Source organism: Hemitrygon akajei, chromosome 5 (genome assembly GCF_048418815.1).
Source record: "Hemitrygon akajei chromosome 5, sHemAka1.3, whole genome shotgun sequence".
Classification (NCBI taxonomy): domain Eukaryota; kingdom Metazoa; phylum Chordata; class Chondrichthyes; order Myliobatiformes; family Dasyatidae; genus Hemitrygon; species Hemitrygon akajei.
This window is the reverse complement of record NC_133128.1, coordinates 117,658,327-117,792,476: the sequence shown is the minus strand read 5'-3', so window position 1 is coordinate 117,792,476 and position 134,150 is coordinate 117,658,327. Positions and strand designations below refer to the sequence as shown.

Sequence of the window (134,150 nt, the reverse complement as noted above, 5' to 3'; positions counted from 1 at the left end):
TGCATTACAGTAGCTGCCTGTCTTGATATGAATGGACAAGAATAGGATCATTCAGCAAATTCACATGTCATCATTGAGTAATACTACAAAAAGTAAATTAATAAATTAATAATACAATAAATTAATTCAACACTGGATATGGAGAAAGGCCCAGACATTATTCCTTCCACATCACTTGCCAAATGAAAATGTGTGATTAATATAGTTATATAATAAATAGTAAAAACAGAAAATACTGTAAACATGCACAGCTCAGACAACTGCTGAGTGGAGTGAACAACAGTTAGTGTTTCAAGTTTATGAGCATTGACTCGAGGAATTCACTCAGTTTTCTTCTGCACATGCACTGATTATTTGCACCAGTTGGGTTTTCCATTAACATTTCTAGCATTTAGTTTAATTTATTTTTCAATGTAACATCAGTCTGTTCAGATATACTTTTCCTTGAAAGTTATTTTAAATAAATAGTCATAAATCTTGGTCCCTTGTGAAATTGACTCTGGAAAATCTTCAGTGATCTCTGCTGATTTTTGCCATAATGAGAAGGAGCTGTTTCAAATGCGTCATGGTCTCAGTGCGGGTTGTCTCCCAGGCACAGTTGCTGAATCCCTAAAAGGGAGGACAAAAAGGCAAATGTACTCAATAGTGAAAAATTAGATAATGAACAAGTATAAAGTAGATAAATAAGTGTATTGGCAGGCACATGTTTTAATATCAATATACCTTCTGTTTCAGAAACTCTCTCAATTTCTGAAAGTATTTAAGAATTGCGGCATTCTTCCTTGGCCTGGACTCTGAGCCTGGTTTCCGGACACAGACATCCAGCACTCTGAGCTGCCGATCCAAGAGAAGCTGGAGGAGTTCCACTGAGCTCTGGACCCAGCTGACTGAGCTCAGGTTCATACTGTAGATCCTGCGGAGGTGATGCAGGGTCTGATGGACAATCCAGATCCGGTCCTGGGCCTGTGCAAAACATACATGGGAACATTAGTAGGGCCGTGGTCTATCAAACGTTTAGAATTAGAACAGAATGTTTATGAGTCTTAGTACAAGACAAAATCAAACATCAACTTAAAATATACAGGCCGCAAATGGAGGGCTACTAACAACTGTGAATTGAAGGCCACATCATTGGCAGTTTCCGTCTACAGCTAGAGATTTCAACAGGCAATGAGCAATGAACCACACGGATGAAGAAGACGCTTGACTGAATGAGGGAATGGCATCAATGCCACAGGATGCTACTTACACAGAGACTAGAGTCTGCTCTCATTTCACCAGAAATAGTGAGGGGGAGAGTTTATAGAAATCAACAATCTCATAAAGGGGGGAATCAAGGAGGTGAAACAGACAGTCGTCTGAATGGGTTGTTAAAAAGATTAAACAGTAACTTATAAAGACAGTGGCATAAACAGTTGCATGTTAACTTTGCAAACACTAGGAAAACTGCAGATGCTGGAAATTCAAGCAACACACACAAAATGCTGGTGGAACACAGCAGGCCAGGCAGCATCTATAGCGAGAAGCAGTGTCGACGTTTCGGGCCTAGACCCTTTGTCAGGACTAACTGAAAGGAAAGATAGTAAGAGATTTGAAAGTGGGAGGGGGAGAGGGAGATCCAAAATGATAGGAGAAGACCGGAGGGGGTGGGGTGAAGCTAAGAGCTGGAAAGGTGATTGGCAAAAGGGATACAGAGCTGGAGAAGGGAAAGGATCATGGGAAGGGAGGCCTAGGGAGAAAGAAAGGGGGAGGGGAACACCAGAGGGAGATGGAGAACAGGCAAAGAGTGATGGGCAGAGAGAGAAACAAAGAGTGGGTAAGAAAGGGAGGAGGGGCATTAACGGAAGGTAGAGAAATCAATGTTCACACCATCAGGTTGGAGGCTACCCAGCCGGTATATAACGTGTTGTTCCTCCAACCTGAGTGTGGCTTCATTTTGACAGTAGAGGAGGCCATGGATAGACGTATCAGAATGGAAATGGGACATGGAATTAAAATGTGTTGCCAATGGGAGATGCTGCTTACTCTGCACCTACACACCTATGCTCTGTCCACCAGAGAAAGCAGGATCTCCCAGTAGCCACACATTTTAGGTGAAGTGGTTAGGGGAATAGATGACAGGTGACTATGGGAATGGGAACTTTTTAGGGGTGTCTTGTAATGTGAGCTGAGGTGTCCTATCTCTGCACCCTGTGGTACCTGATGCCCAATGGCCATCACACATTTTTAAGATAAGCAGATCATAGGCAACTTCTACACTTCAGAACTTGAGTAGAGGCAAATAAAAGTCACAGAAAAAAAGGTTGCTGGGGTCCTCTCAGTCCATACCACCCATCAAGCAGCCACCTAAAGAAATCTCATTCAGAGTGATTGGGGCACTGGTTGTAGAAGGGAGATGCAGCCTGGAGAGAAACTGCGAGGCAGGAGAGGCAGTTAGTCAATAGCAAAGAGTCAACCCTTTCATTTCTTCTACCAAAGTGCATGAACTATACTCTCTGACACTGTATTCCATCTACCATTCCTTTGCCCATTCTCCTAAACTGTCAAAGTCTTTCTGCAGCCTCCCTATTTCCTCAAAACTTCCAACCCTCCACCTTCAAATTGCCTGCAAACTTTGCAACAAAGCCATCAATTCCATCATCTAAATCATTGATATATAACGTAAAAAGAATCGGTCCCCAACACAGACCTTTGTGGAACACCACTAGTCACCGGCAGCCAACCAGAAAAGGATCCCTTTTTTCCCAGTCTTTGCCTCCTGCCAATCACCCATTGCTTTATCCATGCTAGAATTTTTCCTGTAATACCATGGGCTCATAGCTGGTTAAGCAGCCTCATGTGTGGCACTTTGCCAAAGGCCTTCTGAAAATCCAAGTACACCACATCAACCAACTCTCCTTTGTCCATCCTGCTTGTTACTTCAAAAAATTATAACAGATTTATCAGACAATATTTTCTCTTGAGGAAACCATGCTGATTATGGCAAGTACGCTAAGACCTCATCTTCTATAATTCGCTCCAACATCTTCCCAGGCACTGAGGGCAGTCTGACTGGCCTATAGTTTCTTTTCTTCTGCCTCTCTCCCTTCCTGAAGAGTGGAGTGGCATTTGCAAATTTTTAGTCTTCCAGAACCATTCCAGCATCTTGTGATTCTTGAAAGATCACTATAAATGCCACCACAATCTCTTCAGCCACCTCTTTCACAACTCTGGGGTGTATATCATCTAGCCCAGGTTACTTAGCTACCTTCAGACCTTTCAGTTTCCCAAGAACCTTCTCTCTAGTCATGGTAACATCACACAATCTTCATGATCCCTGACACCTGGAACTTTTACCATACTGCTGGTGTCTTCCACAATGAAGACTGATGCAAAATACTTACTCAGTTCATCCGTCATTTCCCTGTCCAACATTACTATCCCTCCAGCATCGTTTTCCAGTGATCCAATATAGAACCATAGAACCATAGAACATTACAGCACAGAAACAGGCCCTTCAGCCCTTCTTGGCTGTGCTGAACCTTTTTTCTGCCTAGTCCCACTAACCTGCATCTGGACCATATCGCTCCGTACACCTCTCATCTATGTACCTGTCCAAGTTTTTCTTAAATGAGACAGCATTTACCACTTCATCTGGCAGCTCATTCCACACTCCCATCACTCTCTGTGTGAAGAAGCTCCCCCCCCCAATGTTCCCTGTACACTTTTCCCCCTTCACCCTTAACACAAGTCCTCTGGTTTTTTTCTCCCCTGCCCTCAGTGGAAAAAGCCTGCTTGCATTCATTCTATCTATGCCCATCATAATTTTATATACCTCTATCAAATCTCCCCTCATTCGTCTATGCTCCAGGGAATAAAGTCCTGACCTATTCAACCTTCCTCTGTAATACAGTTTCTCAAGTCCCAGCAGCATCCTTGTAAACCTTCTCTGCACTCTTTCAACCTTATTAACATCACTCCTGTAATTAAGTAACCAAAACTGCTCACAATACTCCAAATTTGGCCTCACCAATGTCTTTTGCAACCTCACCATAACATTCCAACTCTTATACTCAATACTTTGACTTATAAAGACCAATGTACCACAAGCTCTCTTTACGACCCTATCTACTGGTGATGCCACTTTAAGGGAATTATGTATCTGTATTCCCAGATCCCTCTGTTCTACTGCACTCCGCAGTGTACTACCATTTACCTTGTATGTTCTATCTTGGTTTGTCCTTCCAAAGTGCAATACCTCACAGTAAACTCCATCTGCCATTTTTCAGCCCATTTTTTCAGCTGGTCAAAATCCCTCTGCAAGCTTTGAAAACCTTCCTCATTGTCCAATACACCTCCAATCTTGGTATCATCAGCAAATTTGCTGATCCAATTTACCACATTATCATCCAGATCAATGATATAGATGACAAATAACAATGGACCCAGCACTGATCCCTGTGGCACACCACTAGTGACAGGCCTCCACTCAGAGTAGCAATCCTCTACTGCCACTCTCTGACTTCTCCCATTGAGCCAACGTCCAATCCAATTTACTACCTCACCATGTATACCTAGTGACTGAATCTTCCTAACTAACCTCCCATGCGGGACCTTGTCAAAGGCCTTACTGAAGTCCATGTAGACAACATCCACTGCCTTCCCTTCATCCACTCTCCTGTCTCTCTTTATTGCACTTTATATATCTGGAGAAACATTTGATCTCTTCTTTAATATTATTGGCTAGCTTATTTCTTATTCCATCTTTACCTTCTTAATGACTTTTTTAGTTTCCTTCTGTTAGTTTTTTAAAAGCTTCCCAATCCTCTAACTTCCCACCAATCTTTGTTCAATTATATGCCCTCTTTTTGGCTTTTATGTTGGCTTTGATTTCTCTTTTTCGCCACAGTTGTGTCATCTTTCCTTTAGAATACTACTTCCTCTTTGGGATGTATATATCCTGGGCCTTCCAGATTGCTTCCAGAAATTCCAACCATTGCTGCTCTGCTGTCATCCCTGCCAGTTCTTTTCCAATCGATTTTGGCCAACTCCTCTCTCATGCCGCTGTAATTCCCTATACACCACTGTAATGCTGATACATTCAAAGCTTCTCCTTTTCAAATTTCAGGGTGAATTTTATCATATTATGATCATTTTCCCTGATAGGTTCTTTTACCTCGAGCTCTCTAATCAATTCTGGTCCTTTGCAAATCACCCTATCCAGAATAGCTGATACTAGTCAGCCCAACCACGAGCTGCTCTGAAAAGCCATCTCGTAGGGCCAGGCACTCGAGAAATTCTACCTCCTGTAATCTAACACCAGCCTGATTTTCCCAAACTCCCTGTATATTGAAGACCCCCATGACTGTTGTAACATTGCCCTTTTGGCATGCATTTTCTATCCTCCATTGTAATTTGTAGGCCAGAACCTTACTGCTGTTTGGGGGTCTGTATACAACTCCCATCAGGGACTTTTTACCCTTGCAGATCCACACCTCTATCCACAATGATGCAACACCTTCTGACCCTATGCCACCTCTTTCTGAGTATTTACTGACTATGCCAGCAAGTAAACAAATCTCAGGATTGTAAATCGTGAAACATATCAATTTTGCTAATAACTTTACTTGAACTTCGAACAGATATTGTGAGAGTTTCTGTCTTAAGAAGTTTGTTCCAAATTCCATCTATGAATTGTGGATTTTTTCCTGCTGTCCTGTACTCCAAAGTTTTGCATTCAATCTATAACATTGGTCATAAAAGTCTCTTCCATGTGGAAAGTTTATGGATGTCTACAATCATAGAACCACGTGATATGGCACATCACTGTCCGGTCTCCTCTCAGCTTTTATCTCCTTGATACCGATGGGCCAGCTATAATGTAAAATAATTTAACGAGAAACCTCACAATTCTTCAGCGCAAGTCATTTAAAGTGAAGTAGGTGGTTCCATCACCGATGAAGCACGCGGGTAGTGTGATGATCTGAGAGGATGCAAGTATTTCCTGTGATCAACAGAACTCGCAATGTTACTGGGGGGTGGGGGAGAGAGAGGAACACACAGGGAGGGAGAGGAAAAAATAGCAGAAGGTGATAAAGGGTGACGCATTTATTGGTGACAGAGCATGTGAAATGATGAGAGGGAATTGGGTACAGAGAGTGAATTACCCGTGAGTGGGACAGAGAGAGAGGGGGGAGCAGTGTGATAATTGAAATGAGATCTATTCCGTGTGAATGGGGTCCTGAAACTCAGAGTGACAGAGTCAGAAAATGAGAGTGACATGGAGAGAAAGAATTCATATTCTGATACAGTCAAATTATTTGGATAAAGTTCGGATCCGATCCTTCGCATTACGTAACATAATGTCTCGAATTAATTACACTAAAGTAAAATGCAGAGTTTACTCACAGGAACCTCCGCTGAAAGTTTCACCAGCTCCAAGGGCTTGGTTTTCAACGACAGCCTCTCAGTCACACACTGTCGAGGGAGGCGGCCACCCTGAGACAGAAGATATCAACGTTACTGACAATCCCCACACACAGAAACACCGGAGAACAGCCTTTTGAAATCACCTGATTGGTAACAGCAAACAGCCCGGGTCTGTCAGGACCGGTCTCTGGGAGCGGGTTCAACTCACCATTTCTTTCAGTTCGCCCAGAGTCTCTGTGTTGAGAACTCGCAGTAACTGTAACCTCTCACAGCCCAGGGTCAGGGTCACGGTCAACAACAGCCACACACTGCAAACTCTCCAAACACGGCCCAATGCCATCTCCACCCAACACTGAATAAAGCACCGATCTGAGACCAGAATCAGCTCCGAAAACGGGTCTTGTTCGCCGAATGGAACTCTCGATATCGAAATGCCACTGCTTGTGATCCGGGAGCGGACGCCGGTGCTGCCGAGACCCGTGTCTGGGGATCGTGTTGTGAGCTCTCTCTGCCATGCTGCCGGATTTTATATGTTAAAATCCGAAAATAGGTGACATTCGAAAAGTGAAATGACTGCGGGATACTTGGGAACGCGTCGGGAGAGAGCGGTCTCCGCTCTGAAGTAAGGAATCTGAAAGCGGGAGAATCCAGCTGCAGCGACGGGAAAATCCGCCACCGGAGAGAGCAGCAGCGCTCAGGCTCTTGGTGCGATCGTTCAGTTCGGGGGGTCCAAGGTGTTGTGGAGGGTGGGTCGAGTTTGGCAAGGGACGTGGTGGGGTGAGGACGTGACTGTGTCGGTGCATCCGTCGGGGCTGCATTTTATCAGGGTTACCGTAACACTGCATCTTTCAGCGCTGATCTTCTCTGTTACATCCAACTGCAGTGCTGCCATATCGCAGGGTGGTCAGTGCAGAGCGCCCGGGACGGTGGCGACTGTGCTCGCTATGAAGATGGTCTGGTGTCTGGGTTCTTTACAGAAGACACTTCGGCGTTTCTTTCGTCTCCGGATCGGAAGGCGATTCCGATGTCTGCTCTCTCTGCGGGTTAGTCTCCAGCTCAGCTTGCAGCTGCGCGGCAAATTCACCCGAAACTAAAGTGTCCCAGGGTAAAGGTGACGGTTCGTCACTTCCGAAAGTGGGCGTGTTAATCAACAGGAATGGATCGGCAATAAAACCTCAGAAGCGAGGACATCTACTTCCTGATTAAGTGCTGGAGTCCTCGGAGCAGGGGGTTCTAACTCATTCGTATGGTTTTCGTCAGTATCTAGCGCGGGAGTTCTCTGATATTACACTGGTTGAAGTATATATTCCCACCCCAGGCAGATGTCAAATTAACACCGGAGGGATTGAGCTCCATGATTAACTGGCCTCCCCAATGCCTTCCTCAGTATCGAAGGGCACTTCAACCAGTTTAGCTTGAAGGAGCCTCTACCGAACTACTGCCAGCATGCACCGGTAACATCCAAGGACTCAACACACTCGACCACTGCGGGATGCAACAATGAAGAACACGCTCCAGACCAGCATCCCTATTTTCTTAGTTGAAGGTGATTCAAAATGTCATCGAATACTCTGCCAAACTTCTGCAGAAACTGTGGAAACTCAATGCACAGGAATTCAAGAGTCTGCAGAGTGTAGTACGCTCGTCCAGTTTCGTCACTCTCCACACCATAAATGACATCGGCAAGAGACAGTGCCCCAGGAAAGCAACATCCATTATAAACATTCCCACGAGGCAGAAACTAGAGGAGCCAGAAGACTCACATCTCAAAGCTCTTCAGCAGCTTCTTGCCCACTGTCTCGGGGTCCTGTACCGACCTGAAATACCCTAACACGACCCCTATTTAACTTGCACAACTTACTTGTGTAGTTATGTCTACTTTCCTTATTTCGTAACTTGTGTATAATTTATGTTACTGTAAGTTTACAGAACATAGAACAGTACAGCACAGGAACAGGCCCTTCGGCCCACAATGTTGTATCGAGGCAGCTGAAAAATAAATTAAAAACGAATCCCTCCTACCTCCATCTTCCTCATATCCACGTCCATGTGCTTATCTAAACGTCTCTTTAAAAGCCTCTACAACCATACAGGCAGCACTTTCCAGGCATCTACCACTTCCAAAGTAAAAAAAAACTTAGCTCTTGATTCCCCTTTGAACCTACCCCGACCCACCTTCAATGCATGCCCTCTGGTATTAGATATTTCTACCCTGGGAGAAAAAAGATACTCCCTGTCTACTCTACCTATGCATCTCATCATCATATAACCATATAACAATTACAGCACGGAAACAGACCACCTCGGCCCTTCTAGTCTGTGCCGAACGCTTACTCTCACCCAGTCCCACTGGCCTGTACTCAGCCCATAAATCTCCATTCCTTTCCTGTCCATATACCTATCCAATTTTACTTTAAATGACAATACCGAACCTGCCTCTACCACTTCTACTGGAAGCTCATTCCACACAGCTACCACTCTCTGAGTAAAGAATATAAACCCCTATCAGCTCTCCCTCCCAGCCTATGCTGCTCCAAAGTAAACAACCCAAGTTTGTTCAGCCTCTCATAATAGCACATGCCCTCTAAACCAGGCAACATCCTGGTAAACCTCTTCTGCACACTCTCGAAAGCTTCAACATCCTTCCTATTGTGGGGTGACCAGAACTGTATGCAATACACTCTCTGGGAGAAGAAGTTTTTCCTTAACTCTGTCCTAAATGACCTACCCCTTATTCTCAAACCATGCCCTCTGATACTGGACTCTCCCAGCATCTGGAACATATTTCCTGCCTCTATCTTGTCCAATCCCTGAATAATCTTATATGTTTCAATCAGATCCCCTCTCAATCTCCTTAATTCCAGTGTCTAACAAGAGTCTATTAAGTTGCAACATAACCTCTTGACCTTTGAACTCAATGCCACGAATAATAAAAACAAGTACTGTATCCCATAAGCCTTCTTTTTTTAACTTTTTTATTGTGTTTTCAAATAGTTACAGAATAAAAGTACGCGAAAAAGAAAATATGTGTTACCTATCCCCCCTCCCCTTAACCCCTCCCCCCTAACATCCCCACTGAAAGAAAAAAGAAAGAAAGAGAGAAAAAAAAAGGAATGCCTGGATATTAGAAGATCTCCACATGCTCCACGGAGTTCGTAATAACTTTAGTGTATATATTTATTTCTTTCCCCAAGTAACCAATTATTTCATCTTCGGAGCGCCTATATATTTAATCCTGTCTTTTGTAAATAAGGGCGCCACATTTTCAAAAATGTTTCATATTTATCTCTTAAATTATAAGTAGTTTTTTCAACTGGAATACAGCCATAAATTTCTTTCTTCCAACGATCTATACTTAAATATGTATCCGATTTCCAAGTAACTGCTACAGCTTTTTTGGCTACTGCCAATGCAATTTTTATAAATTCTTTCTGATATTTATTCAATTTGGATATCGGTTTTATCCCTTCAGTATCACCTAGTAAAAGTAGTATTGGATTATGTGGAAGTTGTATTCCAATAATTTGTTCCAGTAAATCTCTTAAATTTGTCCAAAAAGGTTGAATTTTAGAACAAGACCAAGTAGAATGTAAAAAAGTACCAATTTCTTGGTTACATCGGAAACACTGATCAGATAAATTTGGGTTTAATTTATTTCTTTTTTGTGGTGTAATATATAGTTGATGTAAAAAATTGTATTGCACTAATCTTAATCGGACATTTATTGTATTTGTCATACTCTCAAGACATATTCTTGACCAATTTTTTTCTTCAATTTTAATATTCAAATCACTTTCCCATTTTTGTCTTGACTTATGGACTCCTTGTTTAATTGCCTGTTTTTGAATCAAATTATACATACAAGAGATAAATTTTTTAGTCTTTCCTTTTTGAATTAAAGTTTCTATTTCATTGGGTTTCGGTAATAACATTGTTTGACCTAACTTTTCTCTTAAATAAGCCCTTAGTTGAAAGTAACAAAAAAGAGTGTTGTTTGATACTTTATATTTATTCTTTAATTGATCGAATGACATTAATATACCTCCTTCAAAACAGTCTCCTATATATCTAATCCCTTTTTGAAACCAATTATATAAAAGTTGATTATCCATTGTAAAAGGAATAAGTCTATTTTGAATTAAAGATCTCTTTGCTAATAAGGATTTCTTTGTCTCATCGTCAACATTTATCTTATTCCATAAATCAATCAAATGTTTTAATATAGGAGATTCTTTCTTTTCCCGTATCCATTTAGATTCCCAGTTATATATAAAGTCTTCTGGTATGTTTTCTCCTATTTTATCTTGTTCTATTCTGATCCATGCCGGATTATCTTTCTCAAAAAAAGATGCAATAAATCTAAGTTGATTTGCTTTATAATAATTCTTAAAATTTGGAAGTTGTAACCCTCTGAGCTCAAATTTCCATGTCAATTTTTCCAATGATATTCTTGACATCTTATCTTTCCAAAGAAACATCCTCACATATTTATTCCCATAAGCCTTCTTAACCACCTTATCGACCTGTGTCCCATTCCTGCCTGCACTACCTTGGAGGTCCTTCTCCTCAGCCTCTTTCCTAACTCTATATACTCACTGCACAGGACTTCTTTTTTTTGTAAATTATGTTTGCTAACTTCTGTTTGTAATGTTTATAATATGCTGGGCTGTTCTTGCAAAAAAAAAGCTAATTTTCATGGCATTTATAACCTGGGCACTGATGCTTCTGACAATAAACTTTAATTTAGAATTTATGATCCTGAATTCTAAAAGCACGTCAGTTCTCAATCCCAGTCCCATTCTGACCTAACTGCAGCCTCCTCCACTGCCACAGTGAGCCTGATATAAGCAAGAAGAGCCGTGCGTTATCCTCCCTGACAGTGCTACTGCATGTGGCTTCTGCTTTTAAAAAATGGGCCTGTGTTACACACTCACTTCGGACTCAACACTTCCTCATTCAAAGGGAGAATATGAAGATGAAAACCAAGAACTTAAATCCAAGTATCATACAGGGAAGATAAAAAACAAGTCGAATCACTGTGAAGTGTACTCATATGCTGAGTGTGACATTGCAGGGGAAAGAATAAAGAGGGGGAAGTACCTATAACAAGGTGTGAGAAGAAAAAATGTTATATTCTGTGAGGAGGATCAGCGTGCACAGAATTTGTATTCCAAAAATGTGAAATATTCAGAATAATTAACATGTAGTAACATCTTCACTGATTTTTTTATTAAATGTAGAAATATTTTATCCATTGCAATTCTCACAATAATAATAAATTAAAACTTTTCAGCTACATGTACATACTTTTAAAAATGATCACAATAAATACAGTATAAATAAATTAAGTTAATTTTATCTTCTAACCATTGGAAGAACAATCACATTATGCTCACTGAAGGTCAGTGATGAAATCAAGAGGAATGGTTTTGCAAACCACAACCTGTGCACTGAGTGTAGGTCAGAACATTCCCAATGCATATTCCCATTGCAAAAATGACAATTAGAGGAATAATTTTTGGGAAAACAAACGGAACTTTAAATAATTTACCTTTGAAAAGGGGCTGAAACCTACAACTCTCAGATTAAACTGATAACACTAGAGGATGCTGGACAGAAGACATTGCAAAATTTCATGTGCATGAAGTTATGAGAAACAAAATTCCACCCAGGATTAATTTTAGGTAGGGAACTAAAATGATGTCAACCATAACAGAGATAAGATGCAGAATGGCAGATAGAGTAAGAAGCTGTCCACTGTGCACCTTTTCCAGGAATGGATCATTGCATTACAGTAGCTGCCTGTCTTGATATGAATGGACAAGAATAGGATCATTCAGCAAATTCACATGTCATCACTGAGTAATACTACAAAAAATAAATTAATAAATTAATAATACAATAAATTAATTCAACACTGGATATGGAGAAAGACCCAGACATTATTCCTTCCACATCACTTGCCAAATGAAAATGTGTGATTAATATAGTTATATAATAAATAGTAAAAACAGAAAATACTGTAAACATGCACAGCTCAGACAACTGCTGAGTGGAGTGAACAACAGTTAGTGTTTCAAGTTTATGAGCATTGACTCGAGGAATTCACTCAGGTTTCTTCTGCACATGCACTGATTATTTGCACCAGTTGGGTTTTCCATTAACATTTTTAGCATTTAGTTTAATTTATTTTTCAATGTAACATCAGTCTGCTCAGATATACTTTTCCTTGAAAGTTATTTTAAATAAATAGTCATAAATCTTGGTCCCTTATGAAATTGACTCTGGAAAATCTTCAGTGATCTCTGCTGATTTTTGCCATAATGAGAAGGAGCTGTTTCAAATGCGTCATGGTCTCAGTGCGGGTTGTCTCCCAGGCACAGTTGCTGAATCCCTAAAAGGGAGGACAAAAAGGCAAATGTACTCAATAGTGAAAAATTAGATAATGAACAAGTATAAAGTAGATAAATAAGTGTATTGGCAGGCACATGTTTTAATATCAATATACCTTCTGTTTCAGAAACTCTCTCAATTTCTGAAAGTATTTAAGAATTGCGGCATTCTTCCTTGGCCTGGACTCTGAGCCTGGTTTCCGGACACAGACATCCAGCACTCTGAGCTGCCGATCCAAGAGAAGCTGGAGGAGTTCCACTGAGCTCTGGACCCAGCTGACTGAGCTCAGGTTCATACTGTAGATCCTGCGGAGGTGATGCAGGGTCTGATGGACAATCCAGATCCGGTCCTGGGCCTGTGCAAAACATACATGGGGACATTAGTAGGGCCGTGGTCTCACAAACGTTTAGAATTAGAACAGAATGTTTATGAGTCTTAGTACAAGACAAAATCAAACATCAACTTAAAATATACAGACCGCAAATGGAGGGCTACTAACAACTGTGAATTGAAGGCCACATCATTGGCAGTTTCCGTCTACAGCTAGAGATTTCAACAGGGAATGAGCAATGAACCACACGGATGAAGAAGAAGAAGACGCTTGACTGAATGAGGGAATGGCATCAATGCCACAGGATGCTCCTTACACAGAGACTAGAGTCTGCTCTCCTTTCACCAGAAATAGTGAGAGGGAGATTTTATAGAAATCGACAATCTCATAAAGGGGGGAATCAAGGAGGTGAAACAGACAGTCGTCTGAATGGGATGTTAAAAAGATTCAACAGTAACTTATAAAGACAGTGGCATAAACAGTTGCATGTTAACTTTGCAAACACAAGGAAAGCTGCAGATGCTGGAAATTCAAGCAACACACACAAAATGCTGGTGGAACACAGCAGGCCAGGCAGTATCTATAGGGAGAAGCACTGTCGACGTTTCGGGCCGAGACCCTTCGTCAGGACTAACTCAAAGGAAAGATAGTAAGAGATTTGAAAGTGGGAGGGGGAGAGGGAGATCCAAAATGATAGGAGAAGTCCGGAGGGGGTGGGGTGAAGCTAAGAGCTGGAAAGGTGATTGGCAAAAGGGATACAGAGCTGGAGAAGGGAAAGGATCATGGGACTGAGGCCTAGGGAGAAAGAAAGGGGTAGGGGAACACCAGAGGGAGATGGAGAATAGGCAAAGAGTGATGGGCAGAGAGAGAAACAAAGAGGGGGGAATAAATAAATCAGGGATTGGATAAGAAAGGGAGGAGGAGCATTAACGGAAGTTAGAGAAATCAATGTTCATGCCATCAGGTTGGAGGCTACCCAGCCGGTATATAAGGTGTTGTTCCTCCAACCTGAGTGTGGCTTCAATTTGACAGTAGAGGAGGCCATGGATTGACATATCAGAATGGGAATGGGACATGGAATTAAAATGTGTGGCCACTGGGAGATGCTGCTTACTCTGCACCTACACACCTATGCTCTGTCCACCAGATAAAGCAGGATCTCCCAGTAGCCACACATTTTAGGTGAAGTGGTTAGGGGAATAGGTGACAGGTGACTATGGGAATGGGAACTTTTTAGGGGTGTCTTGTAATGTGAGCTGAGGTGTCCTATGTCTGCACCCTGTGGTACCTGATGCCCAATGGCCATCACACATTTTTAAGATAAGCAGATCATAGGCATCTTCTACACTTCAGAACTTGAGTAGAGGCAAATAAAAGTCACAGAAAAAAAGGTGCTGGGGTCCTCTCAGTCCATACCACCCATCAAGCAGCCACCTAAAGAAATCTCATTCAGAGTGATTGGGGCAGTGGTTGTAGAAGGGAGATGCAGCCTGGAGAGAAACTGCGAGGCAGGAGAGGCATTTAGTCAATAGCAAAGAGTCAACCCTTTCATTTCTTCTACCAAAGTGCATGAACTATACTTTCTGACACTGTATTCCACCTACCATTCCTTTGCCCATTCTCCTAATCTGTCAAAGTCTTTCTGCAGCCTCCCTATTTCCTCAAAACTTCCTACCCCTCCACCTTCAAATTGCCTGCAAACCTTGCAACAAAGCCATCAATTCCATCATCTAAATCATTGATATATAACGTAAAAAGAATCGGTCCCCAACACAGACCTTTGTGGAACACCACTAGTCACCGGCAGCCAACCAGAAAAGGATCCCTTTATTCCCAGTCTTTGCCTCCTGCCAATCACCCATTGCTTTATCCATGCTAGAATTTTTCCTGTAATACCATGGGCTCATAGCTTGTTAAGCAGCCTCATGTGTGGCACTTTGCCAAAGGCCTTCTGAAAATCCAAGTACACCACATCAACCAACTCTCCTTTGTCCATCCTGCTTGTTACTTCAAAAAATTATAACAGATTTATCAGGCAATATTTTCTCTTGAGGAAACCATGCTGATTATGGCAAGTACGCTAAGACCTCATCTTCTATAATTCGCTCCAACATCTTCCCAGGCACTGAGGGCAGTCTGACTGGCCTATAGTTTCTTCTGCCTCTCTCCCTTCTTGAAGAGTGGAGTGGCATTTGCAAATTTTTAGTCTTCCAGAACCATTCCAGCATCTTGTGATTCTTGAAAGATCATAATAAATGCCACCACAATCTCTTCAGCCACCTCTTTCAGAACTCTGGGGTGTATATCATCTAGCCCAGGTTACTTATCTACCTTCAGACCTTTCAGTTTCCCAAGAACCTTCTCTCTAGTCCTGGTAACATCACACAATCTTCATGATCCCTGACACCTGGAACTTTTACCATACTGCTGGTGTCTTCCACAGTGAAGCCTGATGCAAAATACTTACTCAGTTCATCCGCCATTTCCCTGTCCAACATTACTATCCCTCCAGCATCGTTTTCCGGTGGTCCAATATAGAACCATAGAGCAATAGAACATTACAGCACAGAAACAGGCCCTTCAGCCCTTCTTGGCTGTGCTGAACCTTTTTTCTGCCTAGTCCCACTAACCTGCACCTGGACCATATCCCTCCGTACACCTCTCATCTATGTACCTGTCCAAGTTTTTCTTAAATGAGACCGCATTTACTACTTCATCTGGCAGCTCATTCCACACTCCCATCACTCTGTGTGAAGAAGCTCCCCCCCCCCCCCCCCCAATGTTCCCTGTACACTTTTCCCCCTTCACCGTTAACACAAGTCCTCTGGTTTTTTTTCTCCCCTGGCCTCAGTGGAAAAAGCCTGCTTGCATTCATTCTATCTATGCCCATCATAATTTTATATACCTCTATCAAATCTCCCGTCATTCGTCTATGCTCCAGGGAATAAAGTCCTGACCTATTCAACCTTCCTCTGTAATTCAGTTTCTCAAGTCCCAGCAGCATCCTTGTAAACCTTCTCTGCACTCTTTCAACCTTATTAACATCACTCCTGTAATTAAGTAACCAAAACTGCTCACAATACTCCAAATTTGGCCTCACCAATGTCTTTTGCAACCTCACCATAACATTCCAACTCTTATACTCAATACTTTGACTTATAAAGACAAAATGTACCAAAAGCTCTCCTTACGACCCTATCTACCGGTGATGCCACTTTAAGGGAATTATGTATCTGTATTCCCAGATCCCTCCGTTCTACTGCACTCCGCAGTGTCCTACCATTTACCTTGTATGTTCTATCTTGGTTTGTCCTTCCAAAGTGCAATACCTCACAGTAAACTCCATCTGCCATTTTTCAGCCCATTTTTTCAGCTGGTCAAAATCCCTCTGCAAGCTTTGAAAACCTTCCTCACTGTCCAATACACCTCCAATCTTTGTATCATCAGCAAATTTGCTGATCCAATTTACCATATTATCATCAAGATCAATGATATAGATGACAAATAACAATGGACCCAGCACTGATCCCTGTGGTACACCACTAGTGACAGGCCTCCACTCAGAGTAGCAATCCTCTACTACCACTCTCTGACTTCTCCCATTGAGCCAACGTCCAATCCAATTTACTACCTCACCATGTATACCTAGCGACTGAATCTTCCTAACTAACCTGCCTTGCGGGACCTTGTCAAAGGCCTTACTGAAGTCCATGTAGACAACATCCACTGCCTTCCCTTCATCCACTCTCCTGTCTCTCTTTTTTGCACTTTATATATCTGGAGAAACTTTTGATCTCTTCTTTAATATTATTGGCTAGCTTATTTCTTATTCCATCTTTACCTTCTTAATGACTTTTTTAGTTGCCTTCTGTTAGTTTTTTAAAAGCTTCCCAATCCTCTAACTTCCCACCAATCTTTGTTCAATTATATGCCCTCTTTTTGGCTTTTACGTTGGCTTTGATTTCTCTTTTTCGCCACAGTTGTGTCATCTTTCCTTTAGAATACTACTTCCTCTTTGGGATGTAAATATCCTGGGCCTCCCAGATTGCTTCCAGAAATTCCAACCATTGTTGCTCTGCTGTCATCTCTGCCAGCTCTTTTCCAATCAATTTTGGCCAAATGCTCTCTCATGCCGCTGTAATTCCCTATACACCACTGTAATGCTGATACATCCGAAGCTTCTCCTTTTCAAATTTCAGGGTGGATTTTATCATATTATGATCATTTTCCCTGATAGGTTCTTTTACCTCGAGCTCTCTAATCAATTCTGGTCCTTTGCAAATCACCCTATCCAGAATAGCTGATACTAGTCAGCCCAACCACGAGCTGCTCTGAAAAGCCATCTCGTAGGGCCAGGCACTCGAGAAATTCTACCTCCTGTAATCTAACACCAACCTGATTTTCCCAAACTCCCTGTATATTGAAGACCCCCATGACTGTTGTAACATTGCCCTTTTGGCATGCATTTTCTATCCTCCATTGTAATTTGTAGGCCAGAACCTTACTGCTGTTTGGGGGTCTGTATACAACTCCCATCAGGGACTTTTTACCCTTGCAGATCCACAGCTCTATCCACAATGATGCAACTCCTTCTGACCCTATGCCACCTCTTTCTGAGTATTTACTGACTATGCCAGCAAGTAAACAAATCTCAGGATTGTAAATCGTGAAACATATCTATTTTGATAATAACTATACTTGAACTTCGAACAGATATTGCGAGAGTTTCTGTCTTAAGATGTTTGTTCCAAATTCCATCTATGAATTGTGGATTTTTTCCTGCTATCCTGTACTCCAAAGTTTTGCATTCAATCTATAACATTGGTCATAAATATCTCTTCCATGTGGAAAGTTTATAGATGTCTACAATCATAGAACCACGTGATATGACACATCACTGTCCGGTCTCCTCTCAGCTTTTATCTCCTTGATACCGATGGGCCAGCTATAATGTAAAATAATTTAACGAGAAACCTCACAATTCTTCAGCGCAAGTCATTTAAAGTGAAGTAGGTGGTTCCATCACCAATGAAGCACGCGGGTAGTGTGATGATCTGAGAGGATGCAAGTATTTCCTGTGATCAACAGAACTCGCAATGTTACTGGGGGGTGGGGTAGAGAGAGGAACACACAGGGAGGGAGAGGAAAAAGTAGCAGAAGGTGATAAAGGGTGACGCATTTATTGGTGACACAGCAAGTGAAATGATGAGAGGGAATTGGGTACAGAGAGTGAATTACCCGTGAGTGGGACAGAGAGAGAGGGGGGAGCAGTGTGATAATTGAAATGAGATCTATTCCGTGTGAATGGGGTCCTGAAACTCAGAGTGACAGAGTCAGAAAATGAGAGTGACATGGAGAGAAAGAATTCATATTCTGATATAGTCAAATTATTTGGATAAAGTTCGGATCCGATCCTTCGCATTACGTAACATAGTGTCTCGAATTAATGACATTAAAGTAAAATGCAGTGTTTACTCACATGAACCTCCGCCGAAAGTTTCACCAGCTCCAAGGGCTTGGTTTTCAACGACAGCCTCTCAGTCACACACTGTCGAGGGAGGTGGCCACCCTGAGACGAAAGATATCAACGTTACTGACAATCCCCACACACAGAAACACCGGAGAACAGACTCTTTGAAATCACCTGATTGGTAACAGCAAACAGCCCGGGTCTGTCAGGACCGGTCTCTGGGAGCGGGTTCAACTCACCATTTCTTTCAGTTCGCCCAGAGTCTCTGTGTTGAGAACTCGCAGTAACTGTAACCTCTCACAGCCCAGGGTCAGGGTCACGGTCAACAACAGCCACACACTGCAAACTCTCCAAACACGGCCCAATGCCATCTCCACCCAACACTGAATAAAGCACCGATCTGAGACCAGAATCAGCTCCGAAAACGGGTCTTGTTCGCCGAATGGAACTCTCGATATCGAAATGCCACTGCTTGTGATCCGGGAGCGGACGCCGGTGCTGCCGAGACCCGTGTCTGGGGATCGTGTTGTGAGCTCTCTCTCTCTCTGCCATGCTGCCGGATTTTATGTTAAAATCCGAAAATAGGTGACATTCGAAAAGTGAAATGACTGCGGGATATTTGGGAACGCGTCGGGAGAGAGCGGTCTCCGCTCTGAAGTAAGGAATCTGAAAGCGGGAGAATCCAGCTGCAGCGACGGGAAAATCCGCCACCGGAGAGAGCAGCAGCGCTCAGGCTCTTGGTGCGATCGTTCAGTTCGGGGGGTCCAAGGTGTTGTGGAGGGTGGGTCGAGTTTGGCAAGGGACGTGGTGGGGTGAGGACGTGACTGTGTCGGTGCATCCGTCGGGGCTGCATTTTATCAGGGTTACCGTAACACTGCATCTTTCAGCGCTGATCTTCTCTGTTACATCCAACTGCAGTGGTGCCATATCGCAGGGTGGTCAGTGCAGAGCGCCCGGGACACGTCCTTCTGGTGGCGACTGTGCTCGCTATGAAGATGGTCTGGTGTCTGGGTTCTTTACAGAAGACACTTCGGCGTTTCTTTCGTCTCCGGATCGGAAGGCGATTCCGATGCCTGCTCTCTCTGCGGGTTAGTCTCCAGCTCAGCTTGCAGCTGCGCGGCAAATTCACCCGAAACTAAAGTGTCCCAGGGTAAAGGTGACGGTTCGTCACTTCCGAAAGTGGGCGTGTTAATCAACAGGAATGGATCGGCAATAAAACCTCAGAAGCGAGGACATCTACTTCCTGATTAAGTGCTGGAGTCCTCGGAGCAGGGGGTTCTATCTCATTCGTATGCTTTTCGTCACTATCTAGCGCGGGAGTTCTCTGATATTACACTGGTTGAAGTATATATTCCCACCCCAAGCAGATGTCAAATTAACACCGGAGGGATTGAGCTCCGTGATTAACGGGCCTCCCCAATGCCTTCCTCAGTATCGAAGGGCACTTCAACCAGTTTAGCTTGAAGGAGCCTCTACTGAACTACTGCCAGCATGCACCGGTAACATCCAAGGACTCAACACACTCGACCACTGCGGGATGCAACAATGAAGAACACGCTCCAGACCAGCATTCCTATTTTCTTAGTTGAAGGTGATTCAAAATGTCATCGAATACTCTGCCAAACTTCTGCAGAAACTGTGGAAACTCAATGCACAGGAATTCAAGAGGCTGCAGAGTGTAGTACGCTCGTCCAGTTTCGTCACTCTCCACACCATAAATGACATCGGCAAGAGACGGTGCCCCAGGAAAGCAACATCCATTATAAACGTTCCCACGAGGCAGAAACTAGAGGAGCCAGAAGACTCACATCTCAAAGCTCTTCAGCAGCTTCTTCCCCACTGTCTCGGGGTCCTGTACCGACCTGAAATACCCTAACACGACCCTGGATTAACTTGCACAACTTACTTGTGTAGTTATGTCTACTTTTCTTATTTCCTAACGTGTGTATAATTTATGTTACTGTAAATTTACAGAACATAGAACAGTACAGCACAGGAACAGGCCCTTCGGCCCACAATGTTGTATCGAGGCAGCTGAAAAATAAATTAAAAACGAATCCCTCCTACCTCCATCTTCCTCATATCCACGTCCATGTGCTTATCTAAACGTCTCTTTAAAAGCCTCTACTACCATACAGGCAGCACATTCCAGGCATCTACCACTTCCAAAGTAAAAAAAAACTTACCTCTCGATTCCCCTTTGAACCTACCCCGACCCACCTTCAATGCATGCCCTCTGGTATTAGATATTTCTACCCTGGGAGAAAAAAGATACTCCCTGTCTACTCTACCTATGCATCTCATCATCATATAACCATATAACAATTACAGCACGGAAACAGGCCAGCTCGGCCCTTCTAGTCTGTGCCGAACGCTTACTCTCACCCAGTCCCACTGGCCTGTACTCAGCCCATAAATCTCCATTCCTTTCCTGTCCATATACCTATCCAATTTTACTTTAAATGACAATACCGACCCTGCCTCTACCACTTCTACTGGAAGCTCATTCCACACAGCTACCACTCTCTGAGTAAAGAATATAAACCCCTATCAGCTCTCCCTCCCAGCCTATGCTGCTCCAAAGTAAACAACCCAAGTTTGTTCAGCCTCTCATAATAGCACATGCCCTCTAAACCAGGCAACATCCTGGTAAACCTCTTCTGCACACTCTCGAAAGCTTCAACATCCTTCCTATTGTGGGGTGACCAGAACTGTATGCAATACACTCTCTGGGAGAAGAAGTTTTTCCTTAACTCTGTCCTAAATGACCTACCCCTTATTTTCAAACCATGCCCTCTGGTACTGGACTCTCCCAGCATCTGGAACATATTTCCTGCCTCTATCTTGTCCAATCCTTTAATAATCTTATATGTTACAATCAGATCCCTTCTCAATCTCCTTAATTCCAGTGTCTAACAAGAGTCTATAAAGTTGCAACATAACCTCTTGACCTTTGAACTCAATGCCACGAATAATAAAAACAAGTACTGTATCCCATAAGCCTTCTTTTTTTTAACTTTTTTATTGTTTTCAAATAGTTACAGAATAAAAGTATGCGGAAAAGAAAATATGTGTTACCCATCCCCCCTCCCCTTAACCCCTCCCCCCTAACATCCCCACTGAAAGAAAAAAGAAAGAAAGAAAAAAAAGGAATGCCTGGATATTAGAAGATCTCCACATGCTCCACGGAGTTCGTAATAACTTTAGTATATATATTTATTTCTTTCCCCAAGTAACCAATTATTTCATCTTCGGAGCGCCTATATTTTTAATCCTGTCTTTTGTAAATAAGGGCGCCACATTTTCAAAAATGTTTCATATTTATCTCTTAAATTATAAGTAATTTTTTCAAGTGGAATACAGCCTTAAATTTCTTTCTTCCAACGATCTATACTTAAATATGTATCCGATTTCCAAGTAACTGCAATAGCTTTTTTGGCTACTGCCAATGCAATTTTTATAAATTCTTTCTGAAATTTATTCAATTTGGATATCGGTTTTATCCCTTCAGTATCACCTAGTAAAAGTAGTATTGGATTATGTGGAAGTTGTATTCCAATAATTTGTTCCAGTAAAACTCTTAAATTTGTCCAAAAAGCTTGAATTTTAGAACAAGACCAAGTAGAATGTAAAAAAGTACCAATTTCTTGGTTACATCGGAAACACTGATCAGATAAATTTGGGTTTAATTTATTTCTTTTTTGTGGTGTAATATATAGTTGATGTAAAAAATTGTATTGCACTAATCTTAATCGGACATTTATTGTATTTGTCATACTCTCAAGACATATTCTTGACCAATTTTTTTCTTCAATTTTAATATTCAAATCACTTTCCCATTTTTGTCTTGACTTATGGACTCCTTGTTTAATTGCTTGTTTTTGAATCAAATAATACATACAAGAGATAAATTTTTTAGTCTTTCCTTTTTGAATTAAAGTTTCTATTTCATTGGGTTTCGGTAATAACATTGTTTGACCTAACTTTTCTCTTAAATAAGCCCTTAGTTGAAAGTAACAAAAAAGAGTGTTGTTTGATACTTTATATTTATTCTTTAATTGATCGAATGACATTAATATACCTCCTTCAAAACAGTCTCCTATATATCTAATTCCTTGTTGAAACCAATTATATAAAAGTTGATTATCCATTGTAAAAGGAATAAGTCTATTTTGAATTAAAGATCTCTTTGCTAATAAGGATTTCTTTGTCTCATCGTCAACATTTATCTTATTCCATAAATCAATCAAATGTTTTAATATAGGAGATTCTTTCTTTTCCCGTATCCATTTAGATTCCCAGTTATATATAAAGTCTTCTGGTATGTTTTCTCCTACTTTATCTAGTTCTATTCTGATCCATGCCAGTTTATCTTTCTCAAAAAAAGATGCAATAAATCTAAGTTGATTTGCTTTATAATAATTCTTAAAATTTGGAAGCTGTAACCCTCTGAGCTCAAATTTCCATGACAATTTTTCCAACGATATTCTTCACATCTTACCTTTCCAAAGAAACTTCCTCACATATTTATTCCCATAAGCCTTCTTAACCACCTTATCGACATGTGTCCCATTCCTGCCTGCACTACCTTGGAGGTCCTTCTCCTCAGCCTCTTTCCTAACTCTATATACTCACTGCACAGGACTTATTTTTTTTTTTGTAAATTATGTTTGCTAACTTCTGTTTGTAACGTTTATAATATGCTGTGCTGTTCTTGCAAAAAAAAAGCTAATTTTCATGGCATTTATAACCTGGGCACTGATGCTTCTGACAATAAACTTTAATTTAGAATTTATGATCCTGAATTCTAAAAGCACATCAGTTCTCAATCCCAGTCCCATTCTGACCTAACTGCAGCCTCCTCCACTGCCACAGTGAGCCCGATATAAGCAAGAAGAGCCGTACATTATCCTCCCTGACAGTGCTACTGCATGTGGCTTCTACTTTTAAAAAATGGGCCTGTGTTACACGCTCACTTCGGATTCAACACTTCCTCATTCAAAGGGAGAATATGAAAATGAAAACCAAGAACTTAAATCCAAGTATCATACAGGGAAGATAAAAATCAAGTCGAATCACTGTGAAGTGTACTCATATGCTGAGTGTGACATTGCAGGGGAAAGAATAAAGTGGGGGAAGTACCTATAACAAGATGTGAGAAGAAGAAATGTTATATTCTGTGAGGAGGATCAGCGTGCACAAAATTTGTATTCCAAAAATGTGAAATATTCAGAATAATTAACATGTAGTAACATCTTCACTGATTTTTTTTATTAAATGTAGAAATATATTATCCATTGCAATTCTCACAATAATAATAAATTAAAACTTTTCAGCTACATGTACATACTTTTGAAAATGATCACTATAAATACACTATAAATAAATTAAGTTAACTTTATCTTCTAACCATTGGAAGAACAATCACATTATGCTCACTGAAGGTCAGTGATGAAATCAAGAGGAATGGTTTTGTAAACCACAACCTGTGCACTGAGTGTAGGTCAGAACATTCCCAATGCATATTCCCATTGCAAAAATGACAATTAGAGGAATAATTTTTGGGAAAACAAATGGAACTTTAAACAATTTACCTTTGAAAAGGGGCTGAAACCTACAACTCTCAGATTAAACTGATAACACTAGAGGATGCTGGACAGAAGACATTGCAAAATTTCATGTGCATGAAGTTATGAGAAACAAAATTCCACACAGGATTAATTTTAGGTAGGGAACTAAAATGACGTAAACCATAACAGAGATAAGATGCAGAATGGCAGATAGAGTAAGAAGCTGTCCACTGTGCACCTTTTCCAGGAATGGATCATTGCATTACAGTAGCTGCCTGTCTTGATATGAATGGACAAGAATAGGATCATTCAGCAAATTCACATGTCATCACTGAGTAATACTACAAAAATTAAATTAATAAATTAATAATACAATAAATTAATTCAACACTGGATATGGAGAAAGACCCAGACATTATTCCTTCCACATCACTTGCCAAATGAAAATGTGTGATTAATATAGTTATATAATAAATAGTAAAAACAGAAAATACTGTAAACATGCACAGCTCAGACAACTGCTGAGTGGAGTGAACAACAGTTAGTGTTTCAACTTTATGAGCATTGACTCGCGGAATTCACTCAGGTTTCTTCTGCACATGCACTGATTATTTGCACCAGTTGGGGTTTTCCATTAACATTTCTAGCATTTAGTTTAATTTATTTTTCAATGTAACATCAGTCTGTTCAGATATACTTTTCCTTGAAAGTTATTTTAAATAAATAGTCATAAATCTTGGTCCCTTATGAAATTGACTCTGGAAAATCTTCAGTGATCTCTGCTGATTTTTGCCATAATGAGAAGGAGCTGTTTCAAATGCGTCATGGTCTCAGTGCGGGTTGTCTCCCAGGCACAGTTGCTGAATCCCTAAAAGGGAGGACAAAAAGGCAAATGTACTCAATAGTGAAAAATTAGATAATGAACAAGTATAAAGTAGATAAATAAGTGTATTGGCAGGCACATGTTTTAATATCAATATACCTTCTGTTTCAGAAACTCTCTCAATTTCTGAAAGTATTTAAGAATTGTGGCATTCTTCCTTGGCCTGGACTCTGAGCCTGGTTTCCGGACACAGACATCCAGCACTCTGAGCTGCCGATCCAAGAGAAGCTGGAGGAGTTCCACTGAGCTCTGGACCCAGCTGACTGAGCTCAGGTTCATACTGTAGATCCTGCGGAGGTGATGCAGGGTCTGATGGACAATCCAGATCCGGTCCTGGGCCTGTGCAAGACACACATGGGGACATTAGTAGGGCCGTGGTCTCACAAACGTTTAGAATTAGAACAGAATGTTTATGAGTCTTAGTACAAGACAAAATCAAACATCAACTTAAAATATACAGACCGCAAATGGAGAGCTACTAACAACTGTGAATTGAAGGCCACATCATTGGCAGTTTCCGTCTACAGCTAGAGATTTCAACAGGGAATGAGCAATGAACCACACGGATGAAGAAGAAGAAGACGCTTGACTGAATGAGGGAATGGCATCAATGCCACAGGATGCTACTTACACAGAGACTAGAGTCTGCTCTCCTTTCACCAGAAATAGTGAGGGGGAGAGTTTATAGAAATCGACAATCTCGTAAAGGGGGGAATCAAGGAGGTGAAACAGACAGTCGTCTGAATGGGTTGTTAAAAAGATTAAACAGTAACTTATAAAGACAGTGGCATAAACAATTGCATGTTAACTTTGCAAATACGAGGAAAGCTGCAGATGCTGGAAATTCAAGCAACACACACAAAATGCTGGTGGAACACAGCAGGCCAGGCAGTATCCATAGGGAGAAGCATTGTCGACGTTTCGGGCCGAGACCCTTTGTCAGGACTAACTGAAAGGAAAGATAGTAAGAGATTTGAAAGTGGGAGGGGGAGGGGGAGATCCAAAATGATAGAAGACCGGAGGGGGTGGGGTGAAGCTAAGAGCTGGAAAGGTGATTGGCAAAAGGGATACAGAGCTGGAGAAGGGAAAGGATCATGGGACGGGAGGCCTAGGGAGAAAGAAAGGGGTAGGGGAACACCAGAGGGAGATGGAGAACAGGCAAAGAGTGATGGGCAGAGAGAGAAACAAAGAGGGGATAAGAAAGGGAGGAGGGGCATTAACGGAATTTAGAGAAATCAATGTTCATGCCATCAGGTTGGAGCCTACCCAGCTGGTATATAAGGTGTTGTTCCTCCAACCTGAGTGTGGCTTCATTTTGACAGTAGAGGAGGCCATGGATTGACTTATCAGAATGGGAATGGGACATGGAATTAAACTTCCTACCCCTCCACCTTCAAATTGCCTGCAAACTTTGCAACAAAGCCATCAATTTCATCATCTAAATCATTGATATATAACTTAAAAAGAATCGGTCCCCAACACAGACCCTTGTGGAACACCACTAGTCACCAGCAGCCAACCAGAAAAGGATCCCTTTATTCCCAGTCTTTGCCTCCTGCCAATCACCCATTGCTTTATCCATGCTAGAATTTTTCCTGTAATACCATGGGCTCATAGCTGGTTAAGCAGCCTCATGTGTGGCACTTTGCCAAAGGCCTTCTTTAAATCCAAGTACACCACATCAACCAACTCTCCTTTGTCCATCCTGCTTGTTACTTCAAAAAATTATACCAGATTTATCAGGCAATATTTTCTCTTGAGGAAACCATGCTGATTATGGCAAGTACGCTAAGACCTCATCTTCTATAATTCGCTCCAACATCTTCCCAGGCACTGAGGTCAGTCTAACTGGCCTATAGTTTCTTTTCTTCTGCCTCTCTCCCTTCTTGAAGAGTGGAGTGGCATTTGCAAATTTTTAGTCTTCCAGAACCATTCCAGCATCTTGTGATTCTTGAAAGATCATTATAAATGCCACCACAATCTCTTCAGCCACCTCTTTCAGAACTCTGGGGTGTATATCATCTAGCCCAGGTTACTTATCTACCTTCAGACCTTTCAGTTTCCCAAGAACCTTCTCTCTAGTCATGGTAACATCACACAATCTTCATGATCCCTGACACCTGGAACTTTTACCATACTGCTGGTGTCTTCCACAGTGAAGACTGATGAAAAATACTTACTCAGTTCATCCGCCATTTCCCTGTCCAACATTACTATCCCTCCAGCATCGTTTTCCGGTGGTCCAATATAGAACCATAGAACATTACAGCACAGAAACAGGCCCTTCAGCCCTTCTTGGCTGTGCTGAACCTTTTTTCTGCCTAGTCCCACTAACCTGCACCTGGACCATATCCCTCCGTACACCTCTCATCTATGTACCTGTCCAAGATTTTCTTAAATGAGCCCGCATTTACCACTTCATCTGGCAGCTGATTCCACATTCCCATCACTCTCTGTGTGAAGAAGCTCCCCCCCCCCCAATGTTCCCTGTACACTTTTCCCCCTTCACCCTTAACACAAGTCCTCTGGTTTTTTTCTCCCCTGCCCTCAGTGGAAAAAGCCTGCTTGCATTCATTCTATCAATGCCCATCATAATTTTATATACCTCTATCAAATCTCCCCTCATTCTTCTATGCTCCAGGGAATAAAGTCCTGACCTATTCAACCTTCCTCTGTAATTCAGTTTCTCAAGTCCCAGCAGCATCCTTGTAAACCTTCTCTGCACTCTTTCAACCTTATTAACATCACTCCTGTAATTAAGAAACCAAAACTGCTCACAATACTCCAAATTTGGCCTCACCAATGTCTTTTGCAACCACACCATAACATTCCAACTCTTATACTCAATACTTTGACTTATAAAGACCAATGTACCAAAAGCTCTCTTTACGACCCTATCTACCGGTGATGCCACTTTAAGGGAATTATGTATCTGTATTCCCAGATCCCTCTGTTCTACTGCACTCCGCAGTGTCCTACCATTTACCTTGTATGTTCTATCTTGGTTTGTCTTTCCAAAGTGCAATACCTCACAGTAAACTCCATCTGCCATTTTTCAGCCCATTTTTTCAGCTGGTCAAAATCCCTCTGCAAGCTTTGAAAACCTTCCTCACTGTCCAATACACCTCCAATCTTGGTATCATCAGCAAATTTGCTGATCCAATTTACCACATTATCATCCAGATCAATGATATAGATGACAAATAACAATGGACCCAGCACTGATCCCTGTGGCACACCACTAGTGACAGGCCTCCACTAGTAGAGTAGCAATCCTCTACTACCACTCTCTGACTTCTCCCATTGAGCCAACGTCCAATCCAATTTACTACCTCACCATGTATACCTAGCGACTGAATCTTCCTAACTAACCTCCCTTGCGGGACCTTGTCAAAGGCCTTACTGAAGTCCATGTAGACAACATCCACTGCCTTCCCTTCATCCACTCTCCTGTCTCTCTTTATTGCACTTTATATATCTGGAGAAACTTTTGATCTGTTCTTTAATATTATTGGCTAGCTTATTTCTTATTCCATCTTTACCTTCTTAATGACTTTTTTAGTTTCCTTCTGTTAGTTTTTTAAAAGCTTCCCAATCCTCTAACTTCCCACCAATCTTTGTTCAAATATATGCCCTCTTTTTGGCTTTTATGTTGGCTTTGATTTCTCTTTTTCGCCACAGTTGTGTCATCTTTCCTTTAGAATACTACTTCCTCATTGGGATGTATATATCCTGGGCCTTCCAGATTGCTTCCAGAAATTCCAACCATTGCTGCTCTGCTGTCATCCCTGCCAGCTCTTTTCCAATCGATTTTGGCCAACTCCTCTCTCATGCCGCTGTAATTCCCTATACACCACTGTTATGCTGATACATCCGAAGCTTCTCCTTTTCAAATTTCAGGGTGAATTTTATCATATTATGATCATTTTCCCTGATAGGTTCTTTTACCTCGAGCTCTCTAATCAATTCTGGTCCTTTGCAAAACACCCTATCCAGAATAGCTGATACTAGTCAGCCCAACCATGAGCTGCTCTGAAAAGCCATCTCGTAGGGCCAGGCACTCGAGAAATTCTACCTCCTGTAATCTAACACCAACCTGATTTTCCCAAACTCCCTGTATATTGAAGACCCCCATGACTGTTGTAACATTGCCCTTTTGGCATGCATTTTCTATCCTCCATTGTAATTTGTAGGCCAGAACCGTACTGCTGTTTGGGGGTCTGTATACAACTCCCATCAGGGACTTTTTACCCTTGCAGATCCACAGCTCTATCCACAATGATGCAACACCTTCTGACCCTATGCCACCTCTTTCTGAGTATTTACTGACTATGCCAGCAGGTAAACAAATCTCAGGATTGTAAATCGTGAAATATATCTATTTTGATAATAACTTTACTTGAACTTCGAACAGATATTGCGAGAGTTTCTGTCTTAAAATGTTTGTTCCAAATTCCATCTATGAATTGTGGATTTTTTCCTGCTATCCTGTACTCCAAAGTTTTGCATTCAATCTATAACATTGGTCATAAAAGTCTCTTCCATGTGGAAAGTTTATAGATGTCTACAATCATAGAACCACGTGATATGACACATCACTGTCCGGTCTCCTCTCAGCTTTTATCTCCTTGATACCGATGGGCCAGCTATAATGTAAAATAATTTAACGAGAAACCTCACAATTCTTCAGCGCAAGTCATTTAAAGTGAAGTAGGTGGTTCCATCACCAATGAAGCACGCGGGTAGTGTGATGATCTGAGAGGATGCAAGTATTTCCTGTGATCAACAGAACTCGCAATGTTACTGGGGGGTGGGGGAGAGAGAGGAACACACAGGGAGGGAGAGGAAAAAATAGCAGAAGGTGATAAAGGGTGACGCATTTATTGGTGACAGAGCATGTGAAATGATGAGAGGGAATTGGTTACAGAGAGTGAATTACCCGTGAGTGGGACCGAGAGAGAGGGGGGAGCAGTGTGATAACTGAAATGAGATCTATTCCGTGTGAATGGGGTCCTGAAACTCAGAGTGACAGAGTCAGAAAATGAGAGTGACATGGAGAGAAAGAATTCATATTGTGATATAGTCAAATTATTTGGATAAAGTTCGGATCCGATCCTTCGCATTACGTAACATAGTGTCTCGAATTAATGACATTAAAGTAAAATGCAGTGTTTACTCACATGAACCTCCGCCGAAAGTTTCACCAGCTCCAAGGGTTTGGTTTTCAACGACAGCCTCTCAGTCACACACTGTCGAGGGAGGCGGCCACCCTGAGACAGACGATATCAACGTTACTGACAATCCCCACACACAGAAACACCGAGAACAGACTCTTTGAAATAACCTGATTGGTAACAGCAAACAGCCCGGGGACTGTCAGGACCGGTCTCTGGGAGCGGGTTCAACTCACCATTTCTTTCAGTTCGCCCAGAGTCTCTGTGTTGAGAACTCGCAGTAACTGTAACCTCTCACAGCCCAGGGTCAGGGTCACGGTCAACAACAGCCACACACTGCAAACTCTCCAAACACGGCCCAATGCCATCTCCACCCAACACTGAATAAAGCACCGATCTGAGACCAGAATCAGCTCCGAAAACGGGTCTTGTTCGCCGAATGGAACTCTCGATATGGAAATGCCACTGCTTGTGATCCGGGAGCGGACGCCGGTGCTGTAGAGACCCGTGTCTGGGGATCGAGTTGTGAGCTCTCTCTGCCATGCTGCCGGATTTTATATCTTAAAATCCGAAAACGGGTGACATTCGAAAAGTGAAATGACTGCGGGATATTTGGGAACGCGTCGGGAGAGAGCGGTCTCCGCTCTGAAGTAAGGAATCTGAAAGCGGGAGAGTCCACCTGCAGCGACGGGAAAATCCGCCACCGGAGAGAGCAGCAGCGCTCAGGCTCTTGGTGCGATCGTTCAGTTCGGGGGGTCCAAGGTGTTGTGGAGGGTGGGTCGAGTTTGGCAAGGGACGTGGTGGGGTGAGGACGTGACTGTGTCGGTGCATCCGTCGGGGCTGCATTTTATCAGGGTTACCGTAACACTGCATCTTTCAGCGCTGATCTTCTCTGTTACATCCAACTGCAGTGGTGCCATATCGCAGGGTGGTCAGTGCAGAGCGCCCGGGACACGTCCTTCTGGTGGCGACTGTGCTCGCTATGAAGATGGTCTGGTGTCTGGGTTCTTTACAGAAGACACTTCGGCGTTTCTTTCGTCTCCGGATCGGACGGCGATTCCGATGCCTGCTCTCTCTGCGGGTTAGTCTCCAGCTCAGCTTGCAGCTGCGCGGCAAATTCACCCGAAACTAAAGTGTCCCAGAGTAAAGGTGACGGTTCGTCACTTCCGAAAGTGGGCGTGTTAATCAACAGGAATGGATCGGCAATAAAACCTCAGAAGCGAGGACATCTACTTCCTGATTAAGTGCTGGAGACCTCGGAGCAGGGGGTTCTATCTCATTCGTATGGTTTTCGTCACTATCTAGCGCGGGAGTTCTCTGATATTACACTGGTTGATGTATATATTCCTACCCCAGGCAGATGTCAAATTAACACCGGAGGGATTGAGCTCCGTGATTAACTGACCTCCCCAATGCCTTCCTCAGTATCGAAGGGCACTTCAACCAGTTTAGCTTGAAGGAGCCTCTACCGAACTACTGCCAGCATGCACCGGTAACATCCAAGGACTCAACACACTCGACCACTGCGGGATGCAACAATGAAGAACACGCTCCAGACCAGCATCCCTATTTTCTTAGTTGAAGGTGATTCAAAATGTCATCGAATACTCTGCCAAACTTCTGCAGAAACTGTGGAAACACAATGCACAGGAATTCAAGAGGCTGCAGAGTGTAGTACGCTCGTCCAGTTTCGTCACTCTCCACACCATAAATGACATCGGCAAGAGACAGTGCCCCAGGAAAGCAACATCTATTATAAACGTTCCCACGAGGCAGAAACTAGAGGAGCCAGAAGACTCACATCTCAAAGCTCTTCAGCAGCTTCTTGCCCACTGTCTCGGGGTCCTGTACCGACCTGAAATACCCTAACACGACCCCGATTTAACTTGCACAACTTACTTGTGTAGTTATGTCTACTTTCCTTATTTCGTAACTTGTGTATAATTTATGTTACTGTAAGTTTATAGAACATAGAACAGTACAGCACAGGAACAGGCCCTTCGGCCCACAATGTTGTATCGAGGCAGCTGAAAAATAAATTAAAAACGAATCCCTCCTACCTCCATCTTCCTCATATCCACGTCCATGTGCTTATCTAAACGTCTCTTTAAAAGCCTCTACTACCATACAGGCAGCACATTCCAGGCATCTACCACTTCCAAAGTAAAAAAAAACTTACCTCTCGATTCCCCTTTGAACCCACCCCGACCCACCTTCAATGCATGCCCTCTGGTATTAGATATTTCTACCCTGGGAGAAAAAAGATACTCCCTGTCTACTCTACCTATGCATCTCATCATCATATAACCATATAACAATTACAGCACGGAAACAGGCCACCTCGGCCCTTCTAGTCTGTGCCGAATGCTTACTCTCACCCAGTCCCACTGGCCTGTACTCAGCCCATAAATCTCCATTCCTTTCCTGTCCATATACCTATACAATTTTACTTTAAATGACAATACCGAACCTACCTCTACCACTTCTACTGGAAGCTCATTCCACACAGCTACCACTCTCTGAGTAAAGAATATAAACCCCTATCAGCTCTCCCTCCCAGCCTATGCTGCTCCAAAGTAAACAACGCAAGTTTGTTCAGCCTCTCATGATAGCACATGCCCTCTAAACCAGGCAACATCCTGGTAAACCTCTTCTGCACCCTCTCGAAAGCTTCAACATCCTTCCTATTGTGGGGTGACCAGAACTGTATGCAATACACTCTCTGGGAGAAGAAGTTTTTCCTTAACTCTGTCCTAAATGACCTACCCCTTATTCTCAAACCATGCCCTCTGGTACTGGACTCTCCCAGCATCTGGAACATATTTCCTGCCTCTATCTTGTCCAATCCCTTAATAATCTTATATCTTTCAATCAGATCCCCTCTCAATCTCCTTAATTCCAGTGTCTAACAAGAGTCTATAAAGTTGCAACATAACCTCTTGACCTTTGAACTCAATGCCACGAATAATAAAAACAAGTACTGTATCCCATAAGCCTTCTTTTTTTTAACTTTTTTATTGTTTTCAAATAGTTACAGAATAAAAGTATGCGGAAAAGAAAATATGTGTTACCCATCCCCCCTCCCCTTAACCCCTCCCCCCAACCCCTCCCCCCTAACATCCCCACTGAAAGAAAAAAGAAAGAAAGCAAGAAAAAAAAAGGAATGCCTGGATATTAAAAGATCTCCACATGCTCCACGGAGTTCGTAATAACTTTAGTATATATATTTATTTCTTTCCCCAAGTAACCAATTATTTCATCTTCGGAGCGCCTATATATTTAATCCTGTCTTTTGTAAATAAGGGCGCCACATTTTCAAAAATGTTTCATATTTATCTCTTAAATTATAAGTAATTTTTTCAAGTGGAATACAGCCATAAATTTCTTTCTTCCAACGATCTATACTTAAATATGTATCCGATTTCCAAGTAACTGCAATAGCTTTTTTGGCTACTGCCAATGCAATTTTTATAAATTCTTTCTGATATTTATTCAATTTGGATATCGGTTTTATCCCTTCAGTATCACCTAGTAAAAGTAGTATTGGATTATGTGGAAGTTGTATTCCAATAATTTGTTCCAGTAAAGCTCTTAAATTTGTCCAAAAAGGTTGAATTTTAGAACAAGACCAAGTAGAATGTAAAAAAGTACCAATTTCTTGGTTACATCGGAAACACTGATCAGATAAATTTGGGTTTAATTTATTTCTTTTTTGTGGTGTAATATATAGTTGATGTAAAAAATTGTATTGCACTAATCTTAATCGGACATTTATTGTATTTGTCATACTCTCAAGACATATTCTTGACCAATTTTTTTCTTCAATTTTAATATTCAAATCACTTTCCCATTTTTGTCTTGACTTATGGATTCCTTGTTTAATTGCCTGTTTTTGAATCAAATTATACATTCAAGAGATAAATTTTTTAGTCTTTCCTTTTTGAATTAAAGTTTCTATTTCATTGGGTTTCGGTAATAACATTGTTTGACCTAACTTTTCTCTTAAATAAGCCCTTAGTTGAAAGTAACAAAAAAGAGTGTTGTTTGATACTTTATATTTATTCTTTAATTGATCGAATGACATTAATATACCTCCTTCAAAACAGTCTCCTATATATCTAATCCCTTTTTGAAACCAATTATATAAAAGTTGATTATCCATTGTAAAAGGAATAAGTCTATTTTGAATTAAAGATCTCTTTGCTAATAAGGATTTCTTTGTCTCATCGTCAACATTTATCTTATTCCATAAATCAATCAAATGTTTTAATATAGGAGATTCTTTCTTTTCCCGTATCCATTTAGATTCCCAGTTATATATAAAGTCTTCTGGTATGTTTTCTCCTATTTTATCTAGTTCTATTCTGATCCATGCCGGTTTACCTTTCTCAAAAAAAGATGCAATAAATCTAAGTTGATTTGCTTTATAATAATTCTTAAAATTTGGAAGTTGTAACCCTCTGAGCTCAAATTTCCATGTCAATTTTTCCAATGATATTCTTGACATCTTACCTTTCCAAAGAAACATCCTCACATATTTATTCCCATAAGCCTTCTTAACCACCTTATCGACCTGTGTCCCATTCCTGCCTGCACTACCTTGGAGGTCCTTCTCCTCAGCCTCTTTCATAACTCTATATACTCACTGCACAGGACTTCTTTTTTTTGTAAATTATGTTTGCTAACTTCTGTTTGTAATGTTTATAATATGCTGTGCTGTTCTTGCAAAAAAAGAAAGCTAATTTTCATGGCATTTATAACCTGGGCACTGATGCTTCTGACAATAAACTTTAATTTAGAATTTATGATCCTGGATTCTAAAAGCACGTCAGTTCTCAATCCCAGTCCCATTCTGACCTAACTGCAGCCTCCTCCACTGCCACAGTGAGCCCGATATAAGCAAGAAGAGCCGTACGTTATCCTCCCTGACAGTGCTATTGCATGTGGCTTCCGCTTTTAAAAAATGGGCCTGTGTTACTCGTTCACTTCGGATTCAACACTTCCTCATTCAAAGGGAGAATATGAAGATGAAAACCAAGAACTGAAATCCAAGTATCATACAGGGAAGATAAAAATCAAGTCGAATCACTGTGAAGTGTACTCATATGCTGAGTGTGACATTGCAGGGGAAAGAATAAAGCGGGGGAAGTACCTATAACAAGATGTGAGAAGAAGAAATGTTATATTCTGCGAGGAGGATCAGCGTGCACAAAATTTGTATTCCAAAAATGTGAAACATTCAGAATAATTAACATGTAGTAACATCTTCACTGATTTTTTTATTAAATGTAGAAATATATTATCCATTGCAATTCTCACAATAATAATAAATTAAAACTTTTCAGCTACATGTACATACTTTTAAAAATGATCACAATAAATACAGTATAAATAAATTAAGTTAACTTTATCTTCTAACCATTGGAAGAACAATCACATTATGCTCACTGAAGGTCAGTGATGAAATCAAGAGGAATGGTTTTGCAAACCACAACCTGTGCACTGAGTGTAGGTCAGAACATTCCCAATGCATATTTCCATTGCAAAAATGACAATTAGAGGAGTAATTTTTGGGAAAACGAACGGAACATTAAACAATTTACTTTGAAAAGGGGCTGAAACCTACAACTCTCAGATTAAACTGATAACACTAGAGGATGCTGGACAGAAGACATTGCAAAATTTCATGTGCATGAAGTTATGAGAAACAAAATTCCACACAGGATTAATTTTAGGTAGGGAACTAAAATGATGTAAACCATAACAGAGATAAGATGCAGAATGGCAGATAGAGTAAGAAGCTGTCCACTGTGCACCTTTTCCAGGAATGGTTCATTGCATTACAGTAGCTGCCTGTCTTCATATGAATGGACAAGAATAGGATCATTCAGCAAATTCACATGTCATCATTGAGTAATACTACAAAAAATAAATTAATAATACAATAAATTAATTCAACACTGGATATGGAGAAAGACCCAGACATTATTCCTTCCACATCACTTGCCAAATGAAAATGTGTGATTAATATAGTTATATAATAAATAGTAAAAACAGAAAATACTGTAAACATGCACAGCTCAGACAACTGCTGAGTGGAGTGAACAACAGTTAGTGTTTCAAGTTTATGAGCATTGACTCGAGGAATTCACTCAGGTTTCTTCTGCACATGCACTGATTATTTGCACCAGTTGGGGTTTTCCATTAACATTTCTAGCATTTAGTTTAATTTATTTTTCAATGTAACATCAGTCTGTTCAGATATACTTTTCCTTGAAAGTTATTTTAAATAAATAGTCATAAATCTTGGTCCCTTATGAAATTGACTCTGGAAAATCTTCAGTGATCTCTGCTGATTTTTGCCATAATGAGAAGGAGCTGTTTCAAATGCGTCATGGTCTCAGTGCGGGTTGTCTCCCAGGCACAGTTGCTGAATCCCTAAAAGGGAGGACAAAAAGGCAAATGTACTCAATAGTGAAAAATTAGATAATGAACAAGTATAAAGTAGATAAATAAGTGTATTGGCAGGCACATGCTTTAATATCAATATACCTTCTGTTTCAGAAACTCTCTCAATTTCTGAAAGTATTTAAGAATTGCGGCATTCTTCCTTGGCCTGGACTCTGAGCCTGGTTTCCGGACACAGACATCCAGCACTCTGAGCTGCCGATCCAAGAGAAGCTGGAGGAGTTCCACTGAGCTCTGGACCCAGCTGACTGAGCTCAGGTTCATACTGTAGATCCTGCGGAGGTGATGCAGGGTCTGATGGACAATCCAGATCCGGTCCTGGGCCTGTGCAAGACACACATGGGAACATTAGTAGGGCCGTGGTCTCACAAACGTTTAGAATTAGAACAGAATGTTTATGAGTCTTAGTACAAGACAAAATCAAACATCAACTTAAAATATACAGACCGCAAATGGAGGGCTACTAACAACTGTGAATTGAAGGCCACATCATTGGCAGTTTCCGTCTACAGCTAGAGATTTCAACAGGGAATGAGCAATGAACCACACGGATGAAGAAGAAGAAGACGCTTGACTGAATGAGGGAATGGCATCAATGCCACAGGATGCTACTTACACAGAGACTAGAGTCTGCTCTCCTTTCACCAGAAATAGTGAGGGGGAGAGTTTATAAATATCAACAATCTCATAAAGGGGGGAATCAAGGAGGTGAAACAGACAGTCGTCTGAATGGGTTGTTAAAAAGATTCAACAGTAACTTATAAAGACAGTGGCATAAACATTTGCATGTTAACTTTGCAAACACTAGGAAAGCTGCAGATGCTGGAATTCCAAGCAACACACACAAAATGCTGGTGGAACACAGCAGGCCAGGCAGCACCTATAGGGAGAAGCACTGTCGACGTTTCGGGCCGAGACCCTTTGTCAGGACTAACTGAAAGGAAAGATAGTAAGAGATTTCAAAGTGGGAGGGGGAGAGGGAGATCCAAAATGATAGGAGAAGACCGGAGGGGGTGGGGGGAAGCTAAGAGCTGGAAAGGTGATTGGCAAAAGGGATACAGAGCTGGAGAAGGGAAAGGATCATGGGACGGGAGGCCTAGGGAGAAAGAAAGGGGGAGGGGAACACCAGAGGGAGATGGAGAACAGGCAAAGAGTGATGGGCAGAGAGAGAAACAAAGAGTGGGTAAGAAAGGGAGGAGGGGCATTAACGGAAGGTAGAGAAATCAATGTTCATGCCATCAGGTTGGAGGCTACCCAGCCAATATATAAGGTGTTGTTCCTCCAACCTGAGTGTGGCTTCATTTTGACAGTAGAGGAGGCCATGAATAGACGTATCAGAATGGAAATCGGACATGGAATTAAAATGTGTGGCCACTGGGAGATGCTGCTTACTCTGCACCTACACACCTATGCTCTGTCCACCAGAGAAAGCAGGATCTCCCAGTAGCCACACATTTTAGGTGAAGTGGTTAGGGGAATAGATGACAGGTGACTATGGGAATTGGAACTTTTTAGGGGTGTCTTGTAATGTGAGCTGAGTTGTCCTATGTCTGCACCCTGTGGTACCTGATGCCCAATGGCCATCACACATTTTTAAGATAAGCAGATCATAGGCATCTTCTACACTTCAGAACTTGAGTAGAGGCAAATGAAAGTCACAGAAAAAAAGGTGCTGGGGTCCTCTCAGTCCATACCACCCATCAAGCAGCCACCTAAAGAAATCTCATTCAGAGTGATTGGGGCAGTGGTTGTAGAAGGGAGATGCAGCCTGGAGAGAAACTGCGAGGCAGGAGAGGAAGTTAGTCAATAGCAAAGAGTCAACCCTTTCATTTCTTCTACCAAAGTGCATGAACTATACTTTCTGACACTGCATTCCATCTGCCATTTCTTTGCCCATTCTCCTATTCTGTCAAAGTCTTTCTGCAGCCTCCCTATATCCTCAAAACTTCCTACCCCTCCACCTTCAAATTGCCTGCAAGCTTTGCAACAAAGCCATCAATTCCATCATCTAAATCATTGATATATAACGTAAAAAGAATCGGTCCCCAACACAGACCTTTGTGAAACAACACTAGTCACCGGCAGCCAACCAGAAAAGGATCCCTTTATTCCCAGTCTTTGCCTCCTGCCAATCACCCATTGCTTTATCCATGCTAGAATTTTTCCTGTAATACCATGGGCTCATAGCTGGTTAAGCAGCCTCATGTGTGGCACTTTGCCAAAGGCCTTCTGAAAATCCAAGTACACCACATCAACCAACTCTCCTTTGTTCATCCTGCTTGTTACTTCAAAAAATTATAACAGATTTATCAGGCAATATTTTCTCTTGAGGAAACCATGCTGATTATGGCAAGTACGCTAAGACCTCATCTTCTATAATTCGCTCCAACATCTTCCCAGGCACTGAGGTCAGTCTAACTGGCCTATAGTTTCTTTTCTTCTGCCTCTCTCCCTTCTTGAAGAGTGGAGTGGCATTTGCAAATTTTTAATCTTCCAGAACCATTCCAGCATCTTGTGATTCTTGAAAGATCATTATAAATGCCACCACAATCTCTTCAGCCACCTCTTTCAGAACTCTGGGGTGTATATCATCTAGCCCAGGTTACTTATCTACCTTCAGACCATTCAGTTTCCCAAGAACCTTCTCTCTAGTCATGGTAACATCACACAATCTTCATGATCCCTGACACCTGGAACTTTTACCATACTGCTGGTGTCTTCCACAGTGAAGACTGATGCAAAATACTTACTCAGTTCATCCGCCATTTCCCTGTCCAACATTACAGCAGAGAAACAGATCCTTCAGCCCTTCTTGGCTGTGCTGAACCTTTTTTCTGCCTAGTCCCACTAACCTGCACCTGGCCCATATCCCTCCGTACACCTCTCATCTATGTACCTGTCCAAGTTTTTCTTAAATGAGCCCGCATTTACCACTTCATCTGGCAGCTCATTCCACACTCCCATCACTCTCTGTGTGAAGAAGCACCCCCCCTAATGTTCCCTGTACACTTTTCCCCCTTCACCCTTAACCCAAGTTCTCTGTTATTTTTTTCTCCCCTGGCTTCAGTGGAAAAAGCCTGCTTGCATTCATTCTATCTATGCCCATCATAATTTTATATACCTCTATCAAATCTCCCCTCATTCTTCTATGCTTCAGGGAATAAAGTCCTAACCATTTCAACCTTTCTCTGTAATTCAGTTTCTCAAGTCCCAGCAGCATCCTTGTAAACCTTCTCTGCACTCTTTCAACCTTATTAACATCACTCCTGTAATTAAGTAACCAAAACTGCTCACAATACTCCAAATTTGGCCTCACCAATGTCTTTTGCAACCTCAACATAACATTCCAACTCTTATACTCAATGCTTTGACTTATAAAGGCCAATGTACCAAAAGCACTCTTTACGACCCTATCTACCGGTGATGCCACTTTAAGGGAATTATGTATCTGTATTCCCAGATCCCCCTGTTCTACTGCACTCCGCAGTGACCTACCATTTACCTTGTATGTTCTATCTTGGTTTGTCCTTCCAAAGTGCAATACCTCACATTTGTCTACATTAAACTCCATTTGCCATTTTTCAGCCCATTTTTTCAGCTGGTCAAAATCCCTCTGCAAGCTTTGAAAATCTTCCTCACTGTCCAATACACCTCCAATCTTTATATCATCAGCAAATTTGCTGATCCAATTTACCACATTATCATCCAGCTCATTGATATAGATGACAAATAACAATGGACCCAGCACTGATCTCTGTGGCACACCACTAGTGACAGGCCTCCACTCAGAGTAGCAATCCTCCACTACCACTCTCTGACTTCTCCCATTGAGCCAACGTCCAATCCAATTTACTACCTCACCATGTATACCTAGTGACTGAATCTTCCTAACTAACCACCCATGCGGGACCTTGTCAAAGGCCTTACTGAAGTCCATGTAGACAACATCCACTGCCTTCCCTTCATCCACTCTCCTGTATCTCCTTATTGCACTTTATATATCTGGAGAAACTTTTGATCTCTTCTTTAATATTATTGGCGAGCTTATTTCTTATTCCATCTTTACCTTCTTAATGACTTTTTTAGTTGCCTTCTGTTAGTTTTTTAAAAGCTTCCCAATCCTCTAACTTCCCACCAATCTTTGTTCAATTATATACCCTCTTTTTGGCTTTTATGTTGGCTTTGATTTCTCTTTTTCGCCACAGTTGTGTCATCTTTCCTTTAGAATACTACTTCCTCTTTGGGATGTATATATCCTGGGCCTCCCAGATTGCTTCCAGAAATTCCAACCATTGCTGCTCTGCTGTCATCCCTGCCAGCTCTTTTCCAATCGATTTTGGCCAACTCCTCTCTCATACCGCTGTAATTCCCTATACACCACTGTAATGCTGATACATCTGAAGCTTCTCCTTTTCAAATTTCAGGGTGAATTTTATCATATTATGATCATTTACCCTGATAGGTTCTTTTACCTCGAGCTCTCTAATCAATTCTGGTCCTTTGCAACTCACCCTATCCAGAATAGCTGATACTAGTCAGCCCAACCACGAGCTGCTCTGAAAAGCCATCTCGTAGGGCCAGGCACTCGAGAAATTCTACCTCCTGTAATCTAACACCAGCCTGATTTTCCCAAACTCCCTGTATATTGAAGCCCCCATGACTGTTGTAACATTGCCCTTTTGGCATGCATTTTCTATCCTCCATTGTAATTTGTAGGCCAGAACCGTACTGCTGTTTGGGGGTCTGTATACAACTCCCATCAGGGACTTTTTACCCTTGCAGATCCACAGCTCTATCCACAATGATGCAACACCTTCCGACCCTATGCCACCTCTTTCTGAGTATTTACTGACTATGCCAGCAAGTAAACAAATCTCAGGACTGTAAATCGTGAAATATATCTATTTTGATAATAACTTTACTTGAACTTCGAACAGATATTGCGAGAGTTTCTGTCTTAAAATGTTTGTTCCAAATTCCATCTATGAACTGTGGATTTTTTCCTGCTATCCAGTACTCCAAAGTTTTGCATTCAATCTATAACATTGGTCATAAAAATCTCTTCCATGTGGAAAGTTTATGGATGTCTACAATCATAGAACCACGTGATATGGCACATCACTGTCCGGTCTCCTCTCAGCTTTTATCTCCTTGATACCGATGGGCCAGCTATAATGTAAAATAATTTAACGAGAAACCTCACAATTCTTCAGCGCAAGTCATTTAAAGTGAAGTAGGTGGTTCCATCACCAATGAAGCACGCGGGTAGTGTGATGATCTGAGAGGATGCAAGTATTTCCTGTGATCAACAGAACTCGCAATGTTACTGGGGGGTGGGGTAGAGAGAGGAACACACAGGGAGGGAGAGGAAAAATAGCAGAAGATGATAAAGGGTGACGCATTTATTGGTGACAGAGCATGTGAAATGATGAGAGGGAATTGGGTACAGAGAGTGAATTACCCGTGAGTGGGACAGAGAGAGAGGGGGGAGCAGTGTGATAATTGAAATGAGATCTATTCCGTGTGAATGGGGTCCTGAAACTCAGAGTGACAGAGTCAGAAAATGAGAGTGACATGGAGAGAAAGAATTCATATTGTGATATAGTCAAATTATTTGGATAAAGTTCGGATCCGATCCTTCGCATTACGTAACATAGTGTCTCGAATTAATGACATTAAAGTAAAATGCAGTGTTTACTCACATGAACCTCCGCCGAAAGTTTCACCAGCTCCAAGGGCTTGGTTTTCAACGACAGCCTCTCAGTCACACACTGTCGAGGGAGGCGGCCACCCTGAGACAGAAGATATCAACGTTACTGACAATCCCCACACACAGAAACACCGAGAACAGATTCTTTGAAATAACCTGATTGGTAACAGCAAACAGCCCGGGACTGTCAGGACTGTTCTGGGAGCGGGTTCAACTCACCATTTCTTTCAGTTCGTCCAGAGTCTCTGTGTTGAGAACTCGCAGTAACTGTAACCTCTCACAGCCCAGGGTCAGGGTCACGGTCAACAACAGCCACACACTGCAAACTCTCCAAACACGGCCCAATGCCATCTCCACCCAACACTGAATAAAGCACCGATCTGCGACCAGAATCAGCTCCGAAAACGGGTCTTGTTCGCCGAATGGAACTCTCGATATGGAAATGCCACGGCTTGTGATCCGGGAGCGAACGCCGGTGCTGTAGAGACCCGTGTCTGGGGATCGTGTTGTGAGCTCTCTCTGCCATGCTGCCGGATTTTATATGTTAAAATCCGAAAACGGGTGACATTCGAAAAGTGAAATGATTGCGGGATATTTGGGAGCCTGTCGGGAGAGAGCGGTCTCCGCACTGAAGTAAGGAATCTGAAAGCGGGAGAATCCAGCTGCAGCGACGGGAAAATCCGCCACCGGAGAGAGCAGCAGCGCTCAGGCTCTTGGAGCGTTCGTTCAGTTCGGGGGGTCCAAGGTGTTGTGGAGGGTGGGTCGAGTTTGGCAAGGGACGTGGTGGGGTGAGGACGTGACTGTGTCGGTGCATCCGTCGGGGCTGCATTTTATCAGGGTTACCGTAACACTGCATCTTTCAGCGCTGATCTTCTCTGTTACATCCAACTGCAGTGGTGCCATATCGCAGGGTGGTCAGTGCAGAGCGCCCGGGACACGTCCTTCTGGTGGCGACTGTGCTCGCTATGAAGATGGTCTGGTGTCTGGGTTCTTTACAGAAGACACTTCGGCGTTTCTTTCGTCTCCGGATCGGACGGCGATTCCGATGCCTGCTCTCTCTCTGCGGGTTAGTCTCCAGCTCAGCTTGCAGCTGCGCGGCAAATTCACCCGAAACTAAAGTGTCCCAGGGTAATGGTGACGGTTCGTCACTTCCGAAAGTGGGCGTGTTAATCAACAGGAATGGATCGGCAATAAAACCTCAGAAGCGAGGACATCTACTTCCTGATTAAGTGCTGGAGTCCTCGGAACAGGGGGTTCTATCTCATTCGTATGGTTTTCGTCACTATCTAGCGCGGGAGTTCTCTGATATTACACTGGTTGAAGTATATATTCCCACCCCAGGCAGATGTCAAATTAACACCGGAGGGATTGAGCTCCGTGATTAACTGGCCTCCCCAATGCCTTCCTCAGTATCGAAGGGCACTTCAACCAGTTTAGCTTGAAGGAGCCTCTACCGAACTACTGCCAGCATGCACCGGTAACATCCAAGGACTCAACACACTCGACCACTGCGGGATGCAACAATGAAGAACACGCACCAGACCAGCATCCCTATTTTCTTAGTTGAAGGTGATTCAAAATGTCATCGAATACTCTGCCAAACTTCTGCAGAAACTGGAAACTCAATGCACAGGAATTCAAGAGGCTGCAGAGTGTAGTACGCTCGTCCAGTTTCGTCACTCTCCACACCATAAATGACATCGGCAAGAGACAGTGCCCCAGGAAAGCAACATCCATTATAAACGTTCCCACGAGGCAGAAACTAGAGGAGCCAGAAGACTCACATCTCAAAGCTCTTCAGCAGCTTCTTCCCCACTGTCTCGGGGTCCTGTACCGACCTGAAATACCCTAACACGACCCTGGATTAACTTGCACAACTTACTTGTGTAGTTATGTCTACTTTTCTTATTTCGTAACTTGTGTATAATTTATGTTACTGTAAATTTACAGAACATAGAACAGTACAGCACAGGAACAGGCCCTTCGGCCCACAATGTTGTATCGAGGCAGCTGAAAAATAAATTAAAAACGAATCCGTCCTACCTCCATCTTCCTCATATCCACGTCCATGTGCTTATCTAAACGTCTCTTTAAAAGCCTCTACTACCATACAGACAGCACATTCCAGGCATCTACCACTTCCAAAGTAAAAAAAAACTTACCTCTCGATTCCCCTTTGAACCTACCCCGACCCACCTTCAATGCATGCCCTCTGGTATTAGATATTTCTACCCTGGGAGAAAAAAGATTCTCCCTGTCTACTCTACCTATGCATCTCATCATCATATAACCATATAACAATTACAGCACGGAAACAAGCCACCTCGGCCCTTCTAGTCTGTGCCGAACGCTTACTCTTCACCCAGTCCCACTGGCCTGTACTCAGCCCATAAATCTCCATTCCTTTCCTGTCCATATACCTATCCAATTTTACTTTAAATGACAATACCGAACCTGCCTCTACCACTTCTACTGGAAGCTCATTTCACACAGCTACCACTCTCTGAGTAAAGAATATAAACCCCTATCAGCTCTCCCTCCCAGACTATGCTGCTCCAAAGTAAACAACCCAAGTTTGTTCAGCCTCTCATGATAGCACATGCCCTCTAAACCAGGCAACATCCTGATAAACCTCTTCTGCACCCTCTCGAAAGCTTCAACATCCTTCCTATTGTGGGGTGACCAGAACTGTATGCAATACACTCTCTGGGAGAAGAAGTTTTTCCTTAACTCTGTCCTAAATGATCTACCCCTTATTCTCAAACCATGCCCTCTGGTACTGGACTCTCCCAGCATCTGGAACATATTTCCTGCCTCTATCTTGTCCAATCCCTTAATAATCTTATATGTTTCAATCAGATCCCCTCTCAATCTCCTTAATTCCAGTGTCTAACAAGAGTCTATAAAGTTGCAACATAACCTCTTTACCTTTGAACTCAATGCCACGAATAATAAAAACAAGTACTGTATCCCATAAGCCTTCTTTTTTTAACTTTTTTATTGTGTTTTCAAATAGTTACAGAATAAAAGTATGCGACAAAGAAAATATGTGTTACCCATCCGCCCTCCCCTTAAACCCTCCCCCCTAACATCCCCACTGAAAGAATAAAGAAAGAAAGAGAGAAAAAAAAGGAATGCCTGGATATTAGAAGATCTCCACATGCTCCACGGAGTTCGTAATAACTTTAGTATATATATTTCTTTCTTTCCCCAAGTAACCAATTATTTCATCTTCGGAGCGCCTATATATTTAATCCTGTCTTTTGTAAATAAGGGCGCCACATTTTCAAAAATGTTTCATATTTATCTCTTAAATTATAAGTAATTTTTTCAGGTGGACTACAGCCATAAATTTCTTTCTTCCAACGATCTATACTTAAATATGTATCCGATTTCCAAGTAACTGCAATAGCTTTTTTGGCTACTGCCAATGCAATTTTTATAAATTCTTTCTGATATTTATTCAATTTGGATATCGGTTTTATCCCTTCAGTATCACCTAGTAAAAGTAGTATTGGATTATGTGGAAGTTGTATTCCAATAATTTGTTCCAGTAAAACTCTTAAATTTGTCCAAAAAGCTTGAATTTTAGAACAAGACCAAGTAGAATGTAAAAAAGTACCAATTTCTTGGTTACATCGGAAACACTGATCAGATAAATTTGGGTTTAATTTATTTCTTTTTTGTGGTGTAATATATAGTTGATGTAAAAAATTGTATTGCACTAATCTTAATCGGACATTTATTGTATTTGTCATACTCTCAAGACATATTCTTGACCAATTTTTTTCTTCAATTTTAATATTCAAATCACTTTCCCATTTTTGTCTTGACTTATGGACTCCTTGTTTAATTGCCTGTTTTTGAATCAAATTATACATACAAGAGATAAATTTTTTAGTCTTTCCTTTTTGAATTAAAGTTTCTATTTCATTGGGTTTCGGTAATAACATTGTTTGACCTAACTTTTCTCTTAAATAAGCCCTTAGTTGAAAGTAACAAAAAAGAGTGTTGTTTGATACTTTATATTTATTCTTTAATTGATCGAATGACATTAATATACCTCCTTCAAAACAGTCTCCTATATATCTAATCCCTTTTTGAAACCAATTATATAAAAGTTGATTATCCATTGTAAAAGGAATAAGTCTATTTTGAATTAAAGATCACTTTGCTAATAAGGATTTCTTTGTCTCATCGTCAACATCTATCTTATTCCATAAATCAATCAAATGTTTTAATATAGGAGATTCTTTCTTTTCCCGTATCCATTTAGATTCCCAATTATATATAAAGTCTTCTGGTATGTTTTCTCCTATTTTATCTAGTTCTATTCTGATCCATGCCGGATTATCTTTCTCAAAAATAGATGCAATAAATCTAAGTTGATTTGCTTTATAATAATTCTTAAAATTTGGAAGTTGTAACCCTCTGAGCTCAAATTTCCATGTCAATTTTTCCAATGATATTCTTGACATCTTACCTTCCCAAAGAAACTTCCTCACATATTTATTCCCATAAGCCTTCTTAACCACATTATCGACCTGTGTCCCATTCCTGCCTGCACTACCTTGGAGGTCCTTCTCCTCAGCCTCTTTCCTAACTCTATATACTCACTACAAAGGACTTCTTTTTTTTTGTAAATTATGCTTGCTAACTTCTGTTTGTAATGTTTATAATATGCTGTGCTGTTCTTGCAAAAACAAAAGCTAATTTTCATGGCATTTATAACCTGGGCACTGATGCTTCTGACAATAAACTTTAATTTAGAATTTATGATCCTGGATTCTAAAAGCACGTCAGTTCTCAATCCCAGTCCCATTCTGACCTAACTGCAGCCTCCTCCACTGCCACAGTGAGCCCGATATAAGCAAGAAGAGCCGTACGTTATCCTCCCTGACAGTGCTAATGCATGTGGCTTCTACTTTTAAAAAATGGGCCTGTGTTACACGCTCACTTCGGACTCAACACTTCCTCATTCAAAGGGAGAATATGAAGATGAAAACCAAGAACTTAAATCCAAGAATCATACAGGGAAGATAAAAATCAAGTCGAATCACTGTGAAGTGTACTCATATGCTGAGTGTGACATTGCAGGGGAAAGAATAAAGCGGGGGAAGTACCTATAACAAGGTGTGAGAAGAAGAAATGTTATGTTCTGTGAGGAGGATCAGCGTGCACAAAATTTGTATTCCAAAAATCTGAAATATTCAGAATAATTAACATGTAGTAACATCTTCACTGATTTTTTTATTAAATGTAGAAATATATTATCCATTGCAATTCTCACAATAATAATAAATTAAAACTTTTGAGCTACATGTACATACTTTGAAAAATGATCACAATAAATACACTATAAATAAATTAAGTTAACTTTATCTTCTAACCATTGGAAGAACAATCACATTATGCTCACTGAAGGTCAGTGATGAAATCAAGAGGAATGGTTTTGCAAACCACAACCTGTGCACTGAGTGTAGGTCAGAACATTCCCAATGCATATTCCCATTGCAAAAATGACAATTAGAGTAATAATTTTTGGGAAAACGAACGGAACTTTAAATAATTTACCTTTGAAAAGGGGCTGAAACCTACAACTCTCAGATTAAACTCTTAACAGTAGAGGATGCTGGACAGAAGACATCGCAAACTTTCATGTGCATGAAGTTATGAGAAACAAAATTCCACCCAGGATTAATTTTAGGTAGGGAACTAAAATAATGTAAACCATAACAGAGATAAGATGCAGAATGGCAGATAGAGTAAGAAGCTGTCCACTGTGCACCTTTTCCAGGAATGGATCATTGCATTACAGTAGCTGCCTGTCTTGATATGAATGGACAAGAATAGGATCATTCAGCAAATTCACATGTCATCACTGAGTAATACTACAAAAAATAAATTAATAATACAATAAATTAATTCAACACTGGATATGGAGAAAGACCCAGACATTATTCCTTCCACATCACTTGCCAAAGGAAAATGTGTGATTAACATAGTTATATAATAAATAGTAAAAACAGAAAATACTGTAAACATGCACAGCTCAGACAACTGCTGAGTGGAGTGAACAACAGTTAGTGTTTCAAGTTTATGAGCATTGACTCGAGGAATTCACTCAGTTTTCTTCTGCACATGCACTGATTATTTGCACCAGTTGGGTTTTCCATTAACATTTCTAGCATTTTATTTTTCAATGTAACATCAGTCTGTTCAGATATACTTTTCCTTGAAAGTTATTTTAAATAAATAGTCATAAATCTTGGTCCCTTATGAAATTGACTCTGGAAAATCTTCAGTGATCTCTGCTGATTTTTGCCATAATGAGAAGGAGCTGTTTCAAATGCGTCATGGTCTCAGCGCGGGTTATCTCCCAGGCACAGTTGCTGAATCCCTAAAAGGGAGGACAAAAAGGCAAATGTACTCAATAGTGAAAAATTAGATAATGAACAAGTATAAAGTAGATAAATAAGTGTATTGGCAGGCACATGTTTTAATATCAATGTACCTTCTGTTTCAGAAACTCTCTCAATTTCTGAAAGTATTTAAGAATTGCGGCATTCTTCCTTGGCCTGGACTCTGAGCCTGGTTTCCGGACACAGACATCCAGCACTCTGAGCTGCCGATCCAAGAGAAGCTGGAGGAGTTCCACTGAGCTCTGGACCCAGCTGACTGAGCTCAGGTTCATACTGTAGATCCTGCGGAGGTGATGCAGGGTCTGATGGACAATCCAGATCCGGTCCTGGGCCTGTGCAAAACATACATGGGGACATTAGTAGGGCCGTGGTCTCACAAACGTTTAGAATTAGAACAGAATGTTTATGAGTCTTAGTACAAGACAAAATCAAACATCAACTTAAAATATACAGACCGCAAATGGAGGGCTACTAACAACTGTGAATTGAAGGCCACATCATTGGCAGTTTCCATCTACAGCTAGAGATTTCAACAGGGAATGAGCAATGAACCACACGGATGAAGAAGACGCTTGACTGAATGAGGGAATGGCATCAATGCCACAGGATGCTACTTACACAGAGACTAGAGTCTGCTCTCCTTTCACCAGAAATAGTGAGGGGGAGAGTTTATAGAAATCAACAATCTCATAAAGGGGGGAATCAAGGAGGTGAAACAGACAGTCGTCTGAATGGGTTGTTAAAAAGATTAAACAGTAACTTATAAAGACAGTGGCATAAACAGTTGCATGTTAACTTTGCAAACACTAGGAAAGCTGCAGATGCTGGAAATTCAAGCAACACACACAAAATGCTGGTGGAACACAGCAGACCAGGCAGCATCTATAGGGAGAAGCACTGTCGACGTTTCGGGCCGAGACCCTTTGTCAGGACTAACTGAAAGGAAAGATAGTAAGAGATTTGAAAGTGGGAGGGGGAGAGGGAGATCCAAAATGATAGGAGAAGACCGGAGGGGGTGGGGTGAAGCTAAGTGCTGGAAAGGTGATTGGCAAAAGGGATACAGAGCTGGAGAAGGGAAAGGATCATGGGACGGGAGGCCTAGGGAGAAAGAAAGGGGGAGGGGAACACCAGAGGGAGATGGAGAACAGGCAAAGAGTGATGGGCAGAGAGAGAAACAAAGAGTGGGTAAGAAAAGTAGGAGGGGCATTAACGGAAGGTAGAGAAGTCAATGTTCATGCCATCAGGTTGGAGGCTACCCAGCCGGTATATAAGGTGTTGTTCCTCCAACCTGAGTGTGGCTTCATTTTGACAGTAGAGGAGGCCATGGATAGACGTATCAGAATGGGAATGGGACATGGAATTAAAATGTGTGGCCACTGGGAGATGCTGCTTACTCTGCACCTACACACCTATGCTCTGTCCACCAGAGAAAGCAGGATCTCCCAGTAGCCACACATTTTAGGTCATGTGGTTAGGGGAATAGATGACAAGTGACTATGGGAATGGGAACTTTTTAGGGGTGTCTTGTAATGTGAGCTGAGGTGTCCTATGTCTGCACCCTGTGGTACCTGATGCCCAATGGCCATCACACATTTTTAAGATAAGCTGATCATAGGCATCTTCTACACTTCAGAACTTGAGTAGAGGCAAATAAAAGTCACAGGAAAAAAAGGTGCTGGGGTCCTCTCAGTCCATACCACCCATCAAGCAGCCACCTAAAGAAATCTCATTCAGAGTGATTGGGGCAGTGGTTGTAGAAGGGAGATGCAGCCTGGAGAGAAACTGCGAGGCAGGAGAGGCAGTTAGTCAATAGCAAAGAGTCAACCCTTTCATTTCTTCTACCAAAGTGCATGAACTATACTTTCTGACACTGTATTCCATCTGCCATTTCTTTGCCCATTCTCCTAATCTGTCAAAGTCGTTCTGCAGCCTCCCTACTTCCTCAAACTTCCTACCCCTCCACCTTCAAGTTGCCTGCAAACTTTGCAACAAAGCCATCAATTCCGTCATCTAAATCATTGATATATAACGTAAAAAGAATCGGTCCCCAACACAGACCTTTGTGGAACACCACTAGTCACCGGCAGCCAACCAGAAAAGGATCCCTTTATTCCCAGTCTTTGCCTCCTGCCAATCACCCATTGCTTTATCCATGCTAGAATTTTTCACGTAATACCATGGGCTCATAGCTTGTTAAGCAGCCTCATGTGTGGCACTTTGCCAAAGGCCTTCTGAAAATCCAAGTACACCACATCAACCAACTCTCCTTTGTCCATCCTGCTTGTTACTTCAAAAAATTATAACAGATTTATCAGGCAATATTTTCTCTTGAGGAAACCATGCTGATTATGGCAAGTACGCTAAGACCTCATCTTCTATAATTCGCTCCAACATCTTCCCAGGCACTGAGGTCAGTCTAACTGGCCTATAGTTTCTTTTCTTCTGCCTCTCTCCCTTCTTGAAGAGTGGAGTGGCATTTGCAAATTTTTAGTCTTACAGAACCATTCCAGCATCTTGTGATTCTTGAAAGATCATTATAAATGCCACCACAATCTCTTAAGCCACCTCTTTCACAACTCTGGGGTGTATATCATCTAGCCCAGGTTACTTATCTACCTTCAGACCTTTCAGTTTCCCAAGAACCTTCTCTCTAGTCATGGTAACATCACACAATCTTCATGATCCCTGACACCTGGAACTTTTACCATACTGCTGGTGTCTTCCACAGTGAAGACTGATGCAAAATACTTCCTCCGTTCATCCGCCATTTCCCTGTCCAACATTACTATCCCTCCAGCATCGTTTTCCGGTGGTCCAATATAGAACCATAGAACCATAGAACATTACAGCACAGAAACAGGACCTTCAGCCCTTCTTGGCTGTGCTGAACCTTTTTTCTGCCTAGTCCCACTAACCTGCACCTGGACCATATCCCTCCGTACACCTCTCATCCATGTACCTGTCCAAGTTTTTCTTAAATGAGCCAGCATTTACCACTTCTTCTGGCAGCTCATTCCACACTCACATCACTCTCTGTGTGAAGAAGCTCCCCCCCCCCCAATGTTCCCTGTACACTTTTCCCCCTTCACGCTTAACACAAGTCCTCTGGTTTTTTTCTCCCCTGCCCTCAGTGGAAAAAGCCTGCTTACATTCATTCTATCTATACCCATCATAATTTTATATACCTCTATCAAATCTCCCCTCATTCTTCTATGCTCCAGGGAATAAAGTCCTGACCTATTCAACCTTCCTCTGTAATTCAGTTTCTCAAGTCCCAGCAGCATCCTTGTAAACCTTCTCTGCACTCTTTCAACCTTATTAACATCACTCCTGTAATTAAGTAACCAAAACTGCTCACAATGCTCCAAATTTGGCCTCACTAATGTCTTTTGCAACCACACCATAACATTCCAACTCTTATACTCAATACTTTGACTTATAAAGACCAATGTACCAAAAGCTCTCTTTACGACCCTATCTACCGGTGATGCCACTTTAAGCGAATTATGTATCTGTATTCCCAGATCCCTCTGTTCTACTGCACTCCGTAGTGTCCTACCATTTACCTTGTATGTTCTATCCTGGTTTGTCCTTCCAAAGTGCAATACCTCACATTAAACTCCATCTGCCATTTTTCAGCCCATTTTTTCAGCTGGTCAAAATCCCTCTGCAAGCTTTGAAAACCTTCCTCACTGTCCAATACACCTCCAATCTTTGTATCATCAGCAAATTTGCTGATCCAATTTACCACATTATCATCCAGATCAATGATATAGATGACAAATAACAATGGACCCAGCACTGATCCCTGTGGCACACCACTAGTGACAAGCCTCCACTCAGAGTAGCAATCCTCTACTACCACTCTCTGGCTTCTCCCATTGAGCCAACGTCCAATCCAATTTACTACCTCACCATGTATACCTAGCGACTGAATCTTCCTAACTAACCTCCCTTGCGGGACCTTGTCAAAGGCCTTACTGAAGTCCATGTAGACAACATCCACTGCCTTCCCTTCATCCACTTCCTGTCTCTCTTTATTGCACTTTATATATCTGGAGAAACTTTTGATCTCTTCTTTAATATTATTGGCTAGCTTATTTCTTATTCCATCTTTACCTTCTTAATGACTTTTTTAGTTTCCTTCTGTTAGTTTTTTAAAAGCTTCCCAATCCTCTAACTTCCCACCAATCTTTGTTCAATTATATGCCCTCTTTTTGGCTTTTATGTTGGCTTTGATTTCTCTTTTTCGCCACAGTTGTGTCATCTTTCCTTTAGAATACTACTTCCCCTTTGGGATGTATATATCCTGGGCCTCCCAGATTGCTTCCAGAAATTCCAACCATTGCTGCTCTGCTGTCATCCCTGCCAGCTCTTTTCCAATCGATTTTGGCCAACTCCTCTCTCATGCCGCTGTAATTCCCTATACACCACTGTAATGCTGATACATCCGAAGCTTCTCCTTTTCAAATTTCAGGGTGAATTTTATCATATTATGATCATTTTCCCTGATAGGTTCTTTTACCTCGAGCTCTCTAATCAATTCTGGTCCTTTGCAAAACACCCTATCCAGAATAGCTGATACTAGTCAGCCCAACCACGAGCTGCTCTAAAAAGCCATCTCGTAGGGCCAGGCACTCGAGAAATTCTACCTCCTGTAATCTAACACCAACCTGATTTTCCCAAACTCCCTGTATATTGAAGACCCCCATGACTGTTGTAACATTGCCCTTTTGGCATGCATTTTCTATCCTCCATTGTAATTTGTAGGCCAGAACCTTACTGCTGTTTGGGGGTCTGTATACAACTCCCATCAGGGACTTTTTACCCTTGCAGATCCACAGCTCTATCCACAATGATGCAACACCTTCTGACCCTATGCCACCTCTTTCTGAGTATTTACTGACTATGCCAGCAGGTAAACAAATCTCAGGATTGTAAATCGTGAAATATATCTATTTTGATAATAACTTTACTTGAACTTCGAACAGATATTGCGAGAGTTTCTGTCTTAAAATGTTTGTTCCAAATTCCATCTATGAATTGTGGATTTTTTCCTGCTATCCTGTACTCCAAAGTTTTGCATTCAATCTATAACATTGGTCATAAAAGTCTCTTCCATGTGGAAAGTTTATAGATGTCTACAATCATAGAACCACGTGATATGACACATCACTGTCCGGTCTCCTCTCAGCTTTTATCTCCTTGATACCGATGGGCCAGCTATAATGTAAAATAATTTAACGAGAAACCTCACAATTCTTCAGCGCAAGTCATTTAAAGTGAAGTAGGTGGTTCCATCACCAATGAAGCACGCGGGTAGTGTGATGATCTGAGAGGATGCAAGTATTTCCTGTGATCAACAGAACTCGCAATGTTACTGGGAGGTGGGGGAGAGAGAGGAACACACAGGGAGGGAGAGGAAAAAGTAGCAGAAGGTGATAAAGGGTGACGTGTTTATTGGTGACAGAGCATGTGAAATGATGGGAAGGAATTGGGTACAGAGAGTGAATTACCCGTGAGTGGGACAGAGAGAGAGGGGGGAGCAGTGTGATAACTGAAATGAGATCTATTCCGTGTGAATGGGGTCCTGAAACTCAGAGTGACAGAGTCAGAAAATGAGAGTGACATGGAGAGAAAGAATTCATATTCTGATATAGTCAAATTATTTGGATAAAGTTCGGATCCGATCCTTCGCATTACGTAACATAGTGTCTCGAATTAATTACATTAAAGTAAAATGCAGTGTTTACTCACATGAACCTCCGCCGAAAGTTTCACCAGCTCCAAGGGCTTGGTTTTCAACGACAGCCTCTCAGTCACACACTGTCGAGGGAGGCGGCCACCCTGAGACAGAAGATATTAACGTTACTGACAATCCCCACACACAGAAACACCGGAGAACAGACTCTTTGAAATCACCTGATCGGTAACAGCAAACAGCCCGGGGACTGTCAGGACCGGTCTCTGGGAGCGGGTTCAACTCACCATTTCTTTCAGTTCGCCCAGAGTCTCTGTGTTGAGAACTCGCAGTAACTGTAACCTCTCACAGCCCAGGGTCAGGGTCACGGTCAACAACAGCCACACACTGCAAACTCTCCAAACACGGCCCAATGCCATCTCCACCCAACACGGAATAAAGCACCGATCTGAGACCAGAATCAGCTCCGAAAACGGGTCTTGTTCGCCGAATGGAACTCTCGATATGGAAATGCCACGGCTTGTGATCCGGGAGCGGACGCCGGTGCTGCCGAGACCCGTGTCTGGGGATCGTGTTGTGAGCTCTCTCTCTGCCATGCTGCCGGATTTTATATGTTAAAATCCGAAAACGGGTGACATTCGAAAAGTGAAATGACTGCGGGATATTTGGGAACGCGTCGGGAGAGAGCGGTCTCCGCTCTGAAGTAAGGAATCTGAAAGCGGGAGAATCCAGCTGCAGTGACGGGAAAATCCGCCACCGGAGAGAGCAGCAGCGCTCAGGCTCTTGGTGCGTTCGTTCAGTTCGGGGGGTCCAAGGTGTTGTGGAGGGTGGGTCGAGTTTGGCAAGGGACGTGGTAGGGTGAGGACGTGACTGTGTCGGTGCATCCGTCGGGGCTGCATTTTATCAGGGTTACCGTAACACTGCATCTTTCAGCGCTGATCTTCTCTGTTACATCCAACTGCAGTGGTGCCATATCGCAGGGTGGTCAGTGCAGAGCGCCCGGGACACGTCCTTCTGGTGGCGACTGTGCTCGCTATGAAGATGGTCTGGTGTCTGGGTTCTTTACAGAAGACACTTCGGCGTTTCTTTCGTCTCCGGATCGGAAGGCGATTGCGATGCCTGCTCTCTCTGCGGGTTAGTCTCCAGCTCAGCTTGCAGCTGCGCGGCAAATTCACCCGAAACTAAAGTGTCCCAGGGTAAAGGTGACGGTTCGTCACTTCCGAAAGTGGGCGTGTTAATCAACAGGAATGGATCGGCAATAAAACCTCAGAAGCGAGGACATCTACTTCCTGATTAAGTGCTGGAGTCCTCGGAGCAGGGGGTTCTATCTCATTCGTATGGTTTTCGTCAGTATCTAGCGCGGGAGTTCTCTGATATTACACTGGTTGAAGTATATATTCCCACCCCAGGCAGATGTCAAATTAACACCGGAGGGATTGAGCTCCGTGATTAACTGGCCTCCCCAATGCCTTCCTCAGTATCGAAGGGCACTTCAACCAGTTTAGCTTGAAGGAGCCTCTACCGAACTACTGCCAGCATGCACCGGTAACATCCAAGGACTCAACACACTCGACCACTGCGGGATGCAACAATGAAGAACACGCTCCAGACCAGCATCCCTATTTTCTTAGTTGAAGGTGATTCAAAATGTCATCGAATACTCTGCCAAACTTCTGCAGAAACTGTGGAAACTCAATGCACAGGAATTCAAGAGGCTGCAGAGTGTAGTACGCTCGTCCAGTTTCGTCACTCTCCACACCATAAATGACATCGGCAAGAGACAGTGCCCCAGGAAAGCAACATCCATTATAAACGTTCCCACGAGGCAGAAACTAGAGGAGCCAGAAGACTCACATCTCAAAGCTCTTCAGCAGCTTCTTCCCCACTGTCTCGGGGTCCTGTACCGACCTGAAATACCCTAACACGACCCTGGATTAACTTGCACAACTTACTTGTGTAGTTATGTCTACTTTCCTTATTTCGGAACTTGTGTATAATTTATGGTACTGCAAGTTTACAGAACATAGAACAGTACAGCACAGGAACAGTCCCTTCGGCCCACAATGTTGTATCGAGGCAGCTTAAAAATAAATTAAAAACGAATCCGTCCTACCTCCATCTTCCTCATATCCACGTCCACGTGCTTATCTAAACGTCTCTTTAAAAGCCTCTACTACCATACAGGAAGCACTTTCCAGGCATCTACCACTTCCAAAGTAAAAAAAAACTTACCTCTCGATTCCCCTTTGAACCCACCCCGACCCACCTTCAATGCATGCCCTCTGGTATTAGATATTTCTACCCTGGGAGAAAAAAGATACTCCCTGTCTACTCTACCTATGCATCTCATCATCATATAATCATATAACAATTACAGCACGGAAACAAGCCACCTCGGCCCTTCTAGTCTGTGCCGAACGCTTACTCTCACCCAGTCACACTGGCCTGCGCTCAGCTCAGGAATCTCCATTCCTTTCCTGTCCATATACCTATCCAATTTTACTTTAAATGACAATACCGAACCTGCCTCTACCACTTCTACTGGAAGCTCATTTCACACAGCTACCACTCTCTGAGTAAAGAATATAAACCCCTATCAGCTCTCCCTCCCAGCCTCTGCTGCTCCAAAGTAAACAACCCAAGTTTGTTCAGCCTCTCATGATAGCACATGCCCTCTAAACCAGGCAACATCCTGGTAAACCTCTTCTGCACCCTCTCGAAAGCTTCAACATCCTTCCTATTGTGGGCTGACCAGAACTGGATGCAACATAAGCTCTTGACCTTTGAGCTCAATGCCACGACTAATAAAAACAAGTACTGTATCCCATAAGCCTTCTTAACCACATTATAGACCTGTGTCCCATTCCTGCCTGCACTACCTTGGAGGTCCTTCTCCTCAGCCTCTTTCCTAACTCTATATACTCACTGCACAGGACTTTTTTTTGTAAATTATGTTTGCTAACTTCTGTTTGTAATGTTTATAATATGCTGTGCTGTTCTTGCAAAAAAAAAGCTAATTTTCATGGCATTTATAACCTGGGCACTGATGCTTCTGACAATAAACTTTAATTTAGAATTTATGATCCTGGATTCTAAAAGCACGTCAGTTCTCAATCCCAGTCCCATTCTGACCTAACTGCAGCCTCCTCCACTGCCACAGTGAGCCCGATCTAAGCAAGAAGAGCCGTACGTTATCCTCCCTGACAGTGCTACTGCATGTGGCTTCTGCTTTTAAAAAATGGGCCTGTGTTACACGCTCACTTCAGATTCAACACTTCCTCATTCAAAGGGAGAATATGAAGATGAAAACCAAGAACTTAAATCCAAGTATCATACAGGGAAGATAAAAATCAAGTCGAATCACTGTGAAGTGTACTCATATGCTGAGTGTGACATTGCAGGGGAAAGAATAAAGCGGGGTAAGTACCTATAACAAGGTGTGAGAAGAAGAAATGTTATATTCTGTGAGGAGGATCAGCGTGCACAAACTTTGTATTCCAAAAATGTGAAATATTCAGAATAATTAACATGTAGTAACATCTTCACTGATTTTTTTTATTAAATGTAGAAATATATTATCCATTGCAATTCTCACAATAATAATAAATTAAAATTTTTCAGCTACATGTACATACTTTGAAAAATGATCGCAATAAATACAGTATAAATAAATTAAGTTAACTTTATCTTCTAACCATTGGAAGAACAATCACATTATGCTCACTGAAGGTCAGTGATGAAATCAAGAGGAATGGTTTTGCAAACCACAACCTGTGCACTGAGTGTAGGTCAGAACATTCCCAATGCATATTCCCATTGCAAAAATGACAATTAGAGGAATAATTTTTGGGAAATCAAAACGGAACTTTAAATAATTTACCTTTGAAAAGGGGCTGAAAACTACAACTCTCAGATTAAACTCATAACAGTAGAGGATGCTGGACAGAAGACATTGCAAAATTTCATGTGCATGAAGTTATGAGAAACAAAATTCCACCCAGTATTAATTTTAGGTAGGGAACTAAAATGATGTAAACCATAACAGAGATAAGATGCAGAATGGCAGATAGAGTAAGAAGCTGTCCACTGTGCACCTTTTCCAGGAATGGATCATTGCATTACAGTAGCTGCCTGTCTTGATATGAATGGACAAGAATAGGATCATTCAGCAAATTCACATGTCATCACTGAGTAATACTACAAAAAATAAATTAATAATACAATAAATTAATTCAACACTGGATATGGAGAAAGACCCAGACATTATTCCTTCCACATCACTTGCCAAATGAAAATGTGTGATTAATATAGTTATATAATAAATAGTAAAAACAGAAAATACTGTAAACATGCACAGCTCAGACAACTGCTGAGTGGAGTGAACAACAGTTAGTGTTTCAAGTTTATGAGCATTGACTCGAGGAATTAACTCAGGTTTCTTCTGCACATGCACTGATTATTTGCACCAGTTGGGTTTTCCATTAACATTTCTAGCATTTAGTTTAATTTATTTTTCAATGTAACATCAGTCTGTTCAGATATACTTTTCCTTGAAAGTTATTTTAAATAAATAGTCCTAAATCTTGGTCCCTTATGAAATTGACTCTGGAAAATCTTCAGTGATCTCTGCTGATTTTTGCCATAATGAGAAGGAGCTGTTTCAAATTCGTCATGGTCTCAGTGCGGGTTGTCTCCCAGGCACAGTTGCTGAATCCCTAAAAGGGAAGACAAAAAGGCAAATGTACTCAATAGTGAAAAATTAGATAATGAACAAGTATAAAGTAGATAAATAAGTGTATTGGCAGGCACATGTTTTAATATCAATATACCTTCTGTTTCAGAAACTCTCTCAATTTCTGAAAGTATTTAAGAATTGCGGCATTCTTCCTTGGCCTGGACTCTGAGCCTGGTTTCCGGACACAGACATCCAGCACTCTGAGCTGCCGATCCAAGAGAAGCTGGAGGAGTTCCACTGAGCTCTGGACCCAGCTGACTGAGCTCAGGTTCATACTGTAGATCCTGCGGAGGTGATGCAGGGTCTGATGGACAATCCAGATCCGGTCCTGGGCCTGTGCAAAACACACATGGGGACATTAGTAGGGTCGTGGTCTCACAAACGTTTAGAATTAGAACAGAATGTTTATGAGTCTTAGTACAAGACAAAATCAAACATCAACTTAAAATATACAGACCGCAAATGGAGGGCTACTAACAACTGTGAATTGAAGGCCACATCATTGGCAGTTTCCGTCTACAGCTAGAGATTTCAACAGGGAATGAGCAATGAACCACACGGATGAAGAAGAAGACGCTTGACTGAATGAGAGAATGGTATCAATGCCACAGGATGCTACTGACACAGAGACTAGAGTCTGCTCTCCTTTCACCAGAAATAGTGAGGGGGAGAGTTTATAGAAATCGACAATCTCATAAAGGGGGGAATCACGGAGGTGAAACAGACAGTCGTCTGAATGGGTTGTTAAAAAGATTCAACAGTAACTTATAAAGACAGTGGCATAAACAGTTGCATGTTAACTTTGCAAATACGAGGAAAGCTGCAGATGCTGGAAATTCAAGCAACACACACAAACTGCTGGTGGAACACAGCAGGCCAGGCAGTATCTATAGGGAGAAGCATTGTCGACGTTTCGGGCCGAGACCCTTTGTCAGGACTAACTGAAAGGAAAGATAGTAAGAGATTTGAAAGTGGGAGGGGGAGAGGGAGATCCAAAATGATAGGAGAAGACCGGAGGGGGTGAGTTGAGCTAAGAGCTGGAAAGGTGATTGGCAAAAGGGATACAGAGCTGGAGAAGGGAAAGGATCATGGGACGGGAGGCCTAGGGAGAAAGAAAGGGGGAGGGGAACACCAGAGGGAGATGGAGAACAGGCAAAGAGTGAAGGGCAGAGAGAGCAACAAAGAGGGGGGAATAAATAAATCAGGGATTGGATAAGAAAGGGAGGAGGGGCATTAACGGAATTTAGAGAAATCAATGTTCATGCCAACAGGTTGGAGCCTACCCAGCTGGTATATAAGGTGTTGTTCCTCCAACCTGAGTGTGGCTTCATTTTGACAGTAGAGGAGGCCATGGATTGACATATCAGAATGGGAATGGGACATGGAATTAAACTTCCTACCCCTCCACCTTCAAATTGCCTGCAAACTTTGCAACAAAGCCATCAATTTCATCATCTAAATCATTGATATATAACTTAAAAAGAATCGGTCCCCAACACAGACCTTTGTGGAACACCACTAGTCACCGGCAGCCAACCAGAAAAGGATCTCTTTATTCCCAGTCTTTGCCTCCTGCCAATCACCCATTGCTTTATCCATGCTAGAATTTTTCCTGTAATACCATGGGCTCATAGCTGGTTAAGCAGCCTCATGTGTGGCACTTTGCCAAAGGCCTTCTTTAAATCCAAGTACACCACATCAACCAACTCTCCTTTGTCCATCCTGCTTGTTACTTCAAAAAATTATAACAGATTTATCAGGCAATATTTTCTCTTGAGGAAACCATGCTGATTATGGCAAGTACGCTAAGACCTCATCTTCTATAATTCGCTCCAACATCTTCCCAGGCACTGAGGTCAATCTGACTGGCCTATAGTTTCTGTTCTTCTGCCTCTCTCCCTTCTTGAAGAGTGGAGTGGCATTTGCAAATTTTTAGTCTTCCAGAACCATTCCAGCATCTTGTGATTCTTGAAAGATCATTATAAATGCCACCACAATCTCTTCAGCCACCTCTTTCAGAACTCTGGGGTGTATATCATCTAGCCCAGGTTACTTATCTACCTTCAGACCTTTCAGTTTCCCAAGAACCTTCTCTCTAGTCATGGTAACATCACACAATCTTCATGATCCCTGACACCTGGAACTTTTACCATACTGCTGGTGTCTTCCACAGTGAAGACTGATGCAAAATACTTACTCAGTTCATCCGCCATTTCCCTGTCCAACATTACTATCCCTCCAGCATCGTTTTCCGGTGGTCCAATATAGAACCATAGAACCATAGAACATTACAGCACAGAAACAGGTCCTTCAGCCCTTCTTGGCTGTGCTGAACCTTTTTTCTGCCTAGTCCCACTATCCTGCACCTGGACCATATCCCTCCGTACACCTCTCATCTATGTACCTGTCCAAGTTTTTCTTAAATGAGCCCGCATTTACCACTTCATCTGGCAGCTCATTCCACACTCCCATCACTCTCTGTGTGAAGAAGCCCCCCCCCCCCTAATGTTCCCTGTACACTTTTCCCCCTTCACCCTTAACCCAAGTTCTCTGTTTTTTTTTCTCCCCTGGCTTCAGTGGAAAAAGCCTGCTTGCATTCATTCTATCTATGCCCATCATAATTTTATATACCTCTATCAAATCTCCCCTCATTCTTCTATGCTCCAGGGAATAAAGTCCTAACCTATTCAACCTTTCTCTGTAATTCAGTTTCTCAAGTCCCAGCAGCATCCTTGTAAACCTTCTCTGCACTCTTTCAACCTTATTAACATCACTCCTGTAATTAAGTAACCAAAACTGCTCACAATACTCCAAATTTGGCCTCACCAATCTCTTTTGCAACCTCACCATAACATTCCAACTCTTATACTCAATGCTTTGACTTATAAAGGCCAATGTAGCAAAAGCACTCTTTACGACCCTATCTACCGGCGATGCCACTTTAAGGGAATTATGTATCTGTATTCCCAGATCCCTCTGTTCTACTGCACTCCGCAGTGACCTACCATTTACCTTGTATGTTCTATCTTGGTTTGTCCTTCCAAAGTGCAATACCTCACATTAAACTCCATCTGCCATTTTCCAGCCCATTTTTTCAGCTGGTCAAAATCCCTCTGCAAGCTTTGAAAACCTTCCTCACTGTCCAATACACCTCCAATCTTTATATCATCAGCAAATTTGTTGATCCAATTTACCACATTATCATCCAGATCATTGATATAGATGACAAATAACAATGGACCCAGCACTGATCCTTGTGGCACACTACTAGTGACAGGCCTCCACTCAGAGTAGCAATCCTCCACTACCACTCTCTGACTTCTCCCATTGAGCCAACGTCCAATCCAATTTACTACCTCACCATGTATACCTAGTGACTGAATCTTCCTAACTAACCTCCCATGCGGGACCTTGTCAAAGGCCTTACTGAAGTCCATGTAGACAACATCCACTGCCATCCCTTCATCCACTCTCCTGTATCTCTATATTGCACTTTATATATCTGGAGAAACTTTTGATCTTTTCTTTAATATTATTGGCTAGCTTATTTCATATTACATCTTTACCTTCTTAATGACTTTTTTAGTTGCCTTCTGTTAGTTTTTTAAAAACTTCCCAATCCTCTAACTTCCCACCAATCTTTGTTCAATTATATGCCCTCTTTTTGGCTTTTATGTTGGCTTTGATTTCTCTTTTTCGCCACAGTTATGTCATCTTTCCTTTAGAATACTACTTCCTCTTTGGGATGTATATATCCTGGGCCTCCCAGATTGCTTCCAGAAATTCCAACCATTGCTGCTCTGCTGTCATCCCTGCCAGCTCTTTTCCAATCGATTTTGGCCAACTCCTCTCTCATGCCGCTGTAATTCCCTATACACCACTGTAATGCTGATACATCCGAAGCTTCTCCTTTTCAAATTTCAGGGTGAATTTTATCATATTATGATCATTTTCCCTGATAGGTTCTTTTACCTCGAGCTCTCTAATCAATTCTGGTCCTTTGCAAAACACCCTATCCAGAATAGCTGATACTAGTCAGCCCAACCACGAGCTGCTCTGAAAAGCCATCTCGTAGGGCCAGGCACTCGAGAAATTCTACCTCCTGTAATCTAACACCAGCCTGATTTTCCCAAACTCCCTGTATATTGAAGACCCCCATGACTGTTGTAACATTGCCCTTTTGGCATGCATTTTCTATCCTCCATTGTAATTTGTAGGCCAGAACCGTACTGCTGTTTGGGGGTCTGTATACAACTCCCATCAGGGACTTTTTACCCTTGCAGATCCACAGCTCTATCCACAATGATGCAACACCTTCTGACCCTATGCCACCTCTTTCTGAGTATTTACTGACTATGCCAGCAGGTAAACAAATCTCAGGACTGTAAATCGTGAAATATATCTATTTTGATAATAACTTTACTTGAACTTCGAACAGATATTGCGAGAGTTTCTGTCTTAAGATGTTTGTTCCAAATTTCATCTATGAATTGTGGATTTTTTCCTGCTATCCTGTACTCCAAAGTTTTGCATTCAATCTATAACATTGGTCATAAAAATCTCTTCCATGTGGAAAGTTTATGGATGTCTACAATCATAGAACCACGTGATATGGCACATCACTGTCCGGTCTCCTCTCAGCTTTTATCTCCTTGATACCGATGGGCCAGCTATAATGTAAAATAATTTAACGAGAAACCTCACAATTCTTCAGCGCAAGTCATTTAAAGTGAAGTAGGTGGTTCCATCACCAATGAAGCACGCGGGTAGTGTGATGATCTGAGAGGATGCAAGTATTTCCTGTGATCAACAGAACTCGCAATGTTACTGGGGGGTGGGGGAGAGAGAGGAACACACAGGGAGGGAGAGGAAAAAGTAGCAGAAGGTGATAAAGGGTGACGCATTTATTGGCGACAGAGCATGTGAAATGATGAGAGGGAACTGGGTACAGAGAGTGAATTACCCGTGAGTGGGACAGAGAGAGAGGGGGAAGCAGTGTGATAACTGAAATGAGATCTATTCCGTGTGAATGGGGTCCTGAAACTCAGAGTGACAGAGTAAGAAAATGAGAGTGACATGGAGAGAAAGAATTCATATTCTGATATAGTCAAATTATTTGGATAAAGTTCGGATCCGATCCTTCGCATTACGTAACATAGTGTCTCGAATTAATTACATTAAAGTAAAATGCAGTGTTTACTCACATGAACCTCCGCCGAAAGTTTCACCAGCTCCAAGGGCTTGGTTTTCAACGACAGCCTCTCAGTCACACACTGTCGAGGGAGGCGGCCACCCTGAGACAGAAGATATCAACGTTACTGACAATCCCCACACACAGAAACACCGGAGAACAGACTCTTTGAAGTCACCTGATCGGTAACAGCAAACAGCCCGGGACTGTCAGGACCGGTCTCTGGGAGCGGGTTCAACTCACCATTTCTTTCAGTTCGCCCAGAGTCTCTGTGTTGAGAACTCGCAGTAACTGTAACCTCTCACAGCCCAGGGTCAGGGTCACGGTTAACAACAGCCACACACTGCAAACTCTCCAAATACGGCCCAATGCCATCTCCACCCAACACTGAATAAAGCACCGATCTGAGACCAGAATCAACTCCGAAAACGGGTCTTGTTCGCCGAATGGAACTCTCGATATGGAAATGCCACGGCTTGTGATCCAGGAGCGGACGCCGGTGCTGCCGAGACCCGTGTCTGGGGATCGTGTTGTGAGCTCTCTCTGCCATGCTGCCGGATTTTATATCTTAAAATCCGAAAACGGGTGACATTCGAAAAGTGAAATGACTGCGGGATATTTGGGAACGCGTCGGGAGAGAGCGGTCTCCGCTCTGAAGTAAGGAATCTGAAAGCGGGAGAGTCCAGCTGCAGCGACGGGAAAATCCGCCACCGGAGAGAGCAGCAGCGCTCAGGCTCTTGGTGCGTTCGTTCAGTTCGGGGGGTCCAAGGTGTTGTGGAGGGTGGGTCGAGTTTGGCAAGGGACGTGGTGGGGTGAGGACGTGACTGTGTCGGTGCATCCGTCGGGGCTGCATTTTATCAGGGTTACCGTAACACTGCATCTTTCAGCGCTGATCTTCTCTGTTACATCCAACTGCAGTGGTGCCATATCGCAGGGTGGTCAGTGCAGAGCGCCCGGGACACGTCCTTCTGGTGGCGACTGTGCTCGCTATGAAGATGGTCTGGTGTCTGGGTTCTTTACAGAAGACACTTCGGCGTTTCTTTCGTCTCCGGATCGGAAGGCGATTCCGATGCCTGCTCTCTCTGCGGGTTAGTCTCCAGCTCAGCTTGCAGCTGCGCGGCAAATTCACCCGAAACTAAAGTGTCCCAGGGTAAAGGTGACGGTTCGTCACTTCCGAAAGTGGGCGTGTTAATCAACAGGAATGGATCGGCAATAAAACCTCAGAAGCGAGGACATCTACTTCCTGATTAAGTGCTGGAGTCCTCGGAGCAGGGGGTTCTATCTCATTCGTATGGTTTTCGTCACTATCTAGCGCGGGAGTTCTCTGATATTACACTGGTTGAAGTATATATTCCCACCCCAGGCAGATGTCAAATTAACACCGGAGGGATTGAGCTCCGTGATTAACTGGCCTCCCCAATGCCTTCCTCAGTATCGAAGGGCACTTCAACCAGTTTAGCTTGAAGGAGCCTCTACCGAACTACTGCCAGCATGCACCGGTAACATCCAAGGACTCAACACACTCGACCACTGCGGGATGCAACAATGAAGAACACGCACCAGACCAGCATCCCTATTTTCTTAGTTGAAGGTGATTCAAAATGTCATCGAATACTCTGCCAAACTTCTGCAGAAACTGTGGAAACTCAATGCACAGGAATTCAAGAGTCTGCAGAGTGTAGTACGCTCGTCCAGTTTCGTCACTCTCCACACCATAAATGACATCGGCAAGAGACAGTGCCCCAGGAAAGCAACATCCATTATAAACGTTCCCACGAGGCAGAAACTAGAGGAGCCAGAAGACTCACATCTCAAAGCTCTTCAGCAGCTTCTTCCCCACTGTCTCGGGGTCCTGTACCGACCTGAAATACCCTAACACGACCCTGGATTAACTTGCACAACTTACTTGTGTAGTTATGTCTACTTTCCTTATTTCGTAACTTGTGTATAATTTATGTTACTGTAAGTTTACAGAGCATAGAACAGTACAGCACAGGAACAGGCCCTTCGGCCCACAATGTTGTATCGAGGCAGCTGAAAAATAAATTAAAAACGAATCCCTCCTACCTCCATCTTCCTCATATCCACGTCCATGTGCTTATCTAAACGTCTCTTTAAAAGCCTCTACTACCATACAGGCAGCACATTCCAGGCATTTACCACTTCCAAAGTAAAAAAAAAACTTAGCTCTCGATTCCCCTTTGAACCTACCCCGACCCACCTTCAATGCATGCCCTCTGGTATTAGTTATTTCTACCCTGGGAGAAAAAAGATACTCCCTGTCTACTCTACCTATGCATCTCATCATCATATAACCATATAACAATTACAGCACGGAAACAAGCCACCTCGGCCCTTCTAGTCTGTGCCGAACGCTTACTCTCACCCAGTCCCACTGGCCTGTACTCAGCCCATAAATCTCCATTCCTTTCCTGTTCATATACCTAACCAATTTTAATTTAAATGACAATACCGAACCTGCCTCTACCACTTCTACTGGAAGCTCATTTCACACAGCTACCACTCTCTGAGTAAAGAATATAAATCCCTATCAGCTCTCCCTCCCAGCCTATGCTGCTCCAAAGTAAACAACCCAAGTTTGTTCAGCCTCTCATAATAGCACATGCCCTCTAAACCAGGCAACATCCTGGTAAACCTCTTCTGCACCCTTTTGAAAGCTTCAGCATCCTTCCTATTGTGGGGTGACCAGAACTGTATGCAATACACTCTCTGGGAGAAGAAGTTTTTCCTTAACTCTATCCTAAATGACCTACCCCTTATTCTCAAACCATGCCCTCTGGTACTGGACTCTCCCAGCATCTGGAACATATTTCCTGCCTCTATCTTGTCCAATCCCTTAATAATCTTATAAGTTTCAATCAGATCCCCTCTCAATCTCCTTAATTCCAGTGTCTAACAAGAGTCTATAAAGTTGCAACATAATCTCTTGACCTTTGAACTCAATGCCACGAATAATAAAAACAAGTACTGTATCCCATAAGCCTTCTTTTTTAACTTTTTATTGCGTTTTCAAATAGTTACAGAATAAAAGTATGCGAAAAAGAAAATATGTGTTACCCACCCCCCTCCCCTTTACTCTTCCCCCCTAACATCCCCACTGAAAGAAAAAAGAAAGAAGGAAAGAAAAAAAAGGAATGCCTGGATATTCGAAGATCTCCACATGCTCCACGGAGTTCGTAATAACTTTAGTATATATATTTATTTCTCTCCCCAAGTAACCAATTATTTCATCTTCGGAGCGCCTATATATTTAATCCTGTCTTTTGTAAATAAGGGCGCCACATTTTCAAAAATGTGTCATATTTATCTCTTAAATTATAAGTAATTTTTTCAAGTGGAATACAGCCATAAATTTCTTTCTTCCAACAATCTATACTTAAATATGTATCCGATTTCCAAGTAACTGCAATAGCTTTTTTGGCTACTGCCAATGCAATTTTTATAAATTCTTTCTGATATTTATTCAATTTGGATATCGGTTTTATCCCTTCAGTATCACCTAGTAAAAGTAGTATTGGATTATGTGGAAGTTGTATTCCAATAATTTGTTCCAGTAAAACTCTTAAATTTGTCCAAAAAGGTTGAATTTTAGAACAAGACCAAATAGAATGTAAAAAAGTACCAATTTCTTGGTTACATCGGAAACACTGATCAGATAAATTTGGGTTTAATTTATTTCTTTTTTGTGGTGTAATATATAGTTGATGTAAACAATTGTATTGCACTAATCTTAATCGGACATTTATTGTATTTGTCATACTCTCAAGACATATTCTTGACCAATTTTTTTCTTCAATTTTAATATTCAAATCACTTTCCCATTTTTGTCTTGACTTATGGACTCATTGTTTAATTGCCTGTTTTTGAATCAAATTATACATACAAGAGATAAATTTTTTAGTCTTTCCTTTTTGAATTAAAGTTTCTATTTCATTGGGTTTCGGTAATAACATTGTTTGACCTAACTTTTCTCTTAAATAAGCCCTTAGTTGAAAGTAACAAAAAAGAGTGTTGTTTGATACTTTATATTTATTCTTTAATTGATCGAATGACATTAATATACCTCCTTCAAAACAGTCTCCTATATATCTAATCCCCTGTTGAAACCATTTATATAAAAGTTGATTATCCATTGTAAAAGGAATAAGTCTATTTTGAATTAAAGATCTCTTTGCTAATAAGGATTTCTTTGTCTCATCGTCAACATTTATCTTATCCCATAAATCAATCAAATGTTTTAATATAGGAGATTCTTTCTTTTCCCGTATCCATTTAGATTCCCAGTTATATATAAAGTCTTCTGGTATGTTTTCTCCTACTTTATCTAGTTCTATTCTGATCCATGCCAGTTTATCTTTCTCAAAAAAAGATGCAATAAATCTAAGTTGATTTGCTTTATAATAATTCTTAAAATTTGGAAGCTGTAACCCTCTGAGCTCAAATTTCCATGTCAATTTTTCCAACGATATTCTTGACATCTTACCTTTCCAAAGAAACTTCCTCACATATTTATTCCCATATGCCTTCTTAACCACCTTATCGACCTGTGTCCCATTCCTGCCTGCACTACCTTGGAGGTCCTTCTCCTCAGCCTCTTTCCTAACTCTATATACTCACTGCACAGGACTTCTTTTTTTTTTGTAATTTATGTTTGCTAACTTCTGCTTGTAACGTTTATAATATGCTGTGCTGTTCTTGCAAAAAAAAAGCTAATTTTCATGGCATTTATAACCTGGGCACTGATGCTTCTGACAATAAACTTTAATTTAGAATTTATGATCCTGGATTCTAAAAGCACGTCAGTTCTCAATCCCAGTCCCATTCTGACCTAACTGCAGCCTCCTCCACTGCCACAGTGAGCCCGATATAAGCAAGAAGAGCCGTACATTATCCTCCCTGACAGTGCTACTGCATGTGGCTTCTGCTTTTAACAAATGGGCCTGTGTTACACGCTCACTTCAGATTCAACACTTCCTCATTCAAAGGGAGAATATGAAAATGAAAACCAAGAACTTAAATCCAAGAATCATACAGGGAAGATAAAAATCAAGTCCAATCACTGTGAAGTGTACTCATATGCTGAGTGTGACATTGCAGGGGAAAGAATAAAGTGGGGGAAGTACCTATAACAAGGTGTGAGAAGAAGAAATGTTATATTCTGTGAGGAGGATCAGCGTGCACAAAATTTGTATTCAAAAATGTGAAATATTCAGAATAATTAACATGTAGTAACATCTTCACTGATTTTTTTATTAAATGTAGAAATATATTATCCATTGCAATTCTCACAATAATAATAAATTAAAACTTTTCAGCTACATGTACATACTTTTAAAAATGATCACAATAAATACACTATAAATAAATTAAGTTAACTTTATCTTCTAACCATTGGAAGAACAATCACATTATGCTCACTGAAGGTCAGTGATGAAATCAAGAGGAATGGTTTTGCAAACCACAACCTGTGCACTGAGTGTAGGTCAGAACATTCCCAATGCATATTCCCATTGCAAAAATGACAATTAGAGGAATAATTTTTGGGAAAACAAATGGAACTTTAAACAATTTACCTTTGAAAAGGGGCTGAAACCTACAACTCTCAGATTAAACTGATAACACTAGAGGATGCTGGACAGAAGACATTGCAAACTTTCATGTGCATGAAGTTATGAGAAACAAAATTCCACCCAGGATTAATTTTAGGTAGGGAACTAAAATGATGTAAACCATAACAGAGATAAGATGCAGAATGGCAGATAGAGTAAGAAGCTGTCCACTGTGCACCTTTTCCAGGAATGGATCATTGCATTACAGTAGCTGCCTGTCTTGATATGAATGGACAAGAATAGGATCATTCAGCAAATTCACATGTCATCACTGAGTAATACTACAAAAAATAAATTAATAAATTAATAATACAATAAATTAATTCAACACTGGATATGGAGAAAGACCCAGACATTATTCCTTCCACATCACTTGCCAAATGAAAATGTGTGATTAATATAGTTATATAATAAATAGTAAAAACAGAAAATACTGTAAACATGCACAGCTCAGACAACTGCTGAGTGGAGTGAACAACAGTTAGTGTTTCAAGTTTATGAGCATTGACTCGAGGAATTCACTCAGGTTTCTTCTGCACATGCACTGATTATTTGCACCAGTTGGGGTTTTCCATTAACATTTCTAGCATTTAGTTTAATTTATTTTTCAATGTAACATCAGTCTGTTCAGATATACTTTTCCTTGAAAGTTATTTTAAATAAATAGTCATAAATCTTGGTCCCTTATGAAATTGACTCTGGAAAATCTTCAGTGATCTCTGCTGATTTTTGCCATAATGAGAAGGAGCTGTTTCAAATGCGTCATGGTCTCAGTGCGGGTTGTCTCCCAGGCACAGTTGCTGAATCCCTAAAAGGGAGGACAAATAGGCAAATGTACTCAATAGTGAAAAATTAGATAATGAACAAGTATAAAGTAGATAAATAAGTGTATTGGCAGGCACATGTTTTAATATCAATATACCTTCTGTTTCAGAAACTCTCTCAATTTCTGAAAGTATTTAAGAATTGCGGCATTCTTCCTTGGCCTGGACTCTGAGCCTGGTTTCCGGACACAGACATCCAGCACTCTGAGCTGCCGATCCAAGAGAAGCTGGAGGAGTTCCACTGAGCTCTGGACCCAGCTGACTGAGCTCAGGTTCATACTGTAGATCCTGCGGAGGTGATGCAGGGTCTGATGGACAATCCAGATCCGGTCCTGGGCCTGTGCAAAACACACATGGGGACATAAGTAGGGCCGTGGTCTCACAAACGTTTAGAATTAGAACAGAATGTTTATGAGTCTTAGTACAAGACAAAATCAAACATCAACTTAAAATATACAGACCGCAAATGGAGGGCTACTAACAACTGTGAATTGAAGGCCACATCATTGGCAGTTCCCGTCTACAGCTAGAGATTTCAACAGGGAATGAGCAATGAACCACACGGATGAAGAAGAAGAAGACGCTTGACTGAATGAGGAAATGGCATCAATGCCACAGGATGCTACTTACACAGAGACTAGAGTCTGCTCTCCTTTCACCAGAAATAGTGAGGGGGAGAGTTTATAGAAATCGACAATCTCATAAAGGGGGGAATCAAGGAGGTGAAACAGACAGTCATCTGAATGGGTTGTTAAAAAGATTCAACAGTAACTTATAAAGACAGTGGCATAAACAGTTGCATGTTAACTTTGCAAACACTAGGAAAGCTGCAGATGCTGGAAATTCAAGCGACACACACAAAATGCTGGTGGAACACAGCAGGCCAGGCAGTATCTATAAGGAGAAGCATTTTCGAGGTTTTGGGCCGAGACCCTTTGTCAGGACTAACTGAAAGGAAAGATAGCAAGAGATTTGAAAGTGGGAGGGGGAGGGGGAGATCCAAAATGATAGGAGAAGACCGGAGGGGGTGAGTAGAGCTAAGAGCTGGAAAGGTGATTGGCAAAATGGATACAGAGCTGGAGAAGGGAAAGGATCATGGGACGGGAGGCCTAGGGAGAAAGAAAGTGGGAGGGGAACACCAGAGGGAGATGGAGAACAGGCAAAGAGTGATGGGCAGAGAGAGAAACAAAGAGGGGGGAATAAATAAATCAGGGATTGGATAAGAAAGGGAGGAGGGGCATTAACGGAATTTAGAGAAATCAATGTTCATGCCATCAGGTTGGAGCCTACCCAGCTGGTATATAAGGTGTTGTTCCTCCAACCTGAGTGTGGCTTCATTTTGACAGAGGAGGAGGCCATGGATTGACATATCAGAATGGGAATGGGACATGGAATTAAACTTCCTACCCCTCCACCTTCAAATTTCCTGCAAACTTTGCAACAAAGCCATCAATTTCATCATCTAAATCATTGATATATAACTTAAAAAGAATCGGTCCCCAACACAGACCTTTGTGGAACACCACTAGTCACCGGCAGCCAACCAGAAAAGGATCCCTTTATTCCCAGTCTTTGCCTCCTGCCAATCACCCATTGCTTTATCCATGCTAGAATTTTTCCTGTAATACCATGGGCTCATAGCTGGTTAAGCAGCCTCATGTGTAGCACTTTGCCAAAGGCCTTCTGAAAATCCAAGTACACCACATCAACCAACTCTCCTTTCTCCATCCTGCTTGTTACTTCAAAAAATTATAACAGATTTATCAGGCAATATTTTCTCTTGAGGAAACCATGCTGATTATGGCAAGTACGCTAAGACCTCATCTTCTATAATTCGCTCCAACATCTTCCCAGGCACTGAGGGCAGTCTGACTGGCCTATAGTTTCTTTTCTTCTGCCTCTCTCCCTTCTTGAAGAGTGGAGTGGCATTTGCAAATTTTTAGTCTTCCAGAACCATTCCAGCATCTTGTGATTCTTGAAAGATCATTATAAATGCCACCACAATCTCTTCAGCCACCTCTTTCAGAACTCTGGGGTGTATATCATCTAGCCCAGGTTACTTATCTACCTTCAGACCTTTCAGTTTCCCAAGAACCTTCTCTCTAGTCATGGTAACATCACACAATCTTCATGATCCCTGACACCTGGAACTTTTACCATACTGCTGGTGTCTTCCACAGTGAAGACTGATGCAAAATACTTACTCAGTTCATCCGCCATTTCCCTGTCCAACATTACTATCCCTCCAGCATCGTTTTCCGGTGGTCCAATATAGAACCATAGAACCATAGAACATTACAGCACAGAAACTGGCCCTTCAGCCCTTCTTGGCTGTGCTGAACCTTTTTTCTGCCTAGTCCCACTAACCTGCATCTGGACCATATCCCTCCGTACACCTCTCATCTATGTACCTGTCCAAGTTTTTCTTAAATGAGCCCGCATTTACCACTTCATCTGGCAGCTCATTCCACACTCCCATCACTCTCTGTGTGAAGAAGCTCCCCCCCCCCCAATGTTCCCTGTACACTTTTCCCCCTTCACCCTTAACCCATGTCCTCTGGTTTTTTTCTCCCCTGCCCTCAGTGGAAAAAGCCTGCTTGCATTCATTCTATCTATGCCCATCATAATTTTATATACCTCTATCAAATCTCCCCTCATTTTTCTATGCTCCAGGGAATAAAGTCCTGACCTATTCAATCTTCCTCTGTAATTCAGTTTCTCAAGTCCCAGCAGCATACTTGTAAACCTTCTCTGCACTCTTTCAAACTTATTAACATCACTCCTGTAATTAAGTAACCGAAACTGCTCACAATACTCCAAATTTGGCCTCACCAATGTCTTTTGCAACCTCACCATAACATTCCAACTCTTATACTCAATACTTTGACTTATAAAGACCAATGTATCAAAAGCTCTCTTTACGACCCTATCTACCGGTGATGCCACTTTAAGGGAATTATGTATCTGTATTCCCAAATCCCTCTGTTCTACTGCACTCCGCAGTGTCCTACCATTTACCTTGTATGTTCTATCTTGGTTTGTCCTTCCAAAGTGCAATACCTCACAGTAAACTCCATCTGCCATTTTTCAGCCCATTTTTTCAGCTGGTCAAAATCCCTCTGCAAGCTTTGAAAACCTTCCTCACTGTACAATACACCTCCAATCTTTGTATCATCAGCAAATTTGCTGATCCAATTTACCACATTATCATCCAGATCAATGATATAGATGACAAATAACAATGGACCCAGCACTGATCCCTGTGGCACACCACTAGTGACAAGCCTCCACTCAGAGTAGCAATCCTCAACTACCACTCTCTGACTTCTCCCATTGAGCCAACGTCCAATCCAATTTACTACCTCACCATGTATACCAGGCGACTGAATCTTCCTAACTAACCTCCCATGCAGGACCTTGTCAAAGGCCTTACTGAAGTCCATGTAGACAACATCCACTGCCTTCCCTTCATCCACTCTCCTGTCTCTCTTTATTGCACTTTATATATCTGGAGAAACATTTGATCTCTTCTTTAATATTATTGGCTAGCTTATTTCTTATTCCATCTTTACCTTCTTAACGACTTTTTTAGTTGCCTTCTGTTAGTTTTTTAAAAACTTCCCAATCCTCTAACTTCCCACCAATCTTTGTTCAATTATATGCCCTCTTTTTGGCTTTTATGTTGGCTTTGATTTCTCTTTTTTGCCACAGTTATGTCATCTTTCCTTTAGAATACTACTTCCTCTTTGGGATGTATATATCCTGGGCCTGCCAGATTGCTTCCAGAAATTCCAACCATTGCTGCTCTGCTGTCATCCCTGCCAGTTCTTTTCCAATCGATTTTGGCCAACTCCTCTCTCATGCCGCTGTAATTCCCTATAGACCATTGTAATGCTGATACATCCGAAGCTTCTCCTTTTCAAATTTCAGGGTGAATTTTATCATATTATGATCATTTTCCCTGATAGGTTCCTTTACCTCGAGCTCTCTAATCAATTCTGGTCCTTTGCAAATCACCCTATCCAGAATAGCTGATACTAGTCAGCCCAACCACGAGCTGCTCTGAAAAGCCATCTCGTAGGGCCAGGCACTCGAGAAATTCTACCTCCTGTAATCTAACACCAGCCTGATTTTCCCAAACTCCCTGTATATTGAAGCCCCCATGACTGTTGTAACATTGCCCTTTTGGCATGCATTTTCTATCCTCCATTGTAATTTGTAGGCCAGAACCTTACTGCTGTTTGGGGGTCTGTATACAACTCCCATCAGGGACTTTTTACCCTTGCAGATCCACAGCTCTATCCACAATGATGCAACTCCTTCTGACCCTATGCCACCTCTTTCTGAGTATTTACTGACTATGCCAGCAGGTAAACAAATCTCAGGATTGTAAATCGTGAAATATATCTATTTTGATAATAACTTTACTTGAACTTCGAACAGATATTGCGAGAGTTTCTGTCTTAAGATGTTTGTTCCAAATTCCATCTATGAATTGTGGATTTTTTCCTGCTATCCTGTACTCCAAAGTTTTGCATTCAATCTATAACATTGGTCATAAAAGTCTCTTCCATGTGGAAAGTTTATAGATGTCTACAATCATAGAACCACGTGATATGGCACATCACTGTCCGGTCTCCTCTCAGCTTTTATCTCCTTGATACCGATGGGCCAGCTATAATGTAAAATAATTTAACGAGAAACCTCACAACTCTTCAGCGCCAGTCATTTAAAGTGAAGTAGGTGGTTCCATCACCAATGAAGCACGCGGGTAGTGTGATGATCTGAGAGGATGCAAGTATTTCCTGTGATCAACAGAACTCGCAATGTTACTGGGGGGTGGGGGAGAGAGAGGAACACACAGGGAGGGAGAGGAAAAAATAGCAGAAGGTGATAATGGGTGACGTGTTTATTGGTGACAGAACATGTGAAATGATGAGAGGGAATTGGGTACAGAGAGTGAATTACCCGTGAGTGGGACAGAGAGAGAGGGGGGAGCAGTGTGATAATTGAAATGAGATCTATTCCGTGTGAATGGGGTCCTGAAACTCAGAGTGACAGAGTCAGAAAATGAGAGTGACATGGAGAGAAAGAATTCATATTCTGATATAGTCAAATTATTTGGATAAAGTTCGGATCCGATCCTTCGCATTACGTAACATAGTGTCTCGAATTAATTACATTAAAGTAAAATGCAGTGTTTACTCACATGAACCTCCGCCGAAAGTTTCACCAGCTCCAAGGGCTTGGTTTTCAACGACAGCCTCTCAGTCACACACTGTCGAGGGAGGCGGCCACCCTGAGACAAAAGATATCAACGTTACTGACAATCCCCACACACAGAAACACCGGAGAACAGACTCTTTGAAATCACCTCATTGGTAACAGCAAACAGCCCGGGGACTGTCAGGACCGGTCTCTGGGAGCGGGTTCAACTCACCATTTCTTTCAGTTCGCCCAGAGTCTCTGTGTTGAGAACTCGCAGTAACTGTAACCTCTCACAGCCCAGGGTCAGGGTCACGGTCAACAACAGCCACACACTGCAAACTCTCCAAACACGGCCCAATGCCATCTCCACCCAACACTGAATAAAGCACCGATCTCAGACCAGAATCAGCTCCGAAAACGGGTCTTGTTCGCCGAATGGAACTCTCGATATGGAAATGCCACGGCTTGTGATCCGGGAGCGGACGCCGGTGCTGCCGAGACCCGTGTCTGGGGATCGTGTTGTGAGCTCTCTCTCTGCCATGCTGCCGGATTTTATATCTTAAAATCCGAAAATGGGTGACATTCGAAAAGTGAAATGACTGCGGGATATTTGGGAACGCGTCGGGAGAGAGCGGTCTCCGCTCTGAAGTAAGGAATCTGAAAGCGGGAGAGTCCACCTGCAGCGACGGGAAAATCCGCCACCCGAGAGAGCAGCAGCGCTCAGGCTCTTGGTGCGTTCGTTCAGTTCGGGGGGTCCAAGGTGTTGTGGAGGGTGGGTCGAGTTTGGCAAGGGACGTGGTGGGGTGAGGACGTGACTGTGTCGGTGCATCCGTCGGGGCTGCATTTTATCAGGGTTACCGTAACACTGCATCTTTCAGCGCTGATCTTCTCTGTTACATCCAACTGCAGTGGTGCCATATCGCAGGGTGGTCAGTGCAGAGCGCCCGGGACACGTCCTTCTGGTGGCGACTGTGCTCGCTATGAAGATGGTCTGGTGTCTGGGTTCTTTACAGAAGACACTTCGGCGTTTCTTTCGTCTCCGGATCGGAAGTCGATTCCGATGCCTGCTCTCTCTGCGGGTTAGTCTCCAGCTCAGCTTGCAGCTGCGCGGCAAATTCACCCGAAACGAAAGTGTCCCAGGGTAAAGGTGACGGTTCGTCACTTCCGAAAGTGGGCGTGTTAATCAACAGGAATGGATCGGCAATAAAACCTCAGAAGCGAGGACATCTACTTCCTGATTAAGTGCTGGAGTCATCGGAGCAGGGGGTTCTATCTCATTCGTATGGTTTTCGTCACTATCTAGCGCGGGAGTTCTCTGATATTACACTGGTTGAAGTATATATTCCCACCCCAGGCAAATGTCAAATTAACACCGGAGGGTTTGAGCTCCGTGATTAACTGGCCTCCCCAATGCCTTCCTCAGTATCGAAGGGCACTTCAACCAGTTTAGCTTGAAGGAGCCTCTACCGAACTACTGCCAGCATGCACCGGTAACATCCAAGGACTCAACACACTCGACCACTGCGGGATGCAACAATGAAGAACACGCACCAGACCAGCATCCCTATTTTCTTAGTTGAAGGTGATTCAAAATGTCATCGAATACTCTGCCAAACTTCTGCAGAAACTGTGGAAACTCAATGCACAGGAATTCAAGAGGCTGCAGAGTGTAGTACGCTCGTCCAGTTTCGTCACTCTCCACACCATAAATGACATCGGCAAGAGACAGTGCCCCAGGAAAGCAACATCCATTATAAACGTTCCCACGAGGCAGAAACTAGAGGAGCCAGAAGACTCACATCTCAAAGCTCTTCAGCAGCTTCTTCCCCACTGTCTCGGGGTCCTGTACCGACCTGAAATACCCTAACACGACCCTGGATTAACTTGCACAACTTACTTGTGTAGTTATGTCTACTTTCCTTATTTCGTAACTTGTGTATAATTTATGTTACTGTAAGTTTACAGAACATAGAACAGTACAGCACAGGAACAGGCCCTTCGGCCCACAATGTTGTATCGAGGCAGCTTAAAAATAAATTAAAAACGAATCCCTCCTACCTCCATCTTCCTCATATCCACGTCCACGTGCTTATCTAAACGTCTCTTTAAAAGCCTCTACTACCATACAGGCAGCACTTTCCAGGCATCTACCACTTCCAAAGTAAAAAAAAACTTACCTCTCGATTCCCCTTTGAACCTACCCCGACCCACCTTCAATGCATGCCCTCTGGTATTAGATATTTCTACCTTGGGAGAAAAAAGATACTCCCTGTCTACTCTACCTATGCATCTCATCATCATATAACCATATAACAATTACAGCACGGAAACAAGCCACTTCGGCCCTTCTAGTCTGTGCCGAACGCTTACTCTCACCCAGTCCCACTGGCCTGTACTCAGCCCATAAATCTCCATTCCTTTCCTGTCCATATACCTATCCAATTTTACTTTAAATGACAATACCGAACCTGCCTCTACCACTTCTACTGGAAGCTCATTCCACACAGCTACCACTCTCTGAGTAAAGAATATAAATCCCTATCAGCTCTCCCTCCCAGCCTATGCTGCTCCAAAGTAAACAACCCAAGTTTGTTCAGCCTCTCATAATAGCACATGCCCTCTAAACCAGGCAACATCCTGGTAAACCTCTTCTGCACCCTCTCGAAAGCTTCAACATCCTTCCTATTGTGGGGTGACCAGAACTGTATGCAATACACTCTCTGGGAGAAGAAGTTTTTCCTTAACTCTGTCCTAAATGACCTACCCCTTATTCTCAAACCATGCCCTCTGGTACTGGAATCTCCCAGCATCTGGAACATATTTCCTGCCTCTATCTTGTCCAATCCCTTAATAATCTTATATGTTTCAATCAGATCCCCTCTCAATCTCCTTAATTCCAGTGTCTAACAAGAGTCTATAAAGTTGCAACATAACCTCTTGACCTTTGAACTCAATGCCACGAATAATAAAAACAAGTACTGTATCCCATAAGCCTTCTTTTTTTAACTTTTTTATTGTGTTTTCAAATAGTTACAGAATAAAAGTATGCGAAAAAGAAAATATGTGTTACCCATCCGCCCTCCCCTTAACCCCTCCCCCCTAACATCCCCACTGAAAGAATAAAGAAAGAAAGAGAGAAAAAAAAGGAATGCCTGGATATTAGAAGATCTCCACATGCTCCACGGAGTTCGTAATAACTTTAGTATATATATTTATTTCTTTCCACAAATAACCAATTATTTCATCTTCGGAGCGCCTATATATTTAATCCTGTCTTTTGTAAATAAGGGCGCCACATTTTCAAAAATGTTTCATATTTATCTCTTAAATTATAAGTAATTTTTTCAGGTGGAATACAGCCATAAATTTCTTTCTTCCAACGATCTATACTTTAATATGTATCCGATTTCCAAGTAACTGCAATAGCTTTTTTGGCTACTGCCAATGCAATTTTTATAAATTCTTTCTGATATTTATTCAATTTGGATATCGGTTTTATCCCTTCAGTATCACCTAGTAAAAGTAGTATTGGATTATGTGGAAGTTGTATTCCAATAATTTGTTCCAGTAAAACTCTTAAATTTGTCCAAAAAGGTTGAATTTTAGAACAAGACCAAGTAGAATGTAAAAAAGTACCAATTTCTTGGTTACATCGGAAACACTGATCAGATAAATTTGGGTTTAATTTATTTCTTTTTTGTGGTGTAATATATAGTTGATGTAAAAAATTGTATTGCACTAATCTTAATCGGACATTTATTGTATTTGTCATACTCTCAAGACATATTCTTGACCAATTTTTTTCTTCAATTTTAATATTCAAATCACTTTCCCATTTTTGTCTTGACTTATGGACTCCTTGTTTAATTGCCTGTTTTTGAATCAAATTATACATACAAGAGATAAATTTTTTAGTCTTTCCTTTTTGAATTAAAGTTTCTATTTCATTGGGTTTCGGTAATAACATTGTTTGACCTAACTTTTCTCTTAAATAAGCCCTTAGTTGAAAGTAACAAAAAAGAGTGTTGTTTGATACTTTATATTTATTCTTTAATTGATCGAATGACATTAATATACCTCCTTCAAAACAGTCTCCTATATATCTAATCCCTTTTTGAAACCAATTATATAAAAGTTGATTATCCATTGTAAAAGGAATAAGTCTATTTTGAATTAAAGATCTCTTTGCTAATAAGGATTTCTTTGTCTCATCGTCAACATTTATCTTATTCCATAAATCAATCAAATGTTTTAATATAGGAGATTCTTTCTTTTCCCGTATCCATTTAGATTCCCAGTTATATATAAAGTCTTCTGGTATGTTTTCTCCTACTTTATCTAGTTCTATTCTGATCCATGCCAGTTTATCTTTCTCAAAAAAAGATGCAATAAATCTAAGTTGATTTGCTTTATAATAATTCTTAAAATTTGGAAGTTGTAACCCTCTGAGCTCAAATTTCCATGTCAATTTTTCCAATGATATTCTTGACATCTTACCTTTCCAAAGAAACATCCTCACATATTTATTCCCATAAGCCTTCTTAACCACCTTATCGACCTGTGTCCCATTCCTGCCTGCACTACCTTGGAGGTCCTTCTCCTCAGCCTCTTTCCTAACTCTATATACTCACTGCACAGGACTTCTTTTTTGTGTAAATTATGTTTGCTAACTTCTGTTTGTAATGTTTATAATATGCTGTGCTGTTCTTGCAAAAAAAAAGCTAATTTTCATGGCATTTATAACCTGGGCACTGATGCTTCTGACAATAAACTTTAATTTAGAATTTATGATCCTGGATTCTAAAAGCACATCAGTTCTCAATCCCAGTCCCATTCTGACCTAACTGCAGCCTCCTCCACTGCCACAGTGAGCCCGATATAAGCAAGAAGAGCCGTACGCTATCCTCCCTGACAGTGCTACTGCATGTGGCTTCCGCTTTTAAAAAATGGGCCTGTGTTACACGTTCACTTCGGATTCAACATTTCCTCATTCAAAGGGAGAATATGAAGATGAAAACCAAGAACTTAAATCCAAGTATCATACAGGGAAGATAAAAATCAAGTCGAATCACTGTGAAGTGTACTCATATGCTGAGTGTGACATTGCAGGGGAAAGAATAAAGCGGGGGAAGTACCTATAACAAGATGTGAGAAGAAGAAATGTTATATTCTGTGAGGAGGATCAGCGTGCACAAAATTTGTATTCCAAAAATGTGAAATATTCAGAATAATTAACATGTAGTAACATCTTCACTGATTTTTTTATTAAATGTAGAAATATATTATCCATTGCAATTCTCACAATAATAATAAATTAAAACTTTTCAGCTACATGTACATACTTTTAAAAATGATCACAATAAATACAGTATAAATAAATTAAGTTAACTTTATCTTCTAACCATTGGAAGAACAATCACATTATGCTCACTGAAGGTCAGTGATGAAATCAAGAGGAATGGTTTTGCAAACCACAACCTGTGCACTGAGTGTAGGTCAGAACATTCCCAATGCATATTCCCATTGCAAAAATGACAATTAGAGGAATAATTTTTGGGAAAACAAACGGAACTTTAAACAATTTACATTTGAAAAGGGGATGAAACCTACAACTCTCAGATTAAACTGATAACACTAGAGGATGCTGGACAGAAGACATCGCAAACTTTCATGTGCATGAAGTTATGAGAAACAAAATTCCACCCAGGATTAATTTTAGGTAGGGAACTAAAATGATGTAAACCATAGCAGAGATAAGATGCAGAATGGCAGATAGAGTAAGAAGCTGTCCACTGTGCACCTTTTCCAGGAATGGATCATTGCATTACAGTAGCTGCCTGTCTTGATATGAATGGACAAGAATAGGATCATTCAGCAAATTCACATGTCATCCTTGAGTAATACTACAAAAAATAAATTAATAAATTAATAATACAATAAATTAATTCAACACTGGATATGGAGAAAGACCCAGACATTATTCCTTCCACATCACTTGCCAAATGAAAATGTGTGATTAATATAGTTATATAATAAATAGTAAAAACAGAAAATACTGTAAACATGCACAGCTCAGACAACTGCTGAGTGGAGTGAACAACAGTTAGTGTTTCAAGTTTATGAGCATTGACTTGAGGAATTCACTCAGGTTTCTTCTGCACATGCACTGATTATTTGCACCAGTTGGGTTTACCATTAACATTTCTAGCATTTAGTTTACTTTATTTTTCATTGTAAATTCAGTCTGTTCAGATATACTTTTCCTTGAAAATTATTTTAAATAAATAGTCATAAATCTTGGTCCCTTATGAAATTGACTCTGGAAAATCTTCAGTGATCTCTGCTGATTTTTGCCATAATGAGAAGGAGCTGTTTCAAATGCGTCATGGTCTCAGTGCGGGTTATCTCCCAGGCACAGTTGCTGAATCCCTAAAAGGGAGGACAAAAAGGCAAATGTACTCAATAGTGAAAAATTAGATAATGAACAAGTATAAAGTAGATAAATAAGTGTATTGGCAGGCACATGTTTTAATATCAATATACCTTCTGTTTCAGAAACTCTCTCAATTTCTGAAAGTATTTAAGAATTGCGGCATTCTTCCTTGGCCTGGACTCTGAGCCTGGTTTCCGGACACAGACATCCAGCACTCTGAGCTGCCGATCCAAGAGAAGCTGGAGGAGTTCCACTGAGCTCTGGACCCAGCTGACTGAGCTCAGGTTCATACTGTAGATCCTGCGGAGGTGATGCAGGGTCTGATGGACAATCCAGATCCGGTCCTGGGCCTGTGCAAAACACACATGGGGACATAAGTAGGGCCGTGGTCTCACAAACGTTTAGAATTAGAACAAAATGTTTATGAGTCTTAGTACAAGACAAAATCAAACATCAACTTAAAATATACAGACCGCAAATGGAGGGCTACTAACAACTGTGAATTGAAGGCCACATCATTGGCAGTTCCCGTCTACAGCTAGAGATTTCAACAGGGAATGAGCAATGAACCACACGGATGAAGAAGAAGAAGACGCTTGACTGAATGAGGAAATGGCATCAATGCCACAGGATGCTACTTACACAGAGACTAGAGTCTGCTCTCCTTTCACCAGAAATAGTGAGGGGGAGAGTTTATAGAAATCGACAATCTCATAAAGGGGGGAATCAAGGAGGTGAAACAGACAGTCGTCTGAATGGGTTGTTAAAAAGATTAAACAGTAACTTATAAAGACAGTGGCATAAACAGTTGCATGTTAACTTTGCAAACACTAGGAAAGCTGCAGATGCTGGAAATTCAAGCGACACACACAAAATGCTGGTGGAACACAGCAGGCCAGGCAGTATCTATAAGGAGAAGCATTTTCGAGGTTTTGGGCCGAGACCCTTTGTCAGGACTAACTGAAAGGAAAGATAGCAAGAGATTTGAAAGTGGGAGGGGGAGGGGGAGATCCAAAATGATAGGAGAAGACCGGAGGGGGTGAGTAGAGCTAAGAGCTGGAAAGGTGATTGGCAAAAGGGATACAGAGCTGGAGAAGGGAAAGGATCATGGGACGGGAGGCCTAGGGAGAAAGAAAGTGGGAGGGGAACACCAGAGGGAGATGGAGAACAGGCAAAGAGTGATGGGCAGAGAGAGAAACAAAGAGGGGGGAATAAATAAATCAGGGATTGGATAAGAAAGGGAGGAGGGGCATTAACGGAATTTAGAGAAATCAATGTTCATGCCATCAGGTTGGAGCCTACCCAGCTGGTATATAAGGTGTTGTTCCTCCAACCTGAGTGTGGCTTCATTTTGACAGAGGAGGAGGCCATGGATTGACATATCAGAATGGGAATGGGACATGGAATTAAACTTCCTACCCCTCCACCTTCAAATTGCCTGCAAACTTTGCAACAAAGCCATCAATTTCATCATCTAAATCATTGATATATAACTTAAAAAGAATCGGTCCCCAACACAGACCTTTGTGGAACACCACTAGTCACCGGCAGCCAACCAGAAAAGGATCCCTTTATTCCCAGTCTTTGCCTCCTGCCAATCACCCATTGCTTTATCCATGCTAGAATTTTTCCTGTAATACCATGGGCTCATAGCTTGTTAAGCAGCCTCATGTGTAGCACTTTGCCAAAGGCCTTCTTTAAATCCAAGTACACCACATCAAACAGCTCTCCTTTCTCCATCCTGCTTGTTACTTCAAAAAATTATAACGGATTTATCAGGCAATATTTTCTCTTGAGGAAACCATGCTGATTATGGCAAGTACGCTAAGACCTCATCTTCTATAATTCGCTCCAACATCTTCCCAGGCACTGAGGGCAGTCTGACTGGCCTATAGTTTCTTTTCTTCTGCCGCTCTCCCTTCTTGAAGAGTGGAGTGGCATTTGCAAATTTTTAGTCTTCCAGAACCATTCCAGCATCTTGTGATTCTTGAAAGATCATTATAAATGCCACCACAATCTCTTCAGCCACCTCTTTCAGAACTCTGGGGTGTATATCATCTAGCCCAGGTTACTTATCTACCTTCAGACCTTTCAGTTTCCCAAGAACCTTCTCTCTAGTCATGGTAACATCACACAATCTTCATGATCCCTGACACCTGGAACTTTTACCATACTGCTGGTGTCTTCCACAGTGAAGACTGATGCAAAATACTTACTCAGTTCATCCGCCATTTCCCTGTCCAACATTACTATCCCTCCAGCATCGTTTTCCGGTGGTCCAATATAGAACCATAGAACCATAGAACATTACAGCACAGAAACTGGCCCTTCAGCCCTTCTTGGCTGTGCTGAACCTTTTTTCTGCCTAGTCCCACTAACCTGCATCTGGACCATATCCCTCCGTACACCTCTCATCTATGTACCTGTCCAAGTTTTTCTTAAATGAGCCCGCATTTACCACTTCATCTGGCAGCTCATTCCACACTCCCATCACTCTCTGTGTGAAGAAGCTCCCCCCCCCCCCAATGTTCCCTGTACACTTTTCCCCCTTCACCCTTAACCCATGTCCTCTGGTTTTTTTCTCCCCTGCCCTCAGTGGAAAAAGCCTGCTTGCATTCATTCTATCTATGCCCATCATAATTTTATATACCTCTATCAAATCTCCCCTCATTTTTCTATGCTCCAGGGAATAAAGTCCTGACCTATTCAATCTTCCTCTGTAATTCAGTTTCTCAAGTCCCAGCAGCATACTTGTAAACCTTCTCTGCACTCTTTCAAACTTATTAACATCACTCCTGTAATTAAGTAACCGAAACTGCTCACAATACTCCAAATTTGGCCTCACCAATGTCTTTTGCAACCTCACCATAACATTCCAACTCTTATACTCAATACTTTGACTTATAAAGACCAATGTATCAAAAGCTCTCTTTACGACCCTATCTACCGGTGATGCCACTTTAAGGGAATTATGTATCTGTATTCCCAAATCCCTCTGTTCTACTGCACTCCGCAGTGTCCTACCATTTACCTTGTATGTTCTATCTTGGTTTGTCCTTCCAAAGTGCAATACCTCACAGTAAACTCCATCTGCCATTTTTCAGCCCATTTTTTCAGCTGGTCAAAATCCCTCTGCAAGCTTTGAAAACCTTCCTCACTGTACAATACACCTCCAATCTTTGTATCATCAGCAAATTTGCTGATCCAATTTACCACATTATCATCCAGATCAATGATATAGATGACAAATAACAATGGACCCAGCACTGATCCCTGTGGCACACCACTAGTGACAAGCCTCCACTCAGAGTAGCAATCCTCAACTACCACTCTCTGACTTCTCGCATTGAGCCAACGTCCAATCCAATTTACTACCTCACCATGTATACCAGGCGACTGAATCTTCCTAACTAACCTCCCATGCAGGACCTTGTCAAAGGCCTTACTGAAGTCCATGTAGACAACATCCACTGCCTTCCCTTCATCCACTCTCCTGTCTCTCTTTATTGCACTTTATATATCTGGAGAAACATTTGATCTCTTCTTTAATATTATTGGCTAGCTTATTTCTTATTCCATCTTTACCTTCTTAATGACTTTTTTAGTTGCCTTCTGTTAGTTTTTTAAAAACTTCCCAATCCTCTAACTTCCCACCAATCTTTGTTCAATTATATGCCCTCTTTTTGGCTTTTATGTTGGCTTTGATTTCTCTTTTTCGCCACAGTTATGTCATCTTTCCTTTAGAATACTACTTCCTCTTTGGGATGTATATATCCTGGGCCTGCCAGATTGCTTCCAGAAATTCCAACCATTGCTGCTCTGCTGTCATCCCTGCCAGTTCTTTTCCAATCGATTTTGGCCAACTCCTCTCTCATGCCGCTGTAATTCCCTATAGACCACTGTAATGCTGATACATCCGAAGCTTCTCCTTTTCAAATTTCAGGGTGAATTTTATCATATTATGATCATTTTCCCTGATAGGTTCCTTTACCTCGAGCTCTCTAATCAATTCTGGTCCTTTGCAAATCACCCTATCCAGAATAGCTGATACTAGTCAGCCCAACCACAAGCTGCTCTGAAAAGCCATCTCGTAGGGCCAGGCACTCGAGAAATTCTACCTCCTGTAATCTAACACCAACCTGATTTTCCCAAACCACCTGTATATTGAAGACCCCCATGACTGTTGTAACATTGCCGTTTTGGCATGCATTTTCTATCCTCCATTGTAATTTGTAGGCCAGAACCGTACTGCTGTTTGGGGGTCTGTATACAACTCCCATCAGGGACTTTTTACCCTTGCAGATCCACAGCTCTATCCACAATGATGCAACTCCTTCTGACCCTATGCCACCTCTTTCTGAGTATTTACTGACTATGCCAGCAGGTAAACAAATCTCAGGATTGTAAATCGTGAAATATATCTATTTTGATAATAACTTTACTTGAACTTCAAACATATATTGCGAGAGTTTCTGTCTTAAGATGTTTGTTCCAAATTCCATCTATGAATTGTGGATTTTTTCCTGCTATCCTGTACTCCAAAGTTTTGCATTCAATCTATAACATTGGTCATAAAAGTCTCTTCCATGTGGAAAGTTTATAGATGTCTACAATCATAGAACCACGTGATATGGCACATCACTGTCCGGTCTCCTCTCAGCTTTTATCTCCTTGATACCGATGGGCCAGCTATAATGTAAAATAATTTAACGAGAAACCTCACAACTCTTCAGCGCCAGTCATTTAAAGTGAAGTAGGTGGTTCCATCACCAATGAAGCACGCGGGTAGTGTGATGATCTGAGAGGATGCAAGTATTTCCTGTGATCAACAGAACTCGCAATGTTACTGGGGGGTGGGGGAGAGAGAGGAACACACAGGGAGGGAGAGGAAAAAATAGCAGAAGGTGATAATGGGTGACGTGTTTATTGGTGACAGAACATGTGAAATGATGAGAGGGAATTGGGTACAGAGAGTGAATTACCCGTGAGTGGGACAGAGAGAGAGGGGGGAGCAGTGTGATAATTGAAATGAGATCTATTCCGTGTGAATGGGGTCCTGAAACTCAGAGTGACAGAGTCAGAAAATGAGAGTGACATGGAGAGAAAGAATTCATATTCTGATATAGTCAAATTATTTGGATAAAGTTCGGATCCGATCCTTCGCATTACGTAACATAGTGTCTCGAATTAATTACATTAAAGTAAAATGCAGTGTTTACTCACATGAACCTCCGCCGAAAGTTTCACCAGCTCCAAGGGCTTGGTTTTCAACGACAGCCTCTCAGTCACACACTGTCGAGGGAGGCGGCCACCCTGAGACAAAAGATATCAACGTTACTGACAATCCCCACACACAGAAACACCGGAGAACAGACTCTTTGAAATCACCTCATTGGTAACAGCAAACAGCCCGGGGACTGTCAGGACCGGTCTCTGGGAGCGGGTTCAACTCACCATTTCTTTCAGTTCGCCCAGAGTCTCTGTGTTGAGAACTCGCAGTAACTGTAACCTCTCACAGCCCAGGGTCAGGGTCACGGTCAACAACAGCCACACACTGCAAACTCTCCAAACACGGCCCAATGCCATCTCCACCCAACACTGAATAAAGCACCGATCTCAGACCAGAATCAGCTCCGAAAACGGGTCTTGTTCGCCGAATGGAACTCTCGATATGGAAATGCCACGGCTTGTGATCCGGGAGCGGACGCCGGTGCTGCCGAGACCCGTGTCTGGGGATCGTGTTGTGAGCTCTCTCTCTGCCATGCTGCCGGATTTTATATCTTAAAATCCGAAAATGGGTGACATTCGAAAAGTGAAATGACTGCGGGATATTTGGGAACGCGTCGGGAGAGAGCGGTCTCCGCTCTGAAGTAAGGAATCTGAAAGCGGGAGAGTCCACCTGCAGCGACGGGAAAATCCGCCACCCGAGAGAGCAGCAGCGCTCAGGCTCTTGGTGCGTTCGTTCAGTTCGGGGGGTCCAAGGTGTTGTGGAGGGTGGGTCGAGTTTGGCAAGGGACGTGGTGGGGTGAGGACGTGACTGTGTCGGTGCATCCGTCGGGGCTGCATTTTATCAGGGTTACCGTAACACTGCATCTTTCAGCGCTGATCTTCTCTGTTACATCCAACTGCAGTGGTGCCATATCGCAGGGTGGTCAGTGCAGAGCGCCCGGGACACGTCCTTCTGGTGGCGACTGTGCTCGCTATGAAGATGGTCTGGTGTCTGGGTTCTTTACAGAAGACACTTCGGCGTTTCTTTCGTCTCCGGATCGGAAGGCGATTCCGATGCCTGCTCTCTCTGCGGGTTAGTCTCCAGCTCAGCTTGCAGCTGCGCGGCAAATTCACCCGAAACTAAAGTGTCCCAGGGTAAAGGTGACGGATCGTCACTTCCGAAAGTGGGCGTGTTAATCAACAGGAATGGATCGGCAATTAAACCTCAGAAGCGAGGTTCTACTTCCTGATTAAGTGCTGGAGACCTCGGAGCAGGGGGTTCTATCTCATTCGTATGGTTTTCGTCACTATCTAGCGCGGGAGTTCTCTGATATTACACTGGTTGAAGTATATATTCCCACCCCAGGCAGATGTCAAATTAACACCGGAGGGATTGAACTCCGTGATTAACTGGCCTCCCCAATGCCTTCCTCAGTATCGAAGGGCACTTCAACCAGTTTAGCTTGAAGGAGCCTCTACCGAACTACTGCCAGCATGCACCGGTAACATCCAAGGACTCAACACACTCGACCACTGCGGGATGCAACAATGAAGAACACGCACCAGACCAGCATCCCTATTTTCTTAGTTGAAGGTGATTCAAAATGTCATCGAATACTCTGCCAAACTTCTGCAGAAACTGTGGAAACTCAATGCACAGGAATTCAAGAGGCTGCAGAGTGTAGTACGCTCGTCCAGTTTCGTCACTCTCCACACCATAAATGACATCGGCAAGAGACAGTGCCCCAGGAAAGCAACATCCATTATAAACGTTCCCACGAGGCAGAAACTAGAGGAGCCAGAAGACTCACATCTCAAAGCTCTTCAGCAGCTTCTTCCCCACTGTCTCGGGGTCCTGTACCGACCTGAAATACCCTAACACGACCCCGATTTAACTTGCACATCTTAGTTGTGTAGTTATGTCTACTTTCCTTATTTCGTAACTTGTGTATAATTTATGTTACTGTAAGTTTACAGAACATAGAACAGTACAGCACAGGAACAGGCCCTTCGGCCCACAATGTTGTATCGAGGCAGCTTAAAAATAAATTAAAAACGAATCCCTCCTACCTCCATCTTCCTCATATCCACGTCCACGTGCTTATCTAAACGTCTCTTTAAAAGCCTCTACTACCATACAGGCAGCACATTCCAGGCATCTACCACTTCCAAAGTAAAAAAAAACTTACCTCTCGATTCCCCTTTGAACCTACCCCGACCCACCTTCAATGCATGCCCTCTGGTATTAGATATTTCTACCTTGGGAGAAAAAAGATACTCCCTGTCTACTCTACCTATGCATCTCATCATCATATAACCATATAACAATTACAGCACGGAAACAAGCCACTTCGGCCCTTCTAGTCTGTGCCGAACGCTTACTCTCACCCAGTCCCACTGGCCTGTACTCAGCCCATAAATCTCCATTCCTTTCCTGTCCATATACCTATCCAATTTTACTTTAAATGACAATACCGATCCTGCCTCTACCACTTCTACTGGAAGCTCATTCCACACAGCTACCACTCTCTGAGTAAAGAATATAAATCCCTATCAGCTCTCCCTCCCAGCCTATGCTGCTCCAAAGTAAACAACCCAAGTTTGTTCAGCCTCTCATAATAGCACATGCCCTCTAAACCAGGCAACATCCTGGTAAACCTCTTCTGCACCCTCTCGAAAGCTTCAACATCCTTCCTATTGTGGGGTGACCAGAACTGTATGCAATACACTCTCTGGGAGAAGAAGTTTTTCCTTAACTCTGTCCTAAATGACCTACCCCTTATTCTCAAACCATGCCCTCTGGTACTGGACTCTCCCAGCATCTGGAACATATTTCCTGCCTCTATCTTGTCCAATCCCTTAATAATCTTATATGTTTCAATCAGATCCCCTCTCAATCTCCTTAATTCCAGTGTCTAACAAGAGTCTATAAAGTTGCAACATAACCTCTTGACCTTTGAACTCAATGCCACGAATAATAAAAACAAGTACTGTATCCCATAAGCCTTCTTTTTTTAACTTTTTTATTGTGTTTTCAAATAGTTACAGAATAAAAGTATGCGGAAAAGAAAATATGTGTTACCCATCCCACCTCCCCTTAACCCCTCCCCCCTAACATCCCCACTGAAAGAATAAAGAAAGAAAGAGAGAAAAAAAAGGAATGCCTGGATATTAGAAGATCTCCACATGCTCCACGGAGTTCGTAATAACTTTAGTATATATATTTATTTCTTTCCACAAGTAACCAATTATTTCATCTTCGGAGCGCCTATATATTTAATCCTGTCTTTTGTAAATAAGGGCGCCACATTTTCAAAAATGTTTCATATTTATCTCTTAAATTATAAGTAATTTTTTCAGGTGGAATACAGCCATAAATTTCTTTCTTCCAACGATCTATACTTTAATATGTATCCGATTTCCAAGTAACTGCAATAGCTTTTTTGGCTACTGCCAATGCAATTTTTATAAATTCTTTCTGATATTTATTCAATTTGGATATCGGTTTTATCCCTTCAGTATCACCTAGTAAAAGTAGTATTGGATTATGTGGAAGTTTTATTCCAATAATTTGTTCCAGTAAAACTCTTAAATTTGTCCAAAAAGGTTGAATTTTAGAACAAGACCAAGTAGAATGTAAAAAAGTACCAATTTCTTGGTTACATCGGAAACACTGATCAGATAAATTTGGGTTTAATTTATTTCTTTTTTGTGGTGTAATATATAGTTGATGTAAAAAATTGTATTGCACTAATCTTAATCGGACATTTATTGTATTTGTCATACTCTCAAGACATATTCTTGACCAATTTTTTTCTTCAATTTTAATATTCAAATCACTTTCCCATTTTTGTCTTGACTTATGGACTCCTTGTTTAATTGCCTGTTTTTGAATCAAATTATACATACAAGAGATAAATTTTTTAGTCTTTCCTTTTTGAATTAAAGTTTCTATTTCATTGGGTTTCGGTAATAACATTGTTTGACCTAACTTTTCTCTTAAATAAGCCCTTAGTTGAAAGTAACAAAAAAGAGTGTTGTTTGATACTTTATATTTATTCTTTAATTGATCGAATGACATTAATATACCTCCTTCAAAACAGTCTCCTATATATCTAATCCCTTTTTGAAACCAATTATATAAAAGTTGATTATCCATTGTAAAAGGAATAAGTCTATTTTGAATTAAAGATCTCTTTGCTAATAAGGATTTCTTTGTCTCATCGTCAACATTTATCTTATTCCATAAATCAATCAAATGTTTTAATATAGGAGATTCTTTCTTTTCCCGTATCCATTTAGATTCCCAGTTATATATAAAGTCTTCTGGTATGTTTTCTCCTACTTTATCTAGTTCTATTCTGATCCATGCCAGTTTATCTTTCTCAAAAAAAGATGCAATAAATCTAAGTTGATTTGCTTTATAATAATTCTTAAAATTTGGAAGTTGTAACCCTCTGAGCTCTAATTTCCATGTCAATTTTTCCAATGATATTCTTGACATCTTACCTTTCCAAAGAAACATCCTCACATATTTATTCCCATAAGCCTTCTTAACCACCTTATCGACCAGTGTCCCATTCCTGCCTGCACTACCTTGGAGGTCCTTCTCCTCAGCCTCTTTCCTAACTCTATATACTCACTGCACAGGACTTCTTTTTTTTGTAAATTATGTTTGCTAACTTCTGTTTGTAATGTTTATAATATGCTGTGCTGTTCTTGCAAAAAAAAAGCTAATTTTCATGGCATTTATAACCTGGGCACTGATGCTTCTGACAATAAACTTTAATTTAGAATTTATGATCCTGGATTCTAAAAGCACATCAGTTCTCAATCCCAGTCCCATTCTGACCTAACTGCAGCCTCCTCCACTGCCACAGTGAGCCCGATATAAGCAAGAAGAGCCGTACGTTATCCTCCCTGACAGTGCTACTGCATGTGGCTTCCGCTTTTAAAAAATGGGCCTGTGTTACACGTTCACTTCGGATTCAACATTTCCTCATTCAAAGGGAGAATATGAAGATGAAAACCAAGAACTTAAATCCAAGTATCATACAGGGAAGATAAAAATCAAGTCGAATCACTGTGAAGTGTACTCATATGCTGAGTGTGACATTGCAGGGGAAAGAATAAAGCGGGGGAAGTACCTATAACAAGGTGTGAGAAGAAGAAATGTTATATTCTGTGAGGAGGATCAGCGTGCACAAAATTTGTATTCCAAAAATGTGAAATATTCAGAATAATTAACATGTAGTAACATCTTCACTGATTTTTTTATTAAATGTAGAAATATATTATCCATTGCAATTCTCACAATAATAATAAATTAAAACTTTTCAGCTACATGTACATACTTTTAAAAATGATCACAATAAATACACTATAAATAAATTAAGTTAACTTTATCTTCTAACCATTGGAAGAACAATCACATTATGCTCACTGAAGGTCAGTGATGAAATCAAGAGGAATGGTTTTGCAAACCACAACCTGTGCACTGAGTGTAGGTCAGAACATTCCCAATGCATATTCCCATTGCAAAAATGACAATTAGAGGAATAATTTTTGGGAAAACAAATGGAACTTTAAACAATTTACCTTTGAAAAGGGGCTGAAACCTACAACTCTCAGATTAAACTGATAACACTAGAGGATGCTGGACAGAAGACATTGCAAACTTTCATGTGCATGAAGTTATGAGAAACAAAATTCCACCCAGGATTAATTTTAGGTAGGGAACTAAAATGATGTAAACCATAGCAGAGATAAGATGCAGAATGGCAGATAGAGTAAGAAGCTGTCCACTGTGCACCTTTTCCAGGAATGGTTCATTGCATTACAGTAGCTGCCTGTCTTGATATGAATGGACAAGAATAGGATCATTCAGCAAATTGACATGTCATCACTGAGTAATACTACAAAAAATAAATTAATATTACAATAAATTAATTCAACACTGGATATGGAGAAAGACCCAGACATTATTCCTTCCACATCACTTGCCAAATGAAAATGTGTGATTAATATAGTTATATAATAAATAGTAAAAACAGAAAATACTGTAAACATGCACAGCTCAGACAACTGCTGAGTGGAGTGAACAACAGTTAGTGTTTCAAGTTTATGAGCATTGACTCGAGGAATTCACTCAGGTTTCTTCTGCACATGCACTGATTATTTGCACCAGTTGGGGTTTTCCATTAAAATTTCTAGCATTTAGTTTAATTTATTTTTCAATGTAACATCAGTCTGTTCAGATATACTTTTCCTTGAAAGTTATTTTAAATAAATAGTCATAAATCTTGGTCCCTTATGAAATTGACTCTGGAAAATCTTCAGTGATCTCTGCTGATTTTTGCCATAATGAGAAGGAGCTGTTTCAAATGCGTCATGGTCTCAGTGCGGGTTGTCTCCCAGGCACAGTTGCTGAATCCCTAAAAGGGAGGACAAAAAGGCAAATGTACTCAATAGTGAAAAATTAGATAATGAACAAGTATAAAGTAGATAAATAAGTGTATTGGCAGGCACATGTTTTAATATCAATATACCTTCTGTTTCAGAAACTCTCTCAATTTCTGGAAGTATTTAAGAATTGCGGCATTCTTCCTTGGCCTGGACTCTGAGCCTGGTTTCCGGACACAGACATCCAGCACTCTGAGCTGCCGATCCAAGAGAAGCTGGAGGAGTTCCACTGAGCTCTGGACCCAGCTGACTGAGCTCAGGTTCATACTGTAAATCCTGCGGAGGTGATGCAGGGTCTGATGGACAATCCAGATCCGGTCCTGGGCCTGTGCAAAACACACATGGGGACATTAGTAGGGCCGTGGTCTCACAAACGTTTAGAATTAGAACAGAATGTTTATGAGTCTTAGTACAAGACAAAATCAAACATCAACTTAAAATATACAGACCGCAAATGGAGGGCTACTAACAACTGTGAATTGAAGGCCACATCATTGGCAGTTTCCGTCTACAGCTAGAGATTTCAACAGGGAATGAGCAATGAACCACACGGATGAAGAAGAAGAAGACGCTTGACTGAATGAGGGAATGGCATCAATGCCACAGGATGCTACTTACACAGAGACTAGAGTCTGCTCTCCTTTCACCAGAAATAGTGAGGGGGAGAGTTTATAGAAATCAACAATCTCATAAAGGGCGGAATCAAGGAGGTGAAACAGACAGTCGTCTGAATGGGTTGTTAAAAAGATTAAACAGTAAGTTATAAAGACAGTGGCATAAACAGTTGCATGTTAACTTTGCAAACACTAGGAAAGCTGCAGATGCTGGAAATTCAAGCAACACACACAAAATGCTGGTGGAACACAGCAGGCCAGGCAGCATCTATAGGGAGAAGCACTGTCGAGGTTTTGGGCCGAGACCCTTTGTCAGGACTAACTGAAAGGAAAGATAGTAAGAGATTTGAAAGTGGGAGGGGGAGAGGGAGATCCAAAATGATAGGAGAAGACCGGAGGGGGTGGGGTGAAGCTAAGAGCTGGAAAGGTGATTGGCAAAAGGGATACAGAGCTGGAGAAGGGAAAGGATCATGGGACGGGAGGCCTAGGGAGAAAGAAAGGGGGAGGGGAACACCAGAGGGAGATGGAGAACAGGCAAAGAGTGATGGGCAGAGAGAGAAACAAAGAGTGGGTAAGAAAGGGAGGAGGGGCATTAACGGAAGGTAGAGAAATCAATGTTCATGCCATCAGGTTGGAGGCTACCCAGCCGGTATATAAGGTGTTGTTCCTCCAACCTGAGTGTGGCTTCATTTTGACAGTAGAGGAGGCCATGGATAGACGTATCAGAATGGGAATGGGACATGGAATTAAAATGTGTGGCCACTGGGAGATGCTGCTTACTCTGCACCTACACACCTATGCTCTGTCCACCAGAGAAAGCAGGATCTCCCAGTAGCCACACATTTTAGGTGAAGTGGTTAGGGGAATAGATGACAGGTGACTATGGGAATGGGAACATTTTAGGGGTGTCTTGTAATGTGAGCTGAGGTGTCCTATGTCTGCACCCTGTGGTACCTGATGCCCAATGGCCATCACACATTTTTAAGATAAGCAGATCATAGGCATCTTCTACACTTCAGAACTTGAGTAGAGGCAAATAAAAGTCACTGAAAAAAGGTGCTGGGGTGCTCTCAGTCCATACCACCCATCAAGCAGCCACCTAAAGAAATCTCATTCAGAGTGATTGGGGCAGTGGTTGTAGAAGGGAGATGCAGCCTGGAGAGAAACTGCGAGGCAGGAGAGGCAGTTAGTCATTAGCAAAGAGTCAACCCTTTCATTTCTTCTACCAAAGTGCATGAACTATACTTTCTGACACTGTATTCCATCTGCCATTTCTTTGCCCATTCTCCTAATCTGTCAAAGTCTTTCTGCAGCCTCCCTATTTCCTCAAAACCTCCTACCCCTCCACCTTCAAATTGCCTGCAAACCTTGCAACAAAGCCATCAATTCCATCATCTAAATCATTGATATATAACGTAAAAAGAATCGGTCCTCAACACAGACCTTTGTGGAACACCACTAGTCACCGGCAGCCAACCAGAAAAGGATCCCTTTATTCCCAGTCTTTGCCTCCTGCCAATCACCCATTGCTTTATCCATGCTAGAATTTTTCCTGTAATACCATGGGCTCATAGCTTGTTAAGCAGCCTCATGTGTGGCACTTTGCCAAAGGCCTTCTGAAAATCCAAGTACACCACATCAACCAACTCTCCTTTCTCCATCCTGCTTGTTACTTCAATAAATTATAACAGATTTATCAGGCAATATATTCCCTTGAGGAAACCATACTGTCTATGGCAAGTACACTAAGACCTCATCTTCTATAATTCGCTCCAACATCTTCCCAGGCACTGAGGTCAGTCTAACTGGCCTATAGTTTCTTTTCTTCTGCCTCTCTCCCTTCTTGAAGAGTTGTGTGGCATTTGCAAATTTTTAGTCTTCCAGAACCATTCCAGCATCTTGTGATTCTTGAAAGATCATTATAAATGCCACCACAATCTCTTCAGCCACCTCTTTCAGAACTCTGGGGTGTATATCATCTAGCCCAGGTTACTTATCTACCTTCAGACCTTTCAGTTTCCCAAGAACCTTCTCTCTAGTCATGGTAACATCACACAATCTTCATGATCCCTGACACCTGAAACTTTTACCATACTGCTGGTGTCTTCCACAGTGAAGACTGATACAAAATACTTACTCAGTTCATCCACCATTTCCCTGTCCCACATTACTATCCCTCCAGCATCGTTTTCCGGTGGTCCAATATAGAACCATAGAACCATAGAACATTAAAGCACAGAAACAGGTCCTTCAGCCCTTCTTGGCTGTGCTGAACCTTTTTTCTGCCTAGTTCCACTAACCTGCACCTGGACCATATCCCTCCGTACACCTCTCATCTATGTACCTGTCCAAGTTTATCTTAAATGAGCCCGCATTTACCACTTCATCTGGCAGCTCATTCCACACTCCCATCACTCTCTCTGTGAAGAAGCCCCCCCTAATGTTCCCTGTACACTTTTCCCCCTTCACCCTTAACCCAAGTTCTCTGGTTTTTTTCTCCCCTGGCTACAGTGGAAAAAGACTGCTTGCATTCATTCTATCTATGCCCATCATAATTTTATATATCTCTATCAAATCTCCCCTCATTCTTCTATGCTCCAGGGAATAAAGTCCTAACCTATTCAACCTTTCTCTGTAATTCAGTTTCTCAAGTCCCAGCAGCATCCTTGTAAACGTTCTCTGCACTCTTTCAACCTTATTAACATCACTCCTGTAATTAAGTAACCAAAACTGCTCACAATACTCCAAATTTGGCCTCACCAATCTCTTTTGCAACCTCACCATAACATTCCAACTCTTATACTCAATGCTTTGACTTATAAAGGCCAATGTACCAAAAGCACTCTTTACGACCCTATCTACCAGTGATGCCACTTTAAGGGAATTATGTATCTGTATTCCCAGATCCCTCTGTTCTACTGCACTCCGCAGTGACCTACCATTTACCTTGTATGTTCTATCTTGGTTTGTCCTTCCAAAGTGCAATACCTCACATTTGTCTACATTAAACTCCATCTGCCATTTTTCAGCCCATTTTTTCAGCTGGTCAAAATCCCTCTGCAAGCTTTGAAAACCTTCCTCACTGTCCAATACACCTCCAATCTTTGTATCATCAGCAAATTTGCTGATCCAATTTACCACATTATCATCCAGATCATTGATATAGATGACAAATAACAATGGACCCAGCACTGATCCCTGTGGCACACCACTAGTGACAGGCCACCACTCAGAGTAGCAATCCTCCACTACCACTCTCTGACTTCTCCCATTGAGCCAACGTCCAATCCAATTTACTACCTCACCATGTATACCTAGTGACTGAATCTTCCTAACTAACCTCCCTTGTGGGACCTTGTCAAAGGCCTTACTGAAGTCCATGTAGACAACATCCACTGCCTTCCCTTCATCCACTCTCCTGTATCTCTTTATTGCACTTTATATATCTGGAGAAACTTTTGATCTCTTCTTTAATATTATTGGCTAGCTTATTTCTTATTCCATCTTTACCTTCTTAATGACTTTTTTAGTTGCCTTCTGTTAGTTTTTTAAAAACTTCCCAATCCTCTAACTTCCCACCAATCTTTGTTCAATTATATGCCCTCTTTTTGGCTTTTATGTTGGCTTTGATTTCTCTTTTTCGCCACAGTTATGTCATCATTCCTTTAGAATACTACTTCCTCTTTGGGATGTATATATCCTGGGCCTTCCAGATTGCTTCCAGAAATTCCAACCATTGCTGCTCTGCTGTCATCCCTGCCAGCTCTTTTCCAATCGATTTTGGCCAACTCCTCTCTCATGCTGCTGTAATTCCCTATACACCACTGTAATGCTGATACATCCGAAGCTTCTCCTTTTCAAATTTCAGGGTGAATTTTATCATATTATGATCATTTTCCCTGATAGGTTCTTTTACCTCGAGCTCTCTAATCAATTCTGGTCCTTTGCAAATCACCCTATCCAGAATAGCTGATACTAGTCAGCCCAACCACGAGCTGCTCTGAAAAGCCATCTCGTAGGGCCAGGCACTCGAGAAATTCTACCTCCTGTAATCTAACACCAACCTGATTTTCCCAAACTCCCTGTATATTGAAGACCCCCATGACTGTTGTAACATTGCCCTTTTGGCATGCATTTTCTATCCTCCATTGTAATTTGTAGGCTAGAACCGTACTGCTGTTTGGGGGTCTGTATACAACTCCCATCAGGGACTTTTTACCCTTGCAGATCCACAGCTCTATCCACAATGATGCAACTCCTTCTGACCCTATGCCACCTCTTTCTGAGTATTTACTGACTATGCCAGCAGGTAAACAAATCTCAGGATTGTAAATCGTGAAATATATCTATTTTGATAATAACTTTACTTGAACTTCGAACAGATATTGCAAGAGTTTCTGTCTTAAGAAGTTTGTTCCAAATTCCATCTATGAATTGTGGATTTTTTCCTGCTATCCTGTACTCCAAAGTTTTGCATTCAATCTATAACATTGGTCATAAAAATCTCTTCCATGTGGAAAGTTTATAGATGTCTACAATCATAGAACCACGTGATATGGCACATCACTGTCCGGTCTCCTCTCAGCGTTTATCTCCTTGATACCGATGGGCCAGCTATAATGTAAAATAATTTAACGAGAAACCTCACAATTCTTCAGCGCAAGTCATTTAAAGTGAAGTACGTGGTTCCATCACCAACGAAGCACTCGGGTAGTGTGATGATCTGAGAGGATGCAAGTATTTCCTGTGTTCAACAGAACTCGCAATGTTACTGGGGGGTGGGGGAGAGAGAGGAACACACAGGGAGGGAGAGGAAAAAATAGCAGAAGGTGATAAAGGGTGACGCATTTATTGGTGACAGAGCATGTGAAATGATGAGAGGGAATTGGGTACAGAGAGTGAATTACCCGTGAGTGGGACAGAGAGAGAGGGGGGAGCAGTGTGATAATTAAAATGAGATCTATTCCGTGTGAATGGGGTCCTGAAACTCAGAGTGACAGAGTCAGAAAATGAGAGTGACATGGAGAGAAAGAATTCATATTCTGATATAGTCAAATTATTTGGATAAAGTTCGGATCCGATCCTTCGCATTACGTAACATAGTGTCTCGAATTAATGACATTAAAGTAAAATGCAGTGTTTACTCACATGAACCTCCGCCGAAAGTTTCACCAGCTCCAAGGGCTTGGTTTTCAACGACAGCCTCTCAGTCACACACTGTCGAGGGAGGCGGCCACCCTGAGACAGAAGATATCAACGTTACTGACAATCCCCACACACAGAAACACCGAGAACAGACTCTTTGAAATAACCTGATTGGTAACAGCAAACAGCCCGGGGACTGTCAGGACCGGTCTCTGGGTGCGGGTTCAACTCACCATTTCTTTCAGTTCGCCCAGAGTCTCTGTGTTGAGAACTCGCAGTAACTGTAACCTCTCACAGCCCAGGGTCAGGGTCACGGTCAACAACAGCCACACACTGCAAACTCTCCAAACACGGCCCAATGCCATCTCCACCCAACACGGAATAAAGCACCGATCTGAGACCAGAATCAGCTCCGAAAACGGGTCTTGTTCGCCGAATGGAACTCTCGATATGGAAATGCCACGGCTTGTGATCCGGGAGCGGACGCCGGTGCTGTAGAGACCCGTGTCTGGGGATCGTGTTGTGAGCTCTCTCTGCCATGCTGCCGGATTTTATATCTTAAAATCCGAAAACGGGTGACATTCGAAAAGTGAAATGACTGCGGGATATTTGGGAACGCGTCGGGAGAGAGCGGTCTCCGCACTGAAGTAAGGAATCTGAAAGCGGGAGAATCCAGCTGCAGCGACGGGAAAATCCGCCACCGGAGAGAGCAGCAGCGCTCAGGCTCTTGGTGCGTTCGTTCAGTTCGGGGGGTCCAAGGTGTTGTGGAGGGTGGGTCGAGTTTGGCAAGGGACGTGGTGGGGAGGACTTGACTGTGTCGGTGCATCCGTCGGGGCTGCATTTTATCAGGGTTACCGTAACACTGCATCTTTCAGCGCTGATCTTCTCTGTTACATCCAACTGCAGTGGTGCCATATCGCAGGGTGGTCAGTGCAGAGCGCCCGGGACACGTCCTTCTGGTGGCGACTGTGCTCGCTATGAAGATGGTCTGGTGTCTGGGTTCTTTACAGAAGACACTTCGGCGTTTCTTTCGTCTCCGGATCGGAAGGCGATTCCGATGCCTGCTCTCTCTGCAGGTTAGTCTCCAGCTCAGCTTGCAGCTGCGCGGCAAATTCACCCGAAACTAAAGTGTCCCAGGGTAAAGGTGACGGTTCGTCACTTCCGAAAGTGGGCGTGTTAATCAACAGGAATGGATCGGCAATAAAACCTCAGAAGCGAGGACATCTACTTCCTGATTAAGTGCTGGAGTCCTCGGAGCAGGGGGTTCTATCTCATTCGTATGGTTTTCGTCACTATCTAGCGCGGGAGTTCTCTGATATTACACTGGTTGAAGTATATATTCCCACCCCAGGCAGATGTCAAATTAACACCGGAGGGATTGAGCTCCGTGATTAACTGGCCTCCCCAATGCCTTCCTCAGTATCGAAGGGCACTTCAACCAGTTTAGCTTGAAGGAGCCTCTACCGAACTACTGCCAGCATGCACCGGTAACATCCAAGGACTCAACACACTCGACCACTGCGGGATGCAACAATGAAGAACACGCACCAGACCAGCATCCCTATTTTCTTAGTTGAAGGTGATTCAAAATGTCATCGAATACTCTGCCAAACTTCTGCAGAAACTGTGGAAACTCAATGCACAGGAATTCAAGAGGCTGCAGAGTGTAGTACGCTCGTCCAGTTTCGTCAGTCTCCACACCATAAATGACATCGGCAAGAGACAGTGCCCCAGGAAAGCAACATCCATTATAAACGTTCCCACGAGGCAGAAACTAGAGGAGCCAGAAGACTCACATCTCAAAGCTCTTCAGCAGCTTCTTCCCCACTGTCTCGGGGTCCTGTACCGACCTGAAATACCCTAACACGACCCTGGATTAACTTGCACAACTTACTTGTGTAGTTATGTCTACTTTCCTTATTTCGTAACTTGTGTATAATTTATGTTACTGTAAGTTTACAGAACATAGAACAGTACAGCACAGGAACAGGCCCTTCGGCCCACAATGTTGTATCTAGGCAGCTGAAAAATAAATTAAAAACGAATCCCTCCTACCTCCATCTTTCTCATATCCACGTCCATGTGCTTATCTAAACGTCTCTTTAAAAGCCTCTACTACCATACAGGCAGCACATTCCAGGCATCTACCACTTCCAAAGTAAAAAAAAACTTTCCTCTCGATTCCCCTTTGAACCTACCCCGACCCCCCTTCAATGCATACCCTCTGGTATTAGATATTTCTACCCTGGGAGAAAAAAGATACTCCCTGTCTACTCTACCTATGCATCTCATCATCATATAACCATATAACAATTACAGCACGGAAACAAGCCACTTCGGCCCTTCTAGTCTGTGCCGAACGCTTACTCTCACCCAGTCCCACTGGCCTGTACTCAGCCCATAAATCTCCATTCCTTTCCTGTTCATATACCTAACCAATTTTACTTTAAATGACAATACCGAACCTGCCTCTACCACTTCTACTGGAAGCTCATTCCACACAGCTACCACTCTCTGAGTAAAGAATATAAACCCCTATCAGCTCTCCCTCCCAGCCTATGCTGCTCCAAAGTAAACAACCCAAGTTTGTTCAGCCTCTCTTGATAGCACATGCCCTCTGAACCAGGCAACATCCTGGTAAACCTCTTCTGCACCCTCTCGAAAGCTTCAACATCCTTCCTATTGTGGGGTGACCAGAACTGTATGCAATACACTCTCTGGGAGAAGAACTTTTTCCTTAACTCTGTCCTAAATGACCTACCCCTTATTCTCAAACCATGCCCTCTGGTACTGGACTCTCCCAGCATCTGGAACATATTTCCTGCCTCTATCTTGTCCAATCCCTTAATAATCTTATATGTTTCAATCAGATCCCCTCTCAATCTCCTTAATTCCAGTGTCTAACAAGAGTCTATAAAGTTGCAACATAACCTCTTGACCTTTGAACTCAATGCCACGAATAATAAAAACAAGTACTGTATCCCATAAGCCTTCTTTTTTTAACTTTTTTATTGTGTTATCAAATAGTTACAGAATAAAAGTATGCGAAAAAGAAAATATGTGTTACCCATCCCACCTCCCCTTAACCCCTCCCCCCTAACATCCCCACTGAAAGAAAAAAGAAAGAAAGAAAGAAAAAGGAATGCCTGGATATTAGAAGATCTCCACATGCTCCACGGAGTTCGTAATAACTTTAGTATATATATTTATTTCTTTCCCCAAGTAACCAATTATTTCATCTTCGGAGCGCCTACATATTTAATCCTGTCTTTTGTAAATAAGGGCGCCACATTTTCAAAAATGTTTCATATTTATCTCTTAAATTATAAGTAATTTTTTCAAGTGGAATACAGCCATAAATTTCTTTCTTCCAACGATCTATACTTAAATATGTATCCGATTTCCAAGTAACTGCAATAGCTTTTTTGGCTACTGCCAATGCAATTTTTATAAATTCTTTCTGATATTTATTCAATTTGGATATCGGTTTTATCCCTTCAGTATCACCTAGTAAAAGTAGTATTGGATTATGTGGAAGTTGTATTCCAATAATTTGTTCCAGTAAAGCTCTTAAATTTGTCCAAAAAGGTTGAATTTTAGAACAAGACCAAGTAGAATGTAAAAAAGTACCAATTTCTTGGTTACATCGGAAACACTGATCAGATAAATTTGGGTTTAATTTATTTCTTTTTTGTGGTGTAATATATAGTTGATGTAAAAAATTGTATTGCACTAATCTTAATCGGACATTTATTGTATTTGTCATACTCTCAAGACATATTCTTGACCAATTTTTTTCTTCAATTTTAATATTCAAATCACTTTCCCATTTTTGTCTTGACTTATGGACTCCTTGTTTAATTGCCTGTTTTTGAATCAAATTATACATACAAGAGATAATTTTTTTAGTCTTTCCTTTTTGAATTAAAGGTTCTATTTCATTGGGTTTCGGTAATAACATTGTTTGACCTAACTTTTCTCTTAAATAAGCCCTTAGTTGAAAGTAACAAAAAAGAGTGTTGTTTGATACTTTATATTTATTCTTTAATTGATCGAATGACATTAATATACCTCCTTCAAAACAGTCTCCTATATATCTAATCCCTTGTTGAAACCAATTATATAAAAGTTGATTATCCATTGTAAAAGGAATAAGTCTATTTTGAATTAAAGATCTCTTTGCTAATAAGGATTCTTTGTCTCATCGTCAACATTTATCTTATTCCATAAATCAATCAAATGTTTTAATATAGGAGATTCTTTCTTTTCCCGTATCCATTTAGATTCCCAGTTATATATAAAGTCTTCTGGTATGTTTTCTCCTACTTTATCTCGTTCTATTCTGATCCATGCCAGTTTATCTTTCTCAAAAGAAGATGCAATAAATCTAAGTTGATTTGCTTTATAATAATTCTTAAAATTTGGAAGTTGTAACCCTCTGAGCTCAAATTTCCATGTCAATTTTTCCAATGATATTCTTGACATCTTACCTTTCCAAAGAAACATCCTCACATATTTATTCCCATAAGCCTTCTTAACCACCTTATCGACCTGTGTCCCATTCCTGCCTGCACTACCTTGGAGGTCCTTCTCCTCAGCCTCTTTCCTAACTCTATATACTCACTGCACAGGACTACTTTTTTTTGTAAATTATGTTTGCTAACTTCTGTTTGTAATGTTTATAAGATGCTGTGCTGTTCTTGCAAAAAAAAAGCTATTTTTCTTGGCATTTATAACCTGGGCACTGATGCTTCAGACAATAAACTTTAATTTAGAATTTATGATCCTGGATTCTAAAAGCATGTCAGTTCTCAATCCCAGTCCCATTCTGACCTAACTGCAGCCTCCTCCACTGCCACAGTGAGCCCGATATAAGCAAGAAGAGCCGTACGTTATCCTCCCTGACAGTGCTACTGCATGTGGCTTCTGCTTTTAACAAATGGGCCTGTGTTACACGCTCACTTCAGATTCAACACTTCCTCATTCAAAGGGAGAATATGAAGATGAAAACCAAGAACTTAAATCCAAGTATCATACAGGGAAGATAAAAATCAAGTCAAATCACTGTGAAGTGTACTCATATGCTGAGTGTGACATTGCAGGGGAAAGAATAAAGCGGGGGAAGTACCTATAACAAGGTGTGAGAAGAAGAAATGTTATATTCTGTGAGGAGGATCAGCGTGCACAAAATTTGTATTCCAAAAATGTGAAATATTCAGAATAATTAACATGTAGTAACATCTTCACTGATTTTTTTTATTAAATGTAGAAATATATTATCCATTGCAATTCTCACAATAATAATAAATTAAAACTTTTCAGCTACATGTACATACTTTTAAAAATGATCACAATAAATACAGTATAAATAAATTAAGTTAACTTTATCTTCTAACTATTGGAAGAACAATCACATTATGCTCACTGAAGGTCAGTGATGAAATCAAGAGGAATGGTTTTGCAAACCACAACCTGTGCACTGAGTGAAGGTCAGAACATTCCCAATGCATATTCCCATTGCAAAAATGACAATCAGAGGAATAATTTTTGGGAAAACGAACGGAACTTTAAACAATTTACCTTTGAAAAGGGGCTGAAACCTACAACTCTCAGATTAAACTCATAACAGTAGAGGATGCTGGACAGAAGACATCGCAAACTTTCATGTGCATGAAGTTATGAGAAACAAAATTCCACCCAGGATTAATTTTACGTAGGGAACTAAAATGATGTAAACCATAACAGAGATAAGATGCAGAATGGCAGATAGAGTAAGAAGCTGTCCACTGTGCACCTTTTCCAGGAATGGATCATTGCATTACAGTAGCTGCCTGTCTTGATATGAATGGACAAGAATAGGATCATTCAGCAAATTCACATGTCATCACTGAGTAACACTACAAAAAATAAATTAATAATACAATAAATTAATTCAACACTGGATATGGAGAAAGACCCAGACATTATTCCTTCCACATCACTTGCCAAATGAAAATGTGTGATTAATATAGTTATATAATAAATAGTAAAAACAGAAAATACTGTAAACATGCACAGCTCAGACAACTGCTGAGTGGAGTGAACAACAGTTAGTGTTTCAAGTTTATGAGCATTGACTCGAGGAATTCACTCAGGTTTCTTCTGCACATGCACTGATTATTTGCACCAGCTGGGTTTTCCATTAACATTTCAAGCATTTAGTTTAATTTATTTTTCAATGTAACATCAGTCTGTTCAGATATACTTTTCCTTGAAAGTTATTTTAAATAAATAGTCATAAATCTTGGTCCCTTATGAAATTGACTCTGGAAAATCTTCAGTGATCTCTGCTGATTTTTGCCATAATGAGAAGGAGCTGTTTCAAATTCGTCATGGTCTCAGTGCGGGTTGTCTCCCAGGCACAGTTGCTGAATCCCTAAAAGGGAGGACAAAAAGGCAAATGTACTCAATAGTGAAAAATTAGATAATGAACAAGTATAAAGTAGATAAATAAGTGTATTGGCAGGCACATGTTTTAATATCAATATACCTTCTGTTTCAGAAACTCTCTCAATTTCTGGAAGTATTTAAGAATTGCGGAATTCTTCCTTGGCCTGGACTCTGAGCCTGGTTTCCGGACACAGACATCCAGCACTCTGAGCTGCCGATCCAAGAGAAGCTGGAGGAGTTCCACTGAGCTCTGGACCCAGCTGACTGAGCTCAGATTCATACTGTAGATCCTGCGGAGGTGATGCAGGGTCTGATGGACAATCCAGATCCGGTCCTGGGCCTGTGCAAAACACACATGGGGACATAAGTAGGGCCGTGGTCTCACAAACGTTTAGAATTAGAACAGAATGTTTATGAGTTTTAGTACAAGACAAAATCAAACATCAACTTAAAATATACAGACCGCAAATGGAGGGCTACTAACAACTGTGAATTGAAGGCCACATCATTGGCAGTTTCCGTCTACAGCTAGAGATTTCAACAGGGAAAGAGCAATGAACCACACGGATGAAGAAGAAGACGCTTGACTGAATGAGGGAATGGCATCAATGCCACAGGATGCTACTTACACAGAGACTAGAGTCTGCTCTCCTTTCACCAGAAATAGTGAGGGGGAGAGTTTATAGAAATCAACAATCTCATAAAGGGGGGAATCAAGGAGGTGAAACAGACAGTCGTCTGAATGGGTTGTTAAAAAGATTAAACAGTAACTTATAAAGACAGTGGCATAAACAGTTGCATGTTAACTTTGCAAACACTAGGAAAGCTGCAGATGCTGGAAATTCAAGCAACACACACAAAATGCTGGTGGAACACAGCAGGCCAGGCAGTATCTATAGGGAGAAGCACTGTCGACGTTTCGGGCCGAGACCCTTCATCAGGACTAACTCAAAGGAAAGATAGTAAGAGATTTCAAAGTGGGAGGGGGAGGGGTAGATCCAAAATGATAGGAGAAGACCGGAGGGGGTGGGGTGAAGCTAAGAGCTGGAAAGGTGATTGGCAAAAGGGATACAGAGCTGGAGAAGGGAAAGGATCATCGGGCGGGAGGCCTAGGGAGAAAGAAAGGGGGAGGGGAATACAAGAGGGAGATGGAGAACAGGCAAAGAGTGATGGGCAGAGAGAGAAACAAAGAGTGGGTAAGAAAGGGAGGAGGGGTATTAACGGAAGGTAGAGAAATCAATGTTCATGCCATCAGGTTGGAGGCTACCCAGCTGGTATATAAGGTGTTGTTCCTCCAACCTGAGTGTGGCTTCATTTTGACAGTAGCGGAGGCCATGGATAGACGTATCAGAATGGGAATGGGACATGGAATTAAAATGTGTGGCCACTGGGAGACGCTGCTTACTCTGCACCTACACACCTATGCTCTGTCCACCAGAGAAAGCAGGATCTCCCAGTAGCCACACATTTTAGGTGAAGTGGTTAGGGGAATAGATGACAGGTGACTATGGGAATGGGAACTTTTTAGGGGTGTCTTGTAATGTGAGCTGAGGTGTCCTATGTCTGCACCCTGTGGTACCTGATGCCCAATGGCCATCACACATTTTTAAGATAAGCAGATCATAGGCATCTTCTACACTTCAGAACTTGAGTAGAGGCAAATAAAAGTCACAGAAAAAAAGGTGCTGGGGTCCTCTCAGTCCATACCACCCATCAAGCAGCCACCTAAAGAAATCTCATTCAGAGTGATTGGGGCAGTGGTTGTAGAAGGGAGATGCAGCCTGGAGAGAAACTGCGAGGCAGCAGAGGCAGTTAGTCAATAGCAAAGAGTCAACCCTTTCATTTCTTCTACCAAAGTGCATGAACTATACTCTCTGAGACTGTATTCCATCTACCATTCCTTTGCCCATTCTCCTAATCTGTCAAAGTCTTTCTGCAGCCTCCCTATTTCCTCAAAACTTCCTACCCCTCCACCTTCAAATTGCCTGCAAACTCTGTAACAAAGCCATCAATTCCATCATCTAAATCATTGATATATAACGTAAAAAGAATCGGTCCCCAACACAGACCTTTGTGGAACACCACTAGTCACCGGCAGCCAACCAGAAAAGGATCCCTTTATTCCCAGTCTTTGCCTCCTGCCAATCACCCATTGCTTTATCCATGCTAGAATTTTTCCTGTAATACCATGGGCTCATAGCTGGTTAAGCAGCCTCATGTGTGGCACTTTGCCAAAGGCCTTCTGAAAATCCAAGTACACCACATCAACCAACTCTCCTTTGTCCATCCTGCTTGTTACTTCAAAAAATTATAACAGATTTATCAGGCAATATTTTCTCTTGAGGAAACCATGCTGATTATGGCAAGTACGCTAAGAACTCATCTTCTATAATTCGCTCCAACATCTTCCCAGGCACTGAGGGCAGTCTGACTGGCCTATAGTTTCTTTTCTTCTGCCTCTCTCCCTTCTTGAAGAGTGGAGTGGCATTTGCAAATTTTTAGTCTTCCAGAACCATTCCAGCATCTTGTGATTCTTGAAAGATCATTACAAATGCCACCACAATCTCTTCAGCCACCTCTTTCAGAACTCTGGGGTGTATATCATCTATCCCAGGTTACTTATCTACCTTCAGACCTTTCAGTTTCCCAAGAACCTTCTCTCTAGTCATGGTAACATCACACAATCTTCATGATCCCTGACACCTGGAAATTTTACCATACTGCTGGTGTCTTCCACAGTGAAGACTGATGCAAAATACTTACTCAGTTCATCCGCCATTTCCCTGTCCGACATTACTATCCCTCCAGCATCGTTTTCCGGTGGTCCAATATAGAACCATAGAACCATAGAACATTACAGCACAGAAACAGGCCCTTCAGCCCTTCTTGGCTGTGCTGAACCTTTTTTCTGCCTAGTCCCACTAACCTGCACCTAGACCATATCCCTCCGTACACCTCTCATCTATGTACCTGTCCAAGTTTTTCTTAAATGAGCCCGCATTTACCACTTCATCTGGCAGCTCATTCCACACTCCCATCACTCTCTGTGTGAAGAAGCTCCCCCCCCCCCCAATGTTCCCTGTACACTTTTCCCCCTTCACACTTAACACAAGTCCTCTGGTTTTTTTCTCCCCTGCCCTCAGTGGAAAAAGCCTGCTTGCATTCATTCTATCTATGCCCATCATAATTTTATATACCTCTATCAAATCTCCCCTCATTCTTCTATGCTCCAGGGAATAAAGTCCTGACCTATTCAACCTTCCTCTGTAATTCAGTTTCTCAAGTCCCAGCAGCATCCTTGTAAACCTTCTCTGCACTCTTTCAACCTTATTAACATCACTCCTGTTATTAAGTAACCAAAACTGCTCACAATACTCCAAATTTGGCCTCACCAATGTCTTTTGCAACCACACCATAACATTCCAACTCTTATACTCAATACTTTGACTTATAAAGACCAATGTACCAAAAGCTCTCTTTACGACCCTATCTACCGGTGATGCCACTTTAAGGGAATTATGTATCTGTATTCCCAGATCCCTCTGTTCTACTGCACTCCGCAGTGTCCTACCATTTACCTTGTATGTTCTATCTTGGTTTGTCCTTCCAAAGTGCAATACCTCACAGTAAACTCCATCTGCCATTTTTCAGCCCATTTTTTCAGCTGGTCAAAATCCCTCTGCAAGCTTTGAAAACCTTCCTCACTGTCCAATACACCTCCAATCTTTGTATCATCAGCAAATTTGCTGATCCAATTTACCACATTATCATCCAGATCAATGATATAGATGACAAATAACAATGGACCCAGCACTGATCCCTGTGGCACACCACTAGTGACAGGCCTCCACTAGTAGAGTAGCAATCCTCTACTACCACTCTCTGACTTCTCCCATTGAGCCAACGTCCAATCCAATTTACTACCTCACCATGTATACCTAGCGACTGAATCTTCCTAACTAACCTCCCTTGCGGGACCTTGTCAAAGGCCTTACTGAAGTCCATGTAGACAACATCCACTGCCTTCCCTTCATCCACTCTCCTGTCTCTCTTTATTGCACTTTATATATCTGGAGAAACTTTTGATCTCTTCTTTAATATTATGGGCTAGCTTATTTCTTATTCCATCTTTACCTTCTTAATGACTTTTTTAGTTTCCTTCTGTTAGTTTTTTAAAAGCTTCCCAATCCTCTAACTTCCCACCAATCTTTGTTCAATTATATGCCCTCTTTTTGGCTTTTATGTTGGCATTGATTTCTCTTTTTCGCCACAGTTGTGTCATCTTTCCTTTAGAATACTACTTCCTCTTTGGGATGTATATATCCTGGGCCTTCCAGATTGCTTCCAGAAATTCCAACCATTGCTGCTCTGCTGTCATCCCTGCCAGTTCTTTTCCAATCGATTTTGGCCAACTCCTCTCTCATGCCACTGTAATGCTGATACATCCGAAGCTTCTCCTTTTCAAATTTCAGGGTGAATTTTATCATATTATGATCATTTTCCCAGATAGGTTCTTTTACCTCGAGCTCTCTAATCAATTCTGGTCCTTTGCAACTCACCCTATACAGAATAGCTGATACTAGTCAGCCCAACCACGAGCTGCTCTGAAAAGCCATCTCGTAGGGCCAGGCACTCGAGAAATTCTACCTCCTGTAATCTAACACCAACCTGATTTTCCCAAACCACCTGTATATTGAAGACCCCCATGACTGTTGTAACATTGCCCTTTTGGCATGCATTTTCTATCCTCCATTGTAATTTGTAGGCTAGAACCGTACTGCTGTTTGGGGGTCTGTATACAACTCCCATCAGGGACTTTTTACCCTTGCAGATCCACAGCTCTATCCACAATGATGCAACACCTTCTGACCCTATGCCACCTCTTTCTGAGTATTTACTGACTATGCCAGCAGGTAAACAAATCTCAGGATTGTAAATCGTGAAATATATCTATTTTGATAATAACTTTACTTGAACTTCGAACAGATATTGCGAGAGTTTCTGTCTTAAGATGTTTGTTCCAAATTCCATCTATGAATTGTGGATTTTTTCCTGCTATCCTGTACTCCAAAGTTTTGCATTCAATCTATAACATTGGTCATAAAAGTCTATTCCATGTGGAAAGTTTATAGATGTCTACAATCATAGAACCACGTGATATGGCACATCACTGTCCGGTCTCCTCTCAGCTTTTATCTCCTTGATACCGATGGGCCAGCTATAATGTAAAATAATTTAACGAGAAACCTCACAATTCTTCAGCGCAAGTCATTTAAAGTGAAGTAGGTGGTTCTATCACCAATGAAGCACGCGGGTAGTGTGATGATCTGAGAGGATGCAAGTATTTCCTGTGATCAACAGAACTCGCAATGTTACAGGGGTGTGGGGTAGAGAGAGGAACACACAGGGAGGGAGAGGAAAAAGTAGCAGAAGGTGATAAAGGTGGACGCGTTTATTTGTGACAGATGCATGTGAAATGATGAGAGGGAATTGGGTACAGAGAGTGAATTACCCGTGAGTGGGACAGAGAGAGAGGGGGGAGCAGTGTGATAATTGAAATGACATCTATTCCGTGTGAATGGGGTCCTGAAACTCAGAGTGACAGAGTCAGAAAATGAGAGTGACATGGAGAGAAAGAATTCATATTCTGATATAGTCAAATTATTTGGATAAAGTTCGGATCCGATCCTTCGCATTACGTAACATAGTGTCTCGAATTAATGACATTAAAGTAAAATGCAGTGTTTACTCACATGAACCTCCGCTGAAAGTTTCACCAGCTCCAAGGGCTTGGTTTTCAACGACAGCCTCTCAGTCACACACTGTCGAGGGAGGCGGCCACCCTGAGACAGAAGATATCAACGTTACTGACAATCTCCACACACAGAAACACCGGAGAACAGACTCTTTGAAATCACCTGATCGGTAACAGCAAACAGCCCGGGGACTGTCAGGACCGGTCTCTGGGAGCGGGTTCAACTCACCATTTCTTTCAGTTCGCCCAGAGTCTCTGTGTTGAGAACTCGCAGTAACTGTAACCTCTCACAGCCCAGGGTCAGGGTCACGGTCAACAACAGCCACACACTGCAAACTCTCCAAACACGGCCCAATGCCATCTCCACCCAACACTGAATAAAGCACCGATCTGAGACCAGAATCAGCTCCGAAAACGGGTCTTGTTCGCCGAATGGAACTCTCGATATGGAAATGCCACGGCTTGTGATCCGGGAGCGGACGCCGGTGCTGCCGAGACCCGTGTCTGGGGATCGTGTTGTGAGCTCTCTCTGCCATGCTGCCGGATTTTATATCTTAAAATCCGAAAACGGGTGACATTCGAAAAGTGAAATGACTGCGGGATATTTGGGAACGCGTCGGGAGAGAGCGGTCTCCGCTCTGAAGTAAGGAATCTGAAAGCGAGAGAGTCCAGCTGCAGCGACGGGAAAATCCGCCACCGGAGAGAGCAGCAGCGCTCAGGCTCTTGGTGCGATCGTTCAGTTCGGGGGGTCCAAGGTGTTGTGGAGGGTGGGTCGAGTTTGGCAAGGGACGTGGTGGGGTGAGGACGTGACTGTGTCGGTGCATCCGTCGGGGCTGCATTTTATCAGGGTTACCGTAACACTGCATCTTTCAGCGCTGATCTTCTCTGTTACATCCAACTGCAGTGGTGCCATATCGCAGGGTGGTCAGTGCAGAGCGCCCGGGACACGTCCTTCTGGTGGCGACTGTGCTCGCTATGAAGATGGTCTGGTGTCTGGGTTCTTTACAGAAGACACTTCGGCGTTTCTTTCGTCTCCGGATCGGACGGCGATTCCGATGCCTGCTCTCTCTGCGGGTTAGTCTCCAGCTCAGCTTGCAGCTGCGCGGCAAATTCACCCGAAACTAAAGTGTCCCAGGGTAAAGGTGACGGTTCGTCACTTCCGAAAGTGGGCGTGTTAATCAACAGGAATGAATCGGCAATAAAACCTCAGAAGCGAGGACATCTACTTCCTGATTAAGTGCTGGAGTCCTCGGAACAGGGGGTTCTATCTCATTCGTATGGTTTTCGTCACTATCTAGCGCGGGAGTTCTCTGATATTACACTGGTTGAAGTATATATTCCCACCCCAGGCAGATGTCAAATTAACACCGGAGGGATTGAGCTCCGTGATTAACTGGCCTCCCCAATGCCTTCCTCAGTATCGAAGGGCACTTCAACCAGTTTAGCTTGAAGGAGCCTCTACCGAACTACTGCCAGCATGCACCGGTAACATCCAAGGACTCAACACACTCGACCACTGCGGGATGCAACAATGAAGAACACGCACCAGACCAGCATCCCTATTTTCTTAGTTGAAGGTGATTCAAAATGTCATCGAATACTCTGCCAAACTTCTGCAGAAACTGTGGAAACTCAATGCACAGGAATTCAAGAGTCTGCAGAGTGTAGTACGCTCGCCCAGTTTCGTCACTCTCCACACCATAAATGACATCGGCAAGAGACAGTGCCCCAGGAAAGCAACATCCATTATAAACGTTCCCACGAGGCAGAAACTAGAGGAGCCAGAAGACTCACATCTCAAAGCTCTTCAGCAGCTTCTTCCCCACTGTCTCGGGGTCCTGTACCGACCTGAAATACCCTAACACGACCTCGATTTAACTTGCACAACTTACTTGTGTAGTTATGTCTACTTTCCTTATTTCGTAACTTGTGTATAATTTATGTTACTGTAAATTTACAGAACATAGAACAGTACAGCACAGGAACAGGCCCTTCGGCCCACAATGTTGTATCGAGGCAGCTGAAAAATAAATTAAAAACGAATCCCTCCTACCTCCATCTTCCTCATATCCACGTCCATGTGCTTATCTAAACGTCTCTTTAAAAGCCTCTATTACCATAGAGGCAGCACATTCCAGGCATCTACCACTTCCAAAGTAAAAAAAAACTTACCTCTCGGTTCCCCTTTGAACCTACCCCGACCCACCTTCAATGCATGCCCTCTGGTATTAGATATTTCTACCCTGGGAGAAAAAAGATACTCCCTGTCTACTCTACCTATGCATTTCATCATCATATAACCATATAACAATTACAGCACGGAAACAAGCCACCTCGGCCCTTCTAGTCTGTGCCGAACGCTTACTCTTCACCCAGTCCCACTGGCCTGTACTCAGCCCATAAATCTCCATTCCTTTCCTGTCCATATACCTATCCAATTTTACTTTAAATGACAATACCGAACCTGCCTCTACAACTTCTACTGGAAGCTCATTCCACACAGCTACCACTCTCTGAGTAAAGAATATAATCCCCTATCAGCTCTCCCTCCCAGCCTATGCTGTTCCAAAGTAAACAACCCAAGTTTGTTCAGCCTCTCATGATAGCACATGCCCTCTAAACCAGGCAACATCCTGGTAAACCTCTTCTGCACCCTCTCGAAAGCTTCAACATCCTTCCTATTGTGGGGTGACCAGAACTGTATGCAATACACTCACTGGGAGAAGAAGTTTTTCCTTAACTCTGTCCTAAATGACCTACCCCTTATTCTCAAACCATGCCCTCTGGTACTGGACTCTCCCAGCATCTGGAACATATTTCCTGCCTCTATCTTGTCCAATCCCTTAATAATCTTATATGTTTCAATCAGATCCCCTCTCAATCTCCTTAATTCCAGTGTCTAACAAGAGTCTATAAAGTTGCAACATAACCTCTTGACCTTTGAACTCAATGCCACGAATAATAAAAACAAGTACTGTATCCCATAAGCCTTCTTTTTTAACTTTTTTATTGTGTTTTCAAATAGTTACAGAATAAAAGTATGCGATAAAGAAAATATGTGTTACCCACCCACCTCCCCTTTACCCCTCCCCCCTAACATCCCCACTGAAAGAAAAAAGAAAGAAAGAAAGAAAAAAAAGGAATGCCTGGATATTAGAAGATCTCCACATGCTCCACGGAGTTCGTAATAACTTTAGTATATATATTTATTTCTTTCCCCAAGTAACCAATTATTTCATCTTCGGAGCGCCTATATATTTAATCCTGTCTTTTGTAAATAAGGGCGCCACATTTTCAAAAATGTTTCATATTTATCTCTTAAATTATAAGTAATTTTTTCAGGTGGAATACAGCCATAAATTTCTTTCTTCCAACGATCTATACTTAAATATGTATCCGTTTTCCAAGTAACTGCAATAGCTTTTTTGGCTACTGCCAATGCAATTTTTATAAATTCTTTCTGATATTTATTCAATTTGGATATCGGTTTTATCCCTTCAGTATCACCTAGTAAAAGTAGTATTGGATTATGTGGAAGTTGTATTCCAATAATTTGTTCCAGTAAAGCTCTTAAATTTGTCCAAAAAGGTTGAATTTTAGAACAAGACCAAGTAGAATGTAAAAAAGTACCAATTTCTTGGTTACATCGGAAACACTGATCAGATAAATTTGGGTTTAATTTATTTCTTTTTTGTGGTGTAATATATAGTTGATGTAAAAAATTGTATTGCACTAATCTTAATCGGACATATATTGTATTTGTCATACTCTCAAGACATATTCTTAACCAATTTTTTTCTTCAATTTTAATATTCAAATCACTTTCCCATTTTTGTCTTGACTTATGGACTCCTTGTTTAATTGCCTATTTTTGAATCAAATTATACATACAAGAGATAATTTTTTTAGTCTTTCCTTTTTGAATTAAAGTTTCTATTTCATTGGGTTTCGGTAATAACATTGTTTGACCTAACTTTTCTCTTAAATAAGCCCTTAGTTGAAAGTAACAAAAAAGAGTGTTGTTTGATACTTTATATTTATTCTTTAATTGATCGAATGACATTAATATACCTCCTTCAAAACAGTCTCCTATATATCTAATCCCTTGTTGAAACCAATTATATAAAAGTTGATTATCCATTGTAAAAGGAATAAGTCTATTTTGAATTAAAGATCTCTTTGTTAATAAGGATTCTTTGTCTCATCGTCAACATTTATCTTATTCCATAAATCAATCAAATGTTTTAATATAGGAGATTCTTTCTTTTCCCGTATCCATTTAGATTCCCAGTTATATATAAAGTCTTCTGGTATGTTTTCTCCTACTTTATCTCGTTCTATTCTGATCCATGCCAGTTTATCTTTCTCAAAAGAAGATGCAATAAATCTAAGTTGATTTGCTTTATAATAATTATTAAAATTTGGAAGTTGTAACCCTCTGAGCTCAAATTTCCATGTCAATTTTTCCAATGATATTCTTGACATCTTACCTTTCCAAAGAAACATCCTCACATATTTATTCCCATAAGCCTTCTTAACCACCTTATCGACCTGTGTCCCATTCCTGCCTGCACTACCTTGGAGGTCCTTCTCCTCAGCCTCTTTCCTAACTCTATATACTCACTGCACAGGACTACTTTTTTTTGTAAATTATGCTTGCTAACTTCTGTTTGTAATGTTTATAAGATGCTGTGCTGTTCTTGCAAAAAAAAAGCTATTTTTCATGGCATTTATAACCTGGGCACTGATGCTTCAGACAATAAACTTTAATTTAGAATTTATGATCCTGGATTCTAAAAGCACGTCAGTTCTCAATCCCAGTCCCATTCTGACCTAACTGCAGCCTCCTCCACTGCCACAGTGAGCCCGATATAAGCAAGAAGAGCCATACGTTATCCTCCCTGACAGTGCTACTGCATGTGGCTTCTGCTTTTAACAAATGGGCCTGTGTTACACGCTCACTTCAGATTCAACACTTCCTCATTCAAAGGGAGAATATGAAGATGAAAACCAAGAACTTAAATCCAAGTATCATACAGGGAAGATAAAAATCAAGTCAAATCACTGTGAAGTGTACTCATATGCTGAGTGTGACATTGCAGGGGAAAGAATAAAGCGGGGGAAGTACCTATAACAAGGTGTGAGAAGAAGAAATGTTATATTCTGTGAGGAGGATCAGCGTGCACAAAATTTGTATTCCAAAAATGTGAAATATTCAGAATAATTAACATGTAGTAACATCTTCACTGATTTTTTTTATTAAATGTAGAAATATATTATCCATTGCAATTCTCACAATAATAATAAATTAAAACTTTTCAGCTACATGTACATACTTTTAAAAATGATCACAATAAATACAGTATAAATAAATTAAGTTAACTTTATCTTCTAACCATTGGAAGAACAATCACATTATGCTCACTGAAGGTCAGTGATGAAATCAAGAGGAATGGTTTTGCAAACCACAACCTGTGCACTGAGTGTAGGTCAGAACATTCCCTATGCATATTCCCATTGCAAAAATGACAATTAGAGGAATAATTTCTGGGAAAACGAACGGAACTTTAAACAATTTACCTTTGAAAAGGGGCTGAAACCTACAACTCTCAGATTAAACTGATAACACTAGAGGATGCTGGACAGAAGACATCGCAAACTTTCATGTGCATGAAGTTATGAGAAACAAAATTCCACCCAGGATTAATTTTAGGTAGGGAACTAAAATGATGTCAACCATAACAGAGATAAGATGCAGAATGGCAGATAGAGTAAGAAGCTGTCCACTGGGCACCTTTTCCAGGAATGGATCATTGCATTACAGTAGCTGCCTGTCTTGATATGAATGGACAAGAATAGGATCATTCAGCAAATTCACATGTCATCACTGAGTAATACTACAAAAAATAAATTAATAAATTAATAATACAATAAATTAATTCAACACTGGATATGGAGAAAGACCCAGACATTATTCCTTCCACATCACTTACCAAATGAAAATGTGTGATTAATATAGTTATATAATAAATAGTAAAAACAGAAAATACTGTAAACATGCACAGCTCAGACAACTGCTGAGTGGAGTGAACAACAGTTAGTGTTTCAAGTTTATGAGCATTGACTCGAGGAATTCACTCAGGTTTCTTCTGCACATGCACTGATTATTTGCACCAGTTGGGTTTTCCATTAACATTTCTAGCTTTTAGTTTAATTTATTTTTCAATGTAACATCAGTCTGTTCAGATATACTTTTCCTTGAAAGTTATTTTAAATAAATAGTCATAAATCTTGGCCCCTTATGAAATTGACTCTGGAAAATCTTCAGTGATCTCTGCTGATTTTTGCCATAATGAGCAGGAGCTGTTTCAAATTCGTCATGGTCTCAGTGCGGGTTATCTCCCAGGCACAGTTGCTGAATCCCTAAAAGGGAGGACAAATAGGCAAATGTACTCAATAGTGAAAAATTAGATAATGAACAAGTATAAAGTAGATAAATAAGTGTATTGGCAGGCACATGTTTTAATATCAATATACCTTCTGTTTCAGAAACTCTCTCAATTTCTGGAAGTATTTAAGAATTGCGGAATTCTTCCTTGGCCTGGACTCTGAGCCTGGTTTCCGGACACAGACATCCAGCACTCTGAGCTGCCGATCCAAGAGAAGCTGGAGGAGTTCCACTGAGCTCTGGACCCAGCTGACTGAGCTCAGGTTCATACTGTAAATCCTGCGGAGGTGATGCAGGGTCTGATGGACAATCCAGATCCGGTCCTGGGCCTGTGCAAAACATACATGGGAACATTAGTAGGGCCGTGGTCTCACAAACGTTTAGAATTAGAACAGAATGTTTATGAGTCTTAGTACAAGACAAAATCAAACATCAACTTAAAATATACAGGCCGCAAATGGAGGGCTACTAACAACTGTGAATTGAAGGCCACATCAATGGCAGTTTCCGTCTACAGCTAGAGATTTCAACAGGGAATGAGCAATGAACCACACGGATGAAGAAGAAGACGCTTGACTGAATGAGGGAATGGCATCAATGCCACAGGATGCTACTTACACAGAGACTAGAGTCTGCTCTCCTTTCACCAGAAATAGTGAGGGGGAGAGTTTATAGAAATCAACAATCTCATAAAGGGGGGAATCAAGGAGGTGAAACAGACAGTCGTCTGAATGGGTTGTTAAAAAGATTCAACAGTAACTTATAAAGACAGTGGCATAAACAGTTGCATGTTAACTTTGCAAACACTAGGAAAGCTGCAGATGCTGGAAATTCAAGCAACACACACAAAATGCTGGTGGAACACAGCAGGCCAGGCAGCATCTATAGGGAGAAGCACTGTCGATGTTTCGGGCCGAGACCCTTTGTCAGGACTAACTGAAAGGAAAGATAGTAAGAGATTTGAAAGTGGGAGGGGGAGAGGGAGATCCAAAATGATAGGAGAAGACCGGAGGGGGTGGGGTGAAGCTAAGAGCTGGAAAGGTGATTGGCAAAAGGGATACAGAGCTGGAGAAGGGAAAGGATCATGGGACGGGAGGCCTAGGGAGAAAGAAAGGGGGAGGGGAACACCAGAGGGAGATGGAGAACAGGCAAAGAGTGATGGGCAGAGAGAGAAACAAAGAGTGGGTAAGAAAGGGAGGAGGGGCATTAACGGAAGGTAGAGAAATCAATGTTCATGCCATCAGGTTGGAGGCTACCCAGCCGGTATATAAGGTGTTGTTCCTCCAACCTGAGTGTGGCTTCATTTTGACAGTAGAGGAGGCCATGGATAGACGTATCAGAATGGGAATGGGACATGGAATTAAAATGTGTGGCCACTGGGAGATGCTGCTTACTCTGCACCTACACACCTATGCTCTGTCCACCAGAGAAAGCAGGATCTCCCAGTAGCCACACATTTTAGGTGAAGTGGTTAGGGGAATAGGTGACAGGTGACTATGGGAATGGGAACTTTTTAGGGGTGTCTTGTAATGTGAGCTGAGGTGTCCTATGTCTGCACCCTGTGGTACCTGATGCCCAATGGCCATCACACATTTTTAAGATAAGCAGATCATAGGCATCTTCTACACTTCAGAACTTGAGTAGAGGCAAATAAAAGTCACAGAAAAAAAGGTGCTGGGGTCCTCTCAGTCCATACCACCCATCAAGCAGCCACCTAAAGAAATCTCATTCAGAGTGATTGGGGCAGTGGTTGTAGAAGGGAGATGCAGCCTGGAGAGAAACTGCGAGGCAGCAGAGGCAGTTAGTCAATAGCAAAGAGTCAACCCTTTCATTTCTTCTACCAAAGTGCATGAACTATACTTTCTGACACTGTATTCCATCTGCCATTTCTTTGCCCATTCTCCTATTCTGTCAAAGTCTTTCTGCAGCCTCCCTATTTCCTCAAAACCTCCTACCCCTCCACCTTCAAATTGCCTGCAAACTTTGCAACAAAGCCATCAATTCCATCATCTAAATCATTGATATATAACGTAAAAAGAATCGGTCCCCATCACAGACCTTTGTGAAACAACACTAGTCACCGGCAGCCAACCAGAAAAGGATCCCTTTATTCCCAGTCTTTGCCTCCTGCCAATCACCCATTGCTTTATCCATGCTAGAATTTTTCCTGTAATACCATGGGCTCATAGCTTGTTAAGCAGCCTCATGTGTGGCACTTTGCCAAAGGCCTTCTGAAAATCCAAGTACACCACATCAACCAACTCTCCTTTGTCCATCCTGCTTGTTACTTCAAAAAATTATAACAGATTTATCAGGCAATATTTTCTCTTGAGGAAACCATGCTGATTATGGCAAGTACGCTAAGACCTCATCTTCTATAATTCGCTCCAACATCTTCCCAGGCACTGAGGTCAGTCTAACTGGCCTATAGTTTCTTTTCTTCTGCCTCTCTCCCTTCTTGAAGAGTGGAGTGGCATTTGCAAATTTTTAGTCTTCCAGAACCATTCCAGCATCTTGTAATTCTTGAAAGATCATTATAAATGCCACCACAATCTCTTCAGCCACCTCTTTCAGAACTCTGGGGTGTATATCATCTATCCCAGGTTACTTATCTACCTTCAGACCTTTCAGTTTCCCAAGAACCTTCTCTCTAGTCATGGTAACATCACACAATCTTCATGATCCCTGACACCTGGAACTTTTACCATACTGCTGGTGTCTTCCACAGTGAAGACTGATGCAAAATACTTACTCAGTTCATCCGCCATTTCCCTGTCCAACATTACTATCCCTCCAGCATCGTTTTCCGGTGGTCCAATATAGAACCATAGAACCATAGAACATTACAGCACAGAAACAGGCCCTTCAGCCCTTCTTGGCTGTGCTGAACCTTTTTTCTGCCTAGTCCCACTAACCTGCACCTGGACCATATCCCTCCGTACACCTCTTATCTATGTACCTGTCCAAGTTTTTCTTAAATGAGCCCGCATTTACCACTTCATCTGGCAGCTCATTCCACATTCCCATCACTCTCTGTGTGAAGAAGCTCCCCCCCCCCCCCCAATGTTCCCTGTACACTTTTCCCCCTTCACCCTTAACCCACGTCCTCTGGTTTTTTTCTCCCCTGGCCTCAGTGGAAAAAGCCTGCTTGCATTCATTCTGTCTATGCCCATCATAATTTTATATACCTCTATCAAATCTCCCCTCATTGTTCTATGCTCCAGGGAATAAAGTCCTGACCTATTCAACCTTCCTCTGTAATTCAGTTTCTCAAGTCCCAGCAGCATCCTTGTAAACATTCTCTGCACTCTTTCAACCTTATTAACATCACTCCTGTAATTAAGTAAACAAAACTGCTCACAATACTCCAAATTTGGCCTCACCAATGTCTTTTGCAACCTCACCATAACATTCTAACTCTTATACTCAATACTTTGACTTATAAAGGCCAATGTACCAAAAGATCTCTTTACAAACCTATCTATCTGTGATGCCACTTTAAGGGAATTATGTATCTGTATTCCCAGATTCCTCTGTTCTACTGCACTCCGCAGTGTCCTACCATTTACCTTGTATGTTCTATCTTGGTTTGTCCTTCCAAAGTGCAATACCTCACATTAAACTCCATCTGCCATTTTTCAGCCCATTTTTTCAGCTGGTCAAAATCCCTCTGCAAGCTTTGAAAACCTTCCTCACTGTCCAATACACCTCCAAACTTTGTATCATCAGCAAATTTGCTGATCCAATTTACCACATTATCATCAAGATCAATGATATAGATGACAAATAACAATGGACCCAGCACTGATCCCTGTGGCACACCACTAGTGACAGGCCTCCACTCAGAGTAGCAGTCCTCCACTACCACTCTCTGACTTCTCCCATTGAGCCAACATCCAATCCAATTTACTACCTCACCATCTATACCTAGCGACTGAATCTTCCTAACTAACCTCCCATGTGGGACCTTGTCAAAGGCCTTACTGAAGTCCATGTAGACAACATCCACTGCCTTCCCTTCATCCACTCTCCTGTATCTCTTTATTGCACTTTATATATCTGGAGAAACTTTTGATCTCTTCTTTAATATTATTGGCTAGCTTATTTCTTATTCCATCTTTACCTTCTTAATGACTTTTTTAGTTGCCTTCTGTTAGTTTTTTAAAAGCTTCCCAATCCTCTAACTTCCCACCAATCTTTGTTCAATTATATACCTCTTTTTAGCTTTTATGTTGGCTTTGATTTCTCTTTTTTGCCACAGTTGTGTCATCTTTCCTTTAGAATACTACTTCCTCTTTGGGATGTAAATATCCTGGGCCTTCCAGATTGCTTCCAGAAATTCCAACCATTGCTGCTCTGCTGTCATCCCTGCCAGCTCTTTTCCAATCGATTTTGGCCAACTCCTCTCTCATGCCGCTGTAATTCCCTATACACCACTGTAATGCTGATACATCCGAAGCTTCTCCTTTTCAAATTTCAGGGTGAATTTTATCATATTATGATCATTTTCCCTGATAGGTTCTTTTACCTCGAGCTCTCTAATCAATTCTGGTCCTTTGCAACTCACCCTATCCAGAATAGCTGATACTAGTCAGCCCAACCACGAGCTGCTCAGAAAAGCCATCTCGTAGGGCCAGGCACTCGAGAAATTCTACCTCCTGTAATCTAACACCAACCTGATTTTCCCAAACTCCCTGTATATTGAAGTCCCCATGACTGTTGTAACATTGCCCTTTTGGCATGCTTTTTCTATCCTCCATTGTAATTTGTAGGCCAGAACAAAACTCCAGAGGTGGCCTAACAAGAATCTATAAATTTGCAACATAACCTCTTGACCTTTGAACTCAATGTCACGACCAATAAAAACAAGTACTGTATCCCATAAGCCTTCTTAACCACATTATCGACCTGTGTCTCATTCCTGCCTGCACTACCTTGGAGGTCCTTCTCCTCAGCCTCTTTCCTAACTCTATATACTCACTGCACAGGACTTCTTTTTTTTGTACATTATGTTTGCTAACTTCTGTTTGTAATGTTTATAATATGCTGTGCTGTTCTTGCAAAAAAAAAAGCTAATTTTCATGGCATTTATAACCTGGGCACTGATGCTTCTGACAATAAACTTTAATTTAGAATTTATGATCCTGGATTCTAAAAGCACGTCAGTTCTCAATCCCAGTCCCATTCTGACCTAACTGCAGCCTCCTCCACTGTCACAGTAAGCCCGATATAAGCAAGAAGAGCCGTACGTTATCCTCCCTGACAGTGCTACTGCATGTGGCTTCTGCTTTTAAAAAATGGGCCTGTGTAACACGCTCACTTCGCATTCAACACTTCCTCATTCAAAGGGAGAATTTGAAGATGAAAACCAAGAACTTAAATCCAAGTATCATACAGGGAAGATAAAAATCAAGTCGAATCACTGTGAAGTGTACTCATATGCTGAGTGTGACATTGCAGGGGAAAGAATAAAGCAGGGGAATTACCTATAACAAGGTGTGAGAAGAAGAAATGTTATATTCTGTGAGGAGGATCAGCGTGCACAAAATTTGTATTCCAAAAATGTGAAATATTCAGAATAATTAACATGTAGTAACATCTTCACTGATTTTTTTATTAAATGTAGAAATATATTATCCATTGCAATTCTCACAATAATAATAAATTAAAACTTTTCAGCTACATGTACATACTTTTAAAAATGATCACAATAAATACAGTATAAATAAATTAAGTTAACTTTATCTTCTAACCATTGGAAGAACAATCACATTATGCTCACTGAAGGTCAGTGATGAAATCAAGAGGAATGGGTTTGCAAACCACAACCTGTGCACTGAGTGTAGGTCAGAACATTCCCAATGCATATTCCCATTGCAAAGATGACAATTAGAGGAATAATTTTTGGGAAAACGAACGGAACTTTAAACAATTTACCTTTGAAAAGGGGCTGAAACCTACAACTCTCAGATTAAACTGATAACACTAGAGGATGCTGGACAGAAGACATCGCAAACTTTCATGTGCATGAAGTTATGAGAAACAAAATTCCACCCAGGATTAATTTTAGGTAGGGAACTAAAATGATGTAAACCATAACAGAGATAAGATGCAGAATGGCAGATAGAGTAAGAAGCTGTCCACTGTGCACCTTTTCCAGGAATGGATCATTGCATTACAGTAGCTGCCTGTCTTGATATGAATGGACAAGAATAGGATCATTCAGCAAATTCACATGTCATCCTTGAGTAATACTACAAAAAATAAATTAATAAATTAATAATACAATAAATTAATTCAACACTGGATATGGAGAAAGACCCAGACATTATTCCTTCCACATCACTTGCCAAATGAAAATGTGTGATTAATATAGTTATATAATAAATAGTAAAAACAGAAAATACTGTAAACATGCACAGCTCAGACAACTGCTGAGTGGAGTGAACAACAGTTAGTGTTTCAAATTTATGAGCATTGACTTGAGGAATTCACTCAGGTTTCTTCTGCACATGCACTGATTATTTGCACCAGTTGGGTTTTCCATTAACATTTCTAGCATTTAGTTTACTTTATTTTTCAATGTAAATTCAGTCTGTTCAGATATACTTTTCCTTGAAAATTATTTTAAATAAATAGTCATAAATCTTGGTCCCTAATGAAATTGACACGGGAAAATCTTCAGTGATCTCTGCTGATTTTTGCCATAATGAGAAGGAGCTGTTTCAAATGCGTCATGGTCTCAGTGTGGGTTGTCTCCCAGGCACAGTTGCTGAATCCCTAAAAGGGAGGAAAAAAAGGCAAATGTACTCAATAGTGAAAAATTAGATAATGAACAAGTATAAAGTAGATAAATAAGTGTATTGGCAGGCACATGTTTTAATATCAATATACCTTCTGTTTCAGAAACTCTCTCAATTTCTGAAAGTATTTAAGAATTACGGCATTCTTCCTTGGCCTGGACTCTGGGCCTGGTTTCCGGACACAGACATCCAGCACTCTGAGCTGCCGATCCAAGAGAAGCTGGAGGAGTTCCACTGAGCTCTGGACCCAGCTGACTGAGCTCAGGTTCATACTGTAGATCCTGCGGAGGTGATGCACGGTCTGATGGACAATCCAGATCCGGTCCTGGGCCTGTGCAAAACACACATGGGGACATTAGTAGGGCCATGGTCTCACAAACGTTTAGAATTAGAACAGAATGTTTATGAGTCTTAGTACAAGACAAAATCAAACATCAACTTAAAATATACAGACCGCAAATGGAGGGCTACTAACAACTGTGAATTGAAGGCCACGTCATTGGCAGTTTCCGTCTACAGCTAGAGATTTCAACAGGGAATGAGCAATGAACCACACGGATGAAGAAGAAGAAGACGCTTGACTGAATGAGGGAATGGCATCAATGCCACAGGATGCTACTTACACAGAGACTAGAGTCTGCTCTCCTTTCACCAGAAATAGTGAGGGGGAGAGTTTATAGAAATCAACAATCTCATAAAGGGGGGAATCAAGGAGGTGAAACAGACAGTCGTCTGAATGGGTTGTTAAAAAGATTCAACAGTAACTTATAAAGACAGTGGCATAAACAGTTGCATGTTAACTTTGCAAACACTAGGAAAGCTGCAGATGCTGGAAATTCAAGCAACACACACAAAATGCTGGTGGAACACAGCAGGCCAGGCAGCATCTATAGGGAGAAGCACTGTCGATGTTTCGGGCCGAGACCCTTTGTCAGGACTAACTGAAAGGAAAGATAGTAAGAGATTTGAAAGTGGGAGGGGGAGAGGGAGATCCAAAATGATAGGAGAAGACCGGAGGGGGTGGGGTGAAGCTAAGAGCTGGAAAGGTGATTGGCAAAAGGGATACAGAGCTGGAGAAGGGAAAGGATCATGGGACGGGAGGCCTAGGGAGAAAGAAAGGGGGAGGGGAACACCAGAGGGAGATGGAGAACAGGCAAAGAGTGATGGGCAGAGAGAGAAACAAAGAGTGGGTAAGAAAGGGAGGAGGGGCATTAACGGAAGGTAGAGAAATCAATGTTCATGCCATCAGGTTGGAGGCTACCCAGCCGGTATATAAGGTGTTGTTCCTCCAACCTGAGTGTGGCTTCATTTTGACAGTAGAGGAGGCCATGGATAGACGTATCAGAATGGGAATGGGACATGGAATTAAAATGTGTGGCCACTGGGAGATGCTGCTTACTCTGCACCTACACACCTATGCTCTGTCCACCAGAGAAAGCAGGATCTCCCAGTAGCCACACATTTTAGGTGAAGTGGTTAGGGGAATAGGTGACAGGTGACTATGGGAATGGGAACTTTTTAGGGGTGTCTTGTAATGTGAGCTGAGGTGTCCTATGTCTGCACCCTGTGGTACCTGATGCCCAATGGCCATCACACATTTTTAAGATAAGCAGATCATAGGCATCTTCTACACTTCAGAACTTGAGTAGAGGCAAATAAAAGTCACAGAAAAAAAGGTGCTGGGGTCCTCTCAGTCCATACTACCCATCAAGCAGCCACCTAAAGAAATCTCATTCAGAGTGATTGGGGCAGTGGTTGTAGAAGGGAGATGCAGCCTGGAGAGAAACTGCGAGGCAGCAGAGGCAGTTAGTCAATAGCAAAGAGTCAACCCTTTCATTTCTTCTACCAAAGTGCATGAACTATACTTTCTGACACTGTATTCCATCTGCCATTTCTTTGCCCATTCTCCTATTCTGTCAAAGTCTTTCTGCAGCCTCCCTATTTCCTCAAAACCTCCTACCCCTCCACCTTCAAATTGCCTGCAAACTTTGCAACAAAGCCATCAATTCCATCATCTAAATCATTGATATATAACGTAAAAAGAATCGGTCCCCATCACAGACCTTTGTGAAACAACACTAGTCACCGGCAGCCAACCAGAAAAGGATCCCTTTATTCCCAGTCTTTGCCTCCTGCCAATCACCCATTGCTTTATCCATGCTAGAATTTTTCCTGTAATACCATGGGCTCATAGCTTGTTAAGCAGCCTCATGTGTGGCACTTTGCCAAAGGCCTTCTGAAAATCCAAGTACACCACATCAACCAACTCTCCTTTGTCCATCCTGCTTGTTACTTCAAAAAATTATAACAGATTTATCAGGCAATATTTTCTCTTGAGGAAACCATGCTGATTATGGCAAGTACGCTAAGACCTCATCTTCTATAATTCGCTCCAACATCTTCCCAGGCACTGAGGTCAGTCTAACTGGCCTATAGTTTCTTTTCTTCTGCCTCTCTCCCTTCTTGAAGAGTGGAGTGGCATTTGCAAATTTTTAGTCTTCCAGAACCATTCCAGCATCTTGTAATTCTTGAAAGATCATTATAAATGCCACCACAATCTCTTCAGCCACCTCTTTCAGAACTCTGGGGTGTATATCATCTATCCCAGGTTACTTATCTACCTTCAGACCTTTCAGTTTCCCAAGAACCTTCTCTCTAGTCATGGTAACATCACACAATCTTCATGATCCCTGACACCTGGAACTTTTACCATACTGCTGGTGTCTTCCACAGTGAAGACTGATGCAAAATACTTACTCAGTTCATCCGCCATTTCCCTGTCCAACATTACTATCCCTCCAGCATCGTTTTCCGGTGGTCCAATATAGAACCATAGAACCATAGAACATTACAGCACAGAAACAGGCCCTTCAGCCCTTCTTGGCTGTGCTGAACCTTTTTTCTGCCTAGTCCCACTAACCTGCACCTGGACCATATCCCTCCGTACACCTCTCATCTATGTACCTGTCCAAGTTTTTCTTAAATGAGCCCGCATTTACCACTTCATCTGGCAGCTCATTCCACATTCCCATCACTCTCTGTGTGAAGAAGCTCCCCCCCCCCCAATGTTCCCTGTACACTTTTCCCCCTTCACCCTTAACCCACGTCCTCTGGTTTTTTTCTCCCCTGGCCTCAGTGGAAAAAGCCTGCTTGCATTCATTCTGTCTATGCCCATCATAATTTTATATACCTCTATCAAATCTCCCCTCATTGTTCTATGCTCCAGGGAATAAAGTCCTGACCTATTCAACCTTCCTCTGTAATTCAGTTTCTCAAGTCCCAGCAGCATCCTTGTAAACATTCTCTGCACTCTTTCAACCTTATTAACATCACTCCTGTAATTAAGTAAACAAAACTGCTCACAATACTCCAAATTTGGCCTCACCAATGTCTTTTGCAACCTCACCATAACATTCTAACTCTTATACTCAATACTTTGACTTATAAAGGCCAATGTACCAAAAGATCTCTTTACAAACCTATCTATCTGTGATGCCACTTTAAGGGAATTATGTATCTGTATTCCCAGATTCCTCTGTTCTACTGCACTCCGCAGTGTCCTACCATTTACCTTGTATGTTCTATCTTGGTTTGTCCTTCCAAAGTGCAATACCTCACATTAAACTCCATCTGCCATTTTTCAGCCCATTTTTTCAGCTGGTCAAAATCCCTCTGCAAGCTTTGAAAACCTTCCTCACTGTCCAATACACCTCCAAACTTTGTATCATCAGCAAATTTGCTGATCCAATTTACCACATTATCATCAAGATCAATGATATAGATGACAAATAACAATGGACCCAGCACTGATCCCTGTGGCACACCACTAGTGACAGGCCTCCACTCAGAGTAGCAGTCCTCCACTACCACTCTCTGACTTCTCCCATTGAGCCAACATCCAATCCAATTTACTACCTCACCATCTATACCTAGCGACTGAATCTTCCTAACTAACCTCCCATGTGGGACCTTGTCAAAGGCCTTACTGAAGTCCATGTAGACAACATCCACTGCCTTCCCTTCATCCACTCTCCTGTATCTCTTTATTGCACTTTATATATCTGGAGAAACTTTTGATCTCTTCTTTAATATTATTGGCTAGCTTATTTCTTATTCCATCTTTACCTTCTTAATGACTTTTTTAGTTGCCTTCTGTTAGTTTTTTAAAAGCTTCCCAATCCTCTAACTTCCCACCAATCTTTGTTCAATTATATACCTCTTTTTAGCTTTTATGTTGGCTTTGATTTCTCTTTTTTGCCACAGTTGTGTCATCTTTCCTTTAGAATACTACTTCCTCTTTGGGATGTAAATATCCTGGGCCTTCCAGATTGCTTCCAGAAATTCCAACCATTGCTGCTCTGCTGTCATCCCTGCCAGCTCTTTTCCAATCGATTTTGGCCAACTCCTCTCTCATGCCGCTGTAATTCCCTATACACCACTGTAATGCTGATACATCCGAAGCTTCTCCTTTTCAAATTTCAGGGTGAATTTTATCATATTATGATCATTTTCCCTGATAGGTTCTTTACCTCGAGCTCTCTAATCAATTCTGGTCCTTTGCAACTCACCCTATCCAGAATAGCTGATACTAGTCAGCCCAACCACGAGCTGCTCAGAAAAGCCATCTCGTAGGGCCAGGCACTCGAGAAATTCTACCTCCTGTAATCTAACACCAACCTGATTTTCCCAAACTCCCTGTATATTGAAGTCCCCATGACTGTTGTAACATTGCCCTTTTGGCATGCATTTTCTATCCTCCATTGTAATTTGTAGGCCAGAACAAAACTCCAGAGGTGGCCTAACAAGAATCTATAAATTTGCAACATAACCTCTTGACCTTTGAACTCAATGTCACGACCAATAAAAACAAGTACTGTATCCCATAAGCCTTCTTAACCACATTATCGACCTGTGTCTCATTCCTGCCTGCACTACCTTGGAGGTCCTTCTCCTCAGCCTCTTTCCTAACTCTATATACTCACTGCACAGGACTTCTTTTTTTTGTACATTATGTTTGCTAACTTCTGTTTGTAATGTTTATAATATGCTGTGCTGTTCTTGCAAAAAAAAAAGCTAATTTTCATGGCATTTATAACCTGGGCACTGATGCTTCTGACAATAAACTTTAATTTAGAATTTATGATCCTGGATTCTAAAAGCACGTCAGTTCTCAATCCCAGTCCCATTCTGACCTAACTGCAGCCTCCTCCACTGTCACAGTAAGCCCGATATAAGCAAGAAGAGCCGTACGTTATCCTCCCTGACAGTGCTACTGCATGTGGCTTCTGCTTTTAAAAAATGGGCCTGTGTTACACGCTCACTTCGCATTCAACACTTCCTCATTCAAAGGGAGAATTTGAAGATGAAAACCAAGAACTTAAATCCAAGTATCATACAGGGAAGATAAAAATCAAGTCGAATCACTGTGAAGTGTACTCATATGCTGAGTGTGACATTGCAGGGGAAAGAATAAAGCAGGGGAATTACCTATAACAAGGTGTGAGAAGAAGAAATGTTATATTCTGTGAGGAGGATCAGCGTGCACAAAATTTGTATTCCAAAAATGTGAAATATTCAGAATAATTAACATGTAGTAACATCTTCACTGATTTTTTTATTAAATGTAGAAATATATTATCCATTGCAATTCTCACAATAATAATAAATTAAAACTTTTCAGCTACATGTACATACTTTTAAAAATGATCACAATAAATACAGTATAAATAAATTAAGTTAACTTTATCTTCTAACCATTGGAAGAACAATCACATTATGCTCACTGAAGGTCAGTGATGAAATCAAGAGGAATGGGTTTGCAAACCACAACCTGTGCACTGAGTGTAGGTCAGAACATTCCCAATGCATATTCCCATTGCAAAGATGACAATTAGAGGAATAATTTTTGGGAAAACGAACGGAACTTTAAACAATTTACCTTTGAAAAGGGGCTGAAACCTACAACTCTCAGATTAAACTGATAACACTAGAGGATGCTGGACAGAAGACATCGCAAACTTTCATGTGCATGAAGTTATGAGAAACAAAATTCCACCCAGGATTAATTTTAGGTAGGGAACTAAAATGATGTAAACCATAACAGAGATAAGATGCAGAATGGCAGATAGAGTAAGAAGCTGTCCACTGTGCACCTTTTCCAGGAATGGATCATTGCATTACAGTAGCTGCCTGTCTTGATATGAATGGACAAGAATAGGATCATTCAGCAAATTCACATGTCATCCTTGAGTAATACTACAAAAAATAAATTAATAAATTAATAATACAATAAATTAATTCAACACTGGATATGGAGAAAGACCCAGACATTATTCCTTCCACATCACTTGCCAAATGAAAATGTGTGATTAATATAGTTATATAATAAATAGTAAAAACAGAAAATACTGTAAACATGCACAGCTCAGACAACTGCTGAGTGGAGTGAACAACAGTTAGTGTTTCAAGTTTATGAGCATTGACTTGAGGAATTCACTCAGGTTTCTTCTGCACATGCACTGATTATTTGCACCAGTTGGGTTTTCCATTAACATTTCTAGCATTTAGTTTACTTTATTTTTCAATGTAAATTCAGTCTGTTCAGATATACTTTTCCTTGAAAATTATTTTAAATAAATAGTCATAAATCTTGGTCCCTAATGAAATTGACACGGGAAAATCTTCAGTGATCTCTGCTGATTTTTGCCATAATGAGAAGGAGCTGTTTCAAATGCGTCATGGTCTCAGTGCGGGTTGTCTCCCAGGCACAGTTGCTGAATCCCTAAAAGGGAGGAAAAAAAGGCAAATGTACTCAATAGTGAAAAATTAGATAATGAACAAGTATAAAGTAGATAAATAAGTGTATTGGCAGGCACATGTTTTAATATCAATATACCTTCTGTTTCAGAAACTCTCTCAATTTCTGAAAGTATTTAAGAATTACGGCATTCTTCCTTGGCCTGGACTCTGGGCCTGGTTTCCAGACACAGACATCCAGCACTCTGAGCTGCCGATCCAAGAGAAGCTGGAGGAGTTCCACTGAGCTCTGGACCCAGCTGACTGAACTCAGGTTCATACTGTAGATCCTGCGGAGGTGATGCACGGTCTGATGGACAATCCAGATCCGGTCCTGGGCCTGTGCAAAACACACATGGGGACATTAGTAGGGCCGTGGTCTCACAAACGTTTAGAATTAGAACAGAATGTTTATGAGTCTTAGTACAAGACAAAATCAAACATCAACTTAAAATATACAGACCGCAAATGGAGGGCTACTAACAACTGTGAATTGAAGGCCACGTCATTGGCAGTTTCCGTCTACAGCTAGAGATTTCAACAGGGAATGAGCAATGAACCACACGGATGAAGAAGAAGAAGACGCTTGACTGAATGAGGGAATGGCATCAATGCCACAGGATGCTACTTACACAGAGACTAGAGTCTGCTCTCCTTTCACCAGAAATAGTGAGGGGGAGAGTTTATAGAAATCAACAATCTCATAAAGGGGGGAATCAAGGAGGTGAAACAGACAGTCGTCTGAATGGGTTGTTAAAAAGATTAAACAGTAAGTTATAAAGACAGTGGCATAAACAGTTGCATGTTAACTTTGCAAACACTAGGAAAGCTGCAGATGCTGGAAATTCAAGCAACACACACAAAATGCTGGTGGAACACAGCAGGCCAGGCAGCATCTATAGGGAGAAGCACTGTCGACGTTTCGGGCCGAGACCCTTCGTCAGGACTAACTCAAAGGAAAGATAGTAAGAGATTTGAAAGTGGGAGGGGGAGGGGTAGATCCAAAATGATAGGAGAAGACCGGAGGGGGTGGGGTGAAGCTAAGAGCTGGAAAGGTGATTGGCAAAAGGGATACAGAGCTGGAGAAGGGAAAGGATCATGGGACAGGAGGCCTAGGGAGAAAGAAAGGGGGAGGGGAACACCAGAGGGAGATGGAGAACAGGCAAAGAGTGATGGGCAGAGAGAGAAACAATGAGTGGGTAAGAAAGGGAGGAGGGGTATTAACGGAAGGTAGAGAAATCAATGTTCATGCCATCAGGTTGGAGGCTACCCAGCCTGTATATAAGGTGTTGTTCCTCCAACCTGAGTGTGGCTTCATTTTGACAGTAGTGGAGGCCATGGATAGACGTATCAGAATGGGAATGGGACATGGAATTAAAATGTGTGGCCACTGGGAGATGCTGCTTACTCTGCACCTACACACCTATGCTCTGTCCACCAGAGAAAGCAGGATCTCCCAGTAGCCACACATTTTAGGTGAAGTGGTTAGGGGAATAGATGACAGGTGACTATGGGAATGGGAACTTTTTAGGGGTGTCTTGTAATGTGAGCTGAGGTGTCCTATGTCTGCACCCTGTGGTACCTGATGCCCAATGGCCATCACACATTTTTAAGATAAGCAGATCATAGGCATCTTCTACACTTCAGAACTTGAGTAGAGGCAAATAAAAGTCACAGAAAAAAAGGTGCTGGGGTCCTCTCGGTCCATACCACCCATCAAGCAGCCAACTAAAGAAATCTCATTCAGAGTGATTGGGGCAGTGGTTGTAGAAGGGAGATGCAGCCTGGAGAGAAACTGCGAGGCAGGAGAGGCAGTTAGTCAATAGCAAAGAGTCAACCCTTTCATTTCTTCTACCAAAGTGCATGAACTATACTTTCTGACACTGTATTCCATCTACCATTTCTTTGCCCATTCTCCTAATCTGTCAAAGTCTTTCTGC

The 134,150-nt window shown here is 41.7% G+C and overlaps 10 protein-coding genes across 10 annotated transcripts; all 10 read right to left on the bottom strand.

The window, feature by feature from the left end:
- Positions 1–510: 510 nt before the first annotated feature.
- Positions 511–7,300, bottom strand: LOC140727234 (interferon alpha-21-like). Its single transcript, XM_073044499.1, has 4 exons — positions 7,241–7,300; positions 6,388–6,477; positions 724–963; positions 511–609 (listed from the first exon to the last, which is right to left on the bottom strand). The coding sequence occupies exons 1-4, from the start codon at positions 7,298–7,300 to the stop codon at positions 511–513; spliced, it is 489 nt and encodes a 162-aa protein (XP_072900600.1).
- Positions 7,301–12,679: 5,379 nt separating this feature from the next.
- LOC140727231 (interferon alpha-21-like) lies at positions 12,680–18,973 on the bottom strand. Its single transcript, XM_073044498.1, has 4 exons — positions 18,842–18,973; positions 18,612–18,701; positions 12,917–13,156; positions 12,680–12,802 (listed from the first exon to the last, which is right to left on the bottom strand). The coding sequence occupies exons 1-4, from the start codon at positions 18,971–18,973 to the stop codon at positions 12,704–12,706; spliced, it is 561 nt and encodes a 186-aa protein (XP_072900599.1). The 3' UTR covers positions 12,680–12,703.
- A 5,943-nt stretch (positions 18,974–24,916) lies between these two features.
- On the bottom strand, positions 24,917–31,184 carry LOC140727357 (interferon tau-3-like). The gene is made up of 4 exons (XM_073044633.1): positions 31,090–31,184; positions 30,236–30,325; positions 25,155–25,394; positions 24,917–25,040 (listed from the first exon to the last, which is right to left on the bottom strand). The coding sequence occupies exons 1-4, from the start codon at positions 31,147–31,149 to the stop codon at positions 24,942–24,944; spliced, it is 489 nt and encodes a 162-aa protein (XP_072900734.1). The 5' UTR covers positions 31,150–31,184; the 3' UTR covers positions 24,917–24,941.
- Positions 31,185–36,543: 5,359 nt separating this feature from the next.
- On the bottom strand, positions 36,544–43,345 carry LOC140727356 (interferon omega-1-like). Its single transcript, XM_073044631.1, has 4 exons — positions 43,251–43,345; positions 42,400–42,489; positions 36,782–37,021; positions 36,544–36,667 (listed from the first exon to the last, which is right to left on the bottom strand). Exons 1-4 carry the CDS (start codon positions 43,308–43,310, stop codon positions 36,569–36,571), a joined length of 489 nt encoding a protein of 162 aa, XP_072900732.1. The 5' UTR covers positions 43,311–43,345; the 3' UTR covers positions 36,544–36,568.
- A 5,338-nt stretch (positions 43,346–48,683) lies between these two features.
- LOC140727355 (interferon alpha-21-like) lies at positions 48,684–55,538 on the bottom strand. The gene is made up of 4 exons (XM_073044630.1): positions 55,444–55,538; positions 54,587–54,676; positions 48,922–49,161; positions 48,684–48,807 (listed from the first exon to the last, which is right to left on the bottom strand). The coding sequence occupies exons 1-4, from the start codon at positions 55,501–55,503 to the stop codon at positions 48,709–48,711; spliced, it is 489 nt and encodes a 162-aa protein (XP_072900731.1). The 5' UTR covers positions 55,504–55,538; the 3' UTR covers positions 48,684–48,708.
- A 3,451-nt stretch (positions 55,539–58,989) lies between these two features.
- LOC140727354 (interferon omega-1-like) lies at positions 58,990–65,418 on the bottom strand. The gene is made up of 4 exons (XM_073044629.1): positions 65,324–65,418; positions 64,470–64,559; positions 59,360–59,599; positions 58,990–59,245 (listed from the first exon to the last, which is right to left on the bottom strand). Exons 1-4 carry the CDS (start codon positions 65,381–65,383, stop codon positions 59,147–59,149), a joined length of 489 nt encoding a protein of 162 aa, XP_072900730.1. The 5' UTR covers positions 65,384–65,418; the 3' UTR covers positions 58,990–59,146.
- Positions 65,419–70,770: 5,352 nt separating this feature from the next.
- LOC140727353 (interferon omega-1-like) lies at positions 70,771–77,071 on the bottom strand. Its single transcript, XM_073044627.1, has 4 exons — positions 76,977–77,071; positions 76,120–76,209; positions 71,009–71,248; positions 70,771–70,894 (listed from the first exon to the last, which is right to left on the bottom strand). Exons 1-4 carry the CDS (start codon positions 77,034–77,036, stop codon positions 70,796–70,798), a joined length of 489 nt encoding a protein of 162 aa, XP_072900728.1. The 5' UTR covers positions 77,037–77,071; the 3' UTR covers positions 70,771–70,795.
- Positions 77,072–82,426: 5,355 nt separating this feature from the next.
- On the bottom strand, positions 82,427–88,726 carry LOC140727352 (interferon omega-1-like). Its single transcript, XM_073044626.1, has 4 exons — positions 88,632–88,726; positions 87,775–87,864; positions 82,662–82,901; positions 82,427–82,547 (listed from the first exon to the last, which is right to left on the bottom strand). The coding sequence occupies exons 1-4, from the start codon at positions 88,689–88,691 to the stop codon at positions 82,449–82,451; spliced, it is 489 nt and encodes a 162-aa protein (XP_072900727.1). The 5' UTR covers positions 88,692–88,726; the 3' UTR covers positions 82,427–82,448.
- Positions 88,727–94,069: 5,343 nt separating this feature from the next.
- LOC140727351 (interferon omega-1-like) lies at positions 94,070–100,930 on the bottom strand. The gene is made up of 4 exons (XM_073044625.1): positions 100,836–100,930; positions 99,984–100,073; positions 94,308–94,547; positions 94,070–94,193 (listed from the first exon to the last, which is right to left on the bottom strand). The coding sequence occupies exons 1-4, from the start codon at positions 100,893–100,895 to the stop codon at positions 94,095–94,097; spliced, it is 489 nt and encodes a 162-aa protein (XP_072900726.1). The 5' UTR covers positions 100,896–100,930; the 3' UTR covers positions 94,070–94,094.
- A 5,341-nt stretch (positions 100,931–106,271) lies between these two features.
- Positions 106,272–113,112, bottom strand: LOC140727350 (interferon alpha-17-like). Its single transcript, XM_073044624.1, has 4 exons — positions 113,018–113,112; positions 112,163–112,252; positions 106,510–106,749; positions 106,272–106,395 (listed from the first exon to the last, which is right to left on the bottom strand). The coding sequence occupies exons 1-4, from the start codon at positions 113,075–113,077 to the stop codon at positions 106,297–106,299; spliced, it is 489 nt and encodes a 162-aa protein (XP_072900725.1). The 5' UTR covers positions 113,078–113,112; the 3' UTR covers positions 106,272–106,296.
- Between the last annotated feature and the right edge of the window lie 21,038 nt (positions 113,113–134,150).

Excerpts from the sequence above, each read along its gene's own strand:
- LOC140727355 (XM_073044630.1), bottom strand. The coding sequence starts at position 55,503 with ATGGCACCACTGCAGTTGGATGTAACAGAGAAGATCAGCGCTGAAAGA. Across the intron at positions 49,162-54,586 it reads AACTTTCGGCGGAGGTTCAT|GCCCAGGACCGGATCTGGAT; the intron begins GTGAGTAAACAC and ends TGTTTTGCACAG. Across the intron at positions 48,808-48,921 it reads GAGAGTTTCTGAAACAGAAG|GGATTCAGCAACTGTGCCTG; the intron begins GTACATTGATAT and ends CCTCCCTTTTAG.
- LOC140727234 (XM_073044499.1), bottom strand. The coding sequence starts at position 7,300 with ATGGCAGCACTGCAGTTGGATGTAACAGAGAAGATCAGCGCTGAAAGA. Across the intron at positions 6,478-7,240 it reads CTGAAAGATGCAGTGTTACG|GGTGGCCGCCTCCCTCGACA; the intron begins GTAACCCTGATA and ends CTTCTGTCTCAG. Across the intron at positions 964-6,387 it reads AACTTTCAGCGGAGGTTCCT|GCCCAGGACCGGATCTGGAT; the intron begins GTGAGTAAACTC and ends TGTTTTGCACAG.
- LOC140727356 (XM_073044631.1), bottom strand. The coding sequence starts at position 43,310 with ATGGCACCACTGCAGTTGGATGTAACAGAGAAGATCAGCGCTGAAAGA. Across the intron at positions 37,022-42,399 it reads AACTTTCGGCGGAGGTTCAT|GCCCAGGACCGGATCTGGAT; the intron begins GTGAGTAAACAC and ends TGTCTTGCACAG. Across the intron at positions 36,668-36,781 it reads GAGAGTTTCTGAAACAGAAG|GGATTCAGCAACTGTGCCTG; the intron begins GTATATTGATAT and ends CCTCCCTTTTAG.
- LOC140727231 (XM_073044498.1), bottom strand. The coding sequence starts at position 18,973 with ATGGCATTGGGCCGTGTTTGGAGAGTTTGCAGTGTGTGGCTGTTGTTG. Across the intron at positions 18,702-18,841 it reads TGGGCGAACTGAAAGAAATG|GGTGGCCACCTCCCTCGACA; the intron begins GTGAGTTGAACC and ends CTTTCGTCTCAG. Across the intron at positions 12,803-12,916 it reads GAGAGTTTCTGAAACAGAAG|GGATTCAGCAACTGTGCCTG; the intron begins GTATATTGATAT and ends CCTCCCTTTTAG.
- LOC140727353 (XM_073044627.1), bottom strand. The coding sequence starts at position 77,036 with ATGGCACCACTGCAGTTGGATGTAACAGAGAAGATCAGCGCTGAAAGA. Across the intron at positions 71,249-76,119 it reads AACTTTCGGCGGAGGTTCAT|GCCCAGGACCGGATCTGGAT; the intron begins GTGAGTAAACAC and ends TGTTTTGCACAG. Across the intron at positions 70,895-71,008 it reads GAGAGTTTCTGAAACAGAAG|GGATTCAGCAACTGTGCCTG; the intron begins GTATATTGATAT and ends CCTCCCTTTTAG.
- LOC140727350 (XM_073044624.1), bottom strand. The coding sequence starts at position 113,077 with ATGGCACCACTGCAGTTGGATGTAACAGAGAAGATCAGCGCTGAAAGA. Across the intron at positions 112,253-113,017 it reads CTGAAAGATGCAGTGTTACG|GGTGGCCGCCTCCCTCGACA; the intron begins GTAACCCTGATA and ends CTTCTGTCTCAG. Across the intron at positions 106,750-112,162 it reads AACTTTCAGCGGAGGTTCAT|GCCCAGGACCGGATCTGGAT; the intron begins GTGAGTAAACAC and ends TGTTTTGCACAG.
- LOC140727354 (XM_073044629.1), bottom strand. The coding sequence starts at position 65,383 with ATGGCACCACTGCAGTTGGATGTAACAGAGAAGATCAGCGCTGAAAGA. Across the intron at positions 64,560-65,323 it reads CTGAAAGATGCAGTGTTACG|GGTGGCCGCCTCCCTCGACA; the intron begins GTAACCCTGATA and ends CTTCTGTCTCAG. Across the intron at positions 59,246-59,359 it reads GAGAGTTTCTGAAACAGAAG|GGATTCAGCAACTGTGCCTG; the intron begins GTATATTGATAT and ends CTTCCCTTTTAG.
- LOC140727351 (XM_073044625.1), bottom strand. The coding sequence starts at position 100,895 with ATGGCACCACTGCAGTTGGATGTAACAGAGAAGATCAGCGCTGAAAGA. Across the intron at positions 94,548-99,983 it reads AACTTTCGGCGGAGGTTCAT|GCCCAGGACCGGATCTGGAT; the intron begins GTGAGTAAACAC and ends TGTTTTGCACAG. Across the intron at positions 94,194-94,307 it reads GAGAGTTTCTGAAACAGAAG|GGATTCAGCAACTGTGCCTG; the intron begins GTATATTGATAT and ends CCTCCCTTTTAG.
- LOC140727357 (XM_073044633.1), bottom strand. The coding sequence starts at position 31,149 with ATGGCACCACTGCAGTTGGATGTAACAGAGAAGATCAGCGCTGAAAGA. Across the intron at positions 30,326-31,089 it reads CTGAAAGATGCAGTGTTACG|GGTGGCCGCCTCCCTCGACA; the intron begins GTAACCCTGATA and ends CGTCTGTCTCAG. Across the intron at positions 25,041-25,154 it reads GAGAGTTTCTGAAACAGAAG|GGATTCAGCAACTGTGCCTG; the intron begins GTATATTGATAT and ends CCTCCCTTTTAG.
- LOC140727352 (XM_073044626.1), bottom strand. The coding sequence starts at position 88,691 with ATGGCACCACTGCAGTTGGATGTAACAGAGAAGATCAGCGCTGAAAGA. Across the intron at positions 87,865-88,631 it reads CTGAAAGATGCAGTGTTACG|GGTGGCCGCCTCCCTCGACA; the intron begins GTAACCCTGATA and ends CTTTTGTCTCAG. Across the intron at positions 82,902-87,774 it reads AACTTTCGGCGGAGGTTCAT|GCCCAGGACCGGATCTGGAT; the intron begins GTGAGTAAACAC and ends TGTTTTGCACAG.